The sequence below is a fragment of the Dromiciops gliroides genome, chromosome 2 (assembly GCF_019393635.1).
Source record: "Dromiciops gliroides isolate mDroGli1 chromosome 2, mDroGli1.pri, whole genome shotgun sequence".
NCBI lineage: Eukaryota > Metazoa > Chordata > Mammalia > Microbiotheria > Microbiotheriidae > Dromiciops > Dromiciops gliroides.
In genome coordinates, this window is record NC_057862.1 from 576,708,678 (window position 1) to 576,852,856 (window position 144,179).

Consider the following 144,179-nt stretch of genomic DNA (forward strand, 5'->3'; position numbering starts at 1 on the left):
TGAGATATTTTGGGTAATCATAATTAATTATAAACAGAAATCATATAACAAACAACAAAGCTATGAATTAAGACAAAATAGCAATGAGTAATAGTCATAATAGTAAATAAGAGGCAATTGCATAAAGGGAATCGACTCCAGATTCCTATGTCATAAGTGTCATTCCTATGTCACGGTATGCTTCAGCAACCCATGCTAAGGTTGCATCTTGGCCGGAGCATCCCTTATAGCTCTTTCACTTTGCTATGAGTTGTTTCCTTGCTCCCTCAATTCAAAAGGTGCCACTCCTCTCAGTCTCCAAAGCTGGAGTATGTTAATTCTTTGATAAGCTGTTCCTGAGATATGTTAGAGCTATCTTCTCCTTCTGGGGTTTGTTTTACTTCAAAGGGAATATAAATAATCTTTTTATTGGGAGAGCCCAGCCAATATGCCTAGGGCTAAATCAACATGTTTCCAGCTTTTCTGGTAGTCAGCTGACTAACCATCTGTACAGGGAAGAGGCTATTAAGTTAAGATTTGTTGGGGGGTTTGTGTGGGCAGAAGATAGGGAATAGGTTCAAATTTCATTCCCTCTCTGAGAGAATTCCCCAAGGATACCTTGATATTTTAGGGCCATAGGGTCTTAGTGTTAGTGCACCTGGGCCTAATCCAACCTTTTCACTTTTACAGTTTAGGTGAATGGGGTCTGGAGAAGCAAGGAAAGGCAACAAGCATTTAAGTGCTTACTATGTACCAGGCTCTGGGCTAAGCACGGGGAATGCAAATACAAGCAAATGTAAAGACAGTCTAAAAGAGTCCCGATTCTAATTGAGGAAGACAACACACAAAAAGCAGTTGAGATGGGGGCAGGGGAGGCAAGATATTGCATAGGAACATGGTATAGCAATATCAGATGTCTGCTAAGACATGGTGGCAAAGTCTGGAAAGTCAGAAGCAGAGCCAGGCTGGCTAGCTTGGCTTCTATCCCAAAACGGAGATTTCAGAAGAAACTCACCAATGGGAAAAGCAGGCTGGCATGGATGGTGGGCTGTTGCTGAGTAAGGAGATAGGGGAGTGGATGAATGTTCCAGGGTGAGAAGGCCCCAGACCCTGAAGGAAGCTCCAGAGAAAGACTGCCACTAAGGCCTGGTAAGCCTGGAAAATCGGGAGTAGAATGTCTCTTCCACTTAGAGAAAGTTCAAGCTTCTTCGAGTTCATGGGAATAGTTGGAGTTCTAACTCAGGTTCTGGGGATACAAATTCAACACTGTCCATTGCATCACTGGCTCCTTAGGTTGGATTAGTAAACTCCCACCATGCTTTTGACAATTAGGGCCATGCAAATTGCCTTGAAGCTTTGACAAAGAAAGAAGAGGCTTGAAAGGAGTGGAGGGGAGGTGCATACCTATGTCTAAACCTAGGTCATTGTCCCCTTTATATTTAAAGATTTCGTGAAGATCCAATAATTATTCGGAAACACTATCACATCCTTCAATACAAAGATGCTCAACAACTACCTCATATGTAACCTTTCTTTTTTGTTCTCCTTGATGTTGGGGGCCCTATCAGACCCTTTAACTTTAAGTCAGTTTGTGAAATAACTGAAGGATCTTAATGTATAATGAAGGAAACATTTTGAGAATCTCTGACAAAAAGAAAGATAAACATCCTTTTCTCTATGTGAAACATCAGCCAAATAAATATCTTATCTTTTCTTTGGAGGGGTGGTGGTGAGGCAATTGGGGTTAAGTGACTTGCCCAGGGTCACACAGCTAGTAAGTGTTAAGTGTCTGAGGCTGGATTTGAACTTAGGTCCTCCTGAATCCAGGGCTGGTGCTCTATCCACTGCTCCATCTAGCTGCCCCAATATTTATCTTATCAAGTTCAAAACTTTAATTTAAAACCTTGATACTGCTTAAAGAGCACTTAGCTTTGTTCAAGGAATCAAAAACTCAATAGATCTACTCTGAAGTTCTGAAGGAAGCACATATTCTAGTTAACTTGAATAATTATAAAACAAATTTCTGTGTGTGACCCTGGGCAAGTCACTTAACCCCAATTGCCTTACCAAAAAAAATTTCTTCTTCAAAAATAAATTGTATTTATACTTTTGTTTTTATATCACCTATACTTCTTACTGTATCTCTCTCTTACCCCTCCCAGCGAGCCTTCTTTTATAATAAAGAATTGTAAAAGAGAAGAAAAAAACGAAGCTCTATAAAACTAACACATCAAGAAAGCAGGACATTATAAACTGTGTTTCACATACATGGTCACCAACCTCATCAAAGAAGCAGGAGAGGGTGTCCATTTATATTTCTTCTTTGGGGGAAGGCTTGGTCATTTAATTCTGTTTTGATTATTTTCTTTTTTTGTTCCTTCCATTTTAATTATTGTAGTCATTTCACATATTGCTTTCCTCAGTCTGCCTTCTTTACTTTTCAGGTCACATAATTATTTCCTTGCTTCCTTGTATTCATTATATTCAACATTTCTTATATCGAAGTAATATTCCAGTGAGATCATGAACTGGTTTGTTTTGTTATTACCCAACTGAGTTTATAATTCCTTTGCTACCACAAAAAGTGCTTCTATGAATCAAATATTGTATAAAGGACTTTTATTTCTGCATTAGGTAAATTTGGAGTATATGCCTAATTGTTCCCAAGTGGAAAAGGCTGTCTGGAAAGGTGGCTGCTCCCCATTGTAGAAGCTTTGGAGCAGAGGTTTGATGACCTCCTTAGCTATGCTGGGTCATTGTCCCTCTCAATATTACTGTCAGGAGTCTTTTGATATATGAGTTGGATTAGATAGTTGCTGAGGGTCCCTTCCAATTCTCAAATTTTTGAATGCTGAGATCTCTACATCGAATGGTGTGGATGTAGGGGCGGCTAAGTGGTGCAGTGGATAAAGCACTGGCCCTGGATTCAGGAGGACCTGAGTTCAAATCCAGCCCCAGACACTTGACACTTACTAGCTATGTGACCCTGGGCAAGTCACTTAACCCCCATTGCCCCACAAAACAAAACAAAACAAAAAACAAAAAACTATTTGGGGGCAGCTAGGTGGTGCAGTGGATAAAGTACCGGCCCTGGATTCAGGAGTACCTGAGTTCAAATCCGACCTCAGACACTTGACACTTACTAGCTGTGTGACCCTGGGCAAGTCACTTAACCCCCTTTGCCCTGCAAAAAGCAAAACAAAACAAAACAAAAAAACAAATGGTGTGGATGTTTTACTCACTCTCTTTTAAAAAAGAATTCTAAATTGACTTTCGGAATGTTTGGACCAATTCATAGCTGGACCTATCTTTCTAAAGTTCTTCCAATATTTATTCTTCTCATATATTGTCATGTCTGATAATTTTCTGAGGGAGGGGAGTTGCTTTATTTTGTATTTTTATCATTATTAGTGATTTGGAACAACATTTTATATGATTGTCAATTATTTGTAATTCTTCTTTCAAGAACTGTTTGTTTGTATCCCTTGACCATTAAGCCATTGGAAAATGGCTCTTGGCTTTATATATTTTAGTTCCCTGTGTAGCTTAGATCTCAAGCCCTTATTGGAGATATCTGATGTAATGATTTCTTCCAATCAATTCCTTCAAAATATAATAATAGCATTATTATTATGAAGATACTATAGGCAGTTGGTGGCAAAGTAGATAAAGTGTTGAACTTTAAGATTTAAGAAGACATGACTTTAAATTTGGCCTCAGACACTTACTAGCTGTGTGACTCTGGGCAAGTCATATAGCCTCTGTTTACCTCAGTTTCCTCAAATGTAAAATGGGGGTAATAATAGCACCTACCCCACAAAGTTTTTTTGAGGAACCAATGAGATATTTATAAACATGCTTATCACAGGATTTAAAAAATCATATCCCTATGTGGAGAGCTATATAAATGTGTATTCCTTCCCCTCCTCCATTGTATTATAGTTACATTGATTTTGTTAGCGTAAAACAAACAAAACCAAAACCTTTTTCAATTTCATGCAACTGAAATGATCTATTTTATCTTTTTGATATCTTTTGTTTGGTTAATAATGTAATAGTAAATGTTCTGTTTAGTTAGTAATATAATGGTAGTAAAAAAATCATTGCAGACAGTATTGGACTTGTAACTGGATTCTGTCTCCCAGACTCTCCTCTTTTCAATTCAACCTTCATAATGTTGTCAAAGCAATCTTAATGAATATGTCTCATTTCATAGTTTTCTTGATCAAAAGCCTACTCCTGCTTTTGCCTGCTGGAAAATCCTGGCATTCAAGATCTTCCACAATATGACTTCAACCTACATTTATTAGCTTATTTTTACCTATAAACTTCATTCAATATATGGCTTCGTCAAACTGGTCTATATATTGGCTATTCCCCAATCTTGGTGTCTTGGCCTCTTTTACCTTCATACATTTGTGGCATCATCCATGTATTTGGAATAGACCCTCCTCAAACCCCCATTTTTCACTTTTTCCCTCTGTATTTTCTTTTTTTTTAATGACCTTGACAAATCAAAAGCTAATTACCTTTTTGGACTGACCCATGATTTCATAAATGTTAGGATCTCTTGAAGAACTTCCTCTGTCAATGGGGATCTGCACCTTCATTGCAATTTATGGATTTATAGAGTTACCTGCAGGTACTGAAAAGTACAGTGACTTTCCCAGAGTCATGGAGATATTATATATCAAAGGTAAAACTTGAATCCAGGCCTTCTTGATTTTTAGGCCACCTTAAGACAGGTCAAGAAATTATTAGCAGCTATATTTTAGGTATTGAGAATATTCCAGCAGATGTCTGGATGATTCAAGTTCTCCAATATAATTTTATCATGTCTTTGTATCAGACTTATATGATTCCCAAACTCTTCATCAATTTCTTCTTTCTCTCTAGGTGGTTTATACAATATTATGAAGTGATTACGTCTCTGCCTCAACTGATCTTTACCCAAATGCTCTCTATCATGTATATGCCCTCTGGTTCCTGCCTTTCTTTACATGATTATATCCAGCTATGATACCATCTTTATCAGTGCTTTCTAAATTCCTTCTGGCGGTATCATTTATGCCTTCATGGATCACTAGCAGAGGGGTGGAGTCATCCAGTTTGACAGGTTTTGGGCCATTTTCTTACAAGTCTTAGATACAGGCCCCGGGGAAACAGCAGCCTTCTTTATTATTATAAGATTGGTAAATAGTATGTTATTGTTGTTGTTCAATTGTTTAGTCATGTCTGACTTTTTGTGATCCCATGCACCATAGCACACCAATACAGTCTATGGGGTTTTCTTGGTAAAGATACTAGAATGGTTTGCTGTTTCCTTCTCCAGTAAATTAAGGCAGAGGTTAAGTGACTTGCTCAGGGTCACACAGCTAGTAAGTATCTGAAGCCAAATTTGAACTCTGGTCTTTCTGATTCCAGGCCCAGCACTCTATCCACTGAATTATCTAGGTGCCTTCTCAAAGAGTCCAACTCTCTCCATTTTGGAAAGAGCCTTATATCTGTTCCTCAGCTCCAAGTATAGTATACATTTCTCCACTTTGTCCTGTTTCACATTCTAACACCCTCTAATCTCTGAACATAGGTCTGGATTACCTCTGGATTCTATCTCTTCAGATCTCCTTTCTTTGCTTTTTAATCTCTTATAGGTTTTGTTTGTTTGTTTATTTGTTTGTTTCTTTTTGACACTGGTTCTCCCTTCAGGCCAGAAACAGAGTTTACCTTCATGGCCTGATCCTGCTGCTCACTGGCATGGCAGCTTTGACCTACCCCATTTTATGACTTGCACCAGTGTTCTTAGGGAACTGCTTCCCCATTCCCTCCCTAAATTCTTACCATATTGATGCCAGATTAGTATAGGTCCCCAGCTTTAGCTCTAATATAGCTCAAAATATACCTAAACTCAAGTGATCCAATAGCCTCAAACTTCCCTAGGAGAAGGGTCTACAGACCTGTACCAAGTCTAGATGTTTCTTTGTTTTAACAGTAAATCTCTTCTCCAATTTTTTGTGAAGTCACTTCAGCCTCCCAGATAACCTAATTCCTTGAGTTCCCTTACCTTGTTTTCTAGGAAGGAGACCAGTCTGCCTTGTTCCCTAAGGATAATAAACTATTCCTTGAGGGAAAGGATTAGATTGTTTTTCATTTTTGAATTCCAGTCACCTAGCTTGGTACACAGAGACTTAATAAATGTTTGCTTTTTACATGCATGTACCCCTTCCCCCTGTTTTAGGTCTTCAGAATCAGCTTTATGGCTGGTGAAAGAGAAAATGCTTCAGTAAGGATATATCGGACAAAGAATCAAAGTCAAGCCTGAGAGAAACCTTTTTAACTGATATATTCCCTTAGTGATAGTTGCTTATCTTGATGTCTAAACCAGCACCTCCATAGGTCTGGACAGACATGAGCATTAGCACTTTCTAGATGCCATTATTCCATGGGAAATACAAGCTCTCTAGGCATCCAGCCAAACCAACTAGACCCCTGAGAGAGTCACAGAAACACACATGATATGGTGGGAGGAAACTAGAACTCACCAATCCTACAGTAACTGCATTAGTTACATAATCAGACCTATACTGTGTCACTGCAGAATAACAGTGGCTAATTTCCAAAATAACCATGAGACTCCTGCGACTGGGCTTCTGTTCTAAACCCTTCAAATAATCACCACTCTCTCTGGGTGAAATTCTGGATTATAATCAGGCTGGGGTGACTGGGGATTTGTCCCAGGGTGCCAGATTTAAAGAGTATTAATAGCACTTTCACACTTTCATCTTAGTAGAAATAACAGCTAGCATCTGATTAATGAGAATGACTAAAAAAAGGAACTTTACAGATGGCATACTTACTTCTTCTCAAGGACCTGGGCATCTAGATGAGCTATTATCTCTGACTCTCATCAATGGCTCTATGGGCTTGCCCTGAATTTCATTTGTGGTGATTTTCCTGGTTGCAAAAATTGCTCATTTGAACTCTGCTGGAACTGACTACAGATAGAACATTTGTGGTCAATTTGTTTGTGATTCTTTTCTACTTCCTAGGCTATGCTGGTTATGTCTATTTTGCTCAGCAACAACATAAATAGAGAATGGACTTCTATTCCATTGGTTTAGGAAACTATCTGGTTAGGAAAAGAAAATTTAGCACATTCTCTGCATCTTATAGTCCTAGATAGTTGCCTAGCACACTAACAGGTTAAGTGACGCACCTCGTATATAGCAGAGGCAAAACTTTGAACCCAGGTCTTAATGGATTTGAGATCATCTTTCCACCCACTATGATGTAATGTCTTTCTCCAACAATTATAGCAGATGTCATTGTCAGAAAGGTATTCTTTATGTGGAAACAAACTTGAAGTATTCGCTACCTCTAACGATTGGTTCTAATTCTCCTCTCTGGAGCTACAAAGCATCAGTGTAAGCCCTTCAGCTATTTTCCAGCAGTATGGTATAGTGGAAAGAACAATAGGCAAGCAGTCAAGAAGACCAAGTTCAAGTTCTGACTGACATTAATTTACTCTGTGGGCTTATATAACTTGACCTCTCTAGGCCTTTGTTTCTTTACCTGTTTTTACAGAGGGGGGTTGAACTAGGTGATCTCTAAATTGCCTTCTACTTCTAAGATTCCATGGATCTAGATGGATGTCCCAACCTAGGTTTCCTTTTTTTCCATTCCCAAATTCCTTCGACCATTCCTCATTTTATAAGGTAACTAGATCCTTCACCATTCTGCATCTTCTCTCACTATACTAAATTTTGTCAGTGCTTCTAAAAAGGTGAAACTCAGAATTCTACACACAATGCAATACAATTGTGAGGGTACTGAATATCTGAAAGAGGGAAAGATATCACAGAATGGAAGAAATTTGAACTTCAATAACACTAAACAAAGGTAATAAATTGTATATTAATTGGAATTATCATTTTACATGTTTACTCTCCCATCTTTACAAAATCTTTATGAGAACCATCTATACATAAATCAAGAGCATCCTTGATAAGGAGATTGTCAAGGAACAAGCACCATTTCACAATTAACAATAAATTATAGAGAATATAAGATCCCACTGTGGTTATTGGTTAGTAATTGTGAAAAAGCATTTGGTTCAGTAGAACAAAATGTTGCCTTATAGACTCTTCTATAGCAAGGTGTTGGTTTTTACTCTACATACATCAAAATCATTCAAGATTCCTCAAAAGGCATAACAGAAAAAAACTCTCTTCAATGATCCTCTGATCATAAACATCAGGTGAACTATAATATATATATATATGTGTGTGTATATATATATATATATATATATATATATATATATATATATATATATATATATATATATGCCAAAAAAGTTTGCTAAGAAGATGGGAGTAGATCTAGAACTGAGTACAATCTAAAGAGGGATTTCCTGTAGTTGGAAAGATTTCCCAAATGTTCCTATTCATGGAATCCCTTGTAATTGTATTGTTGGAAACTTATTATTTTTTTTTAAAAGAGCATTCTATTCATCATAAAATTACCAATTAGGTAAGATGTGGTTCCTATCTTCATGAAGCTTATAGTCTAGTAGTAGGATAAAATTCAAACATAGATAATGATAGAATGTGTTTTACATGATAAATCTATTAGAGAACTACAAAACAAAATCTTATGTGAGGTTCAAAGAGAAAAATCATACATATCCTAAGTTGGTTTTGCAGTATGCTTCCACAACAATATCATTTTTGCTTCCCTCTTCTTTGATCAAAATGTTCCCCACCATATTTAAACCCTCATCTTCTTCCTAGGTTTCATGAGATAAAGTGCTCCTTGATAGCGATTTAACATTCAATTCTTGAACAAACATGTATCAAGTACCTACATATATACACACATATATTCATACGCACATCTCTCTCTCTCTCTCCATAAGCGCTAAATGGTCCTTGCCTTCAAAAAAATTATATACTAGTTGGGGAACACATGTACAGAAAAAAGCATAGTACAAGGAAAATGTTGAAGGAAGATTGTGCTAACCACTGTGGATAGAAATGGAGAAGAAAGACTCGTGTAGGATACAGCTCTGAGTGAAGTCTTGAAAGAAGAATTAAGTCTTGGAAAATAGAGGTGGGGTGGAAGTACATTACAGCTATGGGGAATGGCTTCTGAGAATTCAGGGAAGTTGAGAGATGAAGTAACAAGTTCAGGTGACAACTAGTAAGCTGGTAGGTTCATAAAGTTGGTGTGTATGAGATGAGACTAGAAAGGTAGGTAGGAAACAGACTGTAGATGGTTCTAAATACTATGCTTAGGAGTTTGCCTATTATCATGTGGGCAATGGGGAACCATTGACAGGTTCTGAACAGGAGATTGACATGATTAGGCCTATGCCTTGGAAAGATTGCTTTGGCAGCTCTGTGGGTAGATCTTTCTGGTATTGTAAACCATGGTTCATGAATCTAAATCCTCTTCTTTAACACCATGTACATTGCTGTTTTTTTCTTTTCTCTTTTATGGTCAAAATTCTTCAACCAGGAGAAAAGATGAAAACATTGACTTAAGTTCCTGCTTAATCTTCTGTATTCAGTGCTTCAAAGTCACTAGAGCTACATTACAGGTTTCTTCTGGCTGTTTTCATTCGTTCCCAAATAAATCTGTAGTAGTGGCTAACAATTGGTGAGTCTGACAAGCTCTATGGTGTCTCTCAAACCTAAATTTCAGAGAGAAAGTCTACTTCCCAGATAGTCATGTCAGATCTGCATTTAGCTATCTCTGTTCTTCAGCAGATGGATACCTAGCACTATTCACTTATCTTATGATATGATTCCTTTCACCTTTGGGGCCTGTGAATCCTTATTGTCCTGTGACTCATACAATGCTGTTCTCCCTTCCCCAATCCCAGCCCCACCCTTTTTAGATAGAGGTATATATTTGTTGTAAAGCTTTTCTGGGAGACAGCTTTTAGGCAGACCAGGTATGGCTCATTTGGAGGTGAGTTATCTTTGAACATGTACTTGAGACAAAACAGAAAGCTAAGACTGACCATAAGAAGTTGCCTGAAAAGTTAAATAAAAATTACAAAAGATGTCAATGAGGTACATGATTAATAACCAAATGCATCACAATTGTATTCCCAGATCCTAGTACAGTGCCTGGCACATTCATAGTAGGAATTTAATAAATTCTTATCAATTAATTGATGAATTTGAAGGAGAGAATTCACTGTGCCTTAGGTGGGACTATTTCAAAGTGGAGGAAGGGCTTGAAACTGGGTTTTGAAAGACTGAAAGTATTTAGGTAGGTGTTAAAAGGGAGAAAAGGCACTACAGAAGGAAGAAAGATATTTTGTCTTTGCATCCCCAACACTTAGAATAGTATCTTGCACAGAATAATTACTAGTAGCTTGGATTGACTTGGCTTGGACTGGAGGTAATTTGTACAAGGTGTGTTTGGAAGCTAGTGAGCATACCCATTTGAATAGAGTCTGGACTAATGTAGGAAGTGAAGTGACAGGGATATTCACCTGTCTTCTGCCTATATCAACAGAATCACAGAAGAAACTCACAGGCCTGGGGAGCAGTTGTGCAGCACCCATACCTGCTACTCTTTTTTCTTTTTTTTTTTTTTTGGTGAGGCAATTGGGGTTAAGTGACTTGCCCAGGGTCACACAGCTAGCAAGTATCACGTGTCTGAGGTTGGATTTGAACTCAGGTCCTCCTGAATCCAGGGCTGGTGCTCTATCCACTGTGCCACCTAGCTTCCCCCCATACCTGCTACTCTGCCACAGGAGAGCTGCTCCTCCAATTTGGAAGCAGCTGTGCCTCAATAGCTATAGCATAACAGCCAAAAATATAAACTGGGTTTGGCCAGAAGATCTGCTGAGGGCTGTTTTTAGATGTTTGTCTCTGGGCATGATATGCAGATCTATTCTGAAGAGAAATTTTTCAGCATTCTCTGACTAGGTCCCCATTTCGCTGTGTCATAGGCATAGGTGTTTCTTTCTGGGCCCAGGATCCTGGGCATTCATCCAAGCAAGATGACTTTCATCTTTTGAGTTCCTAGGAGAGCAGAATTCCCTTACAGGTGTCTGCTTGTCTGTGTATCTACATTAGCTTTAAGAGATTTCAAGGCACATTCTAACACAGTCAGATTGACAGGGTTTAATTGTTCTTAGTTGAGCTGGCTTCATTCAAATCTGGTAGACTCATGTGTATGAGTAGAATCCAGAGAGGCCAAATGAGTCTAGGGATAGAAAGGGGTAAAGAGAACAAGCAGGGAATAGGCAGGATGTGTTACATAGCTTTATTAGCACATAATTAATTTATATGTAGACCTGATAAGGCTAATCAGGAGAAATTAACTTGTGGGAAAATATTTGGGATATGAAATCCACATCACGCACACTCACACACACACACACACACACACACACACACACACATACTCACACACATACAGTGTGCTGAAAAGGAAGATCAGGCTGAAATTGTGGAAGGTCTTGAATATAATAATAGTATTAAATACATTTATTTAGTGATGTTTGGTTTGCAAAGTGATTTATATATATTATCTCACATTATCCCAATAATCCTGTGAAGTACATTATTTGGAGGGAGAATTGTACCAATGATTTTATTGGAATAGGTAACTTGGATAAGAAACTTTCTCTGTATGGGCAGCTAGGTGGCACAGTGGATAAAGCACTGGCCCTGGACTCAGGGAGAATGTTCAAATCTGGCCTCAGATACTTGACACTTACTAGCTGTGTGACCCTGGACAAGTCACTTAACCCTCATTGCCCCACAAAAAAAAAAAAGAAACTTTCTCTGTCATTGCAACTAGGTATCTTCCCTGTAATTTATAGTGTTAGAGAGTTGACTAGGACACTGAAAACTGTGACTTGCCTAGGGTGATATTGCTAGTATGTAACTGCAATAGTCCTCTAGGCTCCAGGGCCCAGTTTCTATCTGTTATACCATGCTGCCTTTTTATTTTTTTTTCATGGATAAAGAAATTGAGGCTCGTAGTGGTTAAGTGACTTGTCCACAGTCACAAAGCTATATTATATATTAGTCATAATCAGAGCACAGGTTTTGCAAACTCTGAGTCTAGTTTTCTTTCTACTAGGAAAAGGCTTTATGGCATCTGAATTCCTAAGAGCTAGGAGGACATAAAAACCTAGCAAGAGAACTGTGGCAGTGTGAAGAATTTTGTCTCATCCTAAGCAATGTGAAAATTATAATTATGAATAATCTGACTAATTCATCAGTATTTAACCAATAATAGATATGGTATAGTTTAAAATAACGAATATTTCTTTCCATTCTATAAAATTAGATGATCTAATAAATTTTTTAAGTACCTAGATATAATCATTGAAGTATCTCATATTGTTAACTTTATATTATTATATTATTAATTATATTATTTTCACATTGCCCACAAAGCCTTTATCAATATTAAAACACATTGTTTGTAGTATATTAAGTGATTCTGTAATCAAATTGAAACAGCAAGAATAGAAATAGAGGAAATAGTTTTGGGGACTTAATTATTTCTTATCATGCAAAAATATTCCTATATAAAAAAATACCTAGGGATTTGAAATCCAAGTTATATTGAATTTAAGGAACCATTATACAAGAAGAAGAGGACTTCATCTTAAGCCATGATGTCATACTTTTAGCACATTTTCACATCTCACTTAATTTCATTTTTTTCATTGCCATATAGATACAAAATGTTAGAACTAGAAAGTGGTCTTAGAGATATATTGATTTCATTTAATTTAATTCAATATGCATTTATCAAGTGCCTACTGTGAGCAAGTACTATGCTGAATGATGGGAATATAAAGAAAAACCATGAAATGTGCCTAACTTCAAGGAGACTACATTCTTCTAGGGGACACAGTGTCTACACAGCAAGGTAAACACAAAATAATTTCAGGGAATGAAGGGATAGAACTTAATAACTGGGGAATCAGAAAAAGGGCCTCATGTAGGAGGTGGAACATAAGAAGATCGAACCAGAAAAGTTTATATTTTATCCTGGAAGCAATAAGAAGTCACTCAAGCTTCCTGAGTAGGAGAATGACATGGTCAAAGTTCTTTTGTAATATCAATTTGTAATCTGTGCTGAGGAAGAACTGCAGAAAGTAGAAACTGAAAGCAGGGAACCTACTTAAATGGTTAGGGTAAGAGATGATGAGTTCCAGAACCACAGTGATTACCATGATTTGAAGTTCTTTCCATGTATTCTATTCATGACACTACTTTCTCCTCATTTTCCTCCTACTTGTTTAATTTCTTCTTTGTTAATTCACCATCTACATCTGACCATTTCACTCCTTTATTCAGTAAACTCCAGTGACTCCCTATTGCCTTTAGAACCAAAAAGAAGTTCCTCTATTTAGTTTTTAAAGCCTTTTTCAACTTTGTCCCAACTCCTTTTAGATCTTACTGGATATTACTTCTTCCATATACTATGACTCTAAACACAAACTGGATTTCTTTTGATTCCTCACACATGATATTCTTTCTTTCTTTTTTTTTTCCAGGGCAATGAAGGTTAAGTGACTTGCCCAGTGTCACACAGCTACAAAGTGTTAAGTGTCTGAGGCTGGATTTGAACTCAGGTCCTCCTGAATCCAGGGCCAGTGCTCTATCCACTATGACACCTAGTTGCCCCCACACACATGATATTCTAATGCCCATCTCCTTGCTTTGCAGACTAGTTATGGGCCAGGCCTAGAATGTATTCTCTTTTCACCTCCACCTCATAGAATTCCTCTCTTCCTCCAAGGTGTAGATCAAACCACACTTTCTACATGAAGCCTTTCCTGGTTATCTGAACTGCTAGTACCCTCCTTCTCAAACTATCTTGTATTACTAATTACTATTTAGTATTTATTTAAATTTATCCTTTATAAGTTTATTTGTTGGAGGTAGCTAGGTAGTGCAATGGATAGAGCACCGGCCCTGGATTCAGGAGGACCTGAGTTCAAATCTGGCCTCAGACACTTGACAACTTACTAGCTGTGTGACCCTGGGCAAGTCACTTAACCCTCATTGCCCCAGAAAAAAAACAATTAAAAAAAATCAAAGGTTGATAAGCTTATTTGTTCTTGTTGCCTTCCCCATTCGAATATAAACTCCTCGTTAGGATTTCATTCATTGTATCGCATCTTCAGTACTTGATACAGTTCCTAACACATTATAGATGCTTGATATTTGATATGTAATACATTTCTAGGCACTTATTACTTTTAAAATAGAAGTTCTCTGTTAACAGAATAGGGATTGGTCCTAGACTGAAATTTTCCCCAAAATTCACCTCCTCACTTCAAGCATAGATTTAGACTAGTGTTAAGAGGAATTTGGCTACCTCAGTGGTCAGTAATGCTAATACACAGAAAAGAGAAGAAACTTTTCTGTGGGTGATTTTGACACCCATAGTAATTCTACTCTAAAGTTTAGGGTGAAATAAAAGGTGGTTCCTATAATTTGCAGATAAACTTTCTATGGGAATATTATGGACCTTGGTTAGCCCAGAAGTTGTCTGGGGAGGTCAAGGAACTTCTTCTTTGAAACCCCAGGAATTTTCCCTAGAGATCAAAGAACCTTCTCCTTGAAACTAAACCAAAGGACAGACACACCCAGAGAGATAAGCAGCACCGGATCTGGACAGGGCTAGCTCTGGGACCACCACCCTTCATTCTAGTCTCCCTCACCCCTGGGGAGATAAGATTAGGTGTGGCTGCTGCCTTTGTGGCTCGAGGAGGAGAGAGATGGCTTGAGAGATCCTCACCCAATTCCCCCAGTCACCACCAGTGGGATGGTCCTCCCTCAATAAGGGAACTTTCCACAGTCAGATGATCACCCCCATCAGTCCTCTATAAAAGTATCTGCCTATCTCCCGCTCAAAGAGATTGGTATCTCAGAGTGGCTCTGTGCCATGCCTTCTGCCCATGAGAAGAAGTCCAAGGATTTCTCTCTTGGTTTCCCTTTGTATGCAAGAGGGTGTAATTCTTTTTTTTTTTTTGTACAAATATATTCATAGCACCTCTTTTTTGTGGTGGCTAAAAATTGGAAATCAAAGGTATGCCCATCAATTGGGAAATGGCTAAACAAACCGGAGTATATGGTGGTGATGGAATATTACTATTCAGTAAGAAATGACAAACAGGATAACTTCAAAAAAGCCTGGAAAGACATGTATGGAATGATGTATTGGGAAGTGAACAAAATCAAAAGAACACTGTTCACAGAGACAACAATATTATTCAATGAAGAACTGTGGGGGCAGCTAGGTGGCGCAGTGGATAGACCACCGGCCCTGGAGTCAGGAGCACCCGAGCTCAAATCCGGCCTCAGACACTTAACACTTACTAGCTGTGTGACCCTGGGCAAGTCACTTAACCCCAATTGCCTCACTAAAAAAAAAAAAAAAAAAAAAAAAGAACTGTGAATGACTTGACTATTCTCTTAGAATAGAATTTTATTTTCCAAAATATATGTAAAAACAAATTTTAACATCAATTAAAAAAAATGTTCCAACTTCTCTTCCTCCTCTATTCCCACCCCCACCCACTAGAACTCAAACATTTCAAAATAAATTATACATGAGTAGTCATGGAAAACATTCCCACATTAGCTAGGTTGTGAGAAAAAAACAGTCAAAAAACTCCCAAAACTTCAGACTAAGGAATTGTCAAAGAGAAAAAACATTTTTTAAAAAAAATGTGTTTCCAGGGGCAGCTAGGTGGTGCAGCGGACAGAGCACCGGCTCTGGAACCAGGAGCACCCGAGCCCAAATCCGGCCCCACACACCCAACACCCACCAGCCACATGATCCTGGGCAAGTCACCCACCCCCAATTGCCTCACCAAAAAAGAAAAAAAAAAAGAAAAGAAAAAAAAATGTGTTTCCATCTATTTCAGATACTATCACTTCTTTCTCTGTAGATGGGTTGCCATTTTCATAGTCCTTCAGGGTTATATTGGACCATTGCCTTGCTGAAAATAACCACATGCTTCCCAGCAGATCATTTTACACTATTGCTGTTATTTTGTATACAGTGCATTTCACTCTGCTTCAGTTCATGTAGGTCTTTCCAGGTTTTTCTAATAGTATCCTGTTCATCATACCCTAAATAATGTACCTTAAACTTGACAAAGAATTTTCTTCATATTAGCCCAGCAAAGTCATCATAACTATTTCCCTCCATCCTATTCCCTTCCCATGATATTTACTCTATTTTCCATCTTCTTTTAAACTATTCCTCCTCAAAAGTATTTTACTTCTGACTGTCCCCTCCCCTACTCTGCACTCCCTTGTTTTTCACCCTTCCTTCCTTATCCTCTTCCCCTCATACTTTCCTGTAAGGTTAAATAGATTACTCCTCCCAACTGGGTGTGAATGTTATTCCCTCCATGAGCCAACTCTGATGAGTTTAAGGTCTTTGAGCTAATTCTATGTTCCAAATTTTCTTCCTCCCTCTCTCCTCAACCCTCCCTATGAAATCAAGCAATTCAATATTTCATACTTGTGCCATTATGCAGAACATCTTCACCTTCCTTGAAAGTATTTTGCTTTTTACTACTCTCTCCCAGAATCTGCCCTTCCCTCCTTCCCCTCTCCCCCCCCCTTATCTCCCTCCCCTCCCTCAGGGCAAAATATATTACTATACCCACTTGAGTATGTATGTTAGTCCTTCTTTGAGTCAATTCTGATGATATTAAGGTTCAAACACTCCCCAATTCCTTCCCCCTCTTCCCCTCCCCTCTTGTTTCCTTCATATGAACAACCTCTCCCCAGACCATCGCTCCCCTCCCCCCTCCCCCAGTCTATTTCTCCTACACCTCAACCCTATTTTAAGGGTGTCATTATGGGTTAGTTAGGTGGCACAGTGGACAATGCACCAGCCCTGGACTCAGGAGGCCCCAAGCCCAAATCCGGCCCCATACATGACACCCCACAAAGAACAAAACATAACTTCCCTTCGTATTCAGTTCAGACCTGTGTCCTCTGTATTATCTTCCCATATAGGAATATTAACAGTTTGATCTTTTAATATCCCTCATGAAGTCTTTTTCTTGTTTATCTTTTTATGCTTCTCCAGGGTGTTGTATTTGAAAGTCAAATTTTCTATTCAGTTCAGGTCTTTTCATAACAAATGCCTGAAAGTCTTCTTTCTCCTTGAAGTTCCATGTTTACCTCTGAAAGATGATGCTTAGTTTTGCTGGGTATGTGATTTTTGGCTGTAGTCCCAGTTCCTTTGCCCTCTGGAATATCATATTCCATGTCCTCCGGTCCTTTAATGTAGAAGCTGCTAGATCTTGCTTTATCCTTATTGGAGCTCCACAGTATTTAAATTCCTTTTTTCTAGCTGCTTGCAATATTTTCTCCTTGACCTGGGAGTTCTGGAATTTGGCTATAATATTCCTGGAGGTTTTCCTTTTGGGATCTCTTTCAGGAGGTGATCGGTGGATTCTTTAAATTTCTATTTTAGCTTCTGCTTCTAGAATATCAGGGCAATTTTCCCTCACAATCTCTTGGAGGATGGTGTCTAAACTCTTGTTTTGGTCATGGTTTTCAGGTAGTCCAATGATTTTCAAATTATCTCTCCTAGATTTATTTTCTAGGTCAGCTGTTTTTCCAAGGAGATATTTCACATTGCCTTCCATTTTTTCATTCAATTGGATTTGCTTTACTGTGTCTTGGTTTCTCATAAGCTCACTAGCTTCCATTTGTTCAATCCTAATTCTTAGGCAATTATTTTCAGCAGACAGTTTTTTAATCTCCTTTTCCATTTGGCTTTTCAAGCTGTTGACTTTTTTCTCATGACTCTCCTGCATTGCTCTCATTTCTCTTTCCATTCCTTCCTCTCTTTCTCTACATCTTCGTTCTATCTCTCCTACTTTCTCTTCAAAGTCCCTTTTGAGAGCTTCCATGGCCTGAGACCAGTTCATATTTTTCTTGGAAGCTTTGGATGTTGGAGCTTTGACCCTATTATTATCTTCTTCTTCTGAGGATGTATTGTGGTCTACCTTTCCCCCAAAGAAGTTTTCGATGGTCTTCTGCTTTCTCTGCCTACTCATCCTGGCTTACTGTTTCTTGGCTTTTTACTCCTTAAAGTGTAGCGCTGCTTCCTGGACACACCGTTCGTGCTACAGCGTGGCCCAGGGGGTGATTGGGCTTCTTCTCAGCCTGCCTGGTTTGTGAGTAATCACAGCCGCTTTCTCTTAGGGTGTAATTCTTTAAAGAGGAATTCCTAAGGACCGCAAACCCCTTCCCCTATCCCAAACAACCTACCCTATTTCTCCATAACAAATCAAAAGTGAAAAGAGTGGAATCATGGGGAATTATATTCAGGAGAGTATGGTGATTAGGGACCACAGCTGTTCTAGGAATCACAGGAACATTCGCTGCTCAGGTCTTAGACAAGCAGTCACATGAGCTTCGAAGAGGAAGGATCAGAACCTAGTGCAGAGAACTAAAAGACCAGAGGATGGGTAGTCCTTAATAAGAAGCCTAATGCTCCTAATTGCCTCTGGAAAGGGGATAGAGTGAGATTCAAGGAAAAGGGTTAGAGGGATCCAACTGAATCTGGATTGGAGAGGCACTAAGAACCTTTCCAACTTCAGAAGAGTTAGGAGCCCAAGGGGAAGATAGGAGGATGGCACTTCTTCCAGGGGTGGGGAAGAGCAGATTAAGACAGGAACTGTCAGGGTATGGGGGAAAGTAGAGAGCTTTTCAGAAAGAGGGAAAGCTGGATATCATTATGGGGAGAGAATTAGAGTTCTCTATATCTGGTGAAAATCACAGCCTAGAAGGTGGGGAGGCGCATCTTTTTACATTTTCATTAGAAATTAATTGTAACAGTAATCACATCTTTCAGCAAAAAAAATTAGTTAATACCTCATTAAGGTTGGCTCTGATAATTCACACTTTTTGCCTAAAAATACCATTAATATAGTTAGGACAACATTTAAAAGGTAGATGAATGCTATGGAAGTTTGTAATCCTGGCAATGAAATAGAATATTAAGGGAAAGAAGGTTTTAACAAATCACCCGATAGTAAAACAAAGTTCAGTCGAATATCCTATTTTGAAATAAAACTTACTCAAACATCTATCAATTAAAAATTATTAAACGTAGAAGACCATCATAATATTTGAATTGCTAGGGGCATGAAAACTTGAAATACCTGGGAAGCTTGAAGAAAGAAAACAGTAAAAGTTTAGCAAAGTTAAAACAAAGTTGTTTTTAACTACCATAACATTATTAATGCATGCAATTATTTCAATAGTAACTGTTTAACAGTTATTAAGAAAAGCTATGAAACAGCACCACTGCTAAATGGAAGAAGTTTTTCTGGCATATTAGGTAAACCTCCAGTTTTCATAATTTTAAAATGTGTTCTTATTTTTCCCAGAGTCAAACATTCATTATACCTGGATAGGGAGTATCCCAGAGGGGTACTGTCTCCCTAATCTATACCCCTTTCAAGAACCCTCCCCCCACCTTTCCCTTTATCCTCTCACCTGAACCTGTTTCTTGATCTGCTCACCTTTCTAAGAGTCCTTCTCTTATCTGATCCCCTTGCCTTCCTATTTCTCTCTAAGTTAAGAAGACTTTTATCCCTCTAAATGTATATGCGATTGCCTCTTTAACCCAGTTCTGATGAGAATAAGATTCTAGCATTAACAGCCCTCCATGCCTTCCTGCCTTCACCCTAACCGTTCTTTCATTCATGCCTTGTTTTTATAATTACACCATTTTATCTCCCCCTACCCAATTTTACTTTTTAGGATCATACCATCATATTCAACTCAACCTGATGTTCCTAATTTGAAGCCATTTGACAGTGCCAAGGACTTTGGTGGTAAGAACTTTCTTTTCTGGGCCTAAGGTACCTTGGAGAGGAAAGAGAGGAGAAGAAGGAGCACCTGTGGACGCTGTTGCCAATTGAATCTCCACAAAGTTGATGGCTTTAGGGGCCAGGCTGGATGTAGAGCTGGTGGTGATAGGGGTGAGTGCAGCTATTTCTTGAGCTCTTAGGATTGTCTGCCTGTCTGTCTGCCCATTAGTGGCACATGTCACACCATGTCTTTCCTTCAGGGTGCTATACTGCTTCTACTAGGCTGGCTTGCTATGATTTCATTGTTACGGGAACTCTACTGGTAAGAAAAATCCTTATACAAATAAATACTGATAACTTCTACCATTTATAGTCTTAGACAGTATCTTTTATGTCAAGTCATGCTACACATTATTGTAACATACCTACATGGTACATCCAAGGAAGAGACATGGGGACACTCATACTGGGAAGTCTAGGCCTTTTACATTCATTTGATATAAATACCAAACTGAAAACGAAGGAAACTAATTTGCTTTGATAAGTGGTATTTGCTTGTCTGCTGGCATGTGCTCCTCTGATAGGAGAGTCAACTGAATTCATTCAGGGAATGAACAAAGGGCAAACAGACTTTTGTTGTTGCTGTTATTATTCAGTTGTTCAGTGATGTCTGACTCTACATGGCATCATGGACTTTGTCCATGGAGTTTTCTTGGCAAAGATACTGGAGTGGTTTGCTATGTGGAGTAAGCTTAATGGGAATCTCTAGTGTGTTCCCATTTTATAGATGAGGAACTGGGGCAAAGGGGAGGTGTGACTTGCTCAGGGTCACACAGCTGATAAGTCTGAGGCCACATTTGAACTCAGATCTTTCTGACTTTCTAGTCCCTGTGCTTTTTTCACTGCACCACCTAGTTACTTTCAGGAGACTTGTGGAGGAAAACTCATTTGCAAAGTCCACAACAACAATGTTGAAGTAAAAGGTTTTACTTTTCTCTGCATTTGCCTCCTGTCCATTGAGTTGGCCAATTCCTCTTGATAATAGTCTAAATCTATGCTTGAAGTGAGGAAATGACCAAGAATTGAGTCTGTTTAATCTTGGGACCTTTCATCCCATTTGACATCTCTGGAGTCCTCATCCCATTTTGATTATTCTTTCCCATCCTTTCCTAAACAACAGATGGAAGGAGGATGGTGAAATGTACTCCCTAACTTCCTCTTGATAACCTATTAACATTTAAAACCCTTCTTGAATTTCCTTATAATTTTAGCCTGAACAGCCTGTATATCCTGTTAGAGCCACTATCATAGGAAAAGTTAGTTAATAGCATCCTGCCATCAATTCTACATAAAACTGAGATCTTTCCCACTGTGGTAAGTAAAACTATATGTGGTCACCTTATTTCTGTCCCAAAGTTTAGGGAAAATTATCTGGGGTTTCTCATATATTTGTCACTTGTGTGAGATTAAAATTGGATATTAGATCATAAATCTCCCCTACTTAACTTTTCCCTTAATTTATCTCCCAGACTAGTAAATGGAAGAAGCTTCTGGTTTTCTAGATAGAGCCTTTATTGTATGGTAGTCACAAGGTGATGTTGATTAGAAGGATAGGAAAATAGAAATACAATACAAATCGTCTTAAGTCTAGGCTTAGTCTATATTCTGTATAAAACTCACCAAAACTGAAGGCCACTTTTGGGGAGAGAGACCGAGTCAAGCGCGTGCTGTTAACCGAGAGCCGGGCCAAGTCAAACTCCAGTCTGAGTCTGTCTGTGCAACGCAGCCAGGAGACCAGCGGAGCAGAAAAAAGCCCCACTTCCGTTCTCTCCTTGCCTTTTCAGCTCGCACCCCGGAAGTCGAGTGCATAGCAGGCAGTCTGACATGCGCAGCAGGCGCACTGGCGTGTGTAGCTCATGCCATTGGTCTCCTCCCAGAAAGGGTGGTCCTTAAAGAAAAACTGGCGTCTTTCAGTTATCCTAACTGACTGTTAAAAAAAACTTTCATATTTTTTTACCACACTTGTAAATTAGAAGCTTTAGCACCAGTTTTGGGCATAAAGCCTTTACTAAAGCATACCAAATATTAGTAGAGAGAAAACTTGGCTCAGAAAGTTAAGAAGTCTATCTAGTCACCATGAATGTGTCTAAGAGCCTGTGTGAATGTGGAAGCTTCCTCTGGGTCTGGAGGAGAGGTGGTCCTTACACACTGCTTCAAGCTAATTGGCTAGCATCTCCCAAATCCATTGGTTCACTGGACTTGAGGGTGGTCCATGAGCAGAAGGTGCGAGGTCAGAGTTCAGAGAACCCCCCCCCCCTCGCCCCACCCAGGGCCAGGCTTTCAGGTAGGTGTGGTTTCAATCGAATCAACTTTAAGTTATTTTCTTATACCCCCAAACCCAAATAATAACAGCACCTTACTTTGGGATTTTCTAGTAATATTTCTCTTTAACCAAGTTACTTTATGCAAAAAAGTGTGACTCTATTGCTTAGCAAAATCATTTAGTTATAGTGATCAAATTTCAACTTCTAGAATTTGTGTTCCACTATGATCAGTTAGTGTTTACTGAGTGCTTACCAAGTGTAAGACATATTGTAGAGAAAATGTGCTAGATCTGGTACTAGGAGATCTGGGTTTGAATTTGATTTCAGATACTTATTACTTGTATAACAATGGGCAAATGACAACCTGTCAAAACGTGTTATTTCATCTGTATTGTATTATCTGTATAGCTATCTGCATTGCATACCTCACTAGGTTGTCATCAGAAAAGGATTTTGCAAATCTTGAAGTGCTATTTAAATGTGACATATTTAGCACTGTAAATTTTTTTAAACTTCTTCCAAAATGGTATTGGTGCTTCTCCCTCTTTATATATTAGACATGAACAATACAATTATTATTATTATTATTATTATTATTTTGGGTGAGGCAATTGGGGTTAAGTGACTTGCCCAGGGTCACACAGCTAATAAGTGTTAAGTGTCTGAGGCTGGATTTGAATTCAGGTCCTCCTGACTCCAAGGCTGGTGCTCTATCCACTGCACCTCCTAGCTGCCCCAACAATACAATAATTATTGAACTTTACTAAACAATGTCAAGATTGCTACTTCTAGGGAAACATGATCTTATTAAATCCACTGATGCAGTTTATAAGTGTGTATGCCTTCTCCCTCAAAAATCCTCGATGTCAGATCAATTCAATGTGCTGAAGCAAGAAAAGATTTCATTTAAGTAGTGGACTTTGTGAACTTGCATCCATTTACAGAAAAGCCTGTTTGGGCTGACCATTTCCCACTTAAAAAAAAAAAAAAGTTTGCCAAGCCATTTCTTAGACACAATATGAATATATGAAGCAGTAAAATCAAATGTGCAATTTTAATATTTGTTCTATGTGGTTCTAAATTCTAAACACTGGAGAGAAGTTGAGATTTGCATTTAGGAGCTATTTCAGGCCATCTGGTCTGCTCTCAAAATATTCCCCTTTCCTAGTCTTCTAGACCCATTTTTATTTTATTTTATTTTATTTTTTATTTTTATTTTTAGTGAGGCAATTGGGGTTAAGTGACTTGCCCAGGGTCACACAGCTAGTAAGTGTTAAGTGTCTGAGGCCAGATTTGAACTCAGGTACTCCTGACTCCAAGGCCAGTGCTCTATCCACTGCGCCACCTAGCTGCCCCTCTAGACCCATTTTTAAAAAAACAGTAATGAATGAATAGCTATGAATGGCAGGGAAAAGTTATTCTATGATTTACTTTTCTATTTCACATTAAATCATTCTCCCATCCTGAGTGCTGAGGGAACATAAAAATGTGTTTTTGCAGATACAGACCAAGGACTGATATAAAGTTAAATTTTTAAGTTTGGTCACTGATCCCATGGGTCCCATGGGGAAGAATCTTGGAAAGGAAGTGGAGTAAGCTTAATGGGAATCTCAATTCACTAAGCTTTGTAAAGAAGCTCTCTCCCCTTCCTCCAGATATGTATCTTCACTAGACTCAAGGCTTTTACAGAGGAGGAAGAACATTAGCACAAAACACAGGGGAAAAAAAAAAACCTGACCAGTACATATGGGACAAATGTGTTATTTTTTTTAAAATAGTGGGTCTAATGGAAATATTCTTTTCTTTTAAAGAGAAACTGTAAAATACTCTCTCCATATGTAGTAGAGCCAGGCTTTGATAACTAGCACTGAAAGGTGTTGTGCAGGTTATGGTTACCACTTCATCAGCTATTATAGGATTGGAGGGCCTATTTCCTATTTATATACCAGGAAAGATATGGACAGGGGGTGGGGGTGGGGTAGTGTAGGGTGAGCAAAATGCAGGCCATTGCCCAGTCTTGTCAATATGTGCCAGGCAGTATGCTACGTGCTTTACAATTATTATCTCATTTGACCCTCACATGAACTCTGGGAGATGAGTACTATTTTTTTTTTTTTTTAGTGAGGCAACTGGGGTTAAGTGACTTGCCCAGGGTCACACAGCTAGTAAGTGTTAAGTGTCTGAGGCCAGATTTGAACTCAGGTACTCCTGACTCCAGGGCCAGTGCTCTATCCACTTCGCCACCTGGCTGCCCCAATGAGTACTATTATTACTTTCAATTTACAGATGAAGAAACTGAGGCAAACAGGTTAAGTGACTTGTGCAGGGTTACATAGCCAGCACATGTCTAAGGCCAAATTTGAACTGAGCTTTTTCTGACTTCAGGACTGGCACCATCCACTGCACTACCTATCTGCCTATCATGTCACCATGGTAATGAGAATTTTGATATAATTTAGTCTATAAGACACTGACTACTTAGTAGTCCTTCTCCTTTTCTTTTGGCTAGGCAATACCAACTTTCTGTTCTTCATTGATTCTATAACTCTGGGAATTAGTGCTTGCCCAGGTGAAAAATCCATTTTCCTGCCTACTTTTTCCTACAGTCTCAACCCCTATCCACCTTCTGCCCAGTGTCTTTTCAGGTTTTCTTTTTTCTACTGTCAAGTACCTATTATTTGACAAAGGATTAAAAATCTTCTTCTATAATCTCTAGATTCTGGTCAGAGATGACATTTGCAAATTATTAAGGGAAAAAATGTCTCCTATAAATGATATTATCTCGATAGATTTCTAAATTATCTAACGTTTCATTATTATTACTGTTATTATTATTATTATTATTATTATTATTATTATTATTATTATTATTATTATTATTATTATTATTATTATTATGTCAAAGCTTTATTGGGTAATTGGGGAAAGGTGGGCAGGGTCCAGTCTAGTCCTTCTTGGCAGCAGCCTTCCTCATGGCAGCCAGGATGTTGCAGAGCTCCTCTCTCTTCCTCTTGGCTGGGTTGTGAGTTCCCACCCTTTTTTTTGATGAACTTTAGGGCTCCCTTATCCTTGGAGACCTTTAACAATTCCATGGCCTGCCTCTCATAAGGGGCAAACCCACACACCTCCCGGATCATATCTCTCACAAACTTGGTGTGTTTGGTCAGGCTCCCACAGCAGTGGCTTTGAAAACGTTCTTGGTAACTTTGTGGCTCATCTTGAGGCCCACAGCTATGGGGTAGTGGATGGCCATGGCTGTGGCATGATTGTAGCCTCAATGGCAGCCACAACAGAAGCTAATGTTTCATTATTAACAAATGTCAATGAACAGAAAAACAGTATTTTACTCCAAGACATCCAGGGCAGGTGTTCTTAATGTATTTTATGTCATGGATCTCTTTGGCAGCCTGGTGAAGCCTATGGATCATTTCTCAGAATAATGTTTTTAAAGGTGTAAAATAAAATATACAGAATTACAAAGGAAACCAATTATATTGAAATCGTTTTCAAAATATATGTATTTTTAAAAGTTCATAAACTCTATGCTAAGAACCTCTGATTTCATTGCTGTGGAGAGTTTAGAAACTCCCTATGTCTCAAAGAGTTGCCTGGAGGGAATAACTAGGTGGTGCAGTGGATAAAGCACCAGCCCTAGATTCAGGAGGACCTGAGTTCAAATCTCACCTCAGACACTTGACACTTACTAGCTGTTTGACCCTGGGCAAGTCACTTAACCCTCATTGCCCTGCCCCTCCCCCCCCCCCCAAAAAAAAAGAGAGAGAGAGAAGAGTTCCCTGGACCACCTAAGTGCCATGGTCATACCACTAGTATGTGTTATAAGACTACACAAATTTCCCTAACTCTAATATCAACGCTTTATCTCCTATAATGTGCTTCTCTAAAGAGAAACAGCATTGTAGACTGTATTGACTGAATACCTTTTTTTTTTTTTGGGCAGGGCAATGAGGGTTAAGTGACTTGCCCAGGGTCACATAGCTAGTAAGTGTCAAGTGTTTGAGACCGGATTTGAACTCAGGTCCTCCTGAATCCAGGACTGGTGCTTTATCCACTGTGCAACTGAATACCTTTTTTTTTTTTTTAAAGTTTCAAATGTTTTGCAAAACTTAAATCATAGCATCCTGATGAGGAATTATTATCCCCATTTTACTGATGGTAAATGTTGTGGGGAAAATAGGGTAGAGGGTTTGGAGTTGGGGTAGGAGTTGAGGTTTGGGTCCTTAGGAATTGCTCTTAGAAGAATTACACCCTGTTGCACACAAATCCAATAGAATAAGATAATAGTTTATTTAGGGGCTGGGGAAGGGAAACCAAGAGAGAAATCCTTGGACTTCTCATGAGGAGAAGGCATGGCACAAAGCACTCTGAAATACCAATCTCCTCGAGCAGGAGATAGGCAGATACTTTTATAGAGGACCAATGGGGGTGATCATCTGAATGTGGAAAGTTCCCTTATTAAGGGAGGACTATTCCCCACTGGTGGTGGCTGGGGGAGTTGGGTGAGGGGTGGCTGCGGATCTCTCAAGCCCTCTCTCTCCTCCTCAGGCCACAAAGGCAGCAACCATATCCAAACATCTCTCCAGGGGTGAGGGAGATTGGAATGAAGGGTGATGGTCCTGGGGCTAGCTCAGTCCTGATCAGGTTCCACTTATCTCTTTAGGTGTGTCTGTCCTTTGATGTACCCCAGAGAACTTCTGGGGTGCTAGGCCCTATAACAGTAAAACTGTCTCTGATGTTAAATAAGTCACTCAAGGTCACTCAGCAAATCACGGGTAGAATCAACAGAACCTAATTCTCCTAACTAACCCTCTAGTCCCAATGAAAGCATTCATATAATTAATGAATCACAAATGCCAAGAATGCCCCCTTCCTGATTCTAGCTTTTGGCTGGCTGCCATTATGGGTTTAAAGTGTCTTTTCTTTTAGCCTCCCACATCCATGGGGTACCTACCAGAGCAATAAAGCTGTTTTCTTTTGCTCAAAGGTAAGACTATTTCAGTAACCTACTTGTGCACCAGGCAAACATGAATCTACTACAACTGTGTCAGCTGTTCAGTTCTTTAAGCAGTAAGTTGTTCAATTGTGTCCAACCCTTTGTGACCTCATATGGGGTCTTCTTGCAAAGATACTGGAGTGGTTTGCCATTTCCTTCTCCAGTTTAGCCCAACAGGGTTAAGTGACTTGCCCAGGACCACACAGCTAGTAAGTGGCTGAGGCTGGATTTGAACTCAGGAAGATGAGTCTTCCTTACTTCATGTCTGGCACTCTATCTGCTGTGCCACCTAGCTGTTCTAAGTAGTAAGTAGATGGGCTATTTTAGGAGAGTCTATTTTAACAGGAGAAAGTATAAAACATGGTTGAGGCATTTAGGATTAAAAAGTCATGTACTCGAGCAGCTAGGTGGCACAGTGGATAGAGCACCGGCCCTGGAGTCAGGAGGACCTGAGTTCAAATTCGACCTCAGACACTTAACACTTACTAGCTGTGTGACCCTAGGCAAGTCACTTAACCCCAATTGCCTCACCAGAAAAAAAAATAATAATAAAAATTCATGTACTGGTTACAAAGTATCCAGTACTAGTGTAGTGTATTGTAATATTTCATTTTACTTCTTATCATTATAAAAAAGGGCTTGTGTAGAAAAGGGATTTATCAGAAGTAAAGATTATATTTGTTTTGTTTTGTTTTGTTTTTTGGTGAGGCAATTGGGGTTAAGTGACTTGCCCAGGGTCAAACAGCTAGTAAGTGTTAAGTGTCTGAGGCCGGATTTGAACTCAGGTCCTCCTGACTCCAGGGCCCGTGTTCTATCCACTGTGCCGCTTAGCAGCCCCCCTAAAGATTATATTATATTAAAAGCCAAAAAGAGTTCAAAGCATTGTAAGACAAAAATAGGTGATTAGTAACTAAAGCCCTTAACATATCTTTTATCATTTTGGTAGTAATTCTATATCCAGTTATCTCTTTATGTATATAGAATCTGCAACCTCATAGTAGACATGCTATGAGCAAAACACAATAAAACTGTGCCTTGAATAAAACTAGTAAGCTTTTACCTATTTCTTAACAAGTAAAGAATAATTTTAGCTAGAATTGAGTGGAATTTTTCCTAACTCTTGGAAGAAAGAAGAAAGAACTTTGCCTTGTTCTGTTCTTTTCGAGGTCTTTTCATTTCTGGTGTTCCAGTAATTTTTTCAGTTTATCTTTCCACTGAATGTGAAATATTCTACACTAAGGGTATTTCTCAATATAACTTCCCAATATTAATAAGAAAATCTATTTTGTAAATAAAAATATAGGGCATGTAGCCTTTTAGTGTTTGCAATAACATAGTTAATGTTTATATAGTGCTTACTATATACCAGGTCCTTTACAATTATTATCTCATTTGATTCTCACAACCCTAAGATGTAGGTGCTATTATTTTACACTAGGAAACGGATATTAAATTAACTTGCTACTAAGTCAAGCTACTAAACGTCTGAGGCCATATTTGAACTCAGGTCTTCCTGACTCTAAGCTCCCAATGCTCTATCTGATGCACCACCTACCTACATTTTATGGATTTATTAAAGAATTGAACTACGTGGGGAGTAATTTAAGATCTGAATTAACCACTTTAGTTAAGCTAAGAGAAGCAGCATGGAGTAGTAGAACCAGCCTTGGAGTCAAGAAGATCTGGGTTCAAGTATTGTCTCTGACTGTGGGCAAGTCACTTAATTTCTCAGTTGTCCAGTCTACTCTGTAAGACTATACATTTCATTAATAGTTGTTTACCTGCATTGGTGGATGAAACTTCTCAACATAGTGAAGTCACAGGTTCAGAACAACAAAAAGTCAAACTATGTAGAAAGTTTAATAGTTCGAAGAAGTAACAGGTACTAGAAACCACAAAGACAGATTGATAGTGTGAACAAGATAAATAAACACAGCTCTTAATCTGAAATGTATCAGAACTAATTTTTAAGCAGGAACATTTTGGTTTGCATCTTGAAAACATACATGTTTTGGCAAATGATGACTTGTCTAAGTGATAACTACAGGGAATTCTAGGTGATGAAATAAAGTAAGAGAATTCATTGGATAAATCTAGGGTATGACTAGAAACAGAACAACATCAGTTTCAGGCTATCAAGAAAATCTTTTTTTGGTAGTATTTTCTTTTCCAATTACATGTAAAGATGGTTTTCAACATTCGGGGTGAGGGGCGGGCAATGAGGGTTAAGTGACTCGTCCAGGTTTACACAGCTGGGAAGTGTCAAGTGTCTGAGGCTGGATTTGAACTCAGGTCCTCCTGAATCCAGGGCCAGTGCTTTATCCACTGTGCCACCTAGCTGCCCCCAAAACATTCATTTTTGTAAAATTGAGTTCCAAATTTTTTCTCTTTCCCTTCTTTCCCTCCTCCCTCCCCAAGACTGCAATCAGTTATATATATATACAATTATGTTATACAATATTTCAATAATAGTTGTAAAAGAAGAACCTGAACAAAAGAGAAAAACCAATAACAATAAAGTGAAAATAGTATATTTGATCTGCATTCAGACTCCCATAGTTCTTTCTCTGGGTGTGAAGAGCAAAGAAAATCTGTTACAGCAATAATTCACATATCCTTTATCTAGACAATACTTTCATCAATATTATCTCATTTAATTTTTATTTAAGCTATAAAATAAATAGAACTGAAAAAAATTTTTTGTACTATATAGTCAAGGGCCCCAGATTAGTCAGTCATCAGGTTACAGTGGAGAGTGCTTTTGTCCTTGTTCTACCATCAACTAGTTATATACAACGAACAAGTTATTTAACATCTCAGGGCTTCAGTTTTGCCATCTGCAAAGTGGGACATAATGCCTACTTCTGCTTACTTCACAGGATTGAGATAATTCATATAGGTGTTATATAAGTGTAAGGGATTTTTTTTTACTTTTTTAATTGTCATGGGGAAATAGGTGGTGGGGGTCCTTATGTATTCCTCTGTAAAGAATTACAACAATGGCACACAATCCAATTAGAATAAAATAGTCTTTTATTTTGGGCACTAGAGAGAGTGACCAAGAGGGAAGTAAAAGGCTTCGCCTCCAGGGGCTTAGAGACATTTTTCTTGCAGAATGAAAGGCCAAACCTTTTTTAGAGGGTGGATAGGGTAACCATCTGACAATGGAAAGTTCCCTTTGCAGATGGGGTGGGGAAAGATTTCCTGAGAGTCAGGGGGAATTTTCTTTTGGAATGACAATCCTGACTTCTGGAATGATCTCGGTGTCCTAGCTCAGGTAGTAGCCACACCTGACTTTCCTGCTATAGAATTTAATCTCCCCAAACTTTTTAGGTGTGTCCTTCCTGATATCTAGTTGGCCAGTTCAAACTTTATTAGTCCATTGAATTCCTTATTAGGTACCAAGCCCCACATCATTATTACTGCAAAGTGTATTTAATGTAAAAAGTACTAATAAAATTTTCAGACTCCCAAGGCTGGGAGGATTGGAGTGATCGTGTAGTTCAACCCATCAGAGAAGCCTTTTCCAATTCCAACACTTTCCAACCCTTAGTTAATCCAGTTTTCTCAATGCATTTTCAGCCATAGTAATGATATCAAACGAAAATTTAACTTTTTTTTTTGCCTTTATAATTATGCTGGGAAACATAAAATTTCAGGCAAGCAAACATTTAAACATTGTCCTGAGAAAGAAGTTTGCAAACTACTTTCTTTGAGGTAGCCTCCACTTTTACAAGTTCAAAGCATGCCAAGTGATTTTTTTTTTCCTGGCATAGATGGATTCCTTAAAAAATGTTAACGAGACTAATGTCCCCCTGCAGTAACTCTCCGTGGCGTGTTGGTGACAGTGCAAAAAGACACATTTTTCCATGTTTTAAAACAATTTCTGGGATTTAAAAATTAAAAAAAAAATCCCCTCTCATCTGTCAGTTTCGAAACATGGTCTAGACACTGGCAGCCCTAGGGAACGCGGCGGGAGGCGAACGCCGCTGAACCCGCCACTTCCCAGCCAGTTTGCGGGGGTCCGGGGCGAGGTTCCTGTCCCCGACCCCACCCCACCCCCACCCCCACCCCCCGACAGACTGGAAACAAAAAGACCCCAGCGCTAGGGGGGCGGGCGCGGTACTCTTCTACCGACCTCCCAGCCCCCAGCCCGAGGCCGATGACCGAGAGCTAGAGTAAGGGAACAAAATCTCCGAAGATACTAAGGCGCCAGCCCCCAACCTCGGAAGGGAAAGAGAAGGCTTTTCCAAGAACCGCTGTTTCCTTTAGGGGCCGCGTCCAGGATGCTGATTGGCCTTAGCGCGGCGCTGCCTTGTGACGTCACCACCCCTTCTCCACTCATACCCCGTCCCCCGCCCCCTGCCTTCCTCCCCCCGGGTGGTTTCGGCTGTTTGGTCAGGAGCAGCTGAAACCGGTTTGAGAGAAGCCGTTTCCTCCTTCTCTGGTCTGCCTCCGGGCAGCCCTCGTGAAGCGCTCGCGCGGCTGTGGCGGCGCCGGCGGCAGCCACCGTCAGCCTCGGGACTGAGAGGCGGGGGTAGTCGCGCTAAGCGGATTTTCTCCTTGGTTCTTTCTTCGAGGAGGGGGCCTGGGACCTGACGCGCTTATCGAAGCGGCAGCGGAGGCAGCGCCGGGCGACGCTCGGAACCCGTCCTAGCGGGGACCCCCTCTCCTCTCTCCTGCAGACGCCCCCCTCCCCGACAGGTGAGCGCGCGGAGGCGGGGAAGGTGATGGGGGAGGGGCACTCGCGCGATGTGCCGCAGGTGGGCAGGTGAGCTGCCAGGCGTTGGGGAAAGGTGTCTGGCTGGTGAGGACTGTCTCGCCGGCGGGGGTCGTGTCTTCACCTCCAAGGTCTGAGGGTCGTGTCCTCTACCCCGAGGTCTAGGGAACAAGGGGGAGGAAGGGCGTGTGGTGACGAGCCCTCCGGGGACCAGGGACCCCCTTTTACCCACTGTCCTAAGGCGAGGGTGCTGTCGTTGAGGGATGCCTCGGAGCGGGGTGGGGTGGAGTCCCCAACGGAGGCTGGGTGAGGGGGCGAGGCTCTCTTCGGGCTGGGGCAGGGGGTCCACTGGGGGTCATAAGGGACAATCTCCGGGTGGCCGGCCGGTGGTAAGCCTCGGTCGCCGGCGCCTCTAGGTGATGTGGGCATTCTTCTGGGAGGTAAGGGCTTGGCACCCAGCCTGTGGAGAATTAATCGAGTCGAGTTTTGTGTTGACTTTTTTCCTAAACTGAGACCTGGTTGATGAATCTCCTTAATCACTCTGTCCCTCTCGGGTACCGGACCCCAGTACTGCCTCATCTTGGACTTTCTGCATAATGCTCGAGTTGCGGGCTAATCTCTCGGTTAACAAGAAATTATTCAGTGCTCTCAAGTGCTAGGCGTTGGGAATACGTGTACTAAGGATGAAAATTAATACTTATAAAAAGCTTTTACAATTCATCAACTCCTGAGGTTGTTTCCTTATCCTTAATTGAGCAAGCCTCCTTGTATTTCCTATTTATGGTAATGTTTGTCTTTTTCAACAAAAGTATGATTGTCAGCCAAAGACCTGTATCTATAAATTTTAGTTTATGAGTCAATTCTTTTGACATCAAATGCCTACAATGTGTTATGATCCAGGATTAGGGACCAGGATAAAAGCAAACTCAAATAATCCCTTCCCTCAAGGAATTTATATTCTGTTGGAATGTTAAATGTTCATTTTAAACCCTCTGCCTTTTTAGCTCTGTTTAGTCGGTTTACCTCAATAAAAGGAATTGGTATAGTGCATTTTTGCATCCTATGATTCTTCAGCAAAGATTTTGGAAAACATTAAGGGCTTTTGTCATTCAGATAATTTGACAGCTAGTAGTATTCTTTTAGAATCTAAAAGGTTTGCTTCATTGAGTATACAGTATATTCAACACTACTCAGTTGGAAAATTTCGTTCCCTTCCTTGTTGCTGTATTTGCTAATGTATGTTAAATAAATACTCCCGAGTCATAGATTTGGATCTGGAAGTGACCTTAGGAAGTTTTTGTAGCCAGCCTCCTGAGGAGGCAACTGAGCCACACAGACTAGAAGTGGCATGCTCAGATTACACACCCAGACTAAGATGGCATTTGAACAGAAGTCTGACTCCTCTCCATTCCCAAGCCTCCCCCTATATACTTTGTATGGGCATATTAGGAAAACTAAACATGAAATAACATTTTCTCCAGTTGTTGAGGTTTGTTTGTAGAAATTCTTGAATTCTGAAGTCATGGCTTTGGTGGGAAGCATCATGGAATATCATGATAATCTAGAGCATTCATATTATCCCCAGGATTATTGATTATTTTGGGTATTGGAAACAATGTTCCAGTATGAATGCCTAAGAGTGCTGTATTTTTTTCTTTCTAACATTATACAGTTTTAATGCTATCAGCACTTTGGATTGTTTTTAGGAAGAAAGAACCTTGCTTTCTTTAACATTTTTTACTGTCTCTTTAAGAGACTGAGTGCTAGAGTGGCTGGCTTCTGAGTCAGGAAGATAGGGGTGCAATTCCTACCTCTGGTATATATTGATTTGTGAGCCTGGGTAAATCACTTAACATAATATCAAAGTATCCTAGGCAACTTTATGAGTCTCTTAGTTGCAGAGAAGGATGGTGATTTGAATTGGTAGGATTCCCCCATGTTGCCTTTACCAATAAAAATCACAGTTCTAATCCCTATCCCTACTCTTCTTATGAAGTAATAATAATAGCTAAAATTATATAGTGTTTTAAAGTTTGAAAAGTCCTAGACACAAACACACAGTCTCATTTGGCCCTCAAACAACCTTGTGAGGCAAATACATCTTTTTTTTTTACAAATAAGGAAACTGAGTCTGAGAAACGTTAAGCATTATCATCAGGCAAAAGTAATAACCTAATGGGAACTGTCTGGTGGTGCAAAACTGCATCAGAAAATAGGAGGGAGGCAATTTTGAATGGACCCATACAACAAACATGAAATGGAGAATCCCAAGTGCTCGAATTTGGAAGTTTTTCTTTGCTCTTCTTCAGTAACTAAAGATATTATGTGTATCCAGTGTATCTAGGAAGGGGCAAGAAGAAATTGAAATTTTTTCCTTTTATTGAATAAACAAAAAAGGAAAATTGTGAATGATTGTTTCTTTTTGTCCATTCTTGTAATGCTACTGGGAAGCTAAAAATGTTTGTAACAACATTTTTTATTAAGTTTTATTATGAAAAGGTTCTGATAATATGTTTTTGTTCCCAAAGTTAGGGAGGTAGCTTTACAATGTGAGTCAGAAAATATTTACCTGGTAAAAGCTTATATAGTAAAAGATTTCACAGGGTAATGACAGTTTAAAATTTGTCATGTATTTTGCTGCCAACTTATTGGAATCTTTTAAAAATACAAATAATATAGGCAAGCTCAGGTGAGTAAAATAGGGTGTTTCTCTTTCATTTAATTTTTCCTATTTAAAAACATTAATTTGTGGGATACATGAAGATGACCCTTTGCCCAAGGTGATATTGTAGATCATAGGAAATTTGGTTAATATAATAAAAACTTACCTTAAAAATGAGGGCACCAAACATTTATAATCTTTTAAGTTGTTTTATGTATTTTATTCTTGGGGTAATATACATACATACATACATACATACATACATATATATACATATATATATATATAGAGAGAGAGAGAGAGAGAGAGAGAGAGAGAGTGAGAGTGAGTGAGAGAGTGTTAGTTTGCTGATTTTCCAGCCTCCCCTCTTCCCTCCAATTAGGTTGTTTTCTTGACAGGAAAACCAGAGAGACTTTCTCTACAAAACCATGTATAAAAAAGTACAACAGGATTTTATGTTGTCACTACTATATTGCTGGGTACAGGTCATTCTGGGTGAGAAAACTATGCAGTTAAATCCTGCACCAGAATTTTGGCTCATATCCATGCTTATGAGTACAATGCAGTACTAGGGAGCGGCTATACTTTTAGAAATATGGTAGAAATTTTGGAATGAGGTATATAAACTAAAACTTCTTCCTGGAATCTAGAAAGGAGAACTGCATAGTAAGTATACTGGAAAGACCCCTGCTTTTAGGTTCAAGCCACTCACAGCTCTAGTACTTAGTAGCACTTGAACTGGAAAAATCACTTTCCTTTTTGAGACTTAATTTCTTATTTTGTAAAATGTATCATTTATCTCAAAGGGTTACTATGAAGAAAGCACTTGGTCTGTGCACAGCACTATAGAAATGTAAGCTCAGGAGGTTATTCCAATCATCCAGATATCCTTATGAATAAAAGAGTTTCTCAAATCATTTTTGTTTAAGAAACTGTCTCTTAACATCAATAACCTTCTGTTACTTGGTTTTCCTAGTAGACTTTTTACTGGGAAGAGTTTGCACTGTTGTGGGCAGATCTATCATGAACTTTCACAATTCATATTGTATATAAATACTTCAAAAGATCCATGGTTTCATCCCTATAGGGAAGGATGGAGAGGGTAATTTCTCTACAATCCTTTCACATCTTACTTAGTAAACTTTCTAAGTTGCTGTGGCTACCCTTCTGGAAATAAACAGCTCTTAACTAGGTTGACTGTAGGTGCACATCAGTCACTTGGTGCACACTTCAAACCTTTCCTATCTTAGAAATTGTGCTCTCCTGGCACCACCTTTAAGAACCCAGGATTACCTCTGTACCATAATGAGGAATTAAAGAAGGACTTGAATGAAGGTACTTTGTGTAAATGAATAAATTGGGATTTTTGTTTTTGGCTAGTATGAATTATTTCCTGAGAGTTAGTTGTGTCTAGGTGGACTGACATTTAGAGATCCTGACCCTAAAAGTTTAAGGGCTTAACACTGCCGAGGTGCTGCTGCTCAGCATGACAACCTCTGCAGACAGCTTCCTTGGTAGCTAGCATTTTAGCTGCGGCCAGTTACAGTGTTATATATATATTACACAGTTACTAAGGGTAAGAGGGGGAAAGAAAAGTAGAACTAGCTTAAGTGGCTGTTTCAGGCAGAGGATCTCAGGGACATAGATCCAGAGCTGAAATGGAACTCAGAAGGTCATCTTGTTATTTCTGTTATCAGTCCAAGAAACTTGTTATGTGCATTCAGTACATAGTGTTTACTTAAGAGTAAGCATATTAATAAATAAATAAGAAATAAAACTTTAATAGTACCATTAATTCATTTTGTAGTGAACTTCCTTTATCATTTAGTTTTTTCTTTCAAATTTTTTTCTAGTTAAGGCTGGAATTAAAATGTCTTTCATTCTGCAAGTAGGGCAATAATAGCTGATGGACCTATAAAACTGTAAGGTTTGCAAAGCACTTTTGTCACAACAGCCCACTGTGTTGGTGCAAGTATTGTTACTGAGGTTTTTAGATGGAGTAAGTGAAGAAAATTAGAGGTGATGTTAAGAAATTAGCCCACATTGAGGGTGCCAAACTCATTTGGAAGTATTCTTGTTAATATATATTTATATATTTTTTATAGCTATTCATAGTTTATATAGGTGAATTGTGTCCATATAGTTATGTTGGATATAGTTACTATTTACTGAGTACTTGTTTCAAAATTTTGTGTTTATGTGTAGGAAAACAACAAATTGGAGCATCTATACCTGGGAAATTGAAAATAATTGTCTAAAAAGACAATATATAAATCAGGGTATTATAACGCAACCTGGATAAATCAGTAGAAGTGAGAGAGTAGAAGAGTGATCATCACACTTGAGATTAGTTGAAGTGACTTATCTAGTGGAATTAATAAAAATATTCTGTAAAGTGCTTTGTACCTTTAATAAAAAGGAGTAGGTAGGATATCTCAGGTGGAGGAAAATGATATACTCATTACACTGTTTTAAGCCTTCTTGCATTGAGAATCTTCTTTCTTTTAATCGAAATTATTATCTCTTTGGGTTAGGACTGTGTTTTTTTAACCTTAAAAATTTTTTTTCTCTAGAAATACATGGTGCAGTGATCAAAGTATTAAAAAAAATTAGAGTGGGGGGGACCTTACTTAGATTTATAACATTTGGTACATCAGTTCTTAACTTGGGGCCTTTGAACTTAAAAAAAATTTTTTTTATAAATATTTCAATATATTTGGTTTCATTAATAATTCTATTTATTTTATGCATTTAGGAACATTGTTTTGAAGAAGGGGTCCAAAGGCTTTACCAGATAGTTAAAAGGAACCCTTGTCAGAAAAGATTAGCCCCTGAACTAGTACCACAGCATTTTAGTGTAGCTGAGATAGAGTTTGGATTAACAAAAGTGAGTTAAAAAATGTGGAGTAAATTAGTGTGACCTGCAAAACCTGAGGTATGATTTTTAAAAATTGGCAGATTAGGCAGTAGGGTTGCCAATTATATATCTCCTAAGACTTACTATAAGCTCTCAGAAATTCTATGTCAAGGTTCTTGCAATTGAAGAGGCAGTGTCTGGGCTATCATTGGACATATGTTAATTAGATCCTAGATCTTGAGATGTTTAGATAAACGATAATCATATTCCTTACTGAGATATGCATGATGGAGAGATTCCTTTATGTAGTGGATAGAGGATAAGATCAGTAGCCAGCATGTGAGAGTAGTTGAAGGCAGAGATAGGAGTTAATTTTGAGAATACCCCATCATCACTTACTGGTATCACCAGATTCAGTTTATCAAAGTTCTCAGTACCAGGATGTCAGTATCATTCAGGCATTCATATGACAGTTACATGTTTTGGAGGTAGAGGGGTCACCGTAAATTGTGTGTGTTTGTACATATGTGTGTTTGATAAAACTTTCTAAGAAACTCATGTGACCAGGGTGTTTACAAGATGTAAATTGGTATTCATATTCCTACTTAATCTGGTATAAAGATCTTCCCAGGATTTGGGGTGGGGTATCTTAGCAGTAAACTAGGAAAAAACCCTCACCCCAGAAGACACTTGTTTCAGTACAAGAGTTTCATTAAAAACTGTTTTTTTTTTTGGTCTTTGTTTTGTTTTGTTTTGTTTTTTTACTATTTTTATAGTTGTGTATAGAATGGTAGAGAGGACATTGGGGACAGAGAATCTAGGTTATAGTGATCCAGATAAAGTTCTAGGAGATGGGTGTGGGAGTGGTAGCTGTAGAAATGGAAAGGAAGATGTAGATCATGGAAAAATCACATAGAAGTATCAGCAGGATTTTAGTATTATATTAGATGTAGGTAGCAAGGAAAAAGAATAGAATACATGATTCCTTCATTTGTAGCCCAATGGGAGTTGAGCGATATTGATACAGTTTGTAAAGAGGAAATTGGAAAAAAGATGACCTGTGATGGAGATGTTGAATACTGACTATATTATGTCTTAGATATTGAAGGCCATCATTGATAACAAGTACAGTTTGTTAAACAATGACTATTATATAAATTAATTTTATTTCAGCTCCTATCATTTTGCTAGATTAGAAATATTTTATTTTTTTCTGGTTTAGTTCTTTTTTTTTTTTTTTAGTGAGGCAATTGGGGTTAAGTGACTTGCCTAGGGTCACACAGCTAGTAAGTTAAGTATCTGAGGCCGGATTTGAACTCAGGTACTCCTGACTCCAGGGCAGTGCTCTATCCACTGCGCCACCTAGCTGCCCCTCTGGCTTAGTTCTTTATAGTAAAGTTGTTTTTATAGTAAAGTTGTTTCCCTCTACCATTCAAAGCTGTTTCAGAAAGATAGTGGAGACTTCAGAACAGCTGCTTATCAGAAGAGGGTGTATGTGACTAGAGAATCATTACACCTTTATCATTATTTGTAAATATATCCATAAAGTAAAGTTAGGAATTTTAATAGTGTAAAACTTGAGATTTCTATTTAGTATTTTTATTAATTTCCTCCTCATCAGTTCCAGGACATTACAAGTGCTGACAGTGAGCAAGTACTATTATTAACTTATACCATGGCTCTGAAATTAACCACTTGAACAAAAGTTGGGGTTTAATAATAGTTCATCTCTCTATTGAATTTTTAAAGTCGACTACAAATATCTAATGCATTTTTAAGACAGTATCTATAGCTAACATTTTCCTGTATTATATATTTTTTCTAGTTCAACTAAATAAATCTGCCAAGATGACACCTTCTCAAGTTACCTTTGGCTTAAGAGGAACTCCATTACCAGGTATTGAGTTTTACTTTTTCAATTTTTAACTAGCATTAACATCTTCATCATGAAATATTTTAAACTATAGAATTGCTAAGTGAAATAAAATTAAGGTTGATAAATGTTTGAAATGTTTTGTAAATTTTTTTGGCACATTGTTCTTTGAAAAGGTTTTCTTTCACCAAAAGAGAGAAAGGAAGGAGAAAGGAAAATATTTATATAGAGCGTCTTATGTGTTAAGCACTGTGCCAAGCACTTTTTACAAATATTATTATTATTATTATGAGTAATCCTAATACTAGCTAACATTTATATAGTACTTACTATGTGTCAGACATTGTGCTAAGTGTTTTACAATTATTATCCTACTTGGTCCTCATAGTAACCCTGGGAGATAGGTGCTATTAGTATCCCCATTTTGCAGATGAGGAAACCAAAGCAAATAAAGGCCAAGTGACTTACCCAGGGTAACACAGCTAGTAAATATCTGTGGGTAGATTTGAATTCTCAGATTTTACTGATTGACTCCAGGTCTAGTACTCTATCCACTGTGTTACCTAGCAACAACCCTGCAAGGCAGATACTATTATTATCCCCATTTTATAGGATATTGGAGATAATCAGCAGAGGGAAGGTACTAGCATCAAGGAGGATCAGGAGAGGCTTGGAGAAGATGGGATTTAACTGGGACTTTTAAGATAGGAGAGAGAATACTCTAGGAGAGGGGAATAGCCAGTGGAAAATATGGCTGGAGTCTGGAGATAAAGTGTCTTGTGTATATGGAACAGCAGGAAGGCCTGTATCACTGGAATACAAATGGGAAGATGTAAGACAGTTGGAAAGGGAAGAGGGGAGTCATGATGTGAAAAGCTTTGAATGCAGAAGATTTTATAATAAGCTCCCATTGGAATTTTTTAATGGTGGGGAATGGACATTGTCAGATCACTTTAGGAAGATTAATTTCACGGCTGAGTGGACAATAAACTAGAGTAGGAAAAGGCTTGAGGCAGGAAGACCAACCAGAAGGCTGTTGCAACACTCCAGAGGTAAGTAGATGAGGGCCTGACCAGAAGTGGTGGCAGTATCAGAAGATTGAAAGAGACTAAAATGTTACAAATGTAAAATTGATAGGCCTTGGCAACTGATTGAATATAAGGGAGGGTGGTGACAGGGACTGAGTCAAGGGTGACACGTGGATTATAAGCCTGGGTGACTGGGAGGATAGTGGTGCCTTCAACAGTAATAGGGAAGATATTGGGTCTTTTTCCCAAAGAGATCATAAAAAAGGGAAAAGGACCCACATGTACAAAAATATGTATAGCTGCTCGTTTTGTGATGGCAAGGAATTGGAAATTGAGGGGCTGCCCATCAATTGGGGAATGGCTGAACAAGTTGTGGTATATGAATGTAATGGAATTCTATTGTGCTGTAAGAAATGATAAGCAGGAGGAGTTCAGAGAAACCTTGTAGGACTTGTATGAACTGATGATGAGTGAGATGAGCAGAACCTGGAGAACATTGTACACAGTATCATCAACATTATGTGTTGATCAACTGTGATAGACTTGATTCTTCTCAGCAATTCAGTGGTACAAGATAGTTCCAAAGGACTCATGATGGAAAAGGCTCTCCAAATCCAGAAAAAAAAAACTGTGGAACAGTAATAGGGAAGAGATCAGTGAAAGAGAAAAAGATGTTATATATTCAAAAATATAGCAGCTCTTTTGGCAGTGGTAAATGGGAGACTAAAGAAATACCCATCAATTGGAAGATGGCTGAACAAAATATGGCATATTTGTAAAGCATTTGGGACAGTTCCTGGCATATAGTAGGAAATGCTAATTAAATTAAATATTATTATTTAATTACTAACTATTAATTATCAGTTTTTAATTGGTGATAAGTAGTTACCCAAAACCCACATTAAAAAAAGTTGCAACTTATTTGTTAGTGTTGGTTGCTGAGTACAAAGGATAAGAAATTATTTTATTAACTTGATAAAACTCTTCAAATCAACATAGACTCTCATACTTTGGGACTTCAATACAAGGGTAAGAAAGATGAGTATGGAGAGAAGTATATGTGAAATTATGACTTAGGAAGAAATGAGTGAGGTAAGACATTATAGATTAAGTAGAAGCCTTATGCTTATTTATCATGGACACTTAAAAAAATTCCTAGGCACTGGACATGGCAAGCACCAATAAGATTATAAGGATTGAAATTGATTTTTTTTTTTTTTTTTTGGTGAGGCAGTTGGGGTTAAGTGACTTGCCCAGAGTCACACAGCTAGTAAGTGTGAAGGGTCTGAGGCCGGATTTGAACTCAGGTACTCCTGAATCCAGGGCCGGTGCTTTATCCACTGTGCCATCTAGCTGCCCCGAAATTCCTATTAAATATAGGAAAATAACACATTCCTGAATTATCTATGTACAGTTATATCATCAACTTATCAGAGTGAAAATATGTATTTGTAATAAACAAGAATAGTTATGATAAAAAGATGAATTTAATGCTGACTTATTTTATAAATCTGTTGAAAATTTAAAAAATGGGAAATAAACAACAGAAATTATATTAATACCAATTCATTAAAAATTTAAACCACTGTGAATTACTGCAACCAGGAGACCAAAAGAGGCCAGAAAACACCTTAGCATATATTTGACTTTCTTGCCAAAGTGAGATGGCTGTCAAAGGCAACAGCAAGTTAAAATATAAGTACTCTGTGCAATTTTCTGAAGAAGGATCATAGATAATTATGAGCAGCATCATCCCAAAGCAGAAGGAAGCAGTGAGGTATAAATCAGTCTAAAGAACTCTTCACAAGATATATAAAGTCATTTTAGTAAACTTTTAAAAATCAAGGATAGTGGAAAAATCACACAATCTTTGAGATGATTATACAGGCAGTAGAAATTTTTGCTAAAGAGGACAAAAATGGGAGAAGCAGGCAGATTGGATCAAATTGATCTAGAGGAGATCTGTACCTTTATGATGGTACTGAGAGACCAGTATACGAGTCTATCTGAAGGAGGGGGAGTTGCTAGTCAGTCACCAAGCATTAAGTGCTTGCTATATGCTGGGAGTGCCAGGGATGAAGAAGAAAAGAAAAAATACTTTTCAGAATAAAGATAAACACTGTCAGAACAAAATGATAACTTATATAGGCTCTTTTATAACAAAAGTTACTGCCATCCATTGTAACAAGGTCATTCAGGATTCCTTGGCAAATATAGCAACAATAATAATTATGTTCAGAAATCTCCAAATAAATAACCTTAAGAATGGTATAAAACAGGGAGATGTATGCTTGCCAAAAGTATTTGCTACTGTTATTGACATCTAGTGAAGAGGTCCAGGTCAAGGGGAGGGATTCCCTTGGATGAAGGGGTCCTTCAAATTTTCTGTTTATGAATGACTTGTGTTGATTATATTAAGTCCCAGAATGTTTTAGGGCCTCAATTACTCAAAGGAGTCTGACCTATCTGCTCATATAGGAGAGATCAAATGGATGAAGATTATCTTTTGCCCAGATTTTAACATGTATCTGAATGGATTTCCATTAAAGTTTATCCAACAATATGTATGTCTGGATTGGACAGAACAGATAGTGACAAGAGGTGAAAAGGAGGAAGAGAATGGGTTGGATTGCTTTCAGCAAATTGCAGAGCACTTTTCTTGACCTCAAATTATCTATAAAAACAAAGGACCATTCTTTCAATAAAAACATTTGCTGTATGGCAGCACGACCTAGAAGGAAACTGACTCTGAAGAGGTAACGATGAGCATCACATAGAGGGCAATGAAAAGACACGTGCTGACTGTGAGCAGGTATCAATATATAACCAATGAGGAACTCCAAAGGAGAATATAAAAGGATGTCATCAAGGAATTGTATGACAGAAAGAGAAGATGAGCAGGTAGACAACTAGAGTATACTACTGCCATTCTCATTGTGTTGATAGAAGGTTAGGAAAGGCTCCAGCACTTTGGGTGGAATCTCTTTCCTGACTTTTCCAGAGGAAAGGTATGTGGATGGATTACAAATCTGCATTATTTGAGGGAATTCCCAAATTGGTGTTATTACAGATCCATTGAGTACCTCCTGAATCTAGCACAGTGTCCGCCACATAGTACATAAATGTTTGTTGATTGATCTCTTAGTCTGTTTCCTCTTCTGTAAAGTGAGAAACTTGGACTAAGGGATTTCAAAGGTCTTTTTAAACTCATCTTTTTTTTTTTTTTTTGGTGAGGCAATTGGGGTTAAGTGACTTGCCCAGGGTCACACAGCTAGTAAGTGTCAAATATCTGAGGCTGGATTTGAACTCAGGTCCTCCTGAATCCAGGGCCGGTGCTCTATCCACTGCACCACCTAGCTGCCCCCCCCCTTTTTTTTTTAGTGAGGCAATTGGGGTTAAGTGATTTGCCCAGGGTCACACAGCTAGTAAGTGTGTGTTAAGTGTCTGAGGACAGATTTGAACTCAGGTACTCCTGACTCCAGGGCCGGTGCTCTATCCACTGCACCACCTAGCTGCCCCCTAAACTCATCTTTTTAGAGCTAATCTTTCATCATTCCATAACTGTCTCTTCTCTTCTATTATCTTGTTAAGCATTGTCAAGACACCTAAGATGGTTTATGAGTAATAGAAATAGAAATATATATTCAGGGTCCTAGATTTCAGAAAGACATATTTGGGAATACTTTGGGTTGCTAGATTTATTTTTTGAAAAACTTAATGTTTATTGTACTACCTCTTATTAGATTTTGTTATTAAATTTCCGCTACTAATAATAGGTATTTAAGATCAGATTGATCATCTTGTTGATCTGGGCCTATGAAGAGAGGATTATGTTGAACTAAGTGCAATTGACTATTTTTTTCCCCTTTCATACCTGTCATTTAAACTAACTGGTTATTTATGACATTCTTTTCAAGGAGAAATTTTTGCAATATGTGGAGATTGTGACACTTTGGGAAATTGGAATCCTCAATATGGTGTGGTTCTTAAACCTGAAGAGAAGTCAAGTGATGGGTAAGTATGAGAATATTTTATAATGATATAGTAACTTTCTATTCAGATTTTTAAACTGTTCAAACCTATGTAATATATTACATTTCTTAAAAATAACAGAGGCAGCCAACTCAATTTTCTTTTTTCTTTCTTTTTTTTTTTTTGTGGGGCAATGAGGGTTAAATGACTTGCCCAGGGTCACACAGCTAGTAAGTGTCAAGTGTCTGCAGCTGGATTTGAACTCAGGTCCTCCTGAATCCAAGGTTGGTGCTTTATCCACCAACTCAATTTTCAAAGGCAGTTTCTATTATGCTCTAAATGCTTCTAAGGATGGGCCTAGTTATTGGCTGCATGCCTGTTATCAATGGACCTGTCTGCTTAGAAAAAGGCTTATTGCTAGCTGCAGAGGGATGAATTTTTTTGGTCATAGTAACTCTGGAACGTTTGTGTGTTGTTTTTTTTTTTAACTAAGCCATAGGACGATTGACATCTATATCAGTGAAGCTAATGACCACATCAGTGGCATGTCATTGAAATATGAAATATTTCCTTTGGGATTAGAATACAGTAACTAAAAAAAACTCAAGAGTTGGTTAGGTGAGAGATGAACTTAGGAATATAAGTATCATGTTATGGTAGTTATGTTTGCTTATCTTAATAAATTGTGTGTTTCATTCTTTAAAATTTAAAGAAACTGGGGCAGCTAGATGGCGCAGTGGATAGAGCACCGGCCCTGGAGTTAGGAGTACCTGAGTTCAAATCCGGCCTCAGACACTTAACACTTACTAGCTGTGTGACCCTGGGCAAGTCACTTAACCCCAATTGCCTCACTAAAAAAAAAAAAAAATTTTAAAGAAACTTATTTGTAGCCTGATTTTTCAGTATTAGATAAAATAAATTTTTAGAATTAGATTAAATGAAGACCATAGTAAAATATTTTCTTTTTACAAATGCTCTAATATTAATGCAAATCTTCTGTCTAATCTCCATTTTGCACATTATCTCCCATTCATCCATCCTTCATCTACATAGTAGTGCCATTAATGACATTTAAGAGATATTACCATCGCTTTGCCACTGTTCCTGATGGACCATGTTACTTTTCCATTTGACTTGGCAGCCGAAACCTTCTATATGTGTTGTCTCCCCCATTAGAATGTGAGCTCCTTGTAAAAGGGATCAGTCCAACATGAAATAAAGAGTGTGGTAGAAGAGTAGAAATGCTTTATAGGAGTAAGGAAGAATGATATTTCTATTGATGTTTGAATGGTTAGGATAAATTCTTAAGGGGCTTGTTATTGCTTTCTCTCAACTATGTCTTCCAAACTATTTAATGCAGCTAGATAAATTGGTGTACTTATTATAAAAACATAACTAATACAGTATTTCAAGCTTGGTATTTAGGCTGGAAAGCCACGATTCCCCAGGAAAATACCATACCAGTGTTTTGTATATGTGTGTACATATTTTAAATAAGACTAATTTCTTATCAGTTGTAAATTGGTTTAGTGGATTGATTAGTTGTTGTCCTTCTTTCTCAGAGAAGACTAAAATGACATCACTATGTTGGAGTCAAGTTTGGTACAGTGGTCTGAGCAGACCAATGTGAGCTCAGAAGGCCCTACCACAGGACAGGCACAAATAATCCACATAAACATTTGGAATAGAGATGTCTCTAAATTTGCACATTTTATGTTTCTTTTGAGCTACTGCAATTCTGCTTTGCTTATTGAACACAGAGCATCCTTTGATGTGGGCACACCATGTGGTTCTTTGCCACTGTTTCCCTTGTCATGCATTTGATTCCAAAGTTCTTCAGAGAGACCTTGAGAATATTCTTGTTATCATTTCTTCTGGCCTCTTGTGTGAGTTCATCATAAAATAGTCTTTTAGGTAAACATATGTTTAGCATTCGAACAGTATGGCCAGCTCATCAGAGTTGCGCTCTCTGCAGTAGAATTTGAATGCTTGGCAGTTTACCTCAAGAAAGGACCTCAGTGTACAGTACCTTATCTTGTCAGGTGATTTTCAGAATCTTCCTAAGACAATTCAAATGGAAGCAATTCAGTTTCCTTGCATGGCACTGGTATGCTATCCAGGTTTCACAGGCATACAACAATGAGGTCAGCACAATGGCTCTGTATGCCTTCAGTTTGGTAGGCAGTTTAATACTTACTCTTCTCTCCCACACTTTCCTTTCGAGCTTCCCAAACACTGAACTAGCTCTGGCAGTGTGTGTGTCAACCTCATCATCTATGTGTATATCCCTGGAAAATATACTACCAAAGAAAGTATGCTGCCACAGAAAGTGAATTACCAAGGAAAGAATTAAAAATGTTCTCATTTGCTGTATAACCAATGGTTCCACACATATATAGTATGGTGGAGAACTTATGTTTTCTTGGTGGTGTTAGGCCAGAATTAGCACAAGCAACAGAGAATTGATCCATGTTTTATTGCATCTCGGCCTCCGTGTGCACTGAGTGCATAATCTGTGAACAAAAAATCTTGCACCAACTCTCTCTCTATTTAGTCTTGTCTTGTAGATTTTTCAAGTTAAATAATTTACCATCAGTGTGGTAGCTTACCTTCATGCTATTTTCATCTTCATTGAAGGCATCCAATGATATTTCTGAAAACACCATGCTTGAGAGCAAGCACACAGCCTTGTTTCACTCCATTGGTGATTGGGAAAGCTTGAGAGCATTGTCCACTATACAGAACCCAGGCAAGCATGCCATCATAAAATTGATGTACAATATTGATGAACTTCTCCAGGCAACCAAATTTTGCCATAATTTTCCACAAGCCCTAATGATTAACAGTATCAAAGGCTTCGTCTGGTTGATGAATGCTGGGTACAGATCTCTGTTTTGCTCCTGGCATTTTCCTGGAGACGTTAAGCAGCAAACATCATATCAACTGTTTCTTGACCCTTTCTGAAGCCCCACTGGCTCTTGGACCATCTTCCAGGTGAAAGATCAGCCATGTTAAGAAGGACTCTGGCATGAATCTTTCCAGCATTGACTAAGAGAGAGAGAGAGAGAGAGAGAGACCTTCCTGTGACTGTCACAGGACAATCTGAATTCCTTTGCTGTTATAGAGATGGACAATGGAGACATCCTTGAACTCCTGGGGGATAACCTCCTTTTGCCAGATAACCCCAGAGGTTTCAGTCAGCTTTTGTATGAGTAGTGGACCTCCTGACATATATACGTCAGCTGGGATACAGTCCACACTAGGTTCTTTGCCACGTGAGAGGAACTGAATGACATTCAAAACCTCTTCTTCAGTTGGAAATTCAGCTAGAGAGGGATTGACTTCAACCTGAAGTATACAGTCAGTTGGCTTCAGCACTGATTGATGATGATCTTTTGAGAACATTATGGAAGTGTTCAGCCCATCTCTTCAGGATCATGTGCTTATCACAAATCAATGTGACTCCAACAGCACTGAGTAGTTGAGATGCAACTTTTATTTGTGGGTCTTTGGCCCATAAATAGCCTTCAGGGCATCATAAAAGCTCTTTGGATTGTTACTATCATCATAAAACTGAATTTCATCTGCCTTCTTAGTGAGCCAAGCATTCTGTGTCTCTTTAAGCTTCTCTTGCACTTTACTTCTGATGGAATTAAATGCTGCCTTCTTAGAGCTGGATGAACTATCCTGCTGGTAAACCCTGTGGAATTCTCATTTTTCATTTAGCAGCTTCTGAATTTCTCCTTCATTTTCATCAAACCGATTTTGATGTTTCCAAGTGTACTTCCCCATATAAGTAAATACAGTGCTGTACACCAAATCTCCGAAAGCTGCTCACTTTCTTTTCTGCTCCACTGTTGCCAACTGTGTGTTGGCTCAGCTTTCCCTCCAAGTTAGGAACGAACTATTCCCACTAGGAGAAGTATTTTATATGTTTTATAATATCTGTTGACATTAAGTCTGGTAGTTGACTTGCTTTGGGGCCACTGCTTTTGTTGAATGGGAATTTTTAGCTTGGAGAGGATGTCTATGAACATTTTAGCACTCTGCACCACATGTTACCAGGATGCTCTTACATCCTGTATGTCTCTTCTTAGGACAGTCTGTTAAATGCCAGTGTTTGCTATGAGGGTGCATCCATGAAGTTTTTTTGCATTTAGGTAGGTGGAAGACAGTGTTGGTGATGAGAAGGTCATGAGATGCACAAGTCTTTGGTAGTAAGTGACTGATGCTGTTGCTGTTTCTGACTCCATTCCTTCCAAGGACACCCTGCCATGTCTGGTATTCTGTTCTACTCTTGCATTAAAGTCACTCAGAATTATAATCTTGCTCTCTTTTGGCACATTGATGATGAGGGTCTCCAGGTCTTCATAAAATTTTTCTTTGACCTCATCAGTTATCGTCATGGTAGGAACATATGCACTGATGATGGTACTGTGGCGCTTTCCTGCAAGTGGCAATTGCATTTCATGAGCTTGTTGGTTACTCCTTTTGGGAGGCACACAAGGTTGTTAACTAGGTTAGATTTGATTGCAGAACCTACACCAGCTTCATAGTGCTCCCCTTCACTATGGCCACTCCAAAAACATCATGTATCCAGCTTCAGTAAGCTGGCTTTCATTTGTCAGCCTTGTTTCACTCAGGGCTGCTATTTAGATGTGATACTTGCTGAGTTTTCTTGCAACAAGAACTGTTCATCTTTCTGGTCTACTGGAATTCATAATGTCCATAAGCATGCACACATTCTATGTAGCAGTGGTGAGTGGAATCATCTTTGTAAAAGTTCTTATACTTTTTTTTGTGTGTTTCGATTGCAGGGTGGGATTCCCACCTGCCATGGTAAACAGGCAAGGGTTAGGTAAGCAGACAATTGTTAGGACACCTTTTCTTTTTTCTTTTCTTTCCTTTCCTTTTCCTTTTCCTTTTCCTTCCTTCCAGCAGTGAGGGTTAAGTGACTTGCCCAGGGTCACATGGCTAGTAAGTGTCAAGTGTCTAAGGCTGGATTTGAACTCAGATCCTCCTGAATCCAGGACCAGTGCTTTTTCCATTGTGCCACCTAGCTGCCCCCCAGGGCCCCTTTTCTAGCCCCTTCCTCATGCTGGGAGTTGAGCAGTTCAATTCTTCAAAAAAGCTGCTCAGATACCGGGGCTGGGGGAGGGTGGGTGTGCTGCTGAATCCCACTGCTGCTTCAGTCCAGTGAGAAATCAATCCTGTGGCCTGGACCACTTGTTTGCAGGTTTGTGACTACAGCTCCTAGTGTAGCTGCACCTGCTGCTTTGTCACTTGCCTTTTGCCATAGGACTTTTAGATAAGGTAAAAAAGGTAAAATAGGTGATATTTCTTGATTCAAGCATAAATTGGATTTGTTATTCAGAGTTGTGCCAAGTCGTGGACCTCATTCTCTCTCTCTCTCTTTTTTAAAATAAAAGTATTTTATTATTTTCCAGTTACATGTAGAGATAGTTTTCAACATTTGTTTTTATAAGATTTCCAATTTCAAATTTTTATCCCTCCTTCCCCTCCTCCCCTAGACAGCAGGTAATCTAATATAGGTGATATATATATAATAACATTAAATATATTTCTGCATTAGCCGTGTTATCAAGAGAAGAATCAGAGCAAAAAGGAAAAACCTCAAAAAAGAAAAACAACAGCACCAAAACCAAAAGAAATAGTATGGTTCGATCTGCATCCATGTTCCACAGTTCTTTTTTATTTTTGGGATTTGGAGAGCATTTTCCATCATGAGTCCTTTGGAACTATCTTGGACCATTGTATTGCTGAGAAGAATCAAGACCTCATTCTCTCTTCAAGTCATCCAAGTTCATAAAGCAACTAGATGCTTATTGCTTGGACACAGTGCAAACCCAAGACTCAGTTTTCCTAGGATCTGCAAGTAGAACAAGGGCAGTGATCATAGTTGACTAAGTTAAGTTTGTAGATATTTGCAAGGATATGCCCTGATTTGGAGCTATAAAAATACAAAAATTATGCCAATAAGGTATGGAATAACTTACACAACACAGTCTATCCATTTTATATCGAAACATTTTTGACTAAACCTTAAAAGCCTTTTAGCCAACTCCTGTTTTCTAATTGAATGTTGTAACTTGACAAGAATCTTACAGATATTTTTCTTTTATATTCTCGCCCCTGCTCCCCCCAACTTACAGTACTGTTCTGTGGAAAACAACCGTTGCACTCAATATAGGAGTACCAGTTCAGTATCGTTACTTTAAAGGATACTTTGTAGAACCAAAGGTATGTACTTTTTAATCTAATTTCCAGTTTTATAACAATTTCTTTCCAAAATTGCTAATATAATTTATGAAAAAAATGCTTTTAATTAGAACTAGAAACCATTTGTGAAATGTTTTCTTATGACCAAAAGTAATTTCCTTCGTGGTGCTAAAATGTTAAAACAAATGGCCTTTGGTGCATGGACAATTTGTCTGCAGTGGACCTGAGGTTAATTGTAAGTATGTAGGCTAAAATTGTTGTTGATCATGAACTTGTACTCATATTTGAAATTAAAACCCATTTTTTAAGTGCGATTTTTTTTTTTGAATGAAAAGGTGAATATATAATAGCCATCAATCTCAAAGAGTATGCTTGTTTTCTTAGTTGCAGTAACATTATGGGAGTATCTAGCTAGTTTTATATTTATTTTTTTTTCATAGCAACTGTCATATGCTGGCTGCACTTGGATTGCATTTCAAATACTTGAGTAGGTAGTATTTAGCAATTAAGTAAATTAGACTGATTTCTCTAAAATTCTTAAAACAATAGTAGCACTGATAATTAAGGCCACATCCCATTTAAAAGGCCATGAAAAGATGTTAATGCTCCCTGCCCACAATGATTTGTAATGAGATGAGATTTCAGTAATTTTCTCTTAGTTGTAGTGGAAAGAATTAGAGTTTAGCTGTTTTCTTCTTCAAAAAAGAATTTCATTCAGTTCATTGAATCGAAGGGATTTTCTTAAAATAATGGTGCTACATGTGATTAACCTACTATTTAGGCAAGAGAAGTGCTACATGGAAATAAACCAAGCACTGGCAAGAGGGACTGACAGTTAAAAAAAATACATTTTCTTCACTTTAGAAAGTTTAAAAAAATTACTTACGAAGTAAATTGAGCAGCCACTCTTGCTTCATTCTTTTAGCCACCAATATAAGAAAACTGATAAACCTACTTCAGCTGTCTTTTGCACCTATTACGTTCATTATTCCAACAATATATTGTAAATATTCATTATTTGGATTTGGATAATATTGGTTGTTAGAACCAACTAGAATTGGTTGTTAGAATATTGGCTTACCTTGACAGTAGTCTTACTTTTATTTTGCTTTAGAATGGCATCTATGTCTTCCTTTTGTTATGGGGGAATGTCAGGAAAGTTACTTAGTTTGAAGTAAAAATTATATATGTATATGTCATATCAATATTTACATTATTGTTGTGAATTCACATTACTGATAACCATTTTGCTGTTTTGAATTCACGGTACTGTAAGACCAACCAAATTTGTACTTGAGAAATCAGATTTTTGATTAAAAAAATTTCTGTACTCTTTTTCTCTTTTTTTTGGCTAAGAACTTTCTAAAGTAGGACTGTTGTCAATAGTTCATATTAAGCCAATCTATAGTCTTTTAAAATGTAAAAAATAGTCCAAAATGCCTTTTCAAAAGAATTGGCAATAAATTTTCATATAGTAAAAACAACCGCAACAAAAGCTTCCCTTCCCCCTTGTAATACTTGCAAAAGTTTACAGTATATGTTGGTGAGTGTGTTTCTTTAAGTAGGTACTCTGTATCGTGTATACATGTACCGTGTGATGCAGGGGCTGCCATGGTAAGTATGTTTTTCATGGAATAGAGTAAATAGCTACATAATATCCCATACATATGGATAAAGTGTTTTTTTCTTCACATACTACCTTAAGTGACACCCTGTTCCCTCTCCATACTTGGTGGCACTTTTTAAGCGGGATAGATTTTTAGTTGGAAATATTCTGAAACTTTGTTTCAGTTTTGCATTGTCTGTGGATGGATAGTGGTTGGTGTACGAGGATTTTTTTTTTTTTAAATAAAGTTAAGGGAAGCTTAAAAGGCCATCAGAGACAATTTTCTTTGCTATTTTTTTCAGGGCAGTCTCCCAAGAAATAAATGCATAGGGATTTAAATCACATTTCACACTCTTGGCTATTTAGTTTGGATGTTTTATGTTTTAGAAGTTAAGGGGCATGCAATGTGATTTCTCCTTTCATTTTTCACAATAGAGTGTATTTTCTTATACTTTGAGTAATTTTGAAAAGCTGATAGAAATGAGTGAGCCATAGCTTACAGTAATTGTAAAGCTGACGAGTAGGTCATCTCCAGGATGCAAAGAAGCAGGGTTTTTATATTACAAACAAAACAAAAACAACCCAAAAAACCTCTGACCTGAAACTTGTACTATATTGTTTGATAACATGTCATGTCCCTTCTGATCGTTTTTGAGGACATATATTCTTTTTTTGGCGGGACAATGGGAGTTAAGTGACTTGCCCAGGGTCACACAGCTAGTGTCAAGTGTCTGAGGCCGGATTTGAACTCAGGTACTCCTGACTCCAGGGCCGGTGCTTCATCCACTGTGCCACCTAGCTGCTCCAGGACATATATTCTTAATCCATTTCATAATCATTCTTTAATCATATTCTTAATAACTTTTATTTAGGAACTAAAATGTCTCAAAATAAAGAGCTTTTTTTGGTGATGATTCCCATGTTCACTATCTTAGGTGGGCTTTCATCACCTATTAAAATAGTTTTTCCAATAACTAATTTATATATATTTGATTTGGCCCATCCTAACATTCTTCAAATCATTTTGCAAATGTTTTTCAGAATAATTGTGAAAACTTGAGAAGAAATTATCCAAATTTCATGATACATATGTTTCAGTTTATATCAAATGAAAATAGTAAAAGACTCCAAAGAATAGTTCATCATTCAGTTTGATAGCTTAAAAAAATATGAAGTTTTAATACTATCTGTTGGAGAAATTTATTTTCTATCTTTGAAAATCTGCAGTTCAGAAATTAAACATCAAAGTCCTATCTCTGGCTTAACCAACTGGGTTTTTTTTTTTTTTTGTCTTGAAGTTAACTTGCATTATTATTTAAGAAAAAATTCAATAATTTTACTTTGCTTCTGGTAGATTAGAAAATCACTCTTCAAATATAGTTTGTATTGTTTGGGGCGAGTATTGGTGCTGCTTTTTTCTTTTTCTTTTTAAAGCTCTCACTTTCTTTACCAAAAGCAAATATTCCTCTTAGATTAGACAGGTCATTCTATTTAGCATATTGCAAACTATTTCAAAGTTCAGTGCTATTACTGTTATGACATTTCCAAGGTTTATTTTTGTTGCTTTTTTGAAGTGTGGGTTATAGACTTATTGTTCATAGCAAGAACTTATACAAATGTCATATAGGACTACTAAATTAAATATAGCATGTTTCAAACTTGGCCCATGTTCTCATGTTTGACTCTGATAGCATATCTTTTTGTAGATGATACAAAATAGATTTGGAGATGGAAAAGATTGTAAGGAATCTTCTCCACCTAACACTCTGGATTCATGTGTAAATGGGCGATTGTCTAATGTCTCATTTTATGTAGTAAGACTTCATTACAACATAACGTAAGTTTGAAGTTGAAGTATTTATGTCCCATGGGAAATGTTTATTCTTTATAAATGTTCCTTTACTAATAAGTATTTACCTTTATGATTTATAAATGTTTGAATTTTTACCTTTTACATTTGAGAACACCTAGATTTTTTTCAAAAAGGATTTCATTGCAGAGTTTTAGCAACTTAATTAAATTTCTGAAAATTAGGCCCATCTAAATATTTTCTCTTTTCTTTTTTTTTTTTGGTGGGGCAATGGGGGTTAAGTGACTTGCCCAAGGTCACACAGCTAGTAAGTGTCAAGTATCTGAGGTCAGATTTGAACTCAGGTCCTCCTGACTGCAGGGCTGGTGCTTTATCCACTGTGCCACCTAGCTGCTCCAGGCCCATCCATATTTGAAGAGTAAAAGGATCAAATTGATGTTTTATTTTTTGGAGTTATTAATTCTTTTTTGACTCCTAATTACAACTAACTTGCTCCTGGCAAAGTATTGTATTTCACTAGCTAAATTTTTAAGTTTACTTTAACAATAATGACTGTAATTCCAAAAATTGAGGCCTAAACTCTTGCTAGTGATTATATATATTTTTGTATAATTTGCTACTTTTGAGGGTCATAACTTTTTAAAAGTTATTTTTTGGGTGAAAAAATTAATAACAAAAGAGGAAAACACTAGCAAAATTGTTGAGACTCCTTATGAAGTTATAAAAATGTCTTCATATAATTATAAAATTTTATGAAATTTTCTTTATTATGGTAAGGGAAGTTTTTTCCTTTGAACTGTTCAATTTTTTGTTATCATTTTGCCCTTTTTGTAATCAGGTAAATAGGCGAAATAAGCATTCCTTTCAGTCTAACAGCACTATTTACTTCAAGCTGCAAGGCTGATTTCAGTGTCGGCTTTTTAAAACTATTGTGATGTTTTAGATTTAAAAAATCCTCACTTTATCCTCAGAATTTGGGCATTTCTTATCAGCTTGCCAATTTAAGTGATATCTTTTGACTAGTTGGAAATGCACATAGTTGATTCATTACATATTTCTAAATCACTGCCATTTTGACATTTTGTTGGTAATTTTAATATTAAAATATAAGAGAACACTTGCAAATTTGGGTATTTGTTTTATTTTGACGTATTTTATATTGTTAAACTCAACAGGAGTTTTGAAGTGGTTTGAAAAATGATTATCTGTTTAGCAACAAACATTAAGTTCTTGCTATCATGATGGCATTGTGTTAGGGGCTAAGACAGGTATACAAAGATAATAAAATGAGGTTCCTGCTCTTAATGAATTTAGCATATTGGCAGTAAGATTGAAATAAAATCTAGATTTCATGGAGTTTTAGAATAGTTGTAGGTTTTATAATTTGAAGGGACCATACAAGTTATCTAGTCAGCTTTCCTCATTTTACAAATGAAGAAACTGAGGCCCAGAGAGGATAAATGTCTCGATAACAGGTAGTAACCATCCTAGCAAGTATTTGAATGCAAATCCTCTAGCTGCTCAGAGAAGTGCTCTTTCTATTGTAACCATACTGCTTCAGTTTAATTAGATTTTGTATCATTTGATTGGGAATTAAAAAAATTTGATGTTATGTTCCTCCTGATTGGTGTTAGAAAATTCAGATAGTTGAGTAGCTTTGATTAAAAAACAACAACAATACAGCTGTTAAGGAATAGGCATTTTTAAAGACATACGTTGTTCCTGGCATGGTGCTAAGCCTTGGGGATCCAAAGACAAAAAAGGAGCAGTCCTTGCTCTTAAGCAGATAATGTTCTGTTGAGAGAGAAAAATATATGCACCCATTAGTATATACAAAATGTTATACCAGTGAGCTGTGGGACAATTGTAAGAGTATATAGAAATTTAAATTTTTAATCAACATTTGTTTATCTGTATGTGGTTGGCAACATCTATGATGTAGATTGAAGGATGGGCCTTTTTGGAAAAGAGGAGGAGTTCATTCTTTGTTTTTTTTTTAAAGCCCCTTAAAATGTATAAATTACAGCAAAAATTATGAAGTACCCTTAAAGTTACATATATTTTAATAAGGGGATGACTCATTTTTGTTAAGAGTATATTTTCCATAGATGATTTTTTGGTTATTTAAAATTTTCATACCTAATAACCTTTTATATAGTAACAAAGTTTTTGTGGTTTTTAAAACTAGTTTGTCTTATAGCAGATTTATTAAATAAGTTACTAAAATTCACCAATTTGAATCTTTCCTTTTAACCAAACTAGGCCTAGTCATATTAGACTAAAGAAATCCCAATTCATTCCTATTTGTCCATCACAAATTCTGTTTTTTACTACCAAATAATGGAGGAGTTAATTCTTTACATTTAGATTTGGTATATCCTGTTGTATCTTTTTTAATATATGTAAACTTTCTGTAGATGAAGTAAATTTGATGACTTCCTCTGAAATGCTTTTATAGTTAATGGAATAGAGTAGAAATTACAGATATTATAGAAAGTAGCATTCCAAAGTCTGTAGCTGGAATGCAAAGTATATCTAATGTTCATTTGACACAGATACAGCATGTATTTTTAATCAACATAAGTTTTCTGGGGAAAACATTCATGTTTACTATGTTTAATATAGTGCAAGGATCAGATTTAAGTCCCATATTTAAGATCCAGAAGTTGAGATGATTTAAATGTATAACTTAATTAATTTTACTCTTTTTGCTGCTTCCACCTTCAATTCCTTTTAGCAGCCCTCTCTGTTATCTGGTAAATTTTTATTTATTGGCTTATAGCATTTAGGGTAAGGTTTCATATTTAGTTTAAAACTTTTTCCTGCAAACATCTAGTAGAGTCATGGGTAGGAAACAAGATATGAGAAATTATTCCAGACATTTAACTTTTAAATTGCAGAATATCGGTGGTCCATGGCAAGTCATAGTTCACAAGTGGGAGACTCATCTACAACCACGATCAATAACCCCTTTAGGTATGGGCATTAACTGCATCTGTTTGAGGCATATGCATAAAGTTACTAATATGCTACACAGTGGCTTAGTGAAATTTGACAAATTTTATTAGTAAGGTGAGAATTTAATGCATTACCAGTTCCACAAATTTCACTTAGCACATCATGGAGCTTACTCTCAAAAATAAACAATTCTTAATTTGCCTCAGCCTTTTAGTTAACACTGTGGGAAAATGCTGTCTTAGTTATATTTTCATATTTTTAGTGGATTTAATTAATCATAAAATGTGTCTTAAATATTCTCAATTGGAGCCATAAAAGTGTTTTTTTTTTTTCCTGAAGTAATGTTCTTGTTTTTGAGACTGAGCATCCATGGCTTTATTATGTTACTTTAATTAGTTCAGGCTTAAAAAATGAAATATAAAGAGAAAAAACATGATTTAAGCCATAAGACTTATCTTGTTAACTTTATTTTATAATTATATATTCCAAAGGATAATAAAAAGTGATGAGTATTTTTTGACTGATAAATATTAACATTCATCATGTTTGAATAAATTGAAACCACACTTCTTGGATACATACTGCCCCAATTTAGAATACTAAAAAAAGAAGCACCCTTGCTGAATGTGTTAGACTTGAAGATAGTTATCATTTAGTGTCTTTAAATTCTCTTGAAACTTAAGACATTTATTCTCATATAAAAATTTTTACTTTTTTGGGGGGGGGGTTATACTGACAGTAAATGACACATTGAAGTGCATTTCACATATTTTAAATGATCTACCTCTCTTTTATTCTTAGTTGCCTGATTGCTAGGGAAATTAGATCTTTTTAGTTTGTGGACATTAGATTTTAAAGGTAATAAATGGCTTGCTACTTTAGCTTTGGAAGCAATGAATATTTCGCCTTGGCAGTAGAAATAACATTTCCATTATTTTTGAACTCTCAACCTTCCATCCTCTTTATTGGATTTTCTTATTTTCTGAACATTAATACCTTGGGAAATACTTGAAAGAACGAATATCTGTATAGGGATATCTCCATATCCCTAAAACTACAGTAATCCTATATAGAGGTTGGAAAACATTAAAACATGTTAATTACATTTAAGTAAGAGTTGGAGTACTGACATATATTATGTGTTTCAAAAAAGTAATATGGTAAATGGAAATTCATTTTTAGTCATGTTTACGAAAAATTTAACTTTTAAATTCTGGCAAACTGTACAGTTAAATTTGAAAGCCATGTGAAATAATATAGAGAAACTTTCTGGAAAAAGCACATTTGATTTTTTAAATATTTTCCAAACATAGCATACACATTTTTACAGAAGGAAAAAAATTTGCATAAAAGAAATAGTTGATGGTGTCATCCAAGTGTAATAGGAAATTAATTATTTTACTGAGAAGTTGTAAGTTTACAATCTTTTTTACCTAATCTATTTCTGGCAGGAAAGGGGCTTATTCTAGTTCAAAATTTGGGTTTCTTATTAAATGCTATTTTTTCACAGTTCTGTTAAGTGTATGGGTAAGTTTATACTGTAAAAATTTTTTTTTTAAACTCTGGTTGGTTATAGAGCGTAGTTAGAATTTCAGTGTAAAATGGAGTTTTGGATAGGATCGTTGTTATAAGTAAGAATAAGCATTTTAATTGTGCCAAATCTTTCATTTAGAGAAACCTTTATTTTCTTTATTTCCTCCTTTACAAAAAAAAAAAAGAATGTTTTGGTTGTACACTTGGTGTTTAAAAACCAATCAGAGAGGCATGAATGTAGTATGAAGAGCACTCTTTATATTCAGTCTAATTTTCATTATCCCTAAAAGGAGGAAGTGTTGGATTCAATGATCCAGGTTCCTTTTAGCTCTAAATCTCTGTTTCTTTAATATTGTGAAGGTAGAACACTGTTTATTATTGTAGGAAACACTGCCTGTGCTTCCTTTTTCTGTTTTGGTAATTTCTTATGCTACACTGGGAATATGGGATAGCTAGTAATTTGAAGAGAAAAAGAATCTTTTACTGTGAGGGCATCAATAAATATGCTTATTCATTAAATAAAGTCTTTAGAAATAAGATAGGTAGTTATCATAGTTGTTCATTTTGTATAAATTGTGACTTTTAATTATCTTTTTCTACTTATTTTCCCTTTACTTTTAGAAAATGAAACCACTGTTGATGATGGACAGTTTGGAATCCACAGTAAGTGAGAATTATTTAGATTTAGTATCTTTTTTTTTTTTTTTAGTGAGGCAATTGGGGTTAAGTGACTTGACTTGCCCAGGGTCACACACACAGCTAGTAAGTGTTAAGTGTCTGAGGCTGGATTTGAACTCAGGTACTCCTGACTCCAGGGCCAATACCCTATCCACTGCACCACCTAGCTGCCCCCGATTTAGTATCTTCTTAAGTGCTATGAAAAAACTTAAATTTCATTATGAAAAAGATTTACATGATACATTTGCTAAAAATATTACAATTTTGGGAATATTGAATAAATCTAAGCAAAAGCGATTCCATTGTGGCATAGGAATTTCCATTATTTTGCATTAATAATTTTGCTTTATAAAAAAGCTACCTGGGGCAGCTAGGTGGCGCAGTGGATAGAGCACTGGCCTTGGAGTCTGGAGTACCTGAGTTCAAATCCAGCCTCAGACACTTAACACTTACTAGCTGTGTGACCCTGGGCAAGTCACTTAACCCCAATTGCCTCACTAAAACAAAAAAAAAAGCTACCTAAACTTGGTACTTGTGTAACTTGTTGGTTTCAAGTTAACCAATAAGTAATTTATAAACAATTACATTTTGTTTTAAGCACATAGTATTTCATGATAATCCCATGATAAATACTTATTACTAATGCTTGGACATTAAGATGATTATATTTTGCAAATGTTAAGGTGTATTTTTATGTGCATGTATGTGTACATACTCAACATATTATGGTAAAACATATTGGATTTCCCCCTTTAATTGACAGATAAGTAAAAGATGCTTTTTATTTTAGACATTATTGCATATTTTGCTAAGCTATCATACTATTGTCTACCTTAGTTTATACTGAAATACTTGACTTTTTTAAATTAAAGATTTTGTAATGCCTTAGGTTTATTATACTGAATATCAGTTAATAGTACCAAACTGCGAATGGAGGGGCTGTAGGATATATTGCATTGGATGAATACAGACTAAAAATAGTATTTCTTTTCTTCAATTCTCATTTGAGTTTGCTTTTGGTTTTTGTATCCAGGACTATAATCTGATGGATGATTTAAGTTAATTGAAGTCTGACTTCAGATAGACTTATGTGTGTATGTGTATTTATGTGCATACACATGAGGAGTAGATAGCATTTGATTGGTGAACAATTCAAAGAAATAAAAATATAGTTTCCCCCGTGTTGAAAATAAATTATTTTGCATCAGAATTTCGGTCTGAAATATTTGAACGGTTTAAACTTTTTGTGTTCTATCTTAGGCTCCTTTGAATTACGTACAAGTTAATCATTACACATAAAATATAATTTGTCAGGTTTTTGGTGGAGAGATTTAATCAGTTATATGATTTTTCTGATTTCTCCAAATGTAGATATATGACATTGCTACATTTTTGTTGTAATGTTATATTCTCGTTTGAATTGGATGACTGCCAATTTGTTTTCTAGAGTCAAACAAAACTTTGAATTACCTCTTGTGAGTAATTGCTTTATCTCCTTTGGATCTACTTCTGGAACAAAGTTAAGCAGGATTAATTTTAATTTTAAAGTAACAGACAACATTTAATTGATTTGATTTTAAATTTTTGTTTGAGAATGGCTTAGACAGTCTCTTAAGAATCTTTAAAAAGAAAACTGTTGAAGTTCAGACATTGGTAAAAGCTTAGTTCTAAAGTACTTGATATTTATTTCAAAAGAACTTGCTGAACTATTTTTTTAAAAAAAAACTTTTCTTATTAGAGATTAAAGTTATTTAAGGGTAAACAACTCTCAAACAATGCTTTCTTATTGTAACCTTGCAATTTGATCATGTTAACTGTAAGAAGTAATGTGAAATTATGTAATTCAGTAATAATTTGTATTTTATTGTTTATAACTCCTTTTATTTGAAATGAGTAGTATGAAAAGTGTGAGAGGAGGTATTTCATTTTAGAAATTGCCAGACCTGCTACCATCTTGGAACACAAAGTCTTTTTTAAGTCTATTAAAGTTGTTAGAAATCATTTTGTTGGGCAGCTAGGTGGAGCAGTGGATAGAGCACCGGCCCTGGAGTCAGGAGGACCTCAGTTCAAATTCGGCATCAGACACTTAACACTTACTAGCTGTGTGACCCTGAGCAAGTCACTTAACCCCAATTGCCTCACCAAAAAAAAAAGAGAAAAAAAAAATCATTTCATCGTACAGAATACTGAATTGGAAGTCAGGATACCCAAATAGTTTTGAAATGCCATTAAATTACCATATACTATTCCTTGAGAAGTCATTTTCACTTGTCAGAGCCTCATTCAGTTCACTGATTAGATTATATTAGAGAATCTCTAGTTAAAAAGATCTAGGGATTTAGTTAAATGAATATATTAATGCACCTATACCATTTCTCTGTCTTTGCTGCATACAGTGTTAAAGTTGAATTAATGACAGGTTCTAGACTACTCTTTCAGAAACAGATGACATCCAGTTCCTTTTTGTTTTTGTTTTTGTTTTTGCAGGGCAATGATGGTTAAATGACTTGCCCAGAGTCACACAGCTAGTAAGTGTCAAGTGTCTGAGGCTGGATTTGAACTCAAATCCTCCTGAATCCAAGGCCAGTGCTTTATCCACTGTGCCACCTAGCTGCCCCGCTTTTGTTTTAAATTAAAAAAAAATTTACCCATTTAAAATGGCTAAAATCATTCAATATAAAATGAAACAAATTAATCCCCCTTGCCTTTTGCATCTTATACTTTGATAGCACCCTTAATATAAAATAGTAATAGCTATAAATATGTAATTATTCTTGCTTTTTATTTAGATGAAGTCATTATATAGATTTATGCCTAACTTAATCTCAATTTTTTTTAGTTTTCTGTGTATAGTTATTATAAATATTGTCCTTGGTTATCTTTTTTGGTGTAAAATGCCATACTTAAAGCACAGTCTTATATTTTAAATTGATACTTATGTTACTACAACTGTGGGTACTCGTTGCATTTCTCAGGTGGTAGTGGTGGTGGTTGTTTTATAATGTAACAATTACTCTTTTCCATCATATTACTTTGATAGATGGCGTTGAAAATCTGGATAGCGGATGGCTGACGTGTCAGACTGAAATCAGATTACGTCTACATTTTTCTACAAGACCGCCTGTCAAGATATCCAAGAAAAAATTTAAAAAATCTAGGTTTAGGTATGGCTATATGTTTGTCATAAATTATAAAAATTTGTGGTTACTTTAGGGTTTGTTGACATTTTTATCCCTAATTCTTAAGTGTTCAGACCAGAATGGTTTTTTAAAATTAGTAATTGGTAAATCAAAAGAATAACACTTACTTGTAGTTAATATCATGTATTTATTTCTGTTATCAAGTAACTTTCTAATCAATCCCTTTTAAATCAGAGAAGATACCTGTCTGGTCTTCCTTTTACTCACATATTGTTGCCATCATATACTTAAATGATTCTCTGAACTAGAAATTGTGGGAAATGTATATATTCTATGTGTCTATATGTGCATATACATGTTGAGTCTCTAATCTTTTAACGTCATTTAAGGGACCAACTTAAAAAAAGGATGTACTATAATTTATACAATAAAAATCAGTAGGAAAAATTAGTATTAAGATAATCCTTCCTTATGTTTTCTGAGTTCTTTAATAGGAAGCTTTCTCTCACTGTAAAATCATAACAGAAGGTTGCTATTAATATCCGTATTAAGGTATTTGTTAGCATTTTGTAATCCTGATTAATAACTTTAAGAAATAGGCTTGTGACAGTGCAGTCTGGAAGCAGGACCCCACTTTAAGAAGGAGTTAAAAGTTAAGTAAAAGATGGGTAAGATGAGCAGGCCAAGAAAGATGCGAACAACAGAAAGTTTCTTTAGTGACAAGGAAGATCAAAATACACCCTCAGAAGAAGATAACAAAGTCAAAGCTTCCTACATCCCAAGCTTCCAAGAAAAATAAGAATTGGTCTCAGGCCATGGAAGTGCTCAAAAACGACTTTGAAGATAAATTAAGAGAGGTATAGGAAAAAATGGAGAGAGAAATGAGAGTGATGTAGGAAAGTCATGAGAAAAAAGTCAACAGCTTGAAAAGCCAATTGAAAAAGGAGTTACAAAAGCTCTCTGACAAAAATAATTGCCTAAGAATTAGGATTGAACAAATGGAAGCTAGTGACTTTATGAGACACCAAGACACAGTAAATTTAATTAAGACAGATTTGAGTTAATTTAATTTAGACAGAGGGCACTGGTGGGAATTGATTATGAAGTGATGATAATCTGTAAAGCATTTATTTTCTGTTTATCTTTTTTGTGGGGTGGTCAAGGTTGAGTGGCATGCATGGAATTGGTGAGCATCTTGTATCTGAGGCTGGATTTGGGCTCAGGTTCTCCTGGGTCCAGGGTGGGTACTTTGTCCACTGTGTCACCTGGCTGCTCCATGATGGTATTTTTAGGGTAAAATTGAGGGGGGGAGAGGATTGCACTGGGAGAGGGTAAAGGGGAGAGGTAGAATGGGGTAAAATCTCACCTGAAAGAAGCAGGAAAGGGCTTATGGAGTGAGGGGAGAAATGGGGAGGAGTGGGGCAGTGAATGAGCCTTATACTCATCACAATTAGCTCAAAGACCTTACTCTCATCAGAGTTGTCTCAAGGAGGGAATAACACACATTCAGTTGGGTAGAGTAATCGATTTAACCTTTTAGGAAAGTAAGAGGGGAAGGGGATAAGGAGGGAGAGTTGAAAGAAGGGAGGGCAGATCGGAGGAGGGGGCAGTCTTTTGAAGAGGGATAGGGAAAAAGAGGATAGAAAATAGAGTAAATATCATGGAAAGGGGATAGAATAGTGATGAGGATTGATTGATGATGATGAATATTGAATGAAGAAGATGAGAATTGATTGACAATGATGAGTATTCACTAGCTGTGTGACCCTGGACAAGTCACTTAACCCTCATTGCCCTGCCAAAAAAAAAAAAGAAAAAAAAAGACCGTGATGAGGATTGACTGAGGATGATGATTGATGGATGATGATTGATTGATGATCAATGATGATAATGAAAAAATGTATGATACTTTGCTGGGCTATTGTGAAGGAAAATTCTTTGTCAAGTTTAAGGTACTATATAAATGTTATCTATTGCTATTGCAATAATTAGTCTCATAGATTTATTGTAAGGAAATCTCTCTTTAAAGTACTATATAAATGTAGTTTACTATAAAAAAAAATGAGCAGGATACTTTCAGAAAGACTTGGAGGGACTTGCATGAGCTGATGCAAAGTGAAATGTACTGAATACAAAATAACAGTAATATTGTGAAATGATCTGCTGTGGATGACTCGGTTATTTTCAGCAATGTGATAATCCAAGACAGCTCTGAAGGTCTTATGAAAAATGCTCTCAGGGGCAGCTAGGTGGCTCAGTGGGTAAAGCACCGGCCCTGGATTCAGGAGTACCTGAGTTCAAATCCAGCCTCAGACACTTGACACTTACTAGCTGTGTGACCCTGGACAAGTCACTTAACCCCCATTGCCCCACAAAACAACAACAACAACAACAAAAATGCTCTCCATCTACAGAGAGAGAACTGTTGGTACTTGAATACAGATTGTAACATAATTTTTTTTTGTTAGTTCCTTTATTGGAAACAAAACAAAACAAAAAAAATGATGAACAGAATGCTATCAGAAAAACCTGGAAAGACCTACATGAACTGATGCAGAGTAAAACGTACTGCATACAAAATAACAGCAATATTATAAGATAATCTGCTGTGAATGACTTGGTTGTTTTCAGCAATGCAATGATCCTAGACAATTCTGCAGGACTTAAGAAAATTGGAGTCCATCTACCGAAAAAGAACTGATGGTATCTGAAAATAGATTGAAGCATAATTATTTGATAGTTTCTTAACCTGAAGTTTTGTTTTTGTTTTTCTTTCACAACCTGGCTAATGTGGAAATATTTTGCATGACTACTCATGTATAACTTTTATTGAATTGCTTGAGTTCTTGGGGCGGGGGGGTTGGGGAGAGAGAGAAGAAGAGAAGTTGGAACACAAAGTTTTGAAAAATTTATATCAAGGGGGCAGCTAGGTGGCACAGTGGATAAAGCACCAGCCCTGGATTCAGGAGTACCTGAGTTCAAATCCGGCCTCAGACACTTGACACTTACTAGGTGTGTAACCCCGGGCAAGTCACTTAACCCCCACTGCCCGCCCCCCCCAAAAATTGAAATCAAAATTTGTTCTTACATGTAATTTGGGGAAAAAATTTCTAAATAAGAAAAAAAGAAAAAGAAATAGAACTGATGATGTCTGCATATGTAACCAGACAAGAAGCAAATATGTGCTTTATTAAAGTTATGTTGTGGAGCAGCTAGGTGGCACAGTGGATAGAGCACCGGCCCTGGAGTCAGGAGGACCTGAGTTCAAATCCGGCCTCAGACACTTAAGACTTACTAGCTGTGTGACCCTGGGCAAGTCACTTAACCCCAATTGCCTCACCCAAAAAAAAAAAAAGTTATGTTGTGTGTTGTGAATGCTCAAACTCTTGTGATAAGTATTCTTTCCTCTGAAATAATGACCTTAATACATTTTGAATTCTGTGCAACTTAGAGGTTTACTGAAGATCATATGACAATAGAGTGCTGAAAGAAATAACTTTAAGGAACCTTGATTATTATGATGCTATTCTCTCTTGATAATCAGTGACTCTCAAAGCAGTGACCTACGTTGACATAAATTCTGGATGGCTGACATGGTAGACTGAAATAATATTATGTTTACATTATTCTGCAGTATTGATACCCTTAATACATTTTTTGGGGGGCTTTTTGCTGGCTTGGAGGAAACTTCTAAGTTCTTCAAGGCTTTGTCAGTGGTGGCATGATCTACCAACCTGTAAAAGCTTAAGAGTTCATGACTGGTCGCAGACACTTTTATCACCTAAGGCCCAGGCTAGCTAAATTTGGAGAGGCCAAAAGATTAGTTATCAGATGATTTTTTTTTTTTGGTTATAGTAATTTATGAATATTGTCTATTAAAGAAAAGACAATTTGTGATCTACTTTAATGGAAGCTGTACATCAGTAAAGTCATGGGTCTTTAATTTTAAAGGACTTAGGAGCATAAAGAGTTAGGAAATTTTATTTTTACATATCCATTTTCCTTATTTGTCTGATTGTGGGATTATACTTCAAAAATGAGATCTCTTTGGAAAGAAAAAGATTAGTATACACTAAAAAATATAACATGCATAGTTAATATAAAAAATGTTTCCTTGCATTTCAGTTCAGGTCAAAAAATCAATTAAAAAAAAAAGTCATTCACTAAGTATTTCCAATGTTCTAGTTAGTTACTATGCCCACTACTTGGGACATCCAAATACAATGTATCAAACTTTCTCCACTTCCAGGGTGTATTACATTTTTGATAATAATTGTATTCTAGCACTTTACTGTTTTCTTTGAGTATTGTTGTCCTCTGTCTCTTAGGTTTGTACAAGCCAGATTTGGGGATAAAATAGGGTTTCCAGACAGTATGATACATAGAAACAACTTAGGAATTTTAAATGAAATTCTAGATCCAAAAGTCCTTATTATGGGAGAAAATTTCCCTTTACGGCAGAGTATCACAGTATTTGGTCACAAATAAACAAATAGTCTATATTAGGATGCTTTTCTAGATATATTAGTAAAATACTTTAACAAAACCCAATCCTTTTTAGTCTTTTTCCCCCCACCAAGGGTTGTGGCTTTTTTTCTAAGGTAACTTTAAGAAAGAACTTTTTATCTGCTACTTTGTAGCTGTTGCATATTTGAATTATTGTTGATTTTAAATGGGTTCTCTTTTCACAGAAGAATTTCCACAAATTTCCCTTCGTGGTCCCCAAACTGTGAAATTTAAATTTCTAAATGTAGGTTCTAACCTGTCCCCCCCAGTTTTGGGGGGAAACTGACTAAAATCACTGATAAATGACTTTAGGTTTTTAAGGGTTTATAGAAAGATAGTAAAAGGAAGAGAAAGATTGAGAACAGAATTCCTATAACATGGCAATCCTAGCTTTCCTAATCTCCTCCTTCTGAAGTCTTGTCTCCACCACGGAGATGTCTCCAAGCCAAAGAAGCCGAGCTCCCTGTGCAGCCTCTGCTTCCTCCTTCCTATTCCCCTCCCAGAAGTGGGAGGTTCTTCAAGCTGATTGGTTGACTGGGCTGGAAGGTGGTCAAAGTTCAAAGTTGTTAGCTTCTGAGAACCATGCTTTCTTAAGTACCCCTAAGTACCAGCCATATGTGCTTACAGTCTAGTTAACTATAAGTCAGCCAGTAATCCAGTCAGTTGCTTTATCCAATTCAGTCAGTTTAAATCTGCAGGTGGGTCCCTGAGTATCTGCTAAATCCATTATCTTAACACAGTAGGAAAATAAGCTAGTATGCTGTAAAAATACAGTTTGTGCCTCTGCTTCATTTGAGGTATCCCTCATGTAAGAAATGTAATATCTCTTGCTTATCTTAAAGGTATAATTAACATATCATGTGACCATTTTGAGTTCAGATATTCTAGCGCTTTAATTTTGAACTCTTTGTATATAGAATTTTGTATAGGTTTTTCTCCTATGCTAAATTAAAATTTTTTCCCCCCACTTTCTTTTTCAATGGTTTATAGGGTAAAGGTGACATTAGAAGGCCCAGAAGATGATGAAGATTGCTTATCTCCCACCATCCATCACAAAATGGCAAAAAATTTAGAGATATCCTTAGTAAGTGATAATGAATTCAAATGTCGGCATTCTCAACCAGAATGTGGTTATGGATTGCAACCTGATCGATGGACAGAATATCACATACAAACGATGGAACCAGATAATTTGGAATTAATCTTTGACTTTTTTGAAGTGAGTACTTTTAAGTATACCTATACCTGTCCATCAGTGAGAATTTAATATTATTTATAGGTATATGTGTTTTTTTCCTTCCTTTCTTTCTTTTTTTTTTGTGAGGCAATTGGGGTTAAGTGACTTGCCTAGGGTCACACAGCTAGTTAAGTGTTAAGTGTCTGAGGCCGGATTTGAACTTGGGTCCTCCTGACTCCAGGGCCGGTGCTCTATCCACTTCACCACCTAGCTGCCCTGGTATATGTGTTTTCAGAGTGTTTTTTTTTTTAAATAAATTCCTAACTTTATACAAAGGTAAAGATCAAAATCATGTAACTTAATCCTGAGAGGCAAGGCATTATATGTTATATTTAATTATATTTCCTACATGTACATATTAATTATTTCTCTCATAGAATGTAAGCTCCTTGAGAGTAGTTATTGTTTCGTTCTTTGTGTTTATATCCCTCAAGTCTACCACAGCACATAGTAGAGTCTTAGTAAGTACCTGTTGATGATTGATTTTTGAGTTGAAGTGAATTAAAATGGTCCCAGCCCCTTACTGGATGGATATCTACTTAACAAGAAATTTTTATATCAGCAGAATCCAAGTGTGCTTTGTATACATTTCATTTTAGTGTATATGTGGATTACAAAATTTCAAATAAAAAATGCATTAAACACAAAGGATATAGACTACTGACTATAATGGAAGCCAATTTTGGTAATGAAGGCTTAGTTCACAAAGCAAATATTTGTTAAATCAAGCAATAAAAAATTAGTGCAGTCAAATAGATTAGTTTAAAGAGATAGAACACACGATTTAGGGGTTCTGTGACTCAGAAATAAAATGAAATTTACTTCAGTTGATAAGAGAATGATCTTACCCTAGTAGTCCACTCTTAGTAGTCTCTGAGGTTCAGGAAACCAAGGTACATGTTTTGGTTGCTGGCTTTTTCCTGTATGCCTGCAGTTTTGGGGCCTCTCAATTATTATTTAATATATTCCTTGCCTATTAGCTATCTTTGTCTTTCTCTGTCTTCTAGTAAGGACTTATATCTGATAGCATGCACAATTATATTGTATCACATATCTGTCCTTCAGAAGACTATACAAGACTATACCTGGGAAGAGGGTACTACAATCATAAAATTTTTCTGTAAATTAGTTATTTATGAATTTTAGTAGGAGTTCATGGTTATCAACTGAATATAACTTAGCAGAATTAGATGTTTTCAGGAACAGGTTAATAAAACCTGAGATAAATGTAAATCTTATAAATGTAAAACTAGCCTCATTAGTTTTGATTTAAGCTTTTTAAAAAATAAATTCATTTAAATAATCAATTTACATTATGACTGTTTTCTTCCTCCTAATAGTATTCAAGGGCTTGGGAACTGATATTTAACATACTAAATACTTGTTTTAATACTTAATTTTTCAGGAAGATCTAGGTGAAACAGTTGTTCAGGGAGATGCTCTTCCAGGACATGTTGGTACTGCATGTCTGTTGTCTTCTACTATTGCTGAAAGTGGAAGAAGTGCAGGAATTCTCACACTTCCCATCATGAGCAGGAATTCAAGAAGAACAATTGGCAGAGTTAGAGGTATAACTGATGGCAAATCAAAAGTTATGTAAAGTTTTGCAATTTAAACAAGTTACTATCCAAAATTGTTATTTTAATTGGTTTTAAATTATAGCATTAGAATGGAAGGAACAAGAATTATTTGAAGTGTCAGTTTGTGCGGCATATCTCCTTAGTTTTTTATACTTAATTATACATTTAATGGAAGCAGTGTGATTTAGTAGATAATGTACTGAGCATGGAGTTGGGAAGAAATGGGACCTGGGTTCACATCTTCATTCTGGCTAGTGACCTTGGGCAAGTCACTTCTGTGTTGTAATTTTTATCTGTTAAATGAAGCTAATAATAGCATCTGCTTCACCCAATATTCTGGAAGACCTCCTCATGATTAGTAGTTGTGTTCTATATAAACGTTATCAATAATTAATCATTCATATTAAGTAATTAAACAGAGAGACCCTCACGAAAGATTTTTGTCACTAATTCAGAGATCCAAAACATATTCTAAGTTACAGAGAGGCTCCTTGGGTGGTGAGAGTCTACAGATGTTTTTGTTAGCTGGTCATATGAATCCTGAGAACATTGCAGAACCTTCTGGAAAAGACCCATAACCACTCAAGAGTTTGGACTTATCATCCACATAGGAAAGACCAAGTGGCTAAAGAATTCTTAATGCACGGATGACATGCTCTTAGATAACCTGTAAGGCTTGTCCATCAGTATGTATGTATGGGATATACTGTACAAATGGACAAGTTAGGTCAAGAATTAAGACAGAAAGGTCCTTTGCTTTTAGGAAATTGCAAAGTTCCTTTAATGAGCTCAGACTGTGCTCAGAAACAAGGGCCCATCTTTTTAATACAAGTTTTACACTTGAGGTATCATATATGTATGAGACATAGAACACAATAGTACCTTAAGAACCGAAGGCAAGGGAAAGTACATAGTATTTGTGATAGGGTGCGATATGTAAACAATAAATAACTTAAAACAAAAGTAAAAGATATCAGAGAAAATACATGGTAGGAAAGGAAAACGAATTGGTCACGTGAGAAGGTGAGTGATTATAGAAAAGCAGCCCAAGTTATCCACTATTAGACTCACAATGTAAGGAGAAAGTGAAGAAATCTTCCAGCATTGTGGACAGATTCCCTGTGGTCAACTTGTAAGAACACATAGACAAAGGAGCCACATTGGAGGAGCAGGCATGGGTGGCTTGCATTCTTTATTATTGGATGGAACATCAAAATCAATTAAATCATAGTTTCATCTGAATTGAATCATATAAGATATTTTTCTCACTTATAAATTTATCAGTTTTGTGGTATGGTTTTTTTTTCTTTCAGTGAGGCAATTGGGGTTAAGTGACTTGCCCAGGGTCACACAGCTAGTAAGTGTTAAGTGTCTGAGGCCGGATTTGAACTCAGGTCCTCCTGACTCCAGGGCCGGTGCTCTATCCACTGCGCCATCTAGCTGCCCCTGTGGTATGTTTTGAAAGGAAAAAATTTGCTTTTTCTTTTTTCCCCATACAAGTTGATTACATGGTTATTAAGCCATTACCAGGATACAGCTGTGATATGAAGTGTTCATTTTCAAAGTACTGGAATCCAAGAACACCTTTGGATGTTGGACATCGAGGTGCAGGAAACTCTACAACAACTACCAAGTAAGTTTTGTGTAAATTTATAGTTATGAAGCAAAAATTGAATTTCTCTACACATATACCAAATTTTCATGTTTAATATTTGCCTTTGCATAATGGTCACAGGTTTATTTTGGAATTGGCAAGTAGATTTAAAAAAAAAAAAGATTGTTCCTCAAAATGTAAAGTAGTTCTTTCATTACTATTAGTGTCACTCTAATTCATGTAAATATCCTTTCTTTTGTATGATAAGCTAAGAATTTTATATTTTGCTTACTTAAGCAAAAAGTTTAGAAACTACTGCCTCTCTCTCTCTCTCTCTCTCTCTCTTTGAATATTCTGTCAGCTACTGAATTGCTAAAGGGGGGAGATAGAAACAAGACTTCCTAATAGTGTAGTAATGAACTGGATATGAGTACATAGGTGGAATATTTTCACTTTCATCTGTTGATATCTGGCATTTGGTTCTAGCTGGCAACATGTTGACACTTGTCTTTGACTTGTGATTTTGTTGTATACAACAGGTCCAAAATCTTTTTATAATCCTTTTCTATACCTCTCCCAATAACTTACATTTTAGCCTCCAGAGTATAGTGAAAAGAATATTGGAGTATTTCTTAAGGAAACCTGGGTTTTTCATCTTGAATCTGCAATTAAAGAATTGTGTGATCTTAGAACAAACTCATTGAACCTCTTTTTGGCTCTAAAATTAGAGGGTTAGACTTGATCTCTCAGGTCCTTTTTATCTCAAATCTTTTGCATATAGGAAATAGAAAGATGGAGGAGTATCGAATAGACGTTAGTTAGAGGTACATTTGGGGACTCTCACTCAGACACAACCAGCACATACCCCTTATTTTTGTGAATTTTTTTATATACTGTTCCAGGGCAGGATTATGTTCTGCCCTAGTTCCCTTAGTTTAGGAGAGAGACTACATGCACACAAACACACACAGACACACATGTATTTATATAATTGTGTATTGTGTATTGAAACATACGTAGACTCGTGTGTTTATATATCAAGAATCATCTGTATAGTGTATATATATATATCCATCTCTGTCTGTCAGTCTATCTGTCTATCTATCTATCTACTATCTATTAGAACGTATGGGACCTGATGACCAAGTGGGATCCCTGTAATGTAGAAGGAGACAAGAAGAGGACCCAAGATAGTCTCTTGGGAACACACCCATAATTAGTGGGTTTGACCTAGATGAAGCACCAGCAAAGAGGCTGAGGAATGGTTAGATATAAGCAGTAAGATTACCAGAGAAAACAGTGTCACAAAAATTTAGGAGAGAGTATCCAGGAAGGAAGAAATGGAATTTAAATAAATTGACATCACAATTAAAAAAAAAAAAAGTCCTCTATGAAGGAAACAGGAACCTGGAGCCACAAGAAAACCACTAGCTTTGGAATTAATAAGCCAGTCAGGTCAGGAATTCCTTCTTTCCATGTCTAAATTCTCTTCCCACTTGGCCACCTTGGTTAGTCTCTTCTCATCCTTTCCTCCCTTTGCAAAAGTGTTTGAGAACAGTCATCCACAAGCAAGTGTCACTCTTTTTTTTGTGTGTGTCACTTTGTCAGATTTCTGTGATTTTGTGTTCTTCGCATTTTTTTTATTAACTAAAAAATCATCATGCATGAACATTTTCATATACAAAGTAGGTCAGAAAATATTAAATATTAAACCATGAATTTTTATGGTTTTTTTTAAAAACCATATTAAATTTAGTGTAGTAGTGCCAACATTATTCTGCATCTCCATCATCTTCTGAACTTCCTTTGCTTTCTCTTGTGTGTTTTTAAAGATATTTTTTTGATGTTTTTTTCTTTGTATCATTAGCCTTTCCTCTTAAAATAGCCGCTCTTACTTGTAACAAGCACAGTTAAACAAACAAAAGAAAATTTGTTTTATTGCTTGTATGAACTTATTCCCCAGCAAAGGATGGGAGGCATACTTCTTTATCATTCTTGTGGAGTAGTGATTGGGTAATACATTGATCAGAGGTCTTAAATTTTCCAAAATTATTTTCCTTTCCAGTACTGTGATCATTGTATAAATCTGCTTCTGCTCATGTCACTATATCATTTCATGGAAATCTTTCTAAGTTTTTCTGAATCCATGCCCTTTTTAATTGTTTATGGTGCTTCCCAGCCTCTTACTACAAAATGAAGTGCTGTCTTTAAAAAATAAAAAACAAAAAATCTTTTCATTTTGTCCTTCCTCTCATACATATACATGTACATATATATGTGTACACACACACAGACACACACACATATACACATATATGTATATTTATGTATGTGTATTTTTATATGTATATATGTATACACACACACACATACCTGGTAACAATATTGTTTAGTCGAAAAGTGCATGTATCTTAATGATATAGTTTCAAATTGTTTTCCATAATGGCTATACCAATTCTAGATCCACCACAGCTATCCTCTCATAGCTCCTCCAATCCTTATGGAACCCACCATTACAGTTTACTGCTATATATAACAAGGGTTATATCTTGGCTAGCATATCTTTTCCACATGAAGGCTTATTTAGCTCATTGCAAAAGAAAAAAAAAGATTAGTCAAACTGGTCACATTTCTATTTTATGGTTGTTAAAATTAGCATCAATTTGAATAAAATACATCTTTGCTAAAAATACTATTAAAATTTACTATATACGAAACCTCTTAAATTTTACCTCTTTTAAAGTGTTTACTTTTAAAAAAATAGTCTGCTGATGATTTGTCTCCTCTATTTCAGGCTTGCTAAAGTACAAGAAAATACAATTGCTTCTTTAAGAAGTGCAGCTAGTCATGTATGTAAAATTTTTTCCCCTTAAATAACTTGTAACTCTTGGGATATAGAAAATGATCTATAAATTTTTCAGTCATCTTAGAGTCAAAAAGAAATCTGTAGGAATTGCTTTATCAGCCAGTTTATCTTTTTGATATGTTTATCAGAATGTGTATTTCTGAATATTTGGGGCAAATTATTTCTGAGTTTGTTTCTTTATCTGTAAAATTAGTATAATCATTCCATCATTGATCTTTGGGGTTGTTTTGAGAAAAGCCCTTTACAAACCTTAGGTGTACTTTGGAAATTGAGTAGTTAATTGTTATATTTAGAAATTAATTTCTTCTTTCAACTTAAAGGATTTGCCACCTTTTCTTTTTCTTTGCTAATAACCAAATGAAGCATCTTTAGAATTCCATTGTTTTTAAACGTCCCGATTTTGTCAAGAGTGCCAAGAATGATTTGAAATCTTACTTATCCTGGGGCTTATTTGCCAGGTTTTATTTTATTTGGAATTTATTCCTTGCTAAGGGATCCAGTATTGTGTGTAAATGATATTACATTTTTCTTGTTCAGTTATTATAGTTGGGCCAGATTCTTTGTGACCCCATTTGGGGTTTTCTTGGTAAAGATATAGGAGTGGTTTCCCATTTCCTTCTCCAGCTCATTTTATACATGAGGAAACTGAGGCAAACAGGGTTAAGTGACCTGCCCAGGCCCTGTTTGAACTAAAGAAGATGAGTATTCCTGATATTATACTCTGTGCCTGGTAGTGTATACTAGCAACATTTTCTAAATTTTGTAGTTTTTTATAAATATAAATTATAGTCTTGTGCATTTTACTCTTTAAGTTAATGTTTTAGGTATAAAGAAGTTATCTTTGTGTAGTATTCAATATCTTGATAAAATAATTTAAAACAACACAAAATCAAAGTATAACATTGTCTTACTAAGTTTGCCTTTGTGCCTACTCTAGAAATAATTTTTTTATTATTTCTTGATCAAAACATCTCTTGGAGCTCTAAGATATTAGTGAGGTGGTCATGATTTTAAATAAAACTACCCACGATATTTTAAAATTAAGTAGAATCAAACTAGTGTATTGTTTTGTTTCTCTAGAAAATTTTACATATATTTTTATGAAATACAGTCTTTGAAGGCACTGCTAAGTCTGATTGGAGATTATGTAAAATTGGATCTTTCATCTTGGTTTTTTTTATCATGAAGAACTTTAATGCTAAGTTGAAGAATATTGAAAAATCCCCCATTTTTTGGACATGCCTGTCAATATTGTTTTTTTTTTTAAACCAATGTCCTTCATAATTGAATTCTAGAATGCATCTATTCACTACCTATTAAAATTTATTGATTAGTCTTATAGAGATGAGAGTTGGAACTGAGTCAGCTTGTACTTTTGAATAAAAAGAGAAATGCTTTGAGGAAAATGTGTGTGTACCCTCACTTTTCACTTCAAGATATTAAAGTTTTACTTATAACCGATTCTTCCTAGTATGATATCCTTGCCCATTAAAGAGAAAATAATAATTTTCTTTCAATGTTTATCTGCCATCATAATGGATAATACTCATTGTTTCTCCATCATTGGTTAAAGGAATTCTTATAATGATTGAGGGGAGGGGCAGGAAAGAAGGACTTAGAATATTAGGTCAACTTTTGCTCACAAGCACCCTGCACTCTCTTCTTACTTTTTGTCACTTAGGATATAGTTCCTGATGCTATTCTTGATTGAGCTCATACTAAGACACTATATTTCTCTTTTTTTTTTTTTTTTTTTTTGCCTCTGTGCCACATTATAGACACTGAAATCTAATGATCTGTATAAAATGGGTTGTGATCTGGACCTGTGAAGGGAGCATCTACACTGAGATCATGAGTCCATCAAAGTCCATCAAAATGGCATTGCATTGGGAATTATTTTAAAACATTCTTGAATAGTTTTGTTTTGACTCAGAAATATTCTTGACTAGTATATGTGGACTGGCTGAATTTTGTTGTATATTGGCATCTTTTAAGTTTATTACATTCTTTATTAAATTAGGCAAGGGTATTATCTACAGGAGAGTAAGTATGATGTTTGGTAGATAGTACTATACTTGAGCAAAGTTTAATTTAAAATTAGTACTGTCTAGAATTATAAAAATAAATTATCTGACTATATAGTAAAAACCTTTAGGAGCTTTTGCCATTCTTAGTGTCATTCCTTGTTCCTTTTAAATTTGTGTTTGCTTTAGTAAGCATTAGTATAAAATGCAACTGAATTTCCTTCAAAACATTAAAATAAGTCATTAATAATTTGCATGAGTTAAAACCATCAGTTTTACTCAGCAGAAACTAAATTCTGTCTTATGTTTTTAATTTTATCATTAGCTATCTTTTTGTGTTTGTGTGGTTTAGCCTTATGGTTTCTTCAATGTGGAGGAAATCGTTATATGGAAACTCAGAATTTATAGTCTTAGAGAGATTCTTGGTATGTGTCAAAGACAGTATTTGAATCCTGATCTTTGCTTCACTCTTCTTGTGCCTCATTCATTACCTAGTTAAGAAAAAAAAAATTTCATTGTTATATAGCATGAGGGGTTTAGTTTTAATTTAAAAAATTTTTTAAGGATTGCTATAGCTATAGCTTTTAAGTTTTAATAAAAATAATAACAAGGTTGTTAATAGAGCTTTGTCATTAATAACAATTCTGGATGGTAGTTGCCTTTCTCTTCTAAAACTACACAACAAATTTGTAAACATTAACTAAATCATAACCTAATTTTTTGTCTGTCTGTCCTTTCGTTTGATTTTTAAGATTTCTTATAGCCCCATAAATTTGCCTTAATTCTTAATTACTTTTTTTCTTTAGGGCGCAGCTTATGTAGAATTCGATGTTCATCTTTCAAAGGATTTTGTACCTATTGTATATCATGATCTTACTTGTTGCTTGACTATGAAAAAGGTATGCTAAGAATGTTTTATTAAAGTAAATAAGAACCAGTGAATTGTCCTTTCATAATAATTAGCTTTTCAAAAAAGTCTAGGGAATTTCCTAATGAAATATGACTTTTAAAATGCCAGATAACTAGTATTTTCCAGGGTATTTAACTCAAATACTTTTTCATTTATTTTTCTTCCTTGAACATTTTGTGTTGGAGGAAAACACTGATGCTAATATCAAACAGTACACTGAAACAGCAAGGACAGGGTATAGGAGAAAGATAGACTGATTTTCCCCTCCTCCTGTGCCATCTCTCCTTCCTTTCCCACCAGGTTCAAATTCTGAGTTCAATTTCTACTTCTAACATGTTGGCTGTGTGACCCTAGGCAAGTCCCTTAATCTGTTAGTGTTTTGGAAATATCTTAGACTCCTTTAAATTTTAGTGAAAATTTAGACTTACATTGGTAGAGGGAATTTCCTGCAGCAGTGAAATCATAGGTCCAATTACTACCACTATATTAAAGAACCAACTTGTCATAATAGAGGGCTGACCTTTATTAAGAGCCTATTCTGTGCCAAGCACTTTACAGGTATCTCTTTTGAACCTTACAATCCTGGGAAGTAGTTGCTATTATTATCCCCATGTTGCAGTTGAGGAAACTGAGACAGCATGTGAGTAGGAATGAAGGTAAGGAATGGTAGGAACAATTGAAGGCTGGGCATGGTAGGACAGGATTGGCAATAAAACCAAGGGAAAAGGAACTGGCAAGAAAAGAATAGTGTAGGTTTGAACCTATTCACCGAGGGAAGAGGGGGAAGAATATAGCCAATGCAGAGATGCTGCCTGGGAAAGGACTCAGTGGGGGATGGATTGGAGCCCTTAGGAAGAACAAAGAACAAGGTTAGGGCTTCTAAAAGGTTAAGATGGAATGACAAAAGATTATGGTCAAATAAAGGAATTTCAGTGTTTATGAATTTGGACATGGAACACTTGTGGGTGATAGTGAGGTTAAGCACTTGACAATCCTTGTATGTAGCTGAGTGGCTTGGGAGGGTAGGTCATGTAACACAGAAGTTAGTTTTTTTGAGGCATTGTTAATACATCTGTTGAAATCCCCTAGTATAAGGGCAGGAGTTGGGAAGGAGAAAGCCAGGCATTAAACTCATTGAGGAAGCAAGAAAAATGTCTTTGAGGTTAGTGGATAACATCTACCAAAGTCTCAAACAGATGGTAGTATAGATTGAATGTACTTTAAAGGAGTAGAGGTTTCTGATTGATTGTGATAGAAGGAGAGTAGATGTGGCAGTGGAAACTAGAAGTATTTTGATTCTAACAGTATGATCAGTCATTTGAGGGATATTAGTGAAAATGAAACAAATTCTGGAAAGGCTCATCGGGAATGCCATATCATCAGGAAGGAGTTAGATCTCAGTGAGTGCAAGATGGTGGAAGGAGTGAGAAAGGCAGCTGGGTTGTGCGTTGTATTAGATGTTAGACCTAGAGTCAGGGAAAACCCATATTGAAATCCAGCCTGAGACTCTTATTAGCTCTGTGACTCTGGGCTAGTCATTTAAACTTGATTTGCCTTAGTTTCCTCAACTAAAATGAAGACGATAATAGCATCTACCTTACAGCATTATTATTAGATCAGTAAAATAATATTTATAAAGCGCTTAGTTAGCACAATGCCTGGCACACATAATAGGTGCTAAATAATATCCCTTCTCTTCTCCCTTTCCCTTCCCTTTCCTTTTGTAAAGCTTTAAGTTGTGAAATAACAGTTGCCCATAATAGGTGCTTAATAATATCCCTTCCCTTCTTCCTTTCCCTTCCCTTTCCTTTGGAAAGCTTTAAGTTGTGAAATAACAGTTGCCAAAGAATAAAGTAGTTGGGCAAAGACACATGCTGGGCACATATAGATTACAGGAAGTAGCATACAGAACTTAATCAGAAAGCTATGTGACCAGAAAAAAAATGGGTCAGTCATGTAAGAGGGGAAAAGTGATCAAAAGGAACATTAGGCACATTAGGTGAATCTCTTGTGAAGGTTTTATGGGAAGACTTGGAGAAAAGTTGCAGAGGATAAGAAGGTGTGAGGTTGTAATTTGCAACACTTTGAAGGGATACCCATAGGAATGAGATGAATCACATGGCCATCAGAGTTTCAAAGTGGTAAAGGTGTCAAACTCTAGACTCAAGGTCCTTCTCTGAATAATACATTTACCTTTTTTTTTTGAAATCTAAGAAAAAGTGTACTGCACTAAAGTTTTATTTTATCTTTTCTTTATGATAAAGCATCCTTTATCATGTTCTGGCAGTGATTCTGTCTTCTTAAAGCTTATCAACCAATCAGCAAGTATTTGTTAAACACCTACAATATTCTAACCATTGTACTAAGCTTAAGGGGTACAAAGAAAAAAAAACCCTACCCTTAAGGAGGAGATATAAAGTGTGTGTGTGTGTGTGTGTGTGTGTGTGTGTGTGAGAACACACATATACACATAGACATACATTTATGCATATATATATATAAAATAGAAAGTAACCTTTTGAGGGAAGAATTATTTGCATAGTGTTAGTGCAATGTAAGATTTGACACATCTTTTTTTTTTTTAAGCAGGAAACACTTTGTTTACAAACCTAATAATGAATTTTATGTCTTGCAAAATTTAGAAAACTTTGAAGATGATTATTATTGTAGTAATAAAGAAGTGATAAGAACCCCTACACCATATATATGTATTTATTCTTTTCTATTTAGCCTAGCATCCTCATTTTTCAGTTTTTTTTTTTAAATAAGTGATGTACTTGAAATAATAGGATTTGTTCATAACTTGGAATACATTCAGTAAAGCTTAATAATCTTTCTGATTTTTTTAAAAGAAATTTGGTGATGAACCAACAGAACTGTTTGAAATTCCAGTGAAAGAATTAACTTTTGACCAACTCCAGCTATTAAAGGTAATAAGAATTTTAATTGTTCTTTAACTTTAGAAGTTCCTTTCTACATATGAAGAATCTAGTTAATCTACTATCAAATATTAGTAAAGTATGCTTCATATTTCTAACTGGGAATAAATTTCATAGAATTTAGAATTTGAAATGGAAAGGACCTTTAGAGGCCATTTGAATCAAACCCTAGAAACAAGAATCCTTTAAAGATATCCCTAACAGATGGTAAATCTTGTCTTTCTTTTAATACCTCCAGGGAGGAGGAATCCAGTATTTTTTCCAAGGGGGACCTATTCAGTTTTGGTTAGTTCTAATAGATAAGAAATATTTTCATAAAATAAGTCTAATTTTCCTTGGTAAAACTTTAACCTGTTGCTCGTAGTTCTATCTTTTGCGTTCAAATGGGGCAAACCTAATTTCTTATTCTATGTGACACCTCTTGAAATATTTGAAAACAGTATTTGTCAGTCTTGATGCCCTCCACCATCCTGGTTGTCCACTGGATTCTCTCCAGTTTTTAACTGTCTCTTAACATTCATTATCTGTAGTGGAACATAGTTTTCCATACGTGGCCTAACCAGGCAGAGTAATAAATAGTACACCTGTCAGTAGTTCTGGACACTCTGTCTCTCAATGCACCTTAAAATTTCATTAGCTTTCTTGGGCTCTTTATCTTGTTGACTCAATATGTTTTTAGGACAAACTTCTGTTTAGGGTTGCCTGTTCCTATCTTGAATATGTGAAATCAATTTCTGGAACCTAGGTATCAAAAATCACATTAACTCTTTTAAATGTCATTTTATCATATTCAATCCAAATTTACACCACTTCTTCAGATTCTAAATCTCACCTATCCCCACTTTATGTTCTCTATAAATTTGATAACCATGACATATATGCCTTTATCTAATCACTGAAAAAGACAGCAGTATAGCATAGGGCCAAGAAGAGATCTCTGCGTAACTCTTTGGATCTGGACATTCAACCAGTTCTGAATTCATCTAACTAAGCTATTGTCTAGTCTGTATCTCTCCATCTCTCCTGTATGAAGAACATTAAATTTTCGTAGATGCATTGCTAAAATAAAATTTACTTAGACTATATCTATCATATTTTCCTTGTTGACCAGTCTATCAGCCATCTTAAATAAATCAAATTGCAGTAATCTGAGTTGACTTGTTCTTGATTGTCATGTTGCTACTTTGTGATCATTTATTTTTTCTACATGAAATTTAACCACCCCATTTAATGATATGCTTTAGAATTTTTCCAGGAATCATTGTTTGAAGGCACTATGCTTTCCCCTTTTTTTGAAAATTGGAATAATGGCATACCTTTTCCAAACCATTGGTACCTTTTTTATTCTCCATGATCTTTCTTTCAAAAAATTATATTTCCTCTTTGTTTTTACAATACCTCCATTTCCCAGTAGGATCTAGGAACCAAGGTCAGCTGGATGTGGTCAAAGAGAAGATGGAAAGATTACATGTTGACATCTTCAGTGCCAGTAAACTTAAATGGACAGGAATTGATTGAATTCAGGTGATACTCTGGACAAGAATCCTTTAGAAGAAATGGAATAGCCCTCATAGTCAATAAAAGGGCAAAAAAAGTAGAATTGGGATAGAATTTCAAAAATGAAAGGATGATATCTGGGCAGACCATTCAGCATCACAGTAATAACTATGCTCCAACCCCTGATGCTGACAGAGGCCAAAGTTGATCAGTTATATGAATACCTACATCATTTTCTAGAAATAACAGCAAAAAAATCACATCATGGGTGATTGGAATGCTAAAGTAGGAAATCAGAAGATAATTGGGATAATAGGCAAATTTGGCCTTGTAGTACAAAATGAAGCTGGCAGAGACTAAGAGAATTTTGTCAAGATACCTAATTGGGCATAGCACTCTTTTTCAACAATCCAAAAGGTGACTCTACATGTGGACATTACCGGCTGGTAAATATCAAAATCAGATTGGTCATATACTTTGTAGCCAAAGTTAGAGATGCTCTATACAGTCAGTTAAGACAAGACTGGAGCTGACTGTGGCTCAGATTGTGAACTTTTTATTTCAAAATTTAGAATTAAATTAATGAAAGTAGGAAAAATCATCACACTGTATAGGTATGACCTAAATGACTTCCTTTATGATGTGAAACTGATGAATAGATTTAAGGAATGAGATCTGGTAGATTGAGTCTCTGAAGAGCTGTGGCTAGAAGTTTGCAATATTGTACAGCAACAAAAAAGATCCTAGATAAAATGAACAAGAAATCAAAATGGTATCTGATGAGGCTTTACAAATAGCTGAGTGAGGAAGAAAAGTGAAAGGAAAAGAGCCAACAAAATGTGAAATTTCAGAGAACAGCAAGGAGAGATGTTTTTCTTAAATGAGCAACACAAAGAAAAAGAAGATAACAATAGAATGGGAAAGATGATCTCTTCAATAAAATTAGAGATATCCAGGGAGAATGAAGTCAAATAGGCCTTAGGAAGCATTGCTAACCAGCAATAAAGCTAGCGCAGGTGATAGCATTTTGGGTGAGAGCTGTTTAAAATCCTAAAAGATGGTGCTGTTTAAGTTCTGTATTCAATATGCCAGCAAATTTGGAAATTTTAATAGTGGTTATAGGATTGGAAAAGATTAGTTTACCTCCCGGTCTTAAGGAAGGAATACCAAAGATATTCAAATTACCAAACAATTGTGCTCACTTCATGTGCCTATAAGGGTATTTTATTTTCATCTTTCAGAATGATTATTTTAAATTTTATTTAAAAAAAAATTCCGATTACATGTGAAGATTTTTTTTTTTTAGTTCCAAATTTTTCTCCCACCGTCACCTCCCTCCCCCCTTCTAAAGCCAGAAAGTAATCTGATATAGGTTATACATTACACTCACATGGAACATATTTCTGCATCAGTCATGATGTAAGAGAAGGATCAGAACAAAAAGAAAAAAAAAGCCAGAAAGAATGGACAAGAACAGTAACAAGAAAGCAACAACAAAAGTAAAAATAGTATGCTTAAATCTGCATTCAGATTCCACAGTTCTTTTTCTGGATGTGGGAAGCATCAGTCTTTTGACATTGTCTTGGATCATTGTATTGCTGAGAAGAGTTAAGTCTATCACAGCTGATCATCACACGGTGTTGTTGATACTGTGTATAATGTTCTCTTGGTTCTGCTCATTTCACTGAGCATCAATTCATGTAAGTCTTTCCAGGTTTTTCTGAAATCCTCCTGCTCATTTTTCATTGTTTTTTACAACACTATAGTGTTCCATTATATTCATATACCACAACTTGTTTAGCCATTCCCCAATTGATAAGCATCCCCTGAATTTCTAATTCTTTGATGCCACAAAAAGAGCAGCTTTAAATATTTCTGTACATGTGGGTCATTTAACCTATAACCCTCTTTGGGATATAGACCTAGTAATGGTATTGCTGGGTATGCACAGTTTTAAAGCTTTTTGGGCATGGCTCTTAATTGCTCTCCAGAATGGTTGGATCAGTTTACAGTTCCATCAACATTTGATTAGTGTTCCAATTTTCTCACATCATCTCCAACATTTATCATTTTCCTTTTTTTGTCCTGTTAGCCAATTGAATAGGTGTGATGTGGTATCTCAAGAGTGCTTTTAATTTGCATTTTTTAATCAGCAGTGATTGAGAACATTTTTTCATATGACTGTATATAGCTTTAATTTCATCATCTGAAAACTGCCTGTTCATATCCTTTGACCATTTCTCAATTGGGGAATGACTTGTATTCTTATATATTTGATTCAGTTCTCATACGTATTTCAGTCTGTAAAAATTATTTCCCAGATCTCTGCTTTTCTTCTAATCTTGCTTGTGTTGGTTTTGTTTGTGCAATACCTTTTTAATTTAATACAGTCAAAATGATCCACTCTGTATTTTATAATGTTCTCTATCTCATCTTTGGTCATAAATTCTTCCCCTCTCCATAGATCTCACAAATAAACTGTTCATCCTTTACATCTACATCATGTGCCCATTTTGACTTTAATTTGGTGTATGCTTTAAGATGTTGGTCTGTGCCTAGTTTCTGCCATACTATTTTCCAGTTTTCCTAGCAGTTTTTGTCAAATAGCGAGCTCTTATCCTGGGGCCTAGTGCCTTTGGGTTTATCAAACAGGAGATTGTTGTATTCAAGTTGTGTTTTGTGTGCCTAACCTACTCCACTCATCTACCTCTTTATTTCTTAGCCAGTACCAAATAGTTTTGATGATTGCTGCTTTATAATAAAGTTTTAGATCTGTTACTGCTAGACCATCTTCCTTTGCATTTTTTATTAATTCCCTTGATATTCTTGACCTTTTGTTATTCCATATGAATTTTGTTATTTTTTCTAGCTCTATGAAATACTTTTTGGGTAGTTTGATTGGCATGGCACTGAATAAAGTAAATTAATTTAGGTAGAATTGTCATTTTTATTATATTAGCATGGCCTACCCATGAGCAATTTGTATTTCTCCATTTGTTTAGATCTGATTTTATTTGTGTGAAAAGTGTTTTGTAATTGTGTTCATATAGTTCCTGGGTTTGTCTTGGCAGGTAAGCTCCCAAATATTTTATATTGTGTACAGTTATTTTAAGTGGAATTTCTCTATCTCTTGCTGCTGGACTTTGTTGGTCATATATAGAAATACTGATGATTTATGTGGGTTTATTTTATATCCTGCAACTTTGCTAAAGTTGTTAATTGTTTCAAGTAGTTTTTTAGTTGATTCTCTAGGATTTTCTAAGTATACCATCATATCATCTGCAAAGTGATAGTTTTGTTTCCTCCTTGCCTATTCTAATTCAATTGCTTTTTTCTTCTCTTATTGCTAAAGCTAACATTTCTAGTACAATATGGAATAATAGTAGTGATAATGGACATTCTTGTTTCACCCATGATCTAATTGGGAATACCTTTAACTTATCCCCATTGCATATAATGATTACTGATGGTGTAAGATAGAGACTGTTTATCATCTTAAGGAAAGTTCCATTTGTTCCTATGCTCTCTAGTGTTTTTAGTAGGAATGGATGCTGTATTTTGTCAAAAGCTCGTTCTGCATCTATTGAGATAATCATTTGATTTTGGTTGGGTTAAGTGACTTGCCCAGGGTCACACAGCTAGTAAGTGTCAAGTGTCTGAGGCTAGATTTGAACTCAGGTCCTCCTGAATCCAGGGCCAGTGCTTTGTCCACTGCGCCATCTAGCTGCTCTCCACCCTTTTCATTTTTGATGCTGATAATTTGGTTTTCATCTTTTTTTTTTAATCAAATTAACCAAAGGTTTATCTATTTTATTTTTTTTCATAGAACCAGCTCTTAGTTTTATCACTTTTATGGTTTCCTTACTTTCAATTTTATAAATCTCTCCTTTAAGTTTCAGAATTTCTAATTTGGTGTTTAATTGGGGATTTTTAATTTGTTCTTTTTCTAGCTTTTTTAGTTGCATGCCCAATTCATTTATCTCCTCTTTCTCTATTTTATTCATGTAAGCTTTTAGAGATATAAAATTTCCCCTTAGAACTGCTTTGGCTGCATCCCATAAGTTTTGGTATGTTGTCTCATTATTGTCATTCTCTTGGATGAAGTTATTGATTGATTCTATAATTTGTTGTTTGACCCACACATTCTTTAGGATGAGATTATTTAGTTTCCAAATAATTTTTGGTCTATCTTTCCATGGCCTTTATTACACAAAATTTTTATTGCATCGTGATTTGAAAAGGATGCATTTACTATTTCTGCCTTTCTTCATTTGACTGTGAGGTTTTTATGCCCTGATACATGATTAAATTTTGTATTCATGCCATGTACCATAGAGAAAAAAGCATATTCTTTTATAATCCCATTCACTTTTCTCCAGAGGTCTATCATTTAATTTTTCTAAGATTCTTTTCATCTCCTTTACTACTTTCTGATTAATTTTGTGGTTAGATGTATCTCATTCTGAGAGGGGCAGGTTGAGGTCCCCCACTAATATAGATTTGCTATCTATTTTTTCCTGTAACTCACTTAACTTCTTTAAGAACTTGAATGTGGTACCACTTGCTGTACCATGTTTAGTACTGATATTAATTCATTGTCTCTGGTACCTTTTTAGCAAGATGTAGTTTCCTTCCTTATCTCTTTTAATTAGGTCAATTTTTGCTTTTGCTTTGTCTGAGATAAGGATTGCTACCCTTTTTTTGGTTTTTTTTTTTTTTTAGTTAAGCTGAAGTGTAATATATTCTTCTCTAGACTTTTACCTTTACTCTGTGTGTATCTTTCTGCTTCAAATGTGTTTCTTGTAAACAACATATAATAGGATTCTTGTTTTTAATCCACTATGCTGTCTGTCATCCCATTCACATTCAGTTATTACTAACTGTATTTCCATGCATCCTATTTTTCCTCTTGTTTGTACATTTCTGTTTCCTCCCCCCCCCCCCCAACTAGTGTTTTGTTTCTGGTCACCTCAGTCTACCCTCCCTTCTATCAGCCCTACCTCCTTTTTGTCTTTTCCCCTTTTCCCTCCTAGTTTTACACTTCTTTCTATCAGCACCCTGCCCTTTTATTTCCCCTTTCCCCTTTTACTTCCCCATAGGGTAAGATAAAATTCTATACCCAACTGAAGTGTGTTATTCCTTTTTTGAGCCAAATCATATGAGTGTAAGCTCAAAAAAATCCTCATCCCTCCCTTATTTCCTTCTATTGTAATAAGTCTTTTGTGCTCCTTCATGATGTGATATACCCCATTTTGCCTTGCCTTTCCTCTTCTGGTATAATCCTTTATGTTACCCTTTAATTTTTTTTTTTAAATATCACCACATCAGAATCAATTTATACCCACACCTTCTGTCTGTGTGTTCTCCTGTCTGCCTTAATAAAGATACAGCTCTCAAGAGTTAAAAGTATATTCTTCCCATTTAGGGATGCAAACATTTTAACCTTATTGAGTAACGTTATTTTCCCCCTTTTTACCTTTTCATGTGTGTCTTGAATCTTGTATTTGTAGACTGCATTTTCTGCTCAGTTTTGGGCATTTCTTTAGGAAAGTTTTAAAGACCCCTATTTCATTGAATGCCCATCTTTTCCTCTAAAAGGTTATGATTAATTTTGCTGTGTAGTGCATTCTTGGTTGTAATCCCAGTTTTTTTGCCCTCTGGAATATCATATTCTAATCCCTCTGATCCTTTGATATTGAAGCTGCCAGGTCCTGTGTAATTCTGATTGTTATTCCTTGATATTTAAATTGTTTCTTTCTGGCTGCTTGCAGTATTTTCTCCTTGATTTGATAATTTTGGAATTTAGCTATGATATTCCTTGGAGTTTTCCTTTTGAGATCTCTTTCAGGAGGTGATCAGTGGATTCTTTCAATGACTACTTTTTCCTCTGGTTGTAAGACATTGGAGCAGTTCTCTTTGATAATGTCATGTAGTATGCTGTTTAGGCTCTCTTTTTCATCATGGTCCTCAGTCCAATTATATGTAGGTTGCCCCTCCTGGATCTATTTTCCAGGTTTTTTTTTTTTGTTTTTTTGTGAGGCATTTGGGGTTAAGTGACTTGCCCAGGGTCACACAGCTAGTAAGTGTTATGTGTCTGAGGCCGGATTTGAACTCAGGTCCTCCTGACTCCAGGGCCGGTGCTCTATCCACCGTGCCACCTAGCTGTCCCTGTTGTTTTTCTAAAGAGATATTTTACATTTTCTTCTACTTGACTTCCTGTTGTCTCATTGAGTCATTAGCTTCCATCTGCCCAATTCCAATGTTGAGGAATTATTGTCCCCAGTCAGCTTTTACACCTCCTTTTTCATTTGGCCAATTGTATTTTTTTTTTTTTTTGCTGGGCAGTGGGGGTTAAGTGACTTGCCCAGGGTCACACAGCTAGTAGGTGTTAAGTGTCTGAGGCCGGATTTGAACTCAGGTCCTCCTGAATCCAGGGCTGGTGCTCTATGCACTGTGTCACCTAGCTGCCCCCAATTGTATTTTTTAATGACTTGTTTTCCTCAGTCAATTTTTGTCCTTTTTCCAAGCTATTGATTCTCTTTTGCATAACTCATTTTTTTTCGCAATTTTTCTTCCACTTCTCCTATTTGGTCTATAAAATCCTTTTTGAGCTCTTCCAAGAAAGCTTTTTGTTCTCCAGACCAATTCTTCTTCCCCTTTAAGGCTTCACATGTAGGTATTTTATCATTGTTGTCCTCCTGAGTTTACGTTTTGATACTCCCTGTCACCATAGTAATTGTCAGCAGTGAGGGTTCTTTTTTGTTTCTTATTCATATTTTAACTTCTTTTGTGCCTTTTAAGGTTCAGTTCTGCTGCTGGCGTACAGCGTGCACTGTCCCAAGCTTCTTTTGCTGGGACCAGGGGTTAGGGGACAGGTGACCAGCTTTCTGCTCTGAGGTGTCAGCAACTTGCAGCTTTCTCACTGCACTAGAGTGACCCAGTATAGTTGGGTCTTTAGGGTAGCCAATAACCCCAACTGGCAGACTGCCTTCTGCGTTGGGGCTGGAGGCTTCACAACTGGTCTGCTGTGCTACTAGCTTGCTGAGCTAGGACCATGGGTCCTCACCTGCTGATCTGTGCTGTGATTAAGAGCCTTTTGCTGGCTTGCTCATACACTGGCTGCATTGAACTGTGCTACTCCCTTTTACTGAGATGAAACAGACCTTTCCTGAAGATCTTCTATGTTATCTTAACCATTTTTTTTTTGCAGGTTTTACAGCTCCAGAATCAGTTGAGAGGCTTCATTTAACGTTTCTCAGGGCAATTTGGGAGAGCTCAGGTTCCACTCCACCATCTTGGCTCTGCCTCCAGAACTAGATGGCCAGTAAGGTTATGCTTAAGATTCTGCAAGCTAGGCTTAAGGAATATGGGAACTGAGAATTACCATAAGACCAGGCAGGTTTTCAAAGAGTCAAAGAACTAGAAACCAAATTACCACCCTTTGCTGGATTACAGAGAAGTCAAGTAAGTTCCAGAAAAAACATCTATTTCTGCTTCATTGACTATGCCAAAACCTTTGTGTGAATCACAACAAAATGTGGCAAGTCTTCAAAGAAATGGGAATATAAGATCATCTTGCTTGTCTTCTGAGGAATCTGTGTGGATCAAGAAGGAACAGTTAGAACCAAACCTGCAACAGCTGGTTGGTTTAAGATTGGAAAAGGAGTATAACACAGCTGTGTATTGTCACCTTATTTTTTTAACTTATATGCAGATAGCTCATGCAGAATACCAGGCTGGATGAATCAAAAGCTGGAATCAAGGTTGCCAAAAGAAATATAAACAATCTCAGATATGCAGATGATACCATTCTGATAGCAGAAAGTAAAGAAGAATTAAGAAACCTTTTGATAAGAGTGAAAGAAGAGAGTGTATAAGCTGGCTTGAAGCTTAACATTAAAAAAAAAATCTCCCAAAACCAAAACTAAGATTTTTTGGCATCACTTCCTGCAAATAGAGGGAGAAGAAATGGAAGCAGTGTCAGATTTTTTATTCTTGTGCTCAAAGACTTTTGAAGATAGCAACTGCAGCTGTGAAATTAAAAAAAAAAAGCTTGCTCCTTGAAAGGATAGCTATGGGAAATCTGGACAGCATACTAAAAATCAGAGATAGCACCTTGCTCTCAAATATCCATGTAGTCAAAGCCATGGCTTTTCCAGTAGTAACACACAGCTATGATAGTTGGACTATCATGAAAGTTGAGTTCTATAGAATCAATATTTTTGAATTGTGTTCCTGGAGAAGACTTCTTAGAGTCCCTTGGACAACAAAGGAAATCAAATCAGCCAATACTTAAAGATAGTAATTCAGACTACTCATTGGAAGGACAAATGCTAAAGCTGAAGCTTAAATACTTTGATTACACAATGAGAAGATGGAGCTCATTGGAAAAGACCTTGATGTTGGGAAACATTGAACCCAAAAGGAAAAGGGGACCGTAGAAGATTAATGGTGTCATGGAAGCAACAAACATGAGCTGGGACAGACTTCGACAGCGGTGGATAGAAAGACCTGGTGCATGGGGTCACAAAGAGTTAGACATGACTGAACAACAACATATTTCCCTATGTATTCTTTCTTTTCCCTAGCAAAAAGGCATCATATAATAAAGAATTTTAAAAGGAAGATTTAGCAGAACTAACATCATAAAAGTCATATTTCAAACATCAGTGACCAAGTACAACAGTGATTATATCTGTTAATTCTTTTGATATTTGAAAATGTAGTTAGGCTAGTCTTGTTAACTTGAATTCATGTAATACATAGGCGGAACATGGTAAGGTATCAGGAGGCAGTGCATTGAGGATCTTCCCAAAAACATCTCCAAACATGTCTAGAAAACACCAGACCAGATCCTGATAGGGAAATCCAAGAAAAGGTTAGAGTGAGTCATTTTTCTAGCCCAGATTGGCATAGCAAGACTGACAGGTCTGCACATACTGGGGCAGGGACTGGCACAGAGCACTCCATGCTTGAAAGCATACCATTGTACTAAGAGAGACTGAACTGGGACAAGAAGAGTCACAGATTCATATTGGGGTACCCCCAAACTCATGCCAGGGTACCATAACGGACAGATGTGAACTGGTAGCGTTGTTGCCCCTATGCAGTTCCAGATCACACATCCTGAGCAAATTGACGAGGAGACCTATGTCCATATATGTGCATTTTTACCCTACCCCCCACCCCCTCCACACACATACTTGTAAGTCTCTGAACCTTGGTGGTATACTGAGAGAGGAACAAGTTCTGAAGAAAACAGTGTAGTTCAGCTCTCATGAGCAAAGTGGAGTATCATTTCCAGCCTCCATTCTAGTCTGAAGTCTGCAAAGGAATAACCAGAACAGGAATCTGAGATCTAAGGGGAACCTGTAGTTCTGTAACTGAACCTGAAGATCTTTCCAGCTGTCTGATAATGGTTGTGTTGAGCAGGAGGCTATTGTTGCTCAATTTCAGACCTTGCAGACTAAAGAGGCAGCAATTAGATTCTGCCCTGGATCAGACCACTGTGGGATCACTGAAAGATTGCCGTAACCACACAATACTCAGGCCTTCAAAATAGCAGCAATGGTACCAAAACAGACCTTCCCTATGGAAATGCACAGATCCTGGCCCTCTCATTAAGTACAAAGTTAGGAAGTAGGCCAAAAAAAATGAGCAAATACAAATAAAACCCCATCATAAAAACCTCTTATAACAGGAATGCTCAAGACACAAACCCAGAAGAGAAGAGAATGATTTGCAAACATCTACAAGTAAAGTTTTAAAGAAAAACACAATTTGGGCACGAACTCAACTAGAATTCCTGGAATAGATGAAACTGTTAAAACTTTTGTCAGTGAAATCAGAAAGCATATATTTATTATATGGATATATGGAAATTAATGTGATGGAAGAGATGATTTATTACAGATGTTAGTGAGTTCCTAGTGTATCTACAATCAATCTCTTTAAATTACTCTCAATTTTCTTTTCAGAATTATTTCTGTCTTCAGAATTTCCTTCTTAGTATCTTCCAATTCCTCTAGAGCTGACCCCTACTGAATTTCAGTCCATGAAATCCTAACTGTCCTCTTTCTGAACCTTTTTGAAATCTTTTCTCCTCAAATCTCAAGGATATGTGTTAGAATGCCTGGGTTTCTTCTCCTTTATCACAGTCTCTTAAGAGGGAGGGACCTTTTATGTTCTCCCGGGGTTCCTATCATTTATACTTCAACAACTAGTGCCTTGATGTAGTAAAATTACATCTGGTTATTATTTCCTCTCATTCATTCTACTACTTTTTGAATGATATCATTATTTAGGCAAATCAAATTATTACCTGTACTGTTTTTTGGCAAAATAATTCTATTAAATATCTAGGTAACTTAAAATTTTCCTTACTGCTAGAACCATGCTTTTGGTTTGTTTACTGAACTCATTTTTCTCTGTCTAGATCCAGCATATCCTAGTGTCTGTATAGCTTCAACTTTTTGTTAATTTATCCATTTAATTGCTTGCTCAGTTTTCCTAATGTCTAGCATTTGTTAAATGGCTAGCTAACATTACATACAGAATTTGCCCTCATAACTTTAGATTAAAGTGAGCCAAACAGTAAATGTTTCTTTTTTAATTACTTTTGCCTTCTCTGAGCTTAATTATCATACCTTTCATTCAGAGAGTTTAATTATATACATATGTTCATATCACGAAAATGTTATATTAGTGTGTAATACAATTTTGTGGTTATATCCTTATCTTCTGAATTACATTTCTGAAAGATCTAATGTTATAAACCATTTCACAGATTAGACCGATGCTCATTAAATACTATCTTGAACTAATATTTGTAATCAAGGGACATGGTCTGTGATTCTGGTTTTTGCCATAGTTTTTGTTAACATTATTTATGGATTGTATGATTTATTTGCGCTCACCCTTAAATTTATTGTTTTAAATGTTATGCATTGGATTATGCTTAATTTTGCAAATATCTATAACTATTCTTTTTCTGATTTTTCTATTTCATCTCTTAATCATAAAGCATTATTGAATAGGTTCAGACTTTTAGAACATAACTGTAATTTTTCTTATATTTTCCAGCTATCTCATGTAACTGCGCTAAAATCAAAAGAGCACTTAAATGGTATGTAGCAGCATCGAAAAATGGTTTATTTAAAATTAACATTTATGTTTTATTTCCTTATTCCCGGTTTGAATTAGTATATTCTAAACTTGGTTTTTAAAGATGGAATTTCTATTCTCTTTATGTAAACCAGTATGTTACTAGCAAGCACAGACATACATTTAATGAGGACAAAGATTAACTGTTTCACAGAATCATAGAATATAGAATTTTGCAGCACTGCTCTCTTCTGGTTCTCCTGCTACCTATCTGACTGCTTCTCAATCTCCTTTGCTGGATTGTCATTCAGGTTATATCCATTACCCATGGGTATCCCACAGGGCTGTGCAGCCTCTTTTCTTCTCCCTCTATACTACTTTGCTTGGTAATCTCATCAGTTCCCATGGATTCAATGATCATCTCTATGCTGATGATTTTCAAATCTTCTTATCCAACTCTAATCTCTTTGCTGATCTCCAGTCTCACATCTTCAACTGCTTAATGGATATCTCAAACTAATATCCCACACAGCTCTTAAATTCAACATGACCAAAACTGAACTCATTATCAGCACACTTGCAGGCCCCGGCCCCCCCCCCCCCCCCCATTGCTGTTGAGAGTACTGTCATCAGCTTTAGAACCTTGACTTCTCACTCTCTTTCATCACCCTCCCTCACATCTAATCAGTTGCCACAGCCTGTGAGTTTTACCTTTGTAACATCTCTCATAAAAACCTCCTTCTCTCCTTTGGCTCTGTCATCAACCTGGAGCAGGCCTTTATCACCTCACAGTTATAGTATTTCTGTAGCCTGCTGGTTGATCTACCTGCTGCTAGTTTTTCCTGAGTGGATTTTTTTCTTTCACTTAGCTGTCAAAATTATCTTCCCAAAGTTCCAGTTTGATCATATCACCCCTTCTCAGTAAACTTCAGTGGCTCCCTATCACCTTTAGGGTGTGAAATATAAAATCCTTGATTTGGCATTCAGAACCTTCATACCTATCCCATACTGCACCCCCCTGCTTCCAAAAGTACCTTTTAATTTTCTCATGCTTTGTTCTTCCCTGCCCCATACTCTGTGATACTGTGGCACTGGCCTCTTTGATGTTCCTTAAACCAGCCATTTTATCTTCTGACTCCAGACCTTTTTCACTGGACTATCTTTAAGCCTGAAATACTCTCCTTCCTTAACTCCATCTCCTGGCTTCCTTTGATTTCCTTTAAATCCCAGCCAAATTCAGGCCACCTATAGAAGGCCTTTTGCTAATCCCCCTTATTTCTATTGCTTTCCTACTGTTAATTGTTTCCAATTTATCTTCTATATAGCTTGTTTGTATCTATCTGTTTATATGTTGAATTCCCTGGTAGGCCATAGGTTCATCAAGAGCAGGGACTGTCCTTTAACTTTCTTCATATCCCAGATAGTTTTCACATTGCTTGACATTTAAATGCTTATTGACTGTTTCCACTTAAAAATATATTAAACTACTGAATTTCTGCTGAAAATAACCATAAAAGTTATGCTATAGAAAATAGCATTGAATTTGAAATTGAATACAAATAGTCATTGAGTCTTAATATTAGTCCTGGTGTAAGTGATCTTCTATATAAACTTCCTTGATATGAGAGGAAACTAAGATTCAAATGTCTTGGCTTTTGTAACAATTGGAATGATGCCATCTGCTGGAGACTTACTGTAGAAAAGCTCCGCCATGAGGTGAAGGTCTCTGAGGGCAAGACCATGCGTCTTTTCTTTGGTGTCAGGAAGTGACATTTGCTTGTGGGAGGAAGAAAGGGGAGCCTGGCACTCTGACTCGAGCTTTTTTGTGTGGACTCTGGTGGAGAAGGGAGCTAGACATGTACTCTCCCTTTAATAGATGAATGTAGGCCTTTCTCTCTCTCTTTACCAGATTCTTATTCTCCTTAATAAATGCTTAAAAGTCTAACTCTTGCTAAAGCTTATAATTTATTGGAGATCACTCATTAGATACTTTAGACAGACTAGCTAGAATTTTAGCCCTTACACTTTGTTCCTAGCCTGAAGCTATATGGTTAGTGGTAGAGATTGGACTGGAATCTAGGTTTCATCACTCTCAGGCCAGTATTCTTTTCTTATGACATTGTATTGCCTTTTGATTATACAATTGGATATTTGTCAGGTATTAGAATCTTTTTCATAAGTATTTTAGAAAATAAGGCCTAGGGGTAGGTGGATATATGTGGTTTTTAAAGATCCTTGAGTAAATATACTTGTGAATGAAATTTATTGTTATCTTATGAGTATGAAAAAAAGGACTCTGATGTGAGGTTTTTTTTATTCATTGATGGATTTATAAATTTAACTTTCAGCATCTCTAGCCAAGGAAGAAAATTATATCTCAGAAAATCAACCATTCCCTTCTCTCCAGATGGTAAGTACTTTGCAAAGCCTATATTTATAAAATTTTATGTTGAATAATTCTTTAGTTGGTATAAAAAACCTTTTATACTATTATATTTTATTTTACTTTAAAATATATGTTTCTAATTCTATATTAATCATATTGAAGTAAGTAAATTTAAGTATTAAGCAAGTTCTTGAGAGGAGGGATCTTGTTTAATTTTATAATTTCCAATTTGTAGTGCTCAGTCCACTGTAGCTACTTTAGAAATAGTTATTGAATTATTGTTAAAAATAGGTTGATTAGGTTTTTTAATGTGTCATTTAATAGCTGAGAAGCAGCTTTGATATTCAGCTGAAATCTATATTCTCTCTGTACATGAGTCACAGATCTGTTTATCTAGACCCAGTCCTCATGACTACCAACTACTGACTCTTCGATAACTCAAACTCAACATGTCTAAAACAAAATTTATTATCATTATCCATTAGACTGTGTGCTCCTTGACAGGGGCTGTCTTTTGTTTTTCTGTGTATGCCTAGTGCTTAGCACAGTTCCAGGGCATAGTAAGTGAATTCTCTTTTCTCCTAAATCTTCCCATCTTCTCAACTCCCTTGCCTTCTGTCCCTCCTCACTTCAATCCATCCTCCACTTAGCTGCTAGTGATTTTTCAAAAACATAAGTTGGACCCCCATGCTACTTCCAGTAAATTCAAATTCCTATGTGCTTCAGGATCAAATATAAATTCCTCTCTTTAACTTTTAAAGCTCTTCACAATCTGGACCCTTCTTAACTTTCTAGGTTTCTCGTACTTTACTTCCCTTCATGCATTCTACAACCCAGTTTTATTGGCTTACTTAATGTCCCTTATGAATAATACTCTGTCACCTCTCACTATGTTTTTTTTCACTGGAAATCTCCCATGTCTGTAATGCTTTCATTCCTTACCTTCTGCCTTTTAGTTTCCTAGCTTCTTTCAAGGCTCAGATCAAATCCCAACATTTGCAGGAGGCCTTTCCTAGTTCTTTTTAGGTACCTAATGTTGGTTATTTGCATGGTATCTCCCCCATTAGAATGTTAATTTCTTGATGGCAGAGAATTTTTGCATTTCTTTGTAAAGACCTGCACTTTTAGCATACTGTATAGCACATATTAAGTGCTTACTAAATTATTTTTGACTGACTGGATCTGTTTCAAACATGTGCCATTACTTAAGAATTGTCATTCTTATAACTCGATTAATTTTTGAGTTATCTTCATACATACATATATATATATGTTTATGTTTGTATACATACACATATTCACTATATCCTCATGGATTAAATAAGATGGCTTGCAAAATGCTTTGAACAACTCTAATTCTTCTTCAACGTGACAGCCCTTTAATGTTTTAGCTTTTATATCAACCCAAGTCTTCTTAGGGTAAACATTTTAGGCAGTGTAGCCTCATATGGCATGTTTCCAAGGTTCTTTGCCTTCCCGGTTGCCCAATGTAGAAAATACATATGGGGATACTGGTTTTCTCTTTTGAAAACTTAACAAATTTAATCAGCAAATTCTATTTAATTTATATTCTCTTTCTATATATGCATATACATATATGTGTATACATATAGACATGCATATAAGCAAAGAAACTTGGAATACTGATTATTAACAGTGCTAAGGCAGAGTTTTTGTATTAAAATTTTTTATTGTAATAAGAAAGAATGGTTGCTGGGTAAATGAAGTAAATTCACAATAAGGCTTAGGGGTTGGCATAGAGGTATATAATTGTATTAGTGGGTACAATTTTCCTGAGTTATTAGAGGGAAAATAACAAGGCAGGTATGAACAGTTGTGGTTTCTGTTAACTGAGCTTGGTATATTTAAATTAAAAAATGGTAGTGAATATTTTTTGTGGAGTACTCTTATTGGTCTTGATGCCACTTTTTAAATATTTGTGCCTCATTCAGTTTAGTAAAGCAAATATTTTAAGAACCTCTTAAGTGTAAGGTATTGTGCTGGAGGTTCATGATATTAACAATAATAGCTAAGATTTATGTCACAGGGGAAATTGGTGGTGGTGGGAGTCTTTAGGTATTCCTCTTTAAAGAATTATACCCTCTTGCACACAAATCCAATTAGAATAAAATAATCATTTATTTAGGTGCTAGAGAAGGGAACCTAGAGAGAAGTCAGAGACCGCCTCAGGGAAAGATGGTTCAGAGACATGATTCTCTGAGATACTTATCTTCTCGAACAAGAGAAAGGCAAAAGCTTTTAGAGATAGTAGATGGGGTGACCACCTGACAATGGGAAGTTCCCTTTAGGGGTAGGGGAAGGCTTGAATGAGAGGTGGTGGTCCATGGGTTCATCTTTCTTACTTCTCAAGGTGTGTTTATCCTTTAGTAGGCCAGTTTAAACTTTAATTGTCCCAAATCCATAATAATTTATATAATTTATATAATGCTTTAAGGCGTATAAAGTGCTGTGAGATTTAAAATTGGATACTAGAGCATTAACCTCCCCTTTTAACTGTTTCCCTTATTTATCTCCCAGATTAGTAAATGGAAGAAGCTTCTGATCTCTAGTTAGAGCTTTTATTGTTTGGAAATTACAAGGTGATGTTGATTAGAGGGATAGGAAGGTAGAAATACAAAACAAATAGTCTTAAGTCTAAGCTTAGTCTATATTCCGTATAAAACTCATCAAAAGTCCAAGGCCACCTTTGGGGGGAGAGCCGAGTTAAGCACGTGCTGTTACGGCGAGCTGAGCCGAGTCAAGTCGAACCTCAGTCAGCCTCTGTCTGTGCAGCGCAGCCAGTGAACAAGGAGAGCCAAAAAGAGAGCCTACTTCCGTTCTCTCCTTGCCTTTTAAGCTCACACCCCAGAAGTGGAGTGTTTAGTAGCCAGACTGGCATGCATAGCCCATGCACGGCCGTTGGTCTCCTCCCCGAAAGGGTAGTCCTTCAAAAACTGGCATCTCTCCATTATCGCTAACTGACTATTAAAAACTTTTTACCACATTCCCCCCTTTGATTCATCAAGAAATGAAATGTTTCCTTGACGGAACAGTAAAAAGTAACAGAATATAATAACTATTGCTAACTAATAATATGTGAACAACAATATAGAAAAGGAAGAGAGGAAAGTTTTGTCCAGAGGGGCAGGTTTTTTTTTGTCCTCATGAACCGATGCTTTGACATTGGTCTTGCAAAGGGAGAGCCTCTACAGAGAGTACATGTTACAGATGGTGTATATTATAACAGAAAGGAGATAGTAAAAACTAACAAAACAAAACTGTTCATATAAAGTCTCTGAGTTCTCTTGTCTTCTTGAAGTGGTAAGATGTCATCAGGAGGAAACTGGATTCTGGTCTGGAAAACTGGATTCTGGACTCTGGTCTGGAAAGCTGGATTCTCTTCTTTAACTGTTTGAACTGCTGCATTTTTACTAAACCTTAGCATCATTACATTCCCTCCTTTATATCCTTAGACTTCTAATAGAGGGTTGAGGTAGTTATGCAATCAGTAACACTTTTTACCACCATGTGTCTGGATCAAAGCCAAATTTAGTATGTGTTCATGACACCTGAAAATGTTATGGAAAGGTTATCATACCATATCTCATGGTTTCTAGACAGCCAGTGATTATGCTAGGCCACAGGTGAGTTCAACTGAGTGAGACAAAAAGAAAAATAAGTTAAGTTAGGTTAAATTAGGAGGGAGAGAGGATGAATACTGGACTTTGCCTAGTAATTGTGCTCTACGTAGTCACCATCATAAGCAAAACATGGACTTACGTATACCTGTCTCTCCTTTTGTTGCACATATATTCTCTCCAGGGCCTGCATCAGAGTTCACAGCAAGTTAGTCTCTGAAATGATAAGTTTCTATACTTCCAAAATCTCATATTAATTTCACCAAAGACAGTATGATGGTAAAAATGCATGCTATGCTGCATAACTGAGAATATATTGGTGATATATACAATAATTCCAAACCATACCCAGAGTATAATGACATATAAATAATAAACGAATGTAAATAGCTGATTATATTAAACATTATTACATAATCTTCTTTTAGACATTATTACATAATCTTCTAGCAAGTAAACCACATCATCTTATACATGAATTCTCTAGTATAACAGTAGCAGATACTTAAAGTGGTGATCAGTTTATCAAAAAGAAACGACTTCAATTAGCAAGATTCAATATTCAATGTTTTCAGTGAGGTATCAAACAATAGGGTTCAATAACCCTCTTTAGTTGAACAGAATACCAGAAAAGAGAAGAAAAAAAAACTCATTAGAACTCATGGTTCTCTCAAAAAGAAAGAGTAAAAAAAAAGAATTCTGGTAGCTTCTGAGGCTGATGGCCTCACCCACAGCATATACTTAAAATGTCTTTGAAAAGTTTGAAAAGCAAAAGCAACAAAAAGTTTGAAAAGCAAAAGAAACAAAAGTAAAAAAAAAAAAAAGCAAAACCAAAACCAAAAATAAAAAGCAAAAGATTCGCTAAGCACCCTTTTGTGGTCTTAAAGAACTTAAAGGTGTGGTGAATTCCAGGTCTTTTCAGTGCCTTTCAAAAGTCAAAACAAAAAAACAAAAACAAAAACAAAAAGGATTAAAAAAAAATAGGTATAGGGTAGGGAAAGTGTGGGGGAAATTGAGGTGGGCCAGAAAACTAGGCCATATGCTTCAGTGCTTTGCCTGTAGAAGGAAATGCTTGTTAAATTTTAAGGTATTTAAGCTGCTAGAATTTGGGGTATGCCGCATTGTTTTAACTGGTTTCCCAATTCTCTGCATGCCAAAGTGGCAGGGATTTCTGAATTGTCATTGATCTTTCTAATGCTGTCATAATGTTCTTTATGGTAGAAAATGTGGAGTTCTCTAGCATCAGTTTTGTCTGTGCCACTGATTTTCAATAAAGGCTGATTTAACTGATGAACTACCACATTCAGCTGATGCTGTCTAGCAAACGCTACGATTATATCATTTCTTCCCCACTTTCCAAATTTCTTTAATTCGTCAACATATTCTTCAAAAGGGGAGTCATTTATTCTAAAAGACTCAAACTCTTGTCTATGGTTAATCATATAAGCAGCAGCTTCTTATCTGTGTCTGAGATGATTTCTACAGTGACCTTCTAACTGGTCTGCTAAGGCCCTAAAACGGCAATTTCTGTCTCCTCATACTTTACGAAGACTGAGTCCCAAAGCATTTAACTGATCAGTGGGACTATCAAATGTGAACTGCCTATTTCGTCTGGACTCTCTTTGCTCTTTAACAGTTGCTATCATTAGGGTTTTTTGCTCTTTAGCGTCTACCTCAGGTCTATCTGAAATCTCTTCACCTATGAATGGTGCAGGCTTTACGTGAGAGCAATGAATCCATGAGTCTTTTTCACCAATTTTAATGACTGTAGGAGTTGTCGATAATACCTGAAAAGGTCCTTCCCAGGCAGGTTGGGTTCCACTGGTTCTCTGAAAATTCTTTACATATATCTTATCTCCTGGGTTGAGACTGTGCAATGAAAAGTCTAATGGGCCTGCCTGGACCACAGCTCCTGCCTCATGGAGTTCATGTAGCCTAGTCTGTAATTCCTGTATATAGGAGGCAACAGAAGTATCACCTCCCACCAGTGATGTATAAACTGGGGGAAAAGTTTTAGCTTGGATAGGAGGGTGACCAAAAAGCATTTCATAAGGAGATATATGAAGTTCTCCTCTTGGTCTACTGCGTAGATAGAATAATACCAATGGTAGAACATCAGGCCATTTCAAATGGGTTTCAGTACATAATTTGTCAATCATACTCTTAAGCTCTTTATTCATACGTTCAACTTGGCCTGAACTTTGTGGATGGTAGGGTGTGTGGAATTTTGGAGTTACTCCCAAGAAAGAGTAGATTTGGGATAAAATTGAATCAGTGAAATGTGTGCCTTTGTCAGAATCAATGCGGGCTGGTGGGCCAAAACGAGGTACTATCTCTCTCTCTCTTTTTTTTTTTTTTTAAAGTGAGGCAATTGGGGTTAAGTAACTTGCCCAGGGTCACACAGCTAGGAAGTGTTAAGTGTCTGAGGCCAGATTTGAACTCAGGTACTCCTGACTCCAGGGCCGGTGCTCTAACCACTGTGCCACCTAGCTGCCCCGGTACCATCTCTTTAAGAAGAATTTTGGCAACAAAGGCAGCTGTGGCTCGGGGGGCTGGGAAATGCCTCTACCCACCGAGTGAGTTGATCAACTATAACAAGGCAAAATTTATAATGTCCTGCTTTTGGCATAGTAATATAATCAATTTGTAAGTGCTTAAAAGGTGTGTATGCTAGAGGACGCCCTCCATAAGCTTTGGCTTTAAAAGCATACTGATTATAAGATTGACATGTGGAGCAGCCTGAGCAGATTCGAGATGCTGTGTTAGTCACACCTGGTGCTATCCAGGTTCTCTTAATAGAGTCTACAATGCCTTGTGTACCAAAATGGCCTTTTCTGTGAACAGAGAGGCATACCTGGTGGTAGAATTTCCAGGGAAGAAATGGCTTACCTTTTGGAGACACTCAGACGCTGTTGATCTGTTTCACCTTAAATTTCTTTTTCCACTTTTCTACTTCAGAATCATCATAGGTTAGGTTGGAAGGAATATCCTCAGAAGGTGAAAGGTTAAATACATGTTCAGGAGCTTCTAATGCAGCAAGTTTGGCTGCAGAATCAGTTTGTGCATTCCCCTTTGAAACAGGATCACTATTCTTGCACAAAACGATAAACAGGTTTACCATCTGGCCCAGGCTTGGGTTTTTTAACTGGCAAAATGGGAGTATTGCATGGAGAGTGATGACATGGAATAATAATACCCTGGGTTTTCAAAGCCTCGATTATAGGGGTGATCCCTTCTATTGCTTCCCTAGACAATGGATACTGTGGAATGGAGGGGGGTGGTCCCCCCTTAGCTTTAAACGTAACAGGCATGGCAGAATTAAGGAGCCCCACCTCATTAGGGGATGAGGCCCATAAAGACTCAGGAATGTCAGAGGGGATTTTGGATACCTCCCCTACTGTTCCTTGAGCTTCTGTAAGTAAAATTGGTAATAAATGAACAGTATCCTCTGGCAATTGTAGGGAGATAGCCCCATCTGGAGCACAAGATATGGTTGCTCTAAGCTTGCAAAGGAAATCATGACCTAATAAATTTACAGGGGCATCAGGCATGAGTAAGAATGAATGTTCCACTGTTAAGTGTCCCATAGATACCACGCGAGGGTTCAATTTTGCCACTCTCTGGCTTTTTCCTGAGACTCCTACTACATTCAAAAATCCTACAGGTCTGCACCCAGCGTCTGGTTTGCTTACTAATACTGATTTAGAGGCTCCTGTGTCTAGCAGAAAATCATAATAAGTCTCCCCCACTTTTAGGGTGACATGTGGTTCTTTACTCTGGGGAGGTGAATGGACTGGTAGAAGGGCATTCAAAAAATCTGGATCTGGGAATATATGGCTTTCATTATCTATGTTCCATTCCTCCCCAAGACACCGTCATTCCTGTGCCCTCCTCTGAGAGGGACCTTGGTTACCATTATTCTGGTACTGCCTTTCTGTATTCCTCTGAAAAGATCTATTTCTGTTTTGATTTCACCTGTAATTAGAATTAGAATTTCTTCTCCAAGTTCTACATTCCCTCAATTCATGTCCCTCCTTACGACAGTAACAACACACCTTAGTGTCCTTGTTCTGGTATTCACATGGCTGACTAGGAATTGCTGGTGCCAGAATACTCTGTTCAGGGCAATCTGGACTTTCCTCAAGTGAGCCAAAGACATAATTTGCATGGTCCTTAATTCTATCAGTTGTTAAGCTCCTCCAATCTGGACATTGAGTCAGAAAATATTTGCATACTTCTGGCAGTGAATTACAAATAAACATGTTGAGAATAATATAAGAATCTTTTAAATCAATTGGATCCAATCTGGTATATTGCCTGGCGGTCTCACTAAGCCTATCGTAAAATCTGCTTGGTCTTTCATTAGCCTCCTGAAATGTGCTCATAAATTTCGTCCAGTTTTTGGGTTTTTTAGAGCATAATTCCATTCCCTTCAGAAGTGTTTCCCTAGCGTCTTTTAATCTTTGGAATTCCCTGTCGTTATTATAATTCCACTCTGGATCCTTTAGAGGCCATTCCACATCGGCCTTACCCTTCGCAACAAGGGCATTTCCTGCTGAGATAATATCTGTAATCTCAGTTGGGGACAGTAAAGTTTCCATAAGGCAAGTAACATCAGCCCAATTGGGTTGATATATATTAAATATAGTCCTTAACTGTGAAACTACAATGTTTGGATGTTTCTCAAAACTAGGGAAGATTGCTTTCCATGAGCTCAAGTCAATTGGTGTAAAGGGGTTATATTTTCTAACCTGAATTGGCACTCCCTTTTTATTATGTTCTATAGCTTCCTGCAAGGGAAGTAGTTTCTGCTGATCTGATTCTAAAGACTGGCCAATACCTGTTTCTGAAGCTGGGTTACCTCCAGTAAGGGGAGCCATTTTAGCGTCTCTCTCCCCACGTGGTTCCTTCCACTTCACAACCATGATAATACCCATAATAAGAGTTATAATCATGCTAACTATCATGAGTATGGTATTAAAATTTATTTCAACTGCAGGCATAAAATTCCTACTAATATTAAACACATTTTCAGTGGAGACAGTTACACTCATACCATTATACCAAAAAGATTTTGCTATGTGAGTGAGGAGGAGACCAATAACACAATGAAGGAATACCGAGTAAACTAGATGTCTAAGTTTGGACAGTATGGTTCCCCAACACGCTCCAATGCAAAAAAACCAAAAAAACCAAAGGGAAAACGATATATTCAATCATATTTTAAACTGGGCTGGCTTTGAGATACCTATCTCCTCAAATGAGAGAAAGGCAAAAGCTTTTAGAGATAGTAGATGGGGTGACCACCTGACAATGGGAAGTTCACTTTAGGGGTAGGGGAAGGCTTGAATGAGAGGTGGTGGTCCATGGGTTCATCTTTCTTACTTCTCAAGGTGTGTTTATCCTTTAGTAGGCCAGTTGAAACTTTAATTGTCCCAAGTTCCTTGATTTGTCCCAACTCCATAACAATTTATATAATTTATATAATGCTTTAAGGTGTATAAAGTGCCTTTCATGAACTAGACCTTGCCCTCTAGGAGCTTACAATTGACAGAGGGTGATGTAACAGAGGCAGCTGAGAGTAGTGCAATGGATAGAATGGATAGAACACTGATCCTGGAGTCAGGAAGTCCTGATTTCAAATCCAGCCTGAGACACTTACTAACTATATGATCTTTGGCAAGTCACTTAAATGTCTATTTACCTCGGTTTCCTTTACTATAAAATGAGGATAATAATAGCACCTATACTTCCCAGGGTTGTTGTGGGGATCAAATTAGTTAGTATTTGTAATATGTGCCTGGCACATACAAGGTGCTTAACAAATGTTTATTCCTCCTCCCCACCTTCCCTCTCTCTCTAATGTACATGAGATAAATACATATAAAGTATTTTCAAGAGGAGAGAGAACTAACAGCTGGGATGGTAGGAAAGAATCACATTAAACAGAAGTTATATCTGAGCTGCATTTGAATGAAGCTAAGATTCTAAGAGATGGAGGTGAGTAGAGAATCTAAAGCTCTGCATAGTCCTTGCTCCTCTGTTGAGACATAAGAGGAAGAAGGTTGCATAGAAAGTATAAGTAGACTGAATAGATGTGAAGGATATGGAGAGTCAGGCCCAGTTCATGTTAGAATGTGAATAATTTATAATTAACCTGCTAAGCAAAGTTATAACTTTCCCCATTAGCACTTAGTAGCTTCTGAGTGGGAGCAGAGAAGGTTAAATGGGTGTTGAGAATAACTCAGGATTTGAATTGGGTTTATTGGCTTGTGCTGGTCAGAATAATTGATCTGTTATCAGCCTGTTAGACAGCCAGGTAGCATAGTAGTAGAGCATGGAACCTGGAGTCGGGAAGATCTGAGATCAAAACCAGCGTTAGACACCTACAAATAGGGTGACAGTGGGCAAGTCGCTTAACCTCTCTCTTCCTCAGTTTCATCATCTGTAAAATGGAAATCATAGTACCTATATCCTAGGATTGTTGTGAACGTAAATGAGTTATTTATAAAGTTCTTTGCAAGCCTTAAAGGCCTTTTTAAATGTTGGCCTCTATATATAAACCCAATAAAAATTGTAATTGCTGAAGCACAAAACTTAAAATAATGCTTTCTGTTTCTTTCTATTCTTTCTATCAGAATGCTTTTGGTAATACTTATTTTCCTCTTCTTCCTTTATCCTGTACTCCCTTGTTAAAAAAAAATATATATCCTTTTAGGTATTAGAGGCTGTGTCAGAAGATGTTGGGTTTAACATTGAAGTAAAATGGATTTGCCAGCAAAGGGTAAGTAATTTCATACCTTGTGTAGTCTTTTGGTTATATTTGCGAAGTTTTTTTAAAAAAAATTTTTAAAAATTTATTTTTATTTTATTTTAATTTTTTGCAAAGTTTTAAATGAGTAATTGTACAAGTGGATTTAAAATTTAATTTTAGCATACATAAAACTTATTGAACCTCTATCAATGTGTACACATCAATATATTGGTATATTAATAACTGTACTTAAAACATGACAAATTTAACATCGACACATGAGATTAGTGTGAACATCAGGAATGGCCCTAAACAAGATTCATGTTCAATTCTCTTCTATTTCTTTCACCACAGTTCGACCAAAGCCAGATAACACCTTATCTGCTAAATTGTACTTTACTTCTAATCAAATTTGCCACTCCTATTCTACAAGAACCTTGCTTTCATAATGTTTCAGAACTTGGCAATGAATTAATCACTGATAGATAATTAATTCATTCCCCTATTACAAGATAAGTTTATTTACTTGAATAAGTGGAAGATCAGATTTCATGGTATCTAAAAAGAAAGATAAAAAGGAAGATGTTTTGTTCAGTGTAGCCACTTGGCAATCCTCAAACATCAGTTAGCTATTTGACCTACTGTACATGTAGAGCTGGCAATGGGTGCTCAATATTTCTAGAGTGAATGATTTTTCGGGCTTTTAAAAAGATGATACATTTACAGCATAATTCAGTGCACTCTAGAGTCCTGAAAATGTTTTCAGTATTTCAGATTATTTCTGATAACATTACGTGAGTACTTGGTATATGTATTAGAGAAAAAGGAGTTAAATACCAAATGATATCTAAAGTGGGTATTTTGTATAAATGAGTTACCAAAAATGATCAGAGCCATTCTGTATTAATTTTTTTTAAAAATTAAGCTTTAAAAAATGAAGATTGTCATTTAAAAAATAAATACAAGTTTTACATATTTATAGTTTTTATATAACATTTTTTTAAATGAAAATAACTGATTAGGAAATATGAATTGCTCTAATTTCAGTTCAATATGCTTTTTTCATCTAGGATGGGATATGGGATGGCAACTTGTCGGCATTTTTTGACATGAACATGTTCTTGGATATCATCTTAAAGACTGTTTTAGAAAAGTCTGGAAGAAGAAGAATTATATTTTCTTCATTTGATGCAGATGTGTGTACAATGTGAGTAACAATTCTTACATCATAATTTTAAACACAGTTTGTTTTGGGGGAGGAAGCTAAACACCTTTGTATCTGGTCTTCCTTCTCTGTTCCTCCATATTATCTTGCTTTGGGGAAATAAACACAAATGGGAACAAATGAAAGGGAGGAGGAATGGAGAAGGTGGAAAGTAGCTCTAAAGGACTGCATTTACATAGAAATGGGTAAGTGGAATTAAAACCACGAAAAAAAAAAGAGAGTGTAGTTCTTGTCTATTTCTTGGCCTCCTTATCAATAATGATCCAAATATAAGGCATATTTGCCACCTGCCTGCCTTCCTTTCTTCATCCCCCCCCCCAAAAAAAAAAATATGGCTTTAACAAAACCTGAGTGTTGCTTATAAATAGTACTATTTTTCATCTCTACCTAAATGTGTTCCCTTTTAAAAGAGATTTCATTTTGGGAATGTGGGTACAGCAGGGTTAATGGATTAGAATGTTTGCAGATCATAGTGAGGAAAAAAGTAGGTTAAGACAGAATGAGATAAGGAGAGGGAGATATATAAGATAGAACATTATGATCAGAGAAGAGAATTTTTTGAACATGGAAGTGAAATAGTTATTATTGATGATGAGATCTAAGATATGACCATTTCAGGGATAGCCGAGGTTGAATAAAGATTTATTTTTGAGGTCAGAGTATTCAAGAGGACATTAGTATGTATATTAAAGTCTTTAAGTATGAGGATAAGGGTAAGGGTGGAAAGAAAGACTATGAACCACTTATTAAACTGCTTAATAAAGGAAAGAGGGGAAGCGATCTTCAGGCTTATAGATCACTTGAGCAAAAATGTGGATAGGATGATGTAGGTGAAAAGAATTATGTTATTTAGAAATCAGTTAAAAACAACAAGTTCAGTCTCAAATTCTGTGAATACTCCTACTATTCACTGCTTTTGCTCCTACACACACGATGCTGAGTAAAAGTGGAGAAAAGGGCAGCTAGGTGGCACAGTGGATAAAGCACCAGCCCTGAATTCAGGAGGACCTGAATTCAAATCTGGCCTCAAATACTTGACATTTACTAGCTGTGTGACCCTGGGCAAGTTACTTAACCCTCATTGCCATCTCCCCCTTCCCCCCCCCCCCCCGAAAGAAAAAAGAAAAAGTGGAGATAATCATGTAACTGTTCTGACTAGGTCTACTACAAATGTAACGCAATGCCAACTGGGCCCTCACTGTTGCTAGAGAATCCTACCACACTTCCCTTATCAGCTCACCACCCCATTCTTCACAATGGCTCTTCCAAAATTCTTCATCCCTCCTCAAACTTTCCATGATCTACGTTCTCAGCTGAGATCCTTCCCTCATGTTTTAAAAAAAAATTGAAGTCATTCTCTTTGAGCTCTCTCTTTTTCCCTCTTCCTCACCTCCTGTCATTCAGGTGCCTTCTTCCAATTTCTTCTCCTTCACCCCTGTCTTACATGACTGAGACATGACTTTATTCCTTATCATGGTTAACCCCTTATTCCAATGATCCCATCCCATTCTGTCTCCTTTAATAGATTGTCTCCTCTATTAGCCCCACTCTTTCAGTTATTTTCAGAATTTCCTTGTCCACTGGCTTATTTCTTGCTGCTTAACAAATATGCCCATGTCACCACTAACTTGAAGAAACCCTCATCTTTCCAGCTGCATTTATCAGCTTATTTCTCCTCTGCCCTTTGATGCTAAACTCAAAAAGGCCATCTGCAATAAGTGTCTCCACTCTTTTCTCACTTTTTTTTTGGGTGAGGCAATCAGGGTTAAGTGATTTGCCCCAGGGTCAGACAGCTAGTAAGTGTCAAGTGTCTAAGGCTGGATTTGAACTAGGGTACTCCTGACTCCAGGGACGGCGCTCTATCCACTGCGCCACCTAGCTGCCCCTCTTCTTACTTTAACCTTTTATAATCTGAGTTTTAATTTTATCATTTTATTCAAACTGTTCTCTCTAAAGTTAATAATGATGTCTTAGTTTCCAAAACCAATCCTTTTCTTACTCCTCATTCTCATTGACCACTCTGTAGCCTTTGACACTGTTGATCATTCCCTCCTCCTTGATACTCTCTTCTCTTTTTTTTCATGTTGATCTTTTTCCTTGATACTCTCTTTTCTTTGGGTTTATGGGACACCACTGTGATGATTCTTCTCTTACCTATCTGACCATTTTTTCTATGTCTTCTTTGCTGGATTCTCATTCAGATCACATCATCCAACCAGAGGTGTCCCCATAGGGTTCTCTCCTGGACCCTCTTATCTTCTCCCTCTGTACTACTTGGTGATCTCATCACTTCCTGTAGATTTAATTACCTTTCCTATGCCGATGATTCTTAGTTTTACCTATCCTGCTCCAATCTCTTGCTGACCTCCAGTTTCATACCAGCTACCTTTCAGATATCTTGAACTGGATGTCCAGTAGACTCAAACCATAATACCATGCTCCCCTGCTCCCCTTCCCTATTATTGTAGAGGGCAACACCATCCTCCCCATTTCTCAGGCTTATAACCTTGAAGTCATCCTTGATTCTTTCCTATCTCACCCTGCCCCACCAACCCAATATCTGAGCTGTTTCCAAGGCCTGTGATTTCACCTTTGCAACACCTCTTGAATGTGCCCCCTTCTCTCCTCTGAGACTGCCACCACTTTAGTGCATGCCCTCATCTTCTCATGCTTAGATTATTGCAGTAGTCTGCTAATTGGTATGCCTGCATCAGATCTCTTCTCAGTTCAGTCCATTCATCCACTAAATTGATTTTCCTCAAGTGCAGTTCTGACGATGTTGTGTGCCCCATTCCCCCCCCCCCCAAATCACTCCATATTCAATAAAGCCAAGATGGAGGAGGAATGGTAATGAATTGCCTGAGCAATGCTAAAAGACAATTCCTGGAGCAGCAGAAGCCATAAAAGGACAGGGTGAAATAGAAGGTTGCCAGGAAAGGTCTTCCCCACCTGGGTATGAGTGGAACATAGTCCAGTGCAGGCCACACCAGAGCAGCAGACCTAGCTTCAGCCTCGGCAAATCTGGAGCAGGCCTTGGGAGTCACTGAATCAGCAGCAGCAGCAGCAGCAACAGCTGCTTCTGGAACTCAACTCACAAAGGCTAAGTGAGCTGAACAATTAACTGATAGGAAATTACAGGGGACTTTTTAATAGCACTGAGGCAAGACTGTTGTTTTGCCCATACTCAGATCCAGGTCACAGTCTTGGGTGGCTGTCCCAGGGTGGGGAGGAGCATTAGCACACCAGAGCTTACAGCTATAGTGGTGCTGGATGCACCTCATAGTTCCAGAGCAGAAAAGCAACCACCAGCCAGGAGAGTAGTAAAATGGTATACCTCTCCTTAAATCACACCACCTTGGAAGAACTGAAAACTTACAACTCCCTAGAAGTTTCTCCAAAAACAGCTCTACAAACCCCCTGAAGCTTGGGACAGTACATCCTGCACCCTGGAAGCAGTGCCCCACTTTAACAAAGAGTTAAAAGTCAAGAATAGGCTGGGAAAATGAGCAAACAAAAAAAATTCTGACAATAGAAAGTTTCTATGGTGACAAGGAAGATCAAAATATACCTCAGAAAAAGATTATAAAGTCAAATCTCCTGCATTCAAAGCTTCCAAGAAAAATATGAATTGGTCTCAGGCCGTAGAAGCTCGCAAAAAGGACTTTAAAAATAAAGTAAGAGAGGTAGAGGAAAAAATGGGAAGAGAAATGAGTGATGCAAGAAAATTATGAAAAAAAATCAACAGCTTGGTAAAGGAGACACAAAAAAAATACTGAAGAAAATAACACCTTAAAAAACAGACTAGGCCAAATGGTAAAGGAGGCACAAAAAGCCATTGAAGAAAGGATTGCCTTGAAAAGCTGGATTGGTCAAATGGAAAAGGAGGTACAAAAGCTCGCTGAAGAAAATAACTCCTTAAAAATTAGGATTGAGCAAATGGAAGCTAATGACTTTATGAGAAATCAAGAAACAATAAAACAAAACCAAAAGCTTGAAAAAATAGAAGGCATTGTGAAATATCTCATTGGAAAAACAGCTGACCTAGAGAATAGTTCCAGGAAAGCTAATTTAAAAATTATTGAACTGCCTGAAAGCCATGATTTAAAAAAAGAGCCTAGACATCATCCTCCAATGAATTGTCAGGGAAAACTGCCCTGTTATTCCAGAACCAGAGGGTAAAATAGAAATTGAAAGAATCTACCAGTCACCTTCTGAAAGAGATCCCAAAATGAAAACTCCCAGGAATATTATAGCCAAATTCCAGAGCACCCAGGTCAAGGAGAAAATATTGCAAGCAGCCAGAAAGAAACAGTTCAAGTATGATGGAGCCACATTCAGGATAACACAAGTTTTAGTAGCTTCTACATTAAAGGGTTGGTAGGTGTGGAATATGATAATCCAAAGAGCAAAGGAACTGGGATTACAACTAAGAATCACCTACCCAGCAAAACTGTGTATAATCCTTCAAGGGAAAAAATGGGCATTCATTGAAAGAGGGGACTAGCCCAGGGTCACACAGCTAGTGTCAAGTGTCTGAAGCCAGATTTGAACTCAGGTCCTCCCGAATCCAGGGCCAGTGCTTTATCCACTGCACCACCTAGCTGCCTCCTCAGGCATTTTTTTTTTTTTTTGCGGGGCAATGGGGGTTAAGTGACTTGCCCAGGGTCACACAGCTAGTAAGTGTCAAGTGTCTGAGGCCAGATTTGAACTCAGGTACTCCTGAATCCAGGGCTGGTGTTTTATCCACTGCACCACCTAGCTGCCCCTTCAGGCATTCTTGATGAAAAGACTGGAGCTGAATAGAAAATTTGACTTTGAAATACAAGACTCAAGAGAAGCATGAAAAGGTAAATAGGAAAAATAAATCATAAAGGATATTAAGGTTAAACTGCTTATATTCCTACATGGGAAGATGATACTTGTAACTCATAAGAACTCTCATTATTAGGGCAGCTGGATGGAGTATATTTAGATAGAGTTGAATATGAAGGGATGATATCTTTAAAAAAAAATGGGCACCCACTAGCTGCACACTAGGGTGCCTCCTTCTCATGAGAAGGAAATAGCCTTTGTCATATCGCTGTTGAGTTCCTGAGAATTACTGAGAAAGGGATGGTTTTTTTCCCTCACCATCAATTGGGGAATGGCTAAACAAGTTTTGGTATATGATGGTTATGGAATATTATTGTGCTATAAGAAATAATAAGCAGGATGATTTCAGAAAGGCCTGGAAAAATTTTGCATGAACCAATGTATAATGAAGTAAATAGAAACAGCAGAATTGTTTGATGAACTGTGAATGATTTAGCTATTCTCAGCAATACAGTGATTCAAGACAATCCCAAAAGACTAATAATAAAGCATACTATCCACCTCCAAAGAAAGAACTGATCTTGATTGAATACAAACAAGCATGCTATTTTCACTTTCTTTCATTTTTTCTTTTATTCAAGTTTTCTTATACAAAATGACTAACATGGTAATGTTTTACATAATTGCACAAGTATAACCTATAGTCTGATTGCTTGCCACCTCAGGGAGTGGGGAGGGGACAGAAGGAGGGATAGAATTTGGAACTTAAAATTTTAAAAATGTAAAAAATCAAAACAAGGGGTGAGAGGAATGCACTAGGAAAAAGGGAAAGGGAGAGGTAGAATGGAGTAAACTATTTCACATAAAAGAAGCAAGAAAAAGCTTATACAGTGGAGAAGAAAATGGGGGAGGTTTTGGAGAGTGAGAGAACCTTACTTTAATCAGAATTGGCTCAAAGAGGGAATAGCATACATACTCAATGGGTATAAAAATCTATCTTAACCCTGCAGGACAGTAGGAGGGGAAGGGGATGGGAGGTGATAGAAGGGAGAGCAGATTGGGGGGGACAATCAGAAACAACACTTTTTAGGTGCAATCAGATGAAAGGAGATAGAAAATAGAGTAAATTGTGTGGGAAGGTAATACAGTGGCGGGAAATACAGTTAGCAATAACAAGTGTGAAAAAATTTCTGAAGCAAGTTTATCTGATAAAGGCCTCATTTCTCAAACATAGGGAACTGAGTCAAATTTATTAAAATAAGAGCCATTCCCCAATTCATAAATAATCAAAAGATGTGAAGTTTTCTGATAAAATAAAGCTGACTATAGCCATTAAAAGTTAGAAAGATGCAAATCAAAACAATTTCCCTGTACTACCTCATACCTCTTGGGTTGGATAATAGGATAGCAGAGGAAAATGACAGATGTTATAGATATATGGGGGAAATGAGACATTAATGCAGTTGGTGGAGTTGTTAATTGATTCAACCATTCTGTAGAGCAATTTGCAGCTACAGCCAAAGGGTTATAAAACCATGAATATTCTTTCTTTGACCTGGAAATATCACTACTAGGTTGGTATCCAAAAAGAGAAAAAAATCCAAAAAGTTAAAGGACTTCTGTACAAAAAAAATATAGCAGCTCTTTTCTGGTGGTAAAGAATTCAAAATTGAGGGGATGTCCATCAATTGGGGAATGGCTGAACAAATTGTCATATGTGATTATGATGGAACACTATTGTGCTGTAAGAAATGATGAGCAAGATGCTCTCAGAAGAACCTGTGGAAAGACTTAGCATGATCTGATGCAAAGTGAAATGTACTGTATACAAAGTAACAGCAATATTGTAAGATGATCAGCTGTAAGTGACTTGGTTCTTCTCAGCAATGCAATGATCCAAGGACTTAAGATGAAAAATGCTATCTATCTCCAGAGAAAGAACTGATGGTGTCTGAATACAGATTGAAGCATTTTTTTAAACTTTATTTTTCTTGAGGTGGTGGTTTTGTTTTGTTTTTTTTGGCCTGTTTTCTTTTACCACCTGGTTAATATGGAAATGTTTTACATGACTACACATGTATAACTTATTATTGAATTTCTGGCCTTGTGAAGGAGGGGATGGTGGGGCTGGAGGGAGGAAGTGTTAAAAATTGTTTTTATATGTAATTGGGTAAAATAACATTCTAAATAATATATAATTTAAAAAGTTTATTGATTGATAGATTATATACCTTCTTGTCCTGTAATTTGTCCTTGCCCTTCCTCATATCTCACAAGGAGTCTACCCAGTAGGCTAGAAGGCTGCCTCAGTTCTTGATGTTATGTGGGTGCCAAGATTAAAAATTTGGAGATGGTGGTGTAGTGGATTAATTGGAGAATGGAGAGACTAAAAGCAGGGTGACCAAATTAATAGACTATTAAAGTAGTCCAGTCAAGAGGAAGGAGATGAAGGCTTTATATAAATGTGTAAGTAGAAAAAGGGACCAATGCAAAAAGTAATGTGTTACAGCTTGAAGATATTGTTGTCTACCCTCTTTGTTTTCTTATTTTCTAATCAAGATGTCTTACTACTTGATAAATATTAAATATTTGTTACAGGATTCGACACAAGCAAAACAAATACCCTGTTTTGTTTTTGACTCAAGGAAAATCTGATATTTATCCTGAACTCATGGATCTAAGAACTAGGACAACTTCCATTGCAATGAGTTTTGCACAGTTTGAAAATTTGCTGGTAAGTTATAGTTTGTTTTTAGGGGGACTGAAAGGGAAAAAAAATATGTTAAAATAATACTAATTTAATTTAACTTTGACTTGAAAGTAATTGAATGAATTTAATTAGGATTTACATTGTATAGTTCAAGTAGAGAATACTACCCATAAAGATTTAAAAACATAATGGATGGTTATATTGAATAATTCTTATTATTAACCAGGGATTTTCCTTCTAGGGAATAAATGCACATAGTGAAGACCTTCTTAGGAATCCATCATACATCGAGGAAGCAAAATCTAAAGGTTTAGTAATATTCTGTTGGGGTGATGATACCAATGATCCTGAAAACAGAAGAAGGCTGAGGGAATTGGGTGTTCATGGCCTGATCTATGACAGGTATTATGTATTTTATGAAAAATTTCCCTGTAACTTAGTAATAGTTTCATATAGAAAAAGTATGTTAAAAATTACAATTAAAATATATTTTATTCTAAGATATATTAGATATCCTTTTTGGTCATTCTTCCATCACTAGAATAAAATATTCTACCCATGAAGATTTCTTTTCATTCATTTTTTTCATTTAATTCATGTATTTCATTTGTATATTATTTTCATATTGTCTGATCAAACGAAGTTTAAATATGAATTGGGGAGGATGTTGCTTTTTATGTTTTATATATATACACATGTGTGTACACACACATATATACACACATACATATATACATGTGTGCATGTATGTGTGTAAGAGTTTACATTCTACTGATTTAAAGTCCAGAACTGTTTGCAGTACTCAAGTCAATGCAGAATAATGAAAATTAAAAGAGGAAAAAATTTAATAAATTAGGGGGAAGTCAACAGTGTCATATTTGAAATATCAAGAAGTCTACTTTAGAAGAAAAAAGTTATTGATAACTTAAAAAAAAAAACCTGTAGAGTATAACTACTATTTTCAGAAGCTATTTCTCCCATAAGGTCATAATTTTCAAGATTTTTACCATAACTAGTATGAAGTTTATAAGAAATTGATAAGTATTGGTAAAGTTTAGAATTTCTGTAACAGTATAGAGTTTACTCTGTCCTTTGACTAGTTGCCCCTGAATATATTTGAATTTGTTAAAGGGACTATGTGTCCCAAGTTTTTAGAATTATAGGCATAACTTTCCTTCAAGAAAATGAATTTTCAGATTTCCAGAAATATTTTGTCTATAATTGAGTTTTACTGGAAGTTGTTGAATAATGCAAATTCTATGCAAATTATGAAATCATATCTGTCTTTGTTTTTTCCTTCATAGGATATATGATTCGATGCCTGAACAGCCAAATATATTCCAGGTAGAGCAGCTGGAGCGTCTAAAGAGAGAGTTACCAGAGCTCAGGAGTTGCACATGCCCCACTATTAGCCATTTTGCCCATACACCGCATGTGTGTGGATGTAGGTCACACAAGCCTGCCAATAGCATAGCTAACTTAAAGAATGCTTAATCTTGATTATACAGAGCCCTTTTAGGGTCATGTACTGCTACTTGGGATATGTAGTTTTCATCATTCAGCACTGCTTATGCCTTTTGGTTTTCTCAGTCCAAATGAAGCAATAACTAAATATTTTACTATTCCACTACAGTTCTTGCTAGAATTTCAAATACTCTTGGCCAGGTATAATTACTAAAGAGTCTCCACCCATAAGAAAAAAAAAAATTAAGTGGCTGGTAAACCTCAGAAAAAAAAAACATTCAAATTTTAATCATTTTTAAGTTAAAAGAGTAGCACTTTGGAATCTGTAAAGATAACACATACTATTGACATATTTGTTATAACTTTCATTTGATGAGATCTAAGATCATTAGCACCTGAGGAAAATGACTATGCATAATTATACCTGACCATGGAAGAAATAAGTACCTCAAATGCATGCATTTGCACTGGTGGTTCCAACTGCACAAATATTTGTGCCATCTATGTATGTTTCTTATGTGGACTGTCATGCACATAAACCATTTTTGTTCAGTATGAACCTTGAGGCTGCTGCCATATTCCCACTCTGCCAGATATATGCCTGTATAAAAAGCCTCGGGGTAAAAAAGTGAATTTGTATAACACCTCAAAAGTTGTTTTGCATCAACTTGTCAGATTTTAAATGAAGCAGATAATTTAATATCTAAAATATAAACGAGTCGTTGAAGACATTTCTGCAGCTTTAAAAAAATATTGCACATATCTTAAGTGAAACAGATCACATGATGTATAAATTCTACCGAATGCATGCTTCAGGTTTTAAGCATGAAATTATACATGTTTACCATAAGTCCTTGCATCCTCTGGTGCTAGGTAAGTGTGAGAAGGTGATAAGGACTAAAATAAAAATTTTTTGTTGATGAAAAATAAGCCTATTTGTAGGCAATTTAAATTTTGCTTACCATTTAAAGTGTGTCTTACTACTACAGACAGTTCTCGCTTTATGTGAATTCTCATTACTCAAATTCAGTTGCTAGTCAGTGGGACTTGGGAACCTCAGGCAGCAACAGGGACAGTGGGTGGGTGCTAGCAGTAGCTGCCTGGCCAGGGGTCCTCCACTCCAGGCACTGAAGCCCATGAAGCTGTAGGACCCCAGACACTGGGGAGGGGAGGGGGAGGTCTGTGGAATGTACATTAAACCATTCTACTTATGTCAATCGAGAACTGACTGTACCTATTACATGCCGTCAGCTCTTGGGGTGTGTGTGTGCGTGTGCGTGTGTGTGTGTGTTAGAAGTTGTCTCCAAATGAAATAATAAATGTCCTGAAATCTCAACTCTGTATTCATTGGTTAATATATATCATGTGTATAATTTATTCATGAATGTGATGTATAAGCCCTTGCTTTATAAATATGTATGCATGTTCTTAGATTGATAGTTTTAAGGTTTTTTCCATTGCTAGGAGATTGTTAACACACAACTGTAACTTATGAAACAAGTATTACTATATGATAAGTGACAGATTTATTTTATTTCATTATAAAATATTTCAAGAAGATACTATTTTCATAGATTCTGTTTTATGGAATGTCTATGAAAGCAAGTTGAAAATCTGAGTGTCTGTCTTTATGTCTGGGGTTTATGCATTCATTAGCATATATTGACTGCAATTAAGATTCAGTTAAATTTTAGGGAAAAAACCCTAAAATTATAAAAGAACAATTTGTTTTATTATAAAACCTAAACACATTATTTTCATTTATTAGCATTTTATATTTGGAATACTTTAGACAATTCAATTTTCTGTATCGCGATGGTACTAGGTATCATTTTAAAGTTAACTTGTGCTTAGAGAAAATTTTAGTCAGGAAAATATTATGTTTTTTTTTTTTTTTAAATGTAACATACAATTACCCTACTATAATTTAGCTTGGGTTGGTGGGAGAATGGGTGCTATTACTATCTGCCAGGCATACAAAGAAACTCCAAAACATGGTCTTTGTCCTCAAGGAGCTCACATTCTAATGGGGGAAGACCACATACAAGTACCTATGAACATAGAAAATATTTTCATTGTCATTGAAGGGTAATCTCAGAAAGAAGGCACTAGCAGCTGGGGGGACCAGCTTCAACAACTTCATTAAAAAGGGAATTTGAGTAGATTCCTGAAGGAATCAAGGAGGCAGAGTTGAAGAGGCATGGAATAAGGCAACCAAATGGTTTTTGAGAGGAATAGCAAGAAAGCCAGGGTAGTTGGCTCATAGAGTATGTGGAGAAAGAAACACATTTATATAGCACAAATTTATTTCACTTCATACTCATAAAAACCCTATGAGGTAGGTGCTATTATTATCCCCATTTTGCAGTTGAGGAAACTGAGGCAGACAGGTTAAATGATTTGTTCAGGGTCACAGAGCTAATAGAGTGCCCAAGTCCAGATTTGAACTCAGATTTTCCTACCTTCAGGCCCAGAGCTTCATCTACTTTACCAGCTGATTATCATAGAAGAAAAAAGTTTAAGAAGACTGGAAAGATAGGAAGAATCCAGGTTGTGAAATTTTTGAATGCTAAATGTAACATTTTAATATTTCAGTTTGGAAATAAGGGGATCTATGGGAGTTCGAGTAGGGGAGTGACTTAGAGCAGTACTTTAGGAAAATCACTGGCAAGTTGATGGATTGGAGTGAGAGGAGACCTGAGGCAGAGAGACTAACCAGAAAGCTATAATATCCTGTCCAGACATGACATAGTAAAGGCTTAGACCAGTGTTGCAGTTGTGTGAGTGGAGAGAATGGGCCATGTATGAGATATGTGATGATAGAAACAAGACTTGACAACACATTGGAAATGTGTTGTGGGAGTGAGGAATTAAAGAATAACACAACTTTCAAACCTGAGAGAATGGTGGGGGACAGAAATAAAGTTAGGAAAAGGGGAGGATTGGTGGTGTGGGGGGGAGTATGAGTAATGTCTTGATTATGTTTGTTACTTGTGTGATCCTCTGATTCTACCATGAATCTTATGTTGCTATGGTGGAAAGGAAGTAAATTGAAAGGAAGTTAAGGAAAGAAGGAAGGATGCCAAAGAGTAATTTTGAATTTATTCAGAGGTGAGTAAATAGAATCAAAATCGTTGCTACCAATTTTTTAAAATGATAGGACCCCTTTCAACATCAAACCCATGATGTCCTATGAGGTATATTAATTTGTACCTTTTGTTTGTCACTCTGTCAAGAAGCATTTATTAAGTATCTCCTGTGTGCCAGTTATTGTGCTAGGGGTTGGAGAAAACAAAGCTAAAAAAATGAAAATGGTACTTGCCTTCCATGAGTTTATGTTCTATGCAGGGAGACAACATCATTAAATCTTACCTCAGACACTTATTAGCTGTCACTCTGCACTAATCTCTCCTTTAGTCCCCTTATTCATAAAACGAGGGAGTTGGACTCTATGGCTTCTAAGATCTATTCCAAGCTCTAAAGCTACAATCCTGTGTATATTTACCAGAATATATAAAATAGAAAAACTTTTTAAGAGGAAGGCACTAACTATTGTGAATAGCCTCCTTTTGTAGGAGTCGGTGTTTGAGCTCTTTGAAAGAGGCTGAAGATTAGGAGAAGTGAAGCGTTCCTGGTATAAAGACAGCTGTTGGAAAGGCACAAATGCTAGAGACAAGTGTCATGTATGAGGAACAATAAAAGGACCTTTTTGTCTGAGTTGTAGAGTTCATAAAAGGAGAATTTGAATTAGACTAGCAGGATAAACTGGGAGAAGGTTGTGAAGAGCTTTGGATGCCAGGCAGGAGTTAATATTTAATTCCTTTCATTTTTAAGTGCCTACTATGTATCAGATATTGTGCTAAGTCCTGGGGATACCAAAAGAGGCCAAAGACAGCTTCTGCCCTCAAGGAGCTTACAATCGAACAAGGGAGATAACATGCAAACAAATATATGCAAAACAAGCTATACATAGGACAAATAGGAAATATTAAAAGAGGGAAAGTACTGGAACTGAAGGGTTAGGGTAAGCTTCATATAGAAGGTGGAATTTTAGTTGGGACTTAAAGGAAACCAGAGAGGTTAATATTTGGAGCAGAGGGGCGAGAGCATTCCAGGCATGGGGGACAGCCAGAGAAAATACCTAGAGCTAAGAGATAGAATGTCTTGTTTGTGAAATAACTAGGAGGCCAGTGTCACTGGATCAAAGAGTATATGCCAGGGATTAAGATGTAAAAAGACTAAAAAGGTAGGTTATGAAGGGCTTTGTTCTTGGTGGCAATAGGGACCCAGTGGAGTTTGAGTAGGGGGGTGGCATGGTTGGACCTGCATTTTAGGAAAATTACTTTACTGGCTGAATGGATTGGAAGAGAGAGACTTAAGTCAGGCAAACCTACCATCAGATTACTGCAGTAGGCATAAGGGGCTTGTCAGAGTGGTAGCAGAGGAGAGAAGGGGGCATATTTGAGAGGTGTTACAAAGGTGAAATTGACAAGCCTTGTATTCAAATTGGATATGGAAGTGAGGAATAGTGAGGAATCCTGATAACTCCTAGGTTGGGGTCCTGCGGGATTGTGAGGAAGGTACTCTACAGTAATAGGAAAGGCAGTTGAAAATGAAAGATCGGAGGTCAGTAGAGAGTTTGGGGAAGTAAAGTAGGGAGCCACTTGAACTTAAGGAATAGTGTAATAGCATGGTAAGACCTTCACTTTAGGAAAATCACTTGGATAATTGTGTGAAGAATGGATTAGAATGGGGGAACACTTTAACAAGTAGGGAGATTAATTAGGAGATTATTTCAATGATATAGGTGGGGCGTGAGGTAGCTGTGTACACGAAAAGATGATGTATATGAGAGATACTGTGCAGGTAGAAATAATATTTATTGATTGAATGGATGTGTGGAGTGGTAGTGAGTACTTGATGCCACCAGGGCTGTGAACCTGAGTTACTAGAAGCATAATGATTTCTTTGATGATAATAGGTTAGAAGGTGATTAAGGTTGAAGGGAGAGAATAAATTCAATAATTTCATTCATAGATGCAAATGGTAACCCTTTCCTGTCTTAGTTAATAGTCTTCATGAATTGCTGTGGTTGACCAATTTCATTACATGTTTGTAGGCCAACTTTTTAGTGATGAAACTCTCTAAACTTCTCCAGGTTGGTTCTTAGATGAGGCAGTCATTGCTGAGTTTACATGGGAACATTTTCACTTTATAGGGCTTTCTAGAGCTTGTTTTCCAATGGAATAGGAATCAAGAACGGCAGGAGATCTACAATATGAAGAAGCATGAAAATGGGGCATTAGGGGTGAAATCCATACCAAGTGGCCTCTTAAATACTGATATTTAACTTGGCTCAGATAACTTTTGAATTAATTTGATTTTTGAAGATTTTGCCATTTCCTTGAACTTGAAATGGTAAGATTTCTGTTAAATGCTGGAATTTTTCTTATTGGAGTGAAAAGATAGAAACTTGAAATAACAAGCTTCTCCAGCTCTGGAACTAAAGGGCTAATGTAATTTTGAGGATAAATTTTATACATTGATATCCTCATTTTGAATTGTTTAAAATAATATGAAGGTTTTGCTTCACCTATGAAATTTTGCCTACCTATTGCCACTGCCCTATACACATTTCCTCATCACCTTTCCTTCACACCCCCTTCCACCAATCTTTCACAAAGTCCCACCTACCTTTGTAGACTGGTTTTCTAATGCTCTGCTACACAAATTTTCTATTCCAGCAGCTTATTTTCTAATCATTCTCCAAAACCCCCCCCTTTGTTTCCACTGCTTTTAATAGCCTGCCATGTTGTTGGTATGTACTCCTGAGGTGGAAAATGGTGATGGGGACTGTTAAGGGATGTGCCGGTATAGGCTGGTACTTCAATAGGTCAGGTTTGATGTTGGAACATAAAGAGGCACTTCTATGCCATTCTGCAGTTAATGAAAAGAGGTTTACTTGGCCTAAGCATATAAAGGATATTCATCAAGGATATTCCAGCACTTGGGTAGCACAACCCCTTTTATCCCCATATGGAAATGTAGCTGGTCAGCAGAGCAAGGTGTGACTAGCAGTGTCTTGAGACAGCCACCAAGTCTTAAGGGACCCAACTCTAAATAGGTGTTTTTTATGCTCTTAGAGGAGCAAAAATTCGTCACTATGACCAGAGGATATGAGGAAGCTGCATGAGGTCTAGCTTAATCCTTTTCCCAATGTCAGTTAAGTTTCAGGGAGAATTTTGCCCCTTTTCAATAAAAAACTTGTATAACATGCTTTGGAGGAAGGGGGGGGGGTGCGCTCATAGGGAGAGAGCCTATCATATATCATCCCATGTTGGCAAGGTCCTAAGGCTCTTCCAGAGGAATTTCCATTTAAATGATTTTAGCCCCTTTACTCAACAATACTCAGATAAAACAACAACAAAAAAATTAAAGCAAGAACAAAGCATACAGAACAGAGAAAACAAATTATATGTTTCCTTGAAGGAGCTATTATAAGAAAGAAAAAAATAATAAAATCTAGAAATGCTACCCTAGGCTCTTCCTCCTATTTAAAGAGGACTTAGTCTCAGAAATCTGGATCCATGTGGTGGGTGATAACTGGTCTTTGCAGTTCACATTGTTTCTCCAGATGCAAGGCAGTGCTGTGAGCAGGAACAGCACAAGGAACATCAGGTATTCCACAGATGATACCTCCAGCATGGTCAACAATTCCTGTGTGAGGGACAAATCAATAAGCACTATGTTATAGGCACTGTGCTGCAAAAAATGGTCCCTGCTCCCAAGGACTTTACAATGTAATAAGTGTGACAACATGCAAACTATGTACAAACAAGATATATGCACAATAAATTGTAAGTAATCACAGAGGAAAGATGCTAGCATTAAGGGAATCAGGAAAAGCTACTTGCAGAAGATGGGATTTAGTTGAAACTTGAAGGAAGACAGGAGGCAGAAATACAGAGAAAGAGCATTCCAGGAATTCCAGTGAAAATGCCAAGGAGATGGAGGCCAGTGTCACAGGATCACAGAATACATGAAAGGAGGTAAGGTCTAAGAAGAAGGGAAGAAACTAGGTAATGAAGGGCTTTAAAAGCCAAATAGGGGATTTTGTTTTATTCTGGAGGTAATAAGGAGCCACTGGCATTTTTGAATGAGGAGAGTGGGTGGGGGATGGGGTGACTTGGTAAGGCCAGTGTTTTTGCATAGCTAAGTGGAGAATGGACAGAAGTGGGAAGACATGAGGCAGGGAGACCAACCAGAAATTATTGCAATAGAATGGGTGTTACGGTGTTAAGAACCTGCTCCAGTGGTGGTCAGAGGAAGGAATGAAGCATATATGAGAGATTTTAAGAAGATAGAAATGATAGGACTTAGCAACTAATGGATATGAGGAAGTGAAAGAGTGGAGTCAAGGATAACACCTAGATTTGTCAACCTGGGTAATTGGGAAGATGATGATGCCTACAGTAGTAGAGAAGTTAGAATGAAGGGAAGGTTTTTGGGGAAAGATAATTCAGATTTAGACATCATGATGCCTATGAGACATTCAGTTTGAGAAATCCAACTGGCAGTGAAGATGTGATACTGGATATTAGGAGATAGGTCGGGACTGGATAAGTAGATCTGAGAATCATCAACAGAGATGATAATTTAATCCAGAACTGAAGAGATCAAGTAAAATAAAAGGACATAGGACAGGGGCAGCTTCGTGGTGCAGGGGATAGAGCACTGGCCCTGGAGTCAGGAGTACCCGAGTTCAAATCCAGCCTCAGACGATTGACACTTAATAGCTGTGTGACCCTGGGCAAGTCACTTAACCCCAAATGCCTCACAAAACAAGGGGGTCATAGGACAGAGCCTTGAGGGATACCCATGGTTAATAGTTGTGGCCAGGATGAAAGTCCAGAAAAGAAAATAAGTTAAAAAAAAAAAGTAGGAGAACAACCATGAGAAAAGTCACTAAAATCTAGAGAGAAAAGTTTATAAGGAGAAGTGGGGAATAACAGTGTAAAAAAAGGTTGCAGAGAGATTAACAAAGGATGAGGATTAGGGAAAGACCATTAGATTTGGCAAATCAGATCATTACTAATTTTGGAGAGAGCTATTTCAGTTGAATAATGAGATCAAAAGTCAGACTGCAGAGAGTTAAGAATGCAAGTGTGGTTACTGACTAGTTGGCCTCAAGTCTAGCCATGAAAGGTAGGGGACAGGTGTTTTTCTCTGGCAAGAAGGGCAATGTCATATGAGATAGGGGTGAATGATATAGTAGGGGAAGATACCTGAGTAATGTGAAATGAGGATAGGAGAAAAGGGAGCTCAATAGCCTATCCCCCCCACCCCCACCCCCCCCCCCCAGTAAAATAAGATGTAATACTTTTAGTTGAAAGGGTGGGAGAATGGGGTTCTTTGGACTAGGTTATGGGAAATGAGTAAATTGAACTGAGAAGTTACAGTATTTGAAGGCATAGTAAAATATATGTTGAAGTCCCCTAGCAGGGGACAAAAGTTGGAGATGAGAGAAAAACTGTGGAATAGGCACTGAACCAGTGTCCTGGAGGTTGGTAAATAATTGTTACCAGAATCCTGATTGGTTGATAAATATGGGTTATGTATAGTAAAATTCTAAGAGGTCACACAAGCCAAGTTGATAGGGGAGGCACTTTTAATGCTAGAAACCATCCAGTATTCGTTCCTTGGCTCACACACCCAAACTTCCCCCTCTCTGAAAGACATGGCAGGGGGATGATACTGAATATTTCCCCCTTAGAGCCTTTGGCCAAAAGGCTGGCACCTTCTTCCACAAGGGCTAAAGAAGGACTCTCCCTCACCTTAATCCAGAGATTCAAAATCACCATGAAATCAGTTGGGGTATTCCCCTCTCTTCTAGGTAGAAACATTGTGTATAATTATATAGTAACAATTTCAACTTCCCCATGCTGTTAGAAAGTAGGGGGTCTCCTAACAGTAGTACTCAAAGACCTTCCTACAGGAAAGGAAGCTTGCCAATTGAGCATATGAGCTATTATTTCTCTCAGGCATGTGAAGCCCTCAAAGGGGGCAAAGACCTTGACATTCAGGGTATTTCCCTGGGAAGATATAAGAAGGGCCAGAGAGGGTTAGCTGTCCAAAAGCAGTCTATTCTGATCAGAATCTTACCTGAATCAAAAACTGCAGGACTGGACAGTCCTTTCTCTTCCTAATTCCCTTTGCTTATCGCCAATTTATCCTGTACATATACTAGTATATCTTTATATATAGTTGTTTGCATGTTGTCTCCCCACTGAACTGTGATCTCCTTGAGGGCAGGACTGTTTTTGCTTTTCTCTATTCCCAGTGCTTAGCACAGTGCCTGGATAATTGCTTATTGCTTTCCTAGGGTAGATATGATTTCCCACAGACACGGCTTCTCAGAGGTTGGATAACACTTAGGCATTGAGGTGAATGTTGTTTCCAGCTTTTGATAAGCAAGGGCAAAACTTGCCCTGAGATGGGGTAAAAGGACCATTTTGTGATGGCTTTCTAATCTGATCAATCTCAAACGGGCCCTCACTGTGGCAAAGCAATCCTTTTAACTTACCTAACTGACTCACTATCCTCCTCCTCATAGAGGTTTTTCCAAACCCTTTCATCCCTCCTCCAATCTCTCATCACCTCCTTGTTTCATCCTGTCGTCCAAGAATTTTGCCTTATATTTCCCTGAAAAAAATTGAGGCCATTTTCCAAGAGCTCTGTTTTTCCCAATTCCACATCTTACATCGCTTAGATATGTTCTGCTATCTCCTTCATCCATGTCTTACATGAAGAAGTGGCCCTCCTCATTGCCAAGACAAACTTTTCTACCTGCACAAGGGAACTTACTCCATCCCTTTTTCTCCAGAAAACTATGCTTTCTCTCATCCCCACTCTAACTAATAATTTTTAATCTCTCCTATCTACTGATTGCTTCCCTATTTCCTACAAACACACTCATGTGTCTCCCATCTTCAAAAGATCCTCTAACATATCTTTCCTCCCTTTTGTGGCTAAACTTGTAAAGGCACCATACGCAACCTTTTTTCTCATTTTTCAAAAACCTCTACAATCTGTCTTTGAACCTCAAATTCAACAAATAATGCTCTTTTTAGTTTTTTTCTTTTTAAAAAATCAAATTAAATTAAAATATTTTCCAATTACATGTAAATATATTTTTGAGTTCCAAATTTTCCTCTCACCCTCCCTTCCCTTTCTCCTTCCAAAGCCAGCAAGCAATCTGATATAGGTTATACATTACAACCACATTAAACACATTTCCGTATTAGTCATGTTGTAAGAGAAGAATCAGAACAAAAGGAAAAAAAAACACAAGAAAGAATAAACAAAAACAATAACAAAAGTGGAAATAGTATGCTTCAATCTGCATTCAGACTCCATAGTTCTTTTTCTGAATGTGGAGAGCATTTTCCACCATATGTCTTTTGGCATTGTCTTAGAAGAGTTAAGTCTGTCACAGGTGATCATCACACAATGTTGTTGATACTGTGTATAATGTTCTCTTGGTTCTGCTCATTTCACATTCATGTAATTCTTGCCAGGTTTTTTCTGAAATCTATCTACTTATCATTTCTTACAGCTTTACATTCTTATACTAAAACTTGTTTAGTCATTCCCCAATTGAAGGAAACATTCATTCAAATTCCTATTCATGCATGGTAAACACTTTGACTTTTTTAAAATTTTAGTGAGGCAATTGGGGTTAAGTGACTTGCCCAGGGTCACACAGTAACTGTTAAGTGTCTGAGGCAGGATTTGAACTCAGATACTCCTGACTCCAGGGCAGGTGCTCCATCCACTGTGCCACCTAGCTGCCCCTGCACTTAGACTTTTTGAGAAAAGCATACTTACTCTTCTCTCCTATCAGAAAAAGCATAGGATATTAGATCCTTGAAGTCAGAGACTGAGGGGATTGTAGACACTAGTGATAGTACATGGACATTCTTTGAAACACCAGGATAGTAAATGCTTAAAAATCAAAATATAGCCTGAAAGATTTCCCCTCCCCTCACTGCCTATGACAGATGAACCTTATGCTTCTCATTTTCTTTATATAGTATGCAGTATTGATGTTATTGTTCAATGGAAAGAGTGCTAGAAAACTAGATCTAACTATATAACTGAGCCTATAGCTTTCTCTGTGGGAGAAAGGCTGGGGTTAGCTCTTCTGAGGCCAATTGCTTCATACATCTTTAATCATTTTCTTTATAGCATGTTTAAGGAAACCCATTCTCCTGCAGAGGCAGAGGTCAGGGTGGTCATCAGAGAGAAAGCCACTTCTAAAGGGAAGAGTTAGGAAAACAGGCTTCTCTATACATGAGGTGTACTTGTCTAGTGGTCAGTCAAGAGGCAGTAATTATTTGTACTGCCCCACAAACCACTAGACAACTACAGTTGCATCTTCATTACTTTTGTTCTGATTCACTGGGCCTTTTTTCTGCTTTTGGGAGTCATAAAGGTATGAATTGATAAAATATTGTTTCTAGCTACAAACTCCTATGCTGTTCCTAGTTTACCAGTAATGACTGATAAAGAAGATTTGTCTCACCCTAGAAAGAGAACAAGCAAACGAGAGGAAGGGCTAAAAGCTTGGAAATAGAGAATTTATTGGGTTCTATCTCTGTAGCAGTTTGGGTATAGAAATCTGTATTGCTCTGTTTGGGTTGAACTCATCCCTGATCACGTAGTCCTAACAGTGTCAGCATCTTCTTAATCTTCATATCCTAATGCCTTATGCCACGTGGGCAGGGAGGCTATGGAGATAGTCATAGCCTCTTTAGTCCTTGAATTCAGAGTCCAGTGGTCATTTCTTTCATGATTCAAAGGTATCTATCACTAGTGTCTACTCCAATGTCTTGACCAAGGGAATGCTATAGGTATTTCTGATATGTTATTATTTTAAAATAGCCATTGGATATTGAGATTTTAAGGCCTTTAGCTATGAGGATTTGGTGAGCTAGAGTCTCTTGATTTCAATGTTCTTTATCATTGTTCTTCCCAGAACAGGGTTATTTAACGGGGTGTATTGAAGAGGGTGCACAGCTAAGTGGCACAGTGTACAGAGTATTGGGCCTGAAGTCAGGAAAACACATCTTCTGGAGTTCAAATATAGCCTCAGATACTTACTCGCTGTGTAACCATGGGCAAATCACTTAACTCTGCTTGCCTGTTTCCTTAGCTATAAAATGACCTGGAGAAAGAAATGGCAAATCACTCTAGTATCTTGGCCAAGAAAACCCCAAATGGGGTCATGAAAAGTCAGACATTAGAAAAGTGACTGAACAAAAATGACATAATTGAAGTGGGTAAGAAGGGATGGCTTCTGGAAGGGAAGAGAAAAGGATAATGTCCTATACTTTTCTATTAGTGGAAATTTATATGGGTTATTAAGACAATGATCTAAATGGATCTTGACCCTCACAGACTTGGGTTCAAATTGTGGCAATTTTCAGTAGTAATTTACATCTCTGGCTTGTTTTTTGCTCCCACCCATTTTGAGAACTGGGAACTTCTAAAGTTAACTCAGGGATTCACCCATATGCTAACAGATCCAGGCAAGACAGAGCACTGCAATATTAAAACATTTATTTGCTGAAAATATGAATAATGAAACAACAATAACAAAATTGCACCCTGCATCTGTAGTTATGAGGGGTCTTATTACTCTTCTATGTCTGCTTCTTCCCTTACCCTGTGTACTTTGGATCCAGAGGCCTTCCAAACTCTGAGAATGAAAATGTGAGGCCAGGTTTCTCTCTGCAATAAGAGCTGAGGTTAGTATTTAGAGCAAATAGCTTTTGTATCCCTAGAAACTGCTCCAGCTATTATCTGTATCTTATTCTGAATCACTATTTCCAAGTAGCATCTGATTTGTTTTCTTCAGGAGTATTTATCAATCATTTGGCCACTGTCATGCTCTCTACCCTGGCTCATCTTCTTTTCCACTTGTTCATGAAACTAGCAATGACCTCAATTTTTCATCCATTTTCCAAGAAGTCTCCTCTACTAATCAACCACTCTTTTGTGAATGTAGTCTCTCCCAAATAAGCAGTAGCATTCTGGGCCCAGGCATCCTGGGAAGTATAGTCTTTTGTCTCTGCCATGTGTGTTATATGTGTTCTAAGCTTTCTTTCTCTCTCTCTTTTTTTTTTAATAAACACCAGATGGTAGAGTCACTTATTTCTCCTTTTCCCCTGAATCCATTATCAGATGTGTGGGACTTTACATATTTATTCCTTGGTTTCTGAAATAAAGAGAAATGCTGAATAATTTAAGTTGCTGACTTCTCTAAAGGAGTTCTTTAATAATCACAAAGCCCTCTACTGCCTGTTTACTTATTTAACATATAAAACATTATTAAAGGGGCAGCTAGGTGGTGCAGTGGATAAAGCACTGGACCTGGATTCAGGAGTACTTGAGTTCAATTCCGGCCTCAGACACTTGACACTTACTAACTGTGTGACCCTGGGCAAGTCAATTAACCCCCATTGCCCTGCAAAAAAAACCACAAGCAAAACCAAAACAAAAAAACAAACAACAATAAAACACTATTAAAGAAAGAAGTTGGAAATGCCCTCCTAGAGAATCAGTGAGTGATTGTGTTACCACTGCCCTTCTTCAGATACTTTATATTTCCATTTTTCTTATTGAATTTCCATCGTAGAATTTCATGGCAAGTAGCCAACATTTAATGAACAAAACACAATGCCTCCCAGAGAGAGGTGGGGCTTATGCTCAAATAGCTGACCTGATACCAGTTGGCATTACTGCTTTTGCCACTAGGAAGAGTGTCCATTTTACACTGAGCACTGTGGCCATCTGGTGCCTGCCTTGTCCATTAAAAAGTTATTGATGTCTCCTGGCTGTCTGCCATCAGAATTCTTCTCTCCTGTTCATGAAAAGCTGTTGAAGAGTGTTGGGAAGGAGCATAAGCAGAGACTGGCCAGGAAACTGCAAGAGAAATAGTTTAGATAGGTCTAACTGACCAATTTAGCAAATGCCATTGTCAGCCCTTCCAAACCTAATGTAAAAACTTAATTCTAGTTGTGAGTGGGTACTGTTTTTTAAAGTATCGAGCCTGAGATGGTCTATTCCTCTCCCTCACTAACTGAACTATCTTTATCCCCCAAACTCACCCTTTCTCCTAATGTCCCTATTTAGGTTGAAGGCACCACCATTTTTGAATTTTTATCTCTGCCCTCTCAAACACCAAACTTAATCATCAAGTATTTTTTATTCAATCTCTATAAAATCTTACTCCCTTCTTTCTACTCCTACAATAACCACCCTTGGTATGGTCTTCGCTATTTCTCACCAAACTATTAGAATAGACTTCTTTCTTTCCTTTTTTAAAAAGGTTTTAAAAAATTCACCAACATTTTTTTGAGTTCCAGATTCCCTCTCTCAAGCTTTTTCCCCATTGAGAAAACAAGCAATATGACATCAGTTACACATGTGAAATCATGCAAAGTATATTTCATATTAGCCATATTGCAACAGCATCAAAAAAACAGGAAAAATGAAGTGAAAAAAGTATTCAATTTATACTCAGAGCTCATCAGTTCTCTCTGGAGGTCGATAGCATTTTTCATCATGAATCCTTTGGAATTATGTTGGATCACTGTATTGATCAGAGTACCTAAGTCTCTCACAGTTGATCGTCATTACAATTACTGTTACTATGTACAGTATTCTCCTGGTTCTACTTACTTCACATCAATTCATACAAGTCTTCCTAGGGTTTTCTGAAACCACTCCCCATGTAATTTTTTTATAGCACAATAATACTTCATCACAATCATACACCACAACATTCTTCAACCATTTCCCAATTGATTTCCTTCAATTTCTGATTCTTTGCCACCACAAAAAGAGCTGCTATAAATATTTTTGTACACATAGGTCCTTTTCCGTTTTCTTTTATACAGACTTAGTGGTGGTATTGCTGAGTCAAAGGGTATGCACAGTATATGTATGAGTATAGTTTTAAATTGTTCTTCAGAGTGGTTGGACAAGTTCGATACTCTACCAACAGTGCATCAGTGTCCCTATTCCCTCACTTTCTCTCCAGCACTTGTAATTTTCTTTTCTGTCATGCCAGCTAATTTGATAGGTATGAAGTGGTACCTCAGAGTTATTTTAATGTGTTTCTTTAATCAATGATAATTTAGAAATTTTTTTATATGACTATAGATAGCTTTGAACTCTTCTGAAAACTACCTGTTCATATAATTTGGCCATTTATCAATTAGGGAATGACCCCTATTTTTATAAATTTGGCTTACTTCCCTATATATTTGAGAAATGAGGCCTTTATCAGAAACAATGTAATTTCCCCCCTTCCATTTCTTCCTATTTTTCTAATTTTGGCTGTATTAATTTTATTTGTGCAAAATCTTTGAAATTTATAATTGAAATTATCCATTGTACTTCTGTGATCCTATCTCTCATTGGTCATAATCTTTTCCCTTATCCATAGAGCTAACAGGTAAGATTTTCCATGCTGTCCTAATTTGCTTATGATATTACCTTTTATACCTAATTCTTGTATGCATTTTGACCTTATCTTGATATATGGTGTGAGATGTTGGTTTAAGCCTGGTTTCTGCCAAACTGCTTTCCAGTTTTCCCAGCTTTGTTAAATAGAAAGTTCTTTCCTCAACTGCTTGGATCTTTGGATTTATCAAACACTGTTTTTACTATCATTTACTATTATGTATTGTGTACCAAATCTATTCCATTGATCCACCATTCTATTCTTTTTTTTTAGCCAGTATCAGATTGTTTTGATGATTACCACTTTGTAATAGAGTTTGAGATCTGATACTGCTAACACACCTTCTTTTGTATTTTTTTCATTGATTCCCTTTATATTCTTGCCCTTTTGTTCTTTCAGATGGATTTTGTTACTATTTTTTCTAGTTCTACAAAATAATTCTTTGGTAGTGTGATTGATATGGCACTGAATAAGTAAATTAACTTAGGTAGAGTTGTCATTTTTATCACATTGGCTTGGCCTATGCCCGAGCAATTATTATTTCTCCAATTGTTTAGATGTGTCTTTATTTATGTGAAAAGTTTTATATAATTATGTTTCTTGGGTTTGTCTTGGCAGGTTACTCCCAATGATTTTATATTGTCTAAATCATTTTAAATGGAATTTCTCTTTCTGTCTCTTCCTGCTATGTTTTGTTGGTAGTATAAAGAAATACAGATGATTTATGTTTTCTTTTTCATATTCTACAACTTTGCTGAAGTTGTTAATTATTTTAATAAGTAATTGATTTTCTATAGCTCTCTAAATATGTTATATTGACAGACAGATATTTTTGTTTCCTCATTGCCTATTCTTATTCCTTCAATTTCTTTTTCTTGTCTATTGCTATAGATAGTATTCCTAATACTATATTGAATAATAGTAGTAATAATGGACATCTTTGATTCACCCCTGATGTTACTAGGAAGGTTTCTGGTTTGATCCCATTATAGATAGTGCTTGTTTTTGGTTTTAAATAGATAATACTTGTTATTGTAAAAAAAAAAAAGTCTCCATTGATTCCTGTGTCTTCTAGTGTTTTTTTTTTAAATAGGAATGGATATTTATTATGTCAAGGCCTTTTCTGCATCTATTCATATGATCATGTTTTTTTGTTGTTATTTTTCTTATTGATGTGGTCAACTGTGCTGACAGTTTTCCTAATACTTAACTATTCCTGAATTTCTGGTATAAATCTCACCTAGTCATAATATATGATCTTTGTGATATATTACTGTCATTTCCTTCCTAGTATTTTATTTAATTTTTTTGCATTACTATTCATTAGGGAAATTGATCTGTAGTTCTCTTTCTCTGCTTTTGCTCTTCCTGGTTTAGGTATCAAAAGAATATTTGTGTCATCAAAGAAATTTAATTTAATTCCTTCTTACCTATTTTTTTCAAACAGTTTATCTGGTATTAAAATTAATTGTTCTATAAAGTTTTGGTAGAATTCATTTGTAAATCCATTTCTTAGAGAGGTCATTGATGGTTTGTTTAATTTCTTTTTTAAGATAGGGTTATTTAAATATTTTTTTCTTCTATTAATTTGGGCAATTTATATTTTTGCTTTGTTGGCATAAAATTGGACAAAATAGTTCCTGCAATTGCTTTAATGTCTTCTTTTTTGGTGGTGCATTTACCTTTTTCATTTTTGATACTGTTAATTCAAATGTCTTATTTTCCTTTTTAAAAATCAAATTAATCAGGGCAGCTAGGTAGCGCAGTGGATAGAGCACCGGCCCTGGAGTCAGGAGTACCTGAGTTCAAATCCGACCTCAGACACTTAACACTTACTAGCTGTGTGACCCTGGGCAAGTCACTTAACCCCAATTGCCTCACCAAAAAAAAAAAAATCAAATTAATCAATGGTTTATCTATTTTATTGTTTTTCCATGAAACCAGCTCATAGTTTTATCAGTTTAATGGCTTTAAAAAAACAAACTTCCAATTATATGAATCTATCTTTTGATTTTCAGGATTTCCTTTTGAATGTTTAATTGGGGATTTTTAATTTGTTTTTATAGTTTTTTCTTTAATTGAACAACCAATTTATTGATCTGGTCTTTCTCTTTTTTATTGATGTAAGCATTTGGAGATTTAAAATGTCTCCTAAATATTCTTTGGATGTATCCCACAAATTTTGGAATGTTGTCTCATTGTTTTCATTCTCTTTAATGAAATTATTGTTTCTATGATTTGTTCCTTAAACTACTCATTCTTTATGATTAGATTATTTTATTTCTAATTAATTTTTTATCTTTGTTTCTAATGCCCCTTATTGAATGGAATTATTATTGTATTGTGGTCTTAAAAAGGTACATTTAATATTTCCGTCTTTCTGTGTTTATTTGTGAGGTTTTTGCACCTTAATGTATGTTCAATTTTTGCGAACATGCTATGTACAGTTGAGGAAAAAGTATACTACTTTCTATTCCTATTCTCCAGAGGTCTGTCATATAACTTTAAAAAAATTCTATTCATCTACTTCACTTTTTTTCTAATTGATGTTATGGTTAGGTTTATTTAGTTTTGAGAGGGGAAAGTTGAAGTTCCCCTCTAGTAAAGTTTTACTGTCCATTTCCTCCTATAACTCATTTAACTTTTCCTTTAAGAATTTGGATATTCTGCCATTTGGTACATATATATGTTTAAATTATGATATTACTTCATTGTCTTTGGTATCTTTTAGCAAAATATTTCCCTGATTATCTCATTTAATTAGGTCTGCTTTTTACTTTTTCTTTGAGATCATAATTGCTAACCCTGCCCTTTTTATCTCAGCTGAAGCATAATAGATTCTGTTCCAGCCCCTTATTTTAACTTTGAGTGTATCTTTCTGTTTCAAATATGGATTTCAGTAATATATTGTTGGATTTAAGTTTCTGATTTATTCTACTGCTTCTATTTTATGGGTGAGTTCATCTCTTGTACATTCACAGTTATGATTATTAATTGTCTATTTTCTTCTCTCTCTCTCTCTCTCTCTCTCTCTCTCTCTCTCTCTCTCTCTCTCTCTCTCTCTCTCTCTCTCTTTTGTGGGGCAATGAGGATCAAGTGACTTGCCCAGAGTCACACAGCTAGTAAGTGTCAAGTGTCTGAGGCTGGACCTGAACTCAGGTCCTCCTGAATCCAAGGCCAGTGCTTTATCCACTGCGCCACCTAGCTGCCCCCCTTCTCTTTCTTTTAAACCTGTTCCTCAAAAGTCTGTTTTGCTTCTGACTACTGACTCCCTTAATTCATCCTCCTTTTTTTCCCCCATCCCTTCTCTCATCCCTTCCTTTCCTACTTTTCTATTGGGTAAGATAGATTTCTATGCCTAACTGAATGTGTGTGTGTATCAATTCAAATGAGAGTGAGGTTTAAGCATTACCTGCCACCACCACTCCTCATTTCCCCCTCTACTTTAAAAGCTCTTCCTTGCACACCAAATTTTTGTGAGATAATTTCCCCCATTCTGTTCCCTGCCCTCTTCTCTGAGAACATCCTCCTTTGTCATCTCTTCATTTTTTTTGAGATGATCCCAAGGGGCAGCTAGGTGGCACAGTGGATAAAGCACCTGCCCTGGATTCAGGAGTACCTGAGTTCAAATCCGGCCCCAGACACTTGACACCTACTAGCTGTGTGACCCTGGGCAAGTCACTTAACCCTCATTGCCCCACAAAACAAAACAAAACAAAACAAAAAGCAAAAAAAAAAAGAGAGATGATCCCAACATAACTGACACACTAGTGGCCTCTGTCTGTGTAGATACTAAATTGCCCTAAAAAGCATAAAGTTCCTAGGAGTTATGTATGTCATCTTCCCATATAGAAATGTAAACAGTTTAGCTTTTTTAAGTTCTTTATCATTTCTTTTTTTAAATAAAGTATTTTATTTTTTTCCTGTTACATGTAAAGATAGTTCTCAACTTTCGTTTATACAAGTTTTCCAATTTCAGATTTTTCTCCCTCCCTCCCCTCCCTTCCCCCTCCCCTAGACAGCAGGTAATCTGATATAGGTTTTATACACACACACACACACACATACACACACATAATAACATTAAACATATTTCTGCATTAGTCATGTTATAAGAGAAAAATCAGAGCAATGACAAAAAACCTCAAAATAGAGAAACAAGAGCACCAAAAACAAAAGAAATAGTATGGTTCATTTAGCATCTATACTCCACAGTTCTTTTTTTTTCCCTGGATTTGGAGATCCTCTTCTATCATGAGTTTCCTGGAACTCTTCTGTACCATTGCATTGGTGAGAAGAATCTAGTCCATCACAGTAGATCAACACACAATGTTGATGATACTGTGTACAATGTTCTCCTGGTTCTGCTCATCTCACTCATCATCAGCCCATGCAAGACCCTCCAGGTTTCTCTGAATTCCTCCTGCTCATTGTTTCTTACAGCACAATAGTATTCCATTGCATTCATATGCACAGCTTGTCCAGCCATTCCCCAATTGATGGGCATCCCCATAACGTCCAATTCCTTGCCGCCATGTAAAGAGCAGCTATAAATATTTTTGTACATGTGGGTCCCTCTCCCCTTTCCATGATCTCTTTGGGAAAAAGACCCAAAAGTGGTATTGCTGGGATAAAGGGTATGCACAGCTTTATAGTCCTTTGGGCATAATTCCAAATTGCTCTCCAGAATGGTTGGATCAGTTCACAGCTCTACCAACAATGCATTAGTATTCCAATTTTTCCACAGGTTCTCCAATATTTATTATTTTCCCTTTTTGTAATTTTAGCCAATCTGATAGGTGTCAGGTGGTACCTCAGAGTTGTTTTAATTTGCATCTCTCTAATCATTAGAGATTTAGAGCATTTTTTCATATGGCAATAGAGAGCTTTGGTTTCTTCATCAGAAAACTGCCTGTTCATATCCTTTGACCATTTCTCAATTGGGGAATGACTTGGATTCTTATAAATTTGATTTAGTTCCCTATATATATTAGAAATGAGACCTTTACAAGAAGTACTGGCCATAAAAATTGTTTCCCAGCTTTCTGCCTCCCTTCTAATTTTGGATGCATTGCTTCTGTTTGTACAAAAATTTTTTAATTTAATGTAATCAAAATCATCCATTTTGCATTTTATAATATTTTCTATCTCTTATCTGTTCATAAACTCTTTTCCTTTCCAAAGATCTAAAAGGTAGACTATTCCTTCTCCTAATTTACCTATGGTATCACCTCTTATGTCTAAATCATGTATCCATTTTGACCTTATTTTAGTATAAGGTATCAGATGTTGGTCTATGCCTAATTTCTGCCATACTATCTTCCAGTTTTCCCAGCAGTTTTTGTCAAATACTGAGTTCCTATCCCAGAAGCTGGAGTCTTTGGGTTTATCAAACACTACATTACTAGTGTCATTTACTACTGTGTTTCCTGTGCCTGGCCTCTTCCATTGATCCTCCACTCTATTTCTTAGCCAGTACCAGATAGTTTTGATGACTGCTGCTTTATAGTAAAGCTCCAGGTTTGGTACTGCTAACCCACCTTCCTGTGAATTTTTTTTCATTATTTCCCTGGATATTCTTGATTTTTTGTTTTTCCAGATGAATTTTGTTATTATTTTTTCTAGCTCTATAAAATGATTTTTAGGTAGTCTGATTGGTATGGCACTGAATAAGTAAATTAATTAAGGCAGTATTGTCATTTTTACTATATTAGCTCTGCCTATCCATGAGCAATTGATATCTTTCTAATTATTTAGATCTGATTTGATTTGTGTGAAGAGTGTTTGGTAGTTGTGTTCATAGAGTTCCTGGGTTTGTCTTGGCAAGTAGACTCCCAAGTATTTTATATTATCTACTGTTACTTTAAATGGAATTTCTCTTTCTATCTCTTGCTGCTGAACTTTGTTGGTCATGTCTAGAAACATTGATGATTTATGTGGATTTATTTTATATCCTGCTACTTTGCTAAAGTTGTTAATTGTTTCAAGTAATTTTTGAGTTGATTCTCTAGGATTCTTTAAGTATACCATCATATCATCTGCAAAGAGTGATAGTTTTGTTTCCTCCTTGCCTATTCTAATTCCTTTAATTCCTTTCTCTTCTCTGATTGCTAAAGCTAACATTTCTAGTACAATATTAAATAATAGGGGTGATAATGGACATCCCTGTTTCACCCCTGATCTTATTGGGAAGGCCTCTAATTTATCTCCATTGCATATAATACTTGCTGATGGCTTTAGGTAGATACTGTTTATTATTTTAAGGAAAGCTCCCCCTATTCCTAAACTCTCCAATGTTTTTATTAGGAATGGGTGTTGTATTTTGTCAAAAGCTTTCTCTACATCTATTGAGATAATCATATGATTTTGGTTGGTTTTCTTATTGATGTGGTTGATTATGTTAATAGTTTTCCTAATGTTGAACCAGCCCTGCATTCCTGGTATAAATCCCACCTGGTCATAGTGTATTATCCTGGTGATCACTTGCTGTAATCTCCTTGCTAATATCTTATTTAAGATTTTAGCATCAATATTCATTAGGGAAATTGGTCTATAATTTTCTTTCTCTGTTTTTGCTTTGCCTGGTTTTGGTATCACCACCATATTTGTGTCATAAAATGAATTTGGTAGAACTCCTTCTTCACCTATTTTTCCAAATAATTTGTATAATATTGGAATTAATTGTTCTTTAAATGTTTGGTAGTATTCACCTGTAAACCCATCTGTCCCTGGGGATTTTTTCTTAGGGAGTTCATTAATGGCTTGTTCAATTTCTTTTTCTGATATGGGCTTATTTAAGGATTTTATTTCCTCTTAAGTTAACCTGGGCAGTTTGTATTTTTGTAAATATTCATCCATTTCATTTAGATTGTCAAATTTATTGGCATACAGTTGGGCAAAATAATTCCTAAATATTGATTTAATTTCGACTTCATTGGTGGTAACATCACCCTTTTCATTTTTGTTACTAGTAATTTGGTTTTCTTCTTTCTTTTTTTCATCAAATTAACCAATATTTTATCTATTTTATTGGTTTTTTCATAAAACCAGCTCTTAGTTTTATTGATTAATTCTATAGTTTTTTTTTTGCTTTCAATCTTATTAATTTCTCCTCTAATTTTCAGGATCTCTAGTTTAGTATCTAATTGGGAATTTCTAATTTGTTCTTTTTCTAGCTTTTTAAGTTGCATGCTCAATTCATTAATCTCCCCTTTCTCTTTTTTATTCATGTAAGCATTTAGAGCTATAAAATGTCCCCTAAGCACTGCTTTGGCTGCATCCCATAGATTTTGGTATGTTGTCTCATTATTGTCATTCTCTTGGATATAGTTATTGATTGTTTATCTGATTTGTTGTTTGGCCCATTCATTCTTTAGAATGAAATTATTTAGTTTCCAATTGATTTTCCGTCTAACTTTCCATGGCTCTTTCTTACATGTAATTTTTATTGCATCATGATCTGAGAAGGATGCATTTACTATTTCTGCCTTTCTACATTTGACTATGATGTTTTTGTGCCCTAATACATGGTCAATTTTTGAAAATGTACCATGTACTGTTGAGAAAAAGGTATATTCCTTTCTATCCCCATTCAATTTTCTCCAGATATCTATCATGTCTAACTTTTCTAGTAATCTGTTCACCTATTTCACTTCTTTCTTATTTATTTTTCTGCTAGATTTATTTAATTTTGAGAGGGGGAGATTGAGATCCCCCACTAGTATAGATAGCGTTACTGTTTAATTCCTCTTGTGACTCATTTAACTTCTACTCTAAGAATTTGGATGCTATACCACTTGGTGCATACATATATAGTACCTTTTAGCAAGATGTAGTTTCCTTCCTTATCTCTTTTAATGAGATCTATTTTTGCCTGCGCTTTGTCTGAGATAAGGATTGCTACCCCTGCTTTTTTTTACTTTAGCTGAAGCATAATATATTCTGCTCCGGCCTTTTACCTTTACTCTGTGTGTATCTCTCTGCTTCAAATGTGTTTCTTGTAAACAGCATATTGTAGGATTCTGGTTTTTAATCCACTCTGCAATTCGCTTCTGTTTTATAGCAGAGTTCATCCCATTCACATTCACAGTTATTGTTACTAACTGTCTATTCCCCTCCATTCTATTTACCCCCTTTGTACTTTTTCCCCTTTCGTTCACCCTATTCCTCCTCACTGACGTTTTACTTCTTACCCCTGCCTCCCCCAATCTGCCCTCCCTTTTTATCACCCCCTCTCTTTTCTTTACCCTTTTCTCCCTTGCTTTTGTCCTCCCTTCTATCAGTACCCCCCTTTCCCTTCCCCTTTTTCCTCCCTAAAGAGTGAGCTAAGTTTCTTTATCCCAATGAATGTATATGTTATTCCCTCTTTGAATCAAATCTAATGAGAGTAGGGTTGAAACAATATTCACCCCTCCTTTCTTTCCCTCTATTGTAATAGGTTTTTTTTCACCTCTTCATATGATATAATTTACCCCATTCCACCTCCCCTTTCCTCTCCTCCCCATAGACTCCCTTTTTAACCCCTTAATTTTCTTTGTATCATCACATCAAAGACAATTTATATTTAAACCGTCTGTGTAAAGTCCTTCTCTCTGCCCAAATACATTTACAGTTCTTAAGAGTTATGAGTATTATCTTCCCGTGTAGGGATGTAAACAGTTTAACCTAATTGAGTAACTTTTTTTCCCCCTTCTGTTTACCTTTTTAAACTTCTCTTGAGTCTTGTATGTTAAGATCGAATTTTCTATTCAGTTCTGGTCTTTTCATCAGTAAATATTGAAAGTCCCCAATGTCATTGAATGTCCATCTTTTCCCCTGAAAGAGAATGAACATTTTTGCTGTGTAATAGATTCTTGGCTGCAATCCAAGCTCCTTTGCCTCTTGGAATATCATATTCTAAGCCTTGCAGTCCTTTAATGTTGAAGCTGCCATGTCCTGAGCAATCCTGACTGTGGCTCCATGATATTTAAATTGCTTCTTCCTGGCTGCTTGGAGTATTTTCTCCTTCACCTGATAATTCTGGAATTTGGCTACAATATTCCTTGGAGTTTTCCTTTTGGGGTCTCTTTCAGGAGGTGATCGGTGGATTCTTTCAATGATGATTTTATCCTCTGATTCTATGATATCAGGGCAGTTCTCCTTAACAATTTCCTGGAATATGGTGTCTAGACTCTTTTTCTGCTCATGGCTTTCAGGCAGTCCAATGATTCTCAAATTGTCTCTCCTGGATCTGTTTTCCAGATCAGTTGTCTTTTCAATGAGGTATTTCACATTTTCTTCTATTTTTTTATTCTTTTGATTCTGCTTGACTGATTCCTGGTGTCTCATGGATTCTTTATCTTCCAACTGTCCAATTTTAATTTTTAAGGCATTGTTTTCTTCAATGAGATTATGCACGTTTTTTTTCCATTTGGCCAAATGAATTTTTTAAGGCTTTGTTTTCTTCAGTAAAATTATGCACCTTTTTTTTCCATTTGGACAGATGAATTTTTTAAGGAATTGTTTTCTGCAGTCAATCTTTGTGCTTCCTTTTCCAAGCTGCTGATTCTTTTTTCATAGTTTTCTTGTTTTGCTTTCATTTCTCTCCCCATTTTCTCTTCTACATCTCTCAATTGATTTTTAAAATCCTTTTTGAGCTCTTCCAGGAAGGCTTTTAGTTCTTGAGACCAATTCACCTTCCCTCGTGAGGCTTCACACGTAGGTAATTTGAGGGTATTGTCCTCATCTGAGTTTGTGTTTGCTTCTTCCCTATTGATACGGAAGCTCTCAATGGAGAGGGCTCTTTTTTGCTTCTTACTCATTATTGCAGCTTATTTATTTATTTTTTATGTTGAGGTCTGCTCTGGGGGTACCAGGGTCCCTGTTTTGGGCTTCTTGTGCAGGGGTATAGGTGCTGTGTGACTGGCTTTTTACTCTGAGGCCTTTATAGTGTGTGCAGTTCACCCCCCTGCACTTCCTGTCTGAGCGCGCTAGATCAGTGGGCCTAGTCTGCACCTGTCTTGTTAGTGGCCCTACAGCTGGCAACTTGCCCTCTCGGCTGGTGCAGGTAGGTTTTTCCACTGTCCTACTGGGCCACCAGATTTTTGAGCCAGGTTCCAGGGGCCTCAGTTGTTCAGTTGTGGCCCACAGCTTCCTGCTGACTTGCCCTGACCCCCTCAGCGCTGGGCTGCTGCCCTGCATTGCGCCTCCCTTTTGCCTGAGTCAGACTGACCTTTTCCTGAAGTCTTCTAAATTATCTATGGTTGGAAGACAGTGTTTCTCTGTCTCTTTGCAGGTTCTGTAGTTTCAGAATCTGTCCGGAAGCTTGATTTAATGTTCTTTTCTTTTTTTTTTTTTTGGTTTGTTTTTAAGTGACTTGCCCAGGGTCATACAGCTAGTAAGTGCTAAGTGTCTGAGGCTGGATTTGAACTCAGATACACCTGACTCTAGGGCCAGTGCTTTATCCACTGCACCACCTAGCTGCCCAATTTAATGTTCTTTTTGAGGGAACAGAAGGAGAGCTCAGGCAGCTTGCTGATTCCTCTCCACCATCTTGGCTCCGCCTCCCCCAGTCATCATTTCTCTTTCACATTTACCTTTTAATGTTTCTCTTGAGTCTTGTGTTTGAATGTCTTTTTTTTTTTATTCAGCTCTATGAAAACTTGAAATTCCTCTTCATGAGGTACCTATTTTTTCCCTGAAGGATTGTATTCTGTTTTTATAGCACTTTTTGTGCCTCCTTTACCAAGTTCATTCTCTTTTCTTAATTTTCTTGCATCACTCTCATTTTCCTCTATTATTCTTATTTCTTTCTTTAATGCTTTCAGGAGTTTTTGTCAGACTTGGTTCTAATTAGCATTTTTATTTGAGACTTGTATCTTTTCACATTATTGTCTTCTGAGTTTGGTCTTGATCTTCTCTGCCATCATAATAGTTTTTACGGTCAAGTTCTTTGTTGTTTGCTCATTTTCCTAGCCTATTTCTTGACTTTGAATTTTATATTAAAATTGGGCTCAGCTCACCTTGAGATGCCAAGCTTTAGACTTTTTTGGTGCTTGTTTTTAGAGCTAGTTTTGGGGGTCTGCAAGTTTTTGGTGATCCCAAAATGATGTGATCTGGACAGAGGGGTAGCTACTACTCTCCTGGTCTGCACTTTGTTCTTTACCTAGGAAGGGCCCTTGATCTCCTGCAGCCACAGCACTATTTCTCCTCTTGACCCTGGGTCTGAGTCCATATGCTCTATTCTCCTGTAGCCACAAGTGCTAGTGCTCCTGTCTGCCTTGAAACTGCAACCAAGACCCCTTCTCTTTTGTGACTGACCACAAGCACTCCTCTCCACCCTGGAACTGTGACCCAGAACTGCAGATGGGCAGTAGAGTTGCCAATCAGTACCAGTTGCACCCAGTATTAGCAAAGGGTCCCCTGCAATCCCTTTCTGACCAGTTATTCAACCCCCTTACTGTGTCTGAGCTGGGAGCTCCTGAAGCTACTGCTGCTTCTGCTTCTGTTGTAGCTGCCTCCAAGGTTACTACAGGGTGTGCTGAGCTCTGGACTGACCTCCACCCTTGGGGTCACAAACTTCTTTTATTGACCCTTTAAGTTGTCTTAGGTTGGAAAAATGTCTCACTCTGATCTTTTGTTGGCCCTGCCACTCCAAAATTTGATTTATGGCATTATTTTAAAGTTGTTTGGAGGGGAATCTTGGGAAAGTTCAGCTGAATAGCTTCCTATACTCTACCATCTTTGCTCCCAGAGTCAGTGTCATCTTTTCTAAAATTACACATATTTTTGTTGTACCCCAACATGCTCACTCACTTTTTATTTTGGCTAAATTTGTATTTTTCTATCCTTTAAAATCCTATTCCATTGTTGCATGGAGGTAACACTGAGCTGTTAAGAATAGTAGCTTTAGAGTTGGAGGACAGGAGCTCAAATCCCAGCTCTGCTTCTTAATTTAATAATTTATTTAATTTAATATCTGTATGATCTTGAGCAAATCACTTTACCTCATCAGTTTCCTCATCAGCAAAATGAAGGAATTATTCTAGATGACTCCTAAGGTCCCTTCTAAATTCTTTATTAATGATCTTAGAAACCAGAACTACAATGATAGAATCACAGCAGCTCTTATTTTTTTACCCAAGCTCTAGTCTCATGTGACTGACTTATATGACATTTCAAACTGCATGACGGAGGAAGGCATCATAAATTCAAATGTTTCCCCCACACCCCAAAAAAGAACTCATTATTTTCCCCCCACCATAATTCTCCCACCTTTCTAAATTCCTTATTTCTATTATTGACTCCATCACTCTTCCGGTTACACAGGTATGCCCCTAGGAAACGTCCCTCAGTTCTTCCCTTTTCCTTAACCCCTAGCTGGCAGTTATCAAATCTTGTTAATATCTGTTCCATTCTCTACATTGACATAATTAGTACACGAATTCAGGCCCTTATCAATGTTTGCCTATACTATTTCAATTTCTTTCTATTTAATTTCCTTGTATCAAATTTCTCTTTCCTTCAATCCATCCCCTGCACAGCTGCTAAAGTGATTTTTTTTTTTTTTGCACAGGCAATGAAGGTTAAGTAACTTGCCTAGGGTCACACAGTTGGTAAGTGTCAAGTGTCTGAGGCTGTATTTGAACTCAGGTCCTCCTGAATCCAGGGCCAGTGCTTTATGCACTGCGCCACCTAGCTGCCCCTTAAAATATTCTTAAAGCACAAGTCAGACTGTGTTACTCCCCAGGCCAAAGAGCCCAAGGATATGCCTATAGATTAAAATAAAAACTCCTCTATTTGATATTTAATACTTTCTAGAATCTGACACTATCCTTCCTTTCCAGGTTTCCTACACATTATTCTCTTTCATGTGCTCTACATTTCAGTCAAACTAGCCTACTTGCTGTTCTCCATATGCATCATACCATCTATAATCTCCTTGCCTTTGCATAGGATGACCCCCATGCCTGGGATGTATTTCTTCCTCACCTCCATCTTTTGGAGCCTTTTATTGTTAACTCAATATTTTCCAAAGTCTTATTATATGAAGGGCACTATACTATGTGCTGAGGATATAAAGACAAAAAAGAAGGAAACAGTCCTTGCCCTCAAGGAACTTATATTCTATTGTGGAGATAAAATCAAGAAATTTACACAGGAAAATAAACACAAGGTAATTTGAAGA

At 36.8% G+C, this 144,179-nt stretch overlaps 1 protein-coding gene across 2 annotated transcripts; it reads left to right on the forward strand.

Moving 5' to 3' along the window:
* Positions 1-31,541: 31,541 nt before the first annotated feature.
* GPCPD1 (glycerophosphocholine phosphodiesterase 1) lies at positions 31,542-116,818 on the forward strand. Of its 2 annotated transcripts, none has more exons than XM_043981327.1 (20): positions 31,542-31,864; positions 39,225-39,296; positions 44,218-44,314; positions 50,446-50,533; positions 56,829-56,904; positions 59,041-59,082; positions 62,138-62,261; positions 67,734-67,962; positions 69,386-69,548; positions 71,061-71,193; positions 73,949-74,003; positions 76,851-76,943; positions 79,807-79,884; positions 92,473-92,515; positions 94,842-94,903; positions 105,236-105,301; positions 106,342-106,478; positions 113,907-114,042; positions 114,260-114,420; positions 115,323-116,818. In XM_043981327.1, exons 2-20 carry the CDS (start codon positions 39,248-39,250, stop codon positions 115,510-115,512), a joined length of 2,022 nt encoding a protein of 673 aa, XP_043837262.1. In that variant the 5' UTR covers positions 31,542-31,864; positions 39,225-39,247; the 3' UTR covers positions 115,513-116,818. The 2 variants fall into 2 exon arrangements, with proteins under 2 accessions (XP_043837262.1, XP_043837263.1); XM_043981328.1 differs by lacking the exon at positions 31,542-31,864 and adding an exon at positions 35,858-35,877.
* Positions 116,819-144,179: the final 27,361 nt, after the last annotated feature.

Coding starts and splice junctions, on each gene's coding strand:
- GPCPD1 (XM_043981327.1), top strand. CDS start 39,248: ATGACACCTTCTCAAGTTACCTTTGGCTTAAGAGGAACTCCATTACCA. Junction 50,534..56,828: donor GATACTTTGTAGAACCAAAG/GTATGTACTTTT, acceptor TTTAAATTGCAG/AATATCGGTGGTCCATGGCA. Junction 71,194..73,948: donor AACTCTACAACAACTACCAA/GTAAGTTTTGTG, acceptor CCTCTATTTCAG/GCTTGCTAAAGTACAAGAAA.